Source organism: Ischnura elegans, chromosome 8 (assembly GCF_921293095.1).
Source record: "Ischnura elegans chromosome 8, ioIscEleg1.1, whole genome shotgun sequence".
Classification (NCBI taxonomy): domain Eukaryota; kingdom Metazoa; phylum Arthropoda; class Insecta; order Odonata; family Coenagrionidae; genus Ischnura; species Ischnura elegans.
In genome coordinates this window covers 22,113,370-22,257,548 of record NC_060253.1, presented here as the reverse complement: position 1 = coordinate 22,257,548, position 144,179 = coordinate 22,113,370, and the positions used below count along the sequence as shown (strand labels likewise).

The 144,179-nt window shown below is 37.6% G+C and overlaps 2 protein-coding genes across 3 annotated transcripts; both read left to right on the top strand.

Moving 5' to 3' along the window:
* The first annotated feature begins 28,369 nt into the window (after positions 1-28,369).
* On the top strand, positions 28,370-51,015 carry LOC124163833 (neurogenic locus notch homolog protein 1-like). Its single transcript, XM_046540935.1, has 8 exons — positions 28,370-28,453; positions 32,746-32,865; positions 35,081-35,212; positions 38,156-38,287; positions 42,812-42,946; positions 46,607-46,726; positions 50,214-50,348; positions 50,532-51,015. The coding sequence occupies exons 2-8, from the start codon at positions 32,811-32,813 to the stop codon at positions 50,615-50,617; spliced, it is 795 nt and encodes a 264-aa protein (XP_046396891.1). The 5' UTR covers positions 28,370-28,453; positions 32,746-32,810; the 3' UTR covers positions 50,618-51,015.
* A 2,874-nt stretch (positions 51,016-53,889) lies between these two features.
* Positions 53,890-95,951, top strand: LOC124164181 (prion-like-(Q/N-rich) domain-bearing protein 25). Of its 2 annotated transcripts, none has more exons than XM_046541388.1 (11): positions 53,890-53,992; positions 58,777-58,904; positions 77,829-77,972; positions 78,334-78,483; positions 81,234-81,362; positions 82,139-82,258; positions 83,835-83,966; positions 86,644-86,766; positions 89,316-89,432; positions 93,451-93,585; positions 94,171-95,951. In XM_046541388.1, exons 2-11 carry the CDS (start codon positions 58,826-58,828, stop codon positions 94,260-94,262), a joined length of 1,221 nt encoding a protein of 406 aa, XP_046397344.1. In that variant the 5' UTR covers positions 53,890-53,992; positions 58,777-58,825; the 3' UTR covers positions 94,263-95,951. The 2 variants fall into 2 exon arrangements, with proteins under 2 accessions (XP_046397344.1, XP_046397343.1); XM_046541387.1 differs by lacking the exons at positions 53,890-53,992; positions 58,777-58,904 and adding exons at positions 73,126-73,211; positions 76,787-76,914.
* Positions 95,952-144,179: the final 48,228 nt, after the last annotated feature.

The following is a 144,179-nucleotide window of genomic DNA, read 5'->3' as shown; positions in this document are numbered from 1 at the left end:
GCATGGGCGCCAATCTGGCCTTTTTCAAATGAGGATGAAATTGACCCTTGGCATTCGTCTAAACCGGTATTTCTAAAACCAAACAATTTGTATATTATAAATACACTAATGGTGGGTAACGAATCGCAATGAATGCCTTTCGTTTTCTTTGATGAAGGAAACTACCCAATTGTAGGTAAGAGGTAGCCGGGATCTCTGAGCCACAGATAAACGGTGGAAGGTAGATGGAAAAGATATGAGTTCCGTCCAAAAAAGGCTATTCGGGCTTCCAGCCGGGTGGTCTCCCTCCATTCTGCCGACGTTTCGGAACACGAGTCGGGTTCCATACTCAGGGCTAATATGAGCTCCGTGTTTTACGGGAAGAATTAGTAATTAGAAAAACTCGTGAAAGATTACTCATTACAATTAAGTCCTTGGAAACTCATGTGCGGCCTGAAGAGTGACTACTGTCACCAATATGTCCAATTGATTTTCAGTAAAATCATTTGCTTCTTCAACCTCGCTCTAGTTGAGCCGCTCTATACTGTTGTCGCTTGCATATACAAATCTTGTCCGCTAAGAAATAGAGGGGCAACTGTACAACCTTGGGGCGTTGACATAACCATTATAAATATTGCTATAAAGGATGTAATCATATTGAGTTAACGTTAGGAATTTCGGATACTTAAGTAGTGTTAATCGGAGTACATACGTTAAAAGTGATTCGAAGCTACGCAATATTCCCATAAAAATCATCGTGGAAAGCGGTCGGGCGTGAGACTCAATGGGAATTTGGAATCGTAGTTCTTTTGGCTCCATAAGGCGAAGCTGGGGTCACTTTATAAGCTCACCTCCGCCGGAGTACGCGTGTATTACCTCTTCTAAAGGTATCATGGGGAATATATGGGGGTGTAGAGCGAAATGGCAGCGGATGTAGAACCATTTATGTTTGTATTGGCCCGAAATGAGTCACCGCGCGAGTTAAGGAGTACCTGCCCACCTGCTGATAAATGATGATTCTCCAAACAAGTGAAGGCTTCCAGCCGCCGATGAAATACGTATGAAAAAGGAGCGATTTCAGTTCGAGGGGGTTTTATTGCGATTACTCCTATGATGGGGGGGAGAGATTTAGATTTAGCTTCAAAAGCGACTTTTTTTTCTCCTCTCCGCCTGTTGTAAATGAACTCGTCCACTAATTTTATTTCACTGCCGATTATAATAGGATTGGAAAAATAAATTCACTCGTATTTTTTCGTTTCGTCCATCCTTCGCCAATATCTCGAGATATTCACAACGAATAAAATTCCAATATAGAAAAATCTATTGAGATAAAAGAGAATGTCCGTTTGTCTGTCTGCTATGCGTTTCTATACGGCTGCACGGATTGCGACCGAAGTAGGTACATAGGTGCATCTCAAGGCCGTTTTACACGGTACACGGAATTGCGCAATCTGACGTACGTGCGAAGGCGCAATCAAAATTGTGTCGTGTAAAGCGGTGAATTGCTAGAACACATGCGAGAATGCGTGGATGCGAGACGGCAAAATAGCCCCTGCTCTAATTTCGTTCATGCATTCGCGCAATTCGACGCCATTTTAGAAATTAATGCAGCTCTAACCTGCGCAATTCCGTGTCCCGTGTAAAACGGCCTTTATGCCACCCAATCCCGTAGAGCTACATTCGATCAAGGGGGCGACATACCCATAAGGATAATGCGTATAGGTTTTGATACATCAGTGCCATCTATGCCAGTGGTCCAACGCTGCCGCGAAGTTTGAATGCACATCTCGGCGCGTGTTCTTTTACGCGTCACGATGGGGCGTGCTATTCAGGCTTAATAATGCTACTGCAATTGCGAGAAACTTAAAAGCAATGAATGTAGGAAAATCTTCCTGAAGAACTTCCCCAGGTTACTAAAGCAGTAACCATAATACAAGATTAATGTACAAAGTCATCTGGCGATCTGGTGGTTGGTAAGAATAATGATCTCAGAAACTTACTTCTGTGGACATTGGTATTTATTGATACAATAACTGGTAAAATAAATACAACAATAACAATTTCAATATGACATACTAGAGATGAAATCTGTGGAAGTTAACAATTCTACAAGCACATGAGATGCACAAGCAACAAATATCAATGAAAACATGAGAGATGAGCAGCCTTTGCGTAATAGGAGTCAGATTCCATAACTTCAGTAAATACTCCACACTTATAGACAAAGAGGGTGACCCAATTTTCCTTGAGGTAGATGTATCTTGCAACATCTCAGGGACAGGGAAAATAATGCTAATCCTGAAACCATAGACCATAACAACACTTCACTAGAAATAAGCATGCAAGTTTGGATATCATTTCATGGAAGATAATTATTTAATTATGAAAGGAGAAGGACATTATTTCGTAGGAAGTAGTTCATGATAAGTACCCATTAAGATAACATATCTTGGCAGAGGAGTCTTAAAATGAAAAGTTCTTAGATGTTAATATCCATCACTTATGCAAAAGAAAGTATTCCAAAAGTAGACAACGAGAAAAGTGATGAATATTTTATACCAATGTAGTAGAAATTAAGTTCTCACTTAAAAACGAAAGAGAAAGTTTTAAGAAATGTAAACATTGTAGAACACTTAATGAATTATGCGCAATTGATGACAATTAAACAGTTGAAAGGACAAAGTTGAAATAGCAAATTAAATACATAACCAACAAAATGATTAGCTTTAAACAAAACCAAAGCATATCAGTAGTGATTCGTGAGTAGTTTGAACACTAGAAAAACTGCAAATACAATGAAAAACAGATAGAAATATAAGGAATACAAGACATCATGAAATGTTGAAAACATGAGAAAAGGTTTGCTAATCACAGGTTGAAATCAAAATGGAATAATGAAGGAAACAAATTACTCACATTTACATCACCAAATACATTTCATACCCATGCAATTTAGCAATAACCAAGATCATTGAGACTCGTATCCTTCATCGAGCACATTCAAAAATCGTAAGGGACACTGTAAGCAATAAAAAAAAGTCTGCAGTTAACACTAATGACTATCAATAAGCCTCAATATCACGTTTGTTTACAGCGAGATTCAATATGGCAGCCTCCAGTTCGTTACTGCTCAGAAAAACAGGCTACACCAGCGCCTCTATGTTGGGTAGGCCGTTGGACCACTGGGGCTCCGGAAAAATCAAAACAAAAGATGTTTTCTATACGATATATCGCAGTTCTGTCGCCCCCTTGCTTTCGATTACGTCCGACGCATCCTTTGCGCCATTTTCTCATAACTATTTGTTTTGTCACTTCATACAACGTTTGCGGTTGGACAGCCTGCCGTTCGGCGCACCTCTTGACTCTCTTAATGGGAAAGCTTAACACAAAGGATGTTACACTTAACATGCACGGTTTTGGGCATGGTGAAAATGGCAACAGAATTACTCACAGTTTATTTTATCCCCGAATTGGTTATCTCAGACAGTTTTGTACACAATTGATTTTAGTACATGTGCCCATAATCTCTCGACGGTAGAAAAAGCTAGCGTCGGCATTATCCTGCTGTTAACGAAAGCCGCCAAGGGGACCAGGAATTTACGTCCTATCCGACGGACGGAGTCTAAAGCCTGAATCAAACGATAATTTTTTTTCGTCGCGAAAGTGATCACTATCGCGATCACTAGAGTGACCACTCGCAAAATGATCGTCACCGGCAATTGTTTTTCGCGATCGCGATGAGGATTCCTATCGCTATTTTTCATCACTCGTCCGGTCGCTTTTTCCGTCGCTAAAACCGTCCCTAAAACCACATATCAGCCGATCATAACGCATGAATGTATGGTGTAATTGCAGCGCATCGTTTGACAATTGTGGGAACGACACAGATAAATAAACACGCTATATATTTTCGTGATGCGGGTCCTATGACAACGAGCTGTGATATCGGAAATGATGCGAAAAGCGACGACGGGAGTGACCATATGATTCAGAAAAATGATCACTGGATCGATCGCTTTTCGCGACGGGAAAAGTGACCGCGATAGTGATCATTTTCGCGACGAAAAAAAAATATTTTCATCTACATCTACATAATACCCTGTGAGCCACCTCTAGGGTGTTTGGCAGGGGGTGATCAATCACCAGCATGCAGCATGCATTGGACTCCCACACGCACACCACACCGTCCAAAAAACGTCACGTATACTAACAAATTATACTATTATATGCTGTTAGAAATAATAATAAAATTAAGAAACATGCAATAAGTTTTACATAGGTTAGTTGGCTACACTACAAATCATGCAATCTATCTATGAGTTCCATCACTGCCGTTATAATCTCTTATTGATCGTGGAAAAAATGACATTCTGTACCTGTCTGTTCTACAATCTATCTTTCTTATTTTATTTATATGATGTGATCTTCCGTAGCATGTTGGCGTCCGTACGATATGGTTAACTTCGTTAGAAAAGACACTGCTCTTGAATTTATCTAAAAGGTTTAGTCTATTTTTCAATCTACGGTCCGACAGAGATTCCCATCCGATGATCGTGTGATTCAGGCTTTACACCATTAATGCCCTCCTCTAGGTTCTCGAGCAGGGATCGGGCAGCCTCTGAAAAATCTCTGCCACCATATCTCTGCTATCTTGCTATGAACAACTGAAACAGCACCGTTCTTTTATGATAATCCTGCATTAAAATGGTGTTGAATTGGTTTTGAGCGGCATTAATGTCTTTCCTGGAGTTGACTCCTCAATTCTATGTATATCCATGTAATCCTTCCCTAATATTTCCCCCGCCCCTCTTATTTCACATACAAGTAACGCTAAAAATCCGTCACGCCATCCAAATCACGCAAACGAATTGGGGTTTCTAACTTATGGTGGGATTGCTACGGGTTTCGTTTCATGCAGGAATAGAACCACCTTTTTCTGGCTATTTTTTTTCTGCAGAAGTTGTGGGGTAGGTACCTAATCCGCAATTTACTACAATATCGAAGGCTGGGCATGCGTTTCACTGAACATTGATGTGACCCAGGTTTTTCTCCTCAAGCAGGAGAACGTGTTCGACTAGAATCTTTTCCATCTCCTCAGTAACGGACTCTGGCCTGCTGAAGGATTTAAGAGCATTCTCAAATGTAAAAACACCATTAGTATGCCTCGTAAATTTAGTTTTAGATACTGTAAACACGCGGGCACTGTTTTTGCGTTTATAGTTCTTGTTTGCTGCTACAGCCATGTGCAAATTTAATTCATTCTACTTCCCGTACGCCGTAACCTAAATAGACTTTCATGCAAATCTATTTTATATTATACGTGGAAATAAATTTTGATTGTGCGAAAAATCTACAGAGGAAAAATCATTGCATCAAATCATCAAATCCGGCTGTGGCGCCGTGCGCACAACTTGGACTGCTAGTCGCATAATATGCTGATCAGTACATACCACCTTGTCTGGTATAGTCGGTAGCTTAAACCTTAATAACCCAATGTTGCTTCTAAGTAACATCAAAAAATTTATATATTTTAAGCCCTATTTGGGTAATATAAAAACTACTCATTATTTTGCGGTGTAAATTTTAATGAAGAAATATTTAGCTACCATGATGAACATAATTTGATGGAAAATTTTCAAGTTTTCAAAATGAAAAATCTTGAAATTTGATGTCTCCCTAAAGTAGCTCTGGGTTAGAAAGGGTTAACTGGCTAAAGTACTCGGTCGGAAGTCGAGGGATCCGGGTTCGAATCCTGGTTAAGGTGAATGATTTTTTCTCTGTGGATTTTTCGCACAATATGTGCATAGCGGGCGACTCCGTAAACGTTATCACAGTGTCTAGTCCCGGTATACTTAATAAATTACGATTGCTGAAAAGGAAGAATTTTCCAATAACATCATTCAGCAGTCTCTAAAAATGGACTGGTTCAAATTCAGCCACATGCAGTTGTCCAACTTAGGCAACACATTCCCGTTAAAATAACATTAGCGCCAGGAGAAATCCATACTCATGCAGATTATTCTGTTATTTTTTAACGTAACTAATGTTAAATCTCTTCCAAAGAAAAAATAATTGCATTTTTATCAATCGTCTCATGAGTTACTTGGAGAAATTTCTTCATAGTAAAATTCAAATAACTGTAAATATCACATATTTCATTCCAGACGACCGGTTTCTTAGCGGTGTAACAACATCTGGTGTGGATACAGGAAATTCCAACGCTTAAATGCACTAGGTCAGAGGGGGATGAAGGATAATGACAGAAGGCGGGGCAAGGTTATGTGAAAGGAAGAGATATTCAAAGTGCATCATTGGGGAAAACCTTTTCCTATTGAAAATTAAAGAAAACATTATTTAACTTGAGACGGCAGCTTGCGCAAGAAGGGTAAATCATTGTAGCAGAAACAATTAAATCACTCTAACTTCGATCCGCGACGGAAATGTGACTCTAAGTTTCTCACCATCTAACGACGTTCCTTTAACGGCGCACAGTGGTTCTAAATCGAAAAAAGGTGGTCGAAAGTCATCCTTTCAACTTTTTCCGAGGAAATTTCGTAAGTACCATTCGTATTCTACACTATATGATCCATGATATAGGCTAGTACTACGACTATTTCGTGTCTCATTGTAGTCTGTAGAATTCGTCAAGCATGAATCCTCCGGGATAAAAACGCCTGCCGCGTAAAATCTTATAGAAGTTCCCCTTCTTAAAAAAGGTGTCAGAGAATGTATGAAATATAAAAAATACAGAGAATAAATTGGTACCTTCGTGCATAAATACTTATGACTTGTTTTACATCCATTGTTTTATAGATAGAAAGAAACATATTAAAACTTTGTCTTTTTTACTTTGATTTTGAAATATAAATAGAAGTATCATTTTGGGAACCTTCGAGCCACCCGGAGATGTTGACGCAAATCGAAAGTGTATAGTCTATAGAGTCTATAGCAAAAGAAAAATCTTGTGATTGTTATCGAATTTGGCCGACCGGGGTATCATTGATTATCTAAAGAAAATTTAATCATAGGCCAGCGTATGGAAATTACACAGGAACACATAATACCATTGTTTCAATAGCGGTCAACTTTAATTGTATACATAATTTATCAATTATATAAAATTGAACAAATAAAAATCACAGATCTGAAAAAATGAGCTCGATTTATTTTATGAGCATCAATCAACAGCTGGAATGAAAACTTAAATGTATATTTTTAACATTTAATTTTTTCAATAATTGGCCATATAAAACAATGATATCAAAGATACAACAAAATAACTTCAAATACGGATTTAGCGGACAAAAATCATATGTACCTAATGCTTCTTCATAATACAACAGTGAGTATAAGAGTGGTAACAATTTCGACCACCTTTTTTGATTTAGGACCACTGTGCGGCGTCAATCCAATATATTGCCAATTAAAATGATTGGTGGACTCAAAGGGGGAAGAATACCAATGGGGTCGATTTAGGAAACTGTCCAGTATCCGTAACCTTCTCATACTCTGTGGCGTATTTAGATCATAATTTCTGGGGGAGGTCCCTCTTCATCCCCTACTTTATATCACTCCATGTTATTACAACGTTTTTATAAACTCTTTCTGCTGTTTTTCATATTGTCCTGGTCGGATCATGCAACTCAATTTTAATTTACTTTCCTATTGGCTAGCCTAGCACAAATCCATCAAGCTTTATTTTCAGGATAAGTTAGAAGCAGATGAGCATTTGGCAGTGCACTATTTTAACTCTTTTATTGTGATTTAAGTTGCATTTCGATTGTTATTCGGAATTTAAAATTAAATATAGATATTAGTTTTTTTAAATGGCCACCAAAATCCGATGGCAACGCTGCTATCATCATCAAAGGAAGAGTAATGATAGAAAATCATAACTACAAACTACGGAATATGTTCACATCAAATTTCATTTGGAAAATTGATTGAACAAAAATTTACTAGCAAAATTAGAAAACAGAGCTATAAAAAAAAAGGAGATTAATAAGGTAGGAAATTTACAATGCCATTTTTTAAGTCAAATGGCTTGTGTAAATACGAACAATTCCTCGCTGAAAAATTCATTTTTTTAACTCTTAATTCTCGATATTCCCTTTTGCTTCGCAATTATGACTTACTGATATTATATTTGCGTATACGTTTCGCCGTCTACATCTAAATTAAGCAGCTTGATGGATAAGTGATGTGCAATTCTCTAGATATTTATAATTATAGAGTGATTTTTACCCTTACCGAAATTTGAAATTTACGATGTAATTTATCAAATTAGTTTGTGATAAAAAATTTGTTATTCACAAATAATTATATTTATTTTGTGTAATTTTATGCAAACATTTCTACGAATAATATTATGTATGAAGGATTATCCCTTTATGCATATACAAGGTTATTATAAATGTTAGAACCATTTTCAAAACTTTGTATTTGTTCTTGAACAAATTCAAAAAGCTTTATACCAATGAAAAGAAGTAGCTTCTTAGGTTTTTCATAGCGGTTGATATCAGTTTAATAAAATAACTTTAATAAGTAGTAATAATTGATTAGTTTATTATTATTTATTAATTAGAAATTGGTAAATGATATAAATGTTCAATGTGGCTGACGTTGGCTGCACTGCCAACAACTTTGAAACTTCATGTGCTCGTTGGTATAATGCTAGTTCATTTTGGAGACATACTTGAATAAATTCGACTTTTTGGAAGTGGGTCCATCATCTAGAATAACCCTTTACTTTACTCATTTACTACCGTTAGTTCTTAAACGAATAATTCTGGGAGCCGATGGAGACTCGGAGACTGCGCGCCAGACTCAGATTAATAGAGCAATCGAGAATAGATATCTCTAGGAGCGACACGTAGGAAATCATATTAGAACTACACTTTAATTCCAGAGCCAAAAGAAACGGTAAATTACGGGAAGTATTTAGTTGAACCAATCGGTGTGGGTATTCCTTTTTCCCCCGAACTATAAAGGTGTATAATAAAAATAAAACGAAACTTCGTAAGAAAATTTCCTTTTTAAATATGATTTGATGCTTTCCCGGCGAATGATATGGGTAAACTCTTCTCGGGATTCCCACCGGGTGATCCATAATGGCCAACGTTTCAAGCTCCGACTCGGGGCTCATTCTCAGGACTGAATGTGGTTCGATTTGTTTGTGGCTGCTGAAGGGAGATGAGGATAGTGGCTTAAATGGTAGGCGTACTTCAGGTGGTGCGAATCAAGCTATACAAACTCTAATTGAGGCCTTACTTGATGCAGCGAAAGATGACATTCAGGGATCTGCACTTGTTGAAGCTCCGGCTTCCAATGATGACACGCCTAAGGACACTTGAATGTAATGTGTCGCTGTGGCCATTGAGTTTTCCAAGTCATCAATCATCCTTGTTACATTTTTACTGTTGGTTTAATTGAATTGCTGTCTAATATTTTGAAGTTGATCGTTTGGAGCTATTTTCAATTACTTATAGTGTTTATTTCAGATTTAAATATGCACTCTTTTTCTATTAAGCATTTTCTTCATTTCAATTTTTTGTTTTTTTTTATTTGAAACTTTGGCCGTTATGTATAAATTAACCCGGTGGGAATCCTGAGAAGAGTTTACCCACATTTCCTTTTTATTTGCTAACGGCTGGTGTCCTAATACACCCTGCCACTCACCTATTGAGCCGTCCTGCGGTGTAGTATGCAGATGTAGTTGTTAATCCACTTGAATTATCGAAATTTGTTTGGGTTACAACTCAATCTCAATTTATGCAGTAGCGTTCCAGGGGATATATGGCCTTTATGATCGTCGACATCGGTCTGCAGATGGTATGTGTTTTGTTGTAAATGGCGGGAGGAGGAGGGAATTGTGGGTAATCGAAGGAGGGAGGGAGGGGGTGGAGTTGAAGGGGAGAATGAGCGTTGACCCAGATTCCCTTATAAGGACGCGAAAAGAGGCATTTTCGCATCGGGGGATTGATGGAGCTTCCGTGGACAAATTAGGAGGCTCTTTTAAGGCCTTGTGCGCGGGAGTAGAAAGGGAGACGCTATCTTAAGCAGATGCGAACTTATGGCGAGACTTATCGACTGTTTCCATCGCGAAACCAGCTAACACCAGTATCCACATTGCCATTCTACGGTCATGTGAGGATTATAATCGATTTCCACGCCATCAGCATGAGTTGGCAATCATATGATAGATTTGATTCGCCTTCAAACCTTCTCATACTTATGTGTATATTCTCTTTTGCATCATTAATGAATTTTACTTATTTATTTGCCTACATCACCTAGAAAACAGTGCATGTAAGACTTTTGAAGAGAAACAATCCAACGAATAACTAGGGTATTAGGTTGGTGCGACGGCTTCCCACCCTGTCGAACGAGGTTCAAATCCCGGCGGTGGCAGTGATTTTTCAGAGGCTGCCCGATCTCTGCTTGAGGAGAATACTTCAAGTATACCACTCCGTCCGTCGGATGGGACGTTAAGCCGTGGTCCCCTTGGCATCTTCGGTTAAGCGTAGGCAAATGCCGACGCCGGGTTTCTCTCCACCCTTCACTCATGGCACAACTGGCCTTTGCTGCCGGTCGACTCCTCCAAATACCATACCATACGATTAACAATGTGCATAAGACGATCACAAACCCTGGATTGGGACAGCCTGTCCAGGCTGAACTCGAACCCGTGACCTTCGGTTTGGCAGGCAAGAACATCATCTCGCGCCTCTGAGGCCGGCAAATGTTTGTTACGGAGCCCATTCGGAGCCATTCTTTGCCTATCCTACCGTCCACATACCCCTCGATGATTGCCTTAATCAGCCCATCATGCATCATGATTTGGCTGATGAAGGTGCCCCTAGGGTTCTTCTTCTAGGATTCCTAGTAAATGTATTTTTTCACCCACGTATTTCCACGTTACTTTATAGCACTCCTTCAAACCAGTTGACAGAAAAAAACGAGTTTTTATCTTGTACTTTCTATAAAATATGTTCGTGGGGATTCTGAACCGGTATTTCAATTATCCATTGGAAAAGGAAGCACAAAGACCAGAAGAAAAAAGAAGTACATTAAAATACCGTAATTCCATGATTTTAGATTAAAACTATGAAATACAAGCATACATTGGACAGTCATCCAATCGTAATATCCCTCACTAACTCCGCTTTTGTCGTTATTCCCGTTTACTTGCCTTTCGACGAATGTGTGAATTAAATCCCAGAGTAACTACTTCCGATTCTCCATTAACGGGCATCAGCTATTCTCGGACGTTTTCTTTGGCCCTGCAGCTGAGCATTGTTCCTTGCGAAACTAACGCTTCTAAATGGTGGACACCCGTATCCACGTACTGCCGGCAGTAGTAAGTGTGCTTCCAATTAAGGGCACACTGTAGTTCCTTTACTATGAATATTTCTCTTTCTTCATAAAACGCCGTCTACGGAAATCCTTATGCCCACCAAGAACTTATCTAGAGGAAAACAAAACAAAAAAATGAAAGACACACCGTGCTATCTACTACAGGATTTCCAGGAAGAAACCCAGAATTACCATAAACGCCCTTGCCTCTGTAACTCAGTAATTTGGACTTGTAAAAATCTGTTTCGGTTTGCTTCTGTGTTATGATGGCTAGCTTTATTTTTCGACGAACGGAAAGGGAACCAAGAATATTCATAAATGAAATTGAAACATGTGGAAAGGCTAACGAGCTAACGTCCTCGCATCCATGCAACAACATCATTATTTATACCTGTTTTTTCCTCTTGCAACCAAACTTATTTCCTATGAATTTCTCGTCTTCGAACTCAATATAAATGAAGATTTTCTTGTCATCGCTTTGGAGGAAAGCGCGCTTACAATTATTGGAAGACTTAAGTTCGCTCTTTAGCTTTTTACGTTTGCATAATTGAGGTAAATGTGGCCTTAAAAAACTCTTTAACATGGTTTTATGGAATGTTCCCTATAGTTGAAAAATATTTTTTCCCGACGTTACTCTGTTAGCATATTCACTGCGACGGAACTACCGGGGGTTACCGGTATCTACCTTAAGCTGGGGAAGCAGGTGAACAAGTTCAACCCATGTGAATTATAAATAAGAGGATACTATTTCCTCGTAATACTGTATTTATTCGATTATACTCGTCTAAATTGTGCAAACATTTATTTCCTGAACTTCAAAATACAAATTATACCCATTCACCTTGAAATCTGTAAGGTCAATTAGGCTGAAATTTTACGGAATTCTTCCATTTCACGTACGTTTTCGTGTAATTAAAACTGATATCAGAAACTGATAATATAATACTATTCCGCAAGAAACCTCATTAATGAGCAAATATGTTGCTTTTGGTCCACTGATATTACAGTTAAATTAGCACTTCAACTATCTCTCAGCCACAGATTCTACGAGAGGTGACAATAAATAGGTTTAAAACCCTAGTGGACACAACTATGTTAACGGGAACCAGCCTCATACATAAAGAGGAAAGTGAAAAACCAAGTAAAAACAAATGAGTTCGTTTTCAAAGATAGAAGGCCACTGTAATAATGCAGGCATACATGAATCTCTGTCACAATGTATTTGGCCATACTAAATTAAAGATTCGGTCAGAAAAAAACGTCCCATATATCCACACGCGCTGAGCCTATTTTTTATTTCAGAAGACTTTCCCTTCTTCCATTCCCAGTACTGAATCATTATGACCGGCTGTCAACTGTTTCACTTTATCATTTTTCGCTCTCCGTGGCAACTTTTTGGCTCGTTTATTTCAAACCCATCATGACAGTGAACTTTCCTCGCGGTCAATATCGTTTAATCTTAATCTCCCCACGCATACTTAAAAGCTATAAATATTAGACCTTCATTTTGGATTGCTTGCAGAACTCATTGCTTAATTAATGTATAACAAGTCTACATTACTTGAAATGAATACAGACCTCTTTCGAGATTTTTCACTGTGTTACTTAATCTTCTGTTTGTCTTACAAATTTCACTATCGACTATACTTAAAATATTCGTAAGCAATGTATACTTTAAAAAATGTTGTGATACAGTTTTTCTCCTCGTCCTGCTGGCAAACGTATCTCCAACGGACTTCTCATGCTTGAACTCTATATAAATGAACATTTTTATGTCATTACCTTCGAGGAAACATTCTCATCGTGACGTGTTGCCTGCTTACCATATCAGTTAGGTAGGATGTATTGGGTCTGATGCCAGCCCCTTATCAAGCGGCTAACATCAGACCCACTACACCCTACCTACCTGGACAGTGAGCGTAAAGCTCGAAAATAATTGCAGTTATTAGATGCAAATATGCATAATTGCCATGAGAAAAAATTTTCCTGGACCAGAAATCGAACCACGGACCTTTGGCTTTCCGGGACACTGTCCATTCTTTGTTTCCCATAGCAATTTTACCCACACTCTTGGAAATAGATGTCAAGAATAGGTCAGATAGATAGAAAGCCAAAGGTCCGTGGTTCGATTCCCGGTCCAGGGGAATTTTTTCTCGCGGCAAGTCCTGTGTATTTCACCACCGTTCAAGCGGCAGGCTTTGAAACGTTACACATTAGATGCCAATTTTTGCGCGAAAATTCAATGCAACGCTTCCAGTTGTAATAAAAGTATGTAAGGCTTACGAATATTTTGAGTTGGTCGATAATGTCGCTTAATATGGTGAAAAATGTCGAAATAAGTCCGTAAGCTTTTCAAGTCATGTAGCTTTTTATTCACACACTAGCAGGCCACTCAGCGTTTCTCGGGAAGCATAGCACCCAGAGAAGTGGGAAATTGGAACTTGGATTTCATGATAAGATGGTAGTATATTTAGATTAAGAAAAAAGCAGGTGTGATGATGGTATGCATATGTAACGAAAAAAAATGGAAAAAACAATTTCGGTATTCCGCGCACGGCATCAGCTTATACCCTGCTCCGAAACATTGTTCGTTATGTGTGTCAATACGAGCGTAGGCCAAAAACGTCGTATGAACGCATACCCCAGCCTAAAAGGTTTGCACCGAGAGGACTAACAGTTAATTGTAGAATCCTTTGAGTTATGCTTTCTCTTGGAGTGTGTCAAGAGGTGTGCCTACACGGCAGGATGTCAAACCGAAGAAGTTGCATGACGTGACGTAACAAACGGTAATGAGCCAGCGACTCAAAGCGCGCGTCGGATGTAATTAAAAGTAGCACTAAAGACTCTGGAAGCATTAGGTGTCCTTAGGTATCAACTTTCGTTGCAATCCGTCGAGCCGTATTAAAATGCATAGCGGACAAACAAACAGTAATCCTCTTTTATGATATCATATATAGATGAAGCAATGTGTATTACATGAAATCTTCAATGAAGGTCTTACATTTAGAGGTATTGCGTGATGCCTTCGTTAATTCGATCGAAGCTGTACAATCATATTTTGTAAAACTGGGATAATGCCAGATGGAAGTTTGTTTTTACTCTACATTAACTCTAAAACGAATGATGTTTCGTAATGGCTGCAAAAATTGTCCTTTGCCTTAAAATATCCTGAAAAAGTATGCACACCATGGCCAAGGTTAACCAACGAAATGGGAAACTGTGATGTTCTACCGTCACGCTTTTTGTGGTGAAGGTGATGAGGTCTCTCAAGATCAATCTGAAGATAAAGTAAGATATGAATCTTGGTATTTGAAACGGAGCGATGGATCTTCCCTCCAGCGAAAGAAAAAAACATTCCAGCAATGAATATAAGAGTACCATTAGATCTCCTTCGCTGAGAAACTTTCTTCATTGTATCGGGCGCATCTAGTTTAAAATGCATATGTTAGTGATTGGAAAGCAGACTTGGTAATTCAGCTTAATTTATTTCTATGACCAGGGTTTTGGCGTCGAAAATCTTAAACAGAAACCAAACACTACCAAAAAAAAACACCAAGGTTCACACGAGAAAGGAGTAAAATATTCCGAATTTATAGTCTCAAGTTTGATTGACGTGTGACCATTAAATGTAGAATGAATAAAATAGGTACAAAGGAAAGATGTGCGATTCGTCAAAAACTGCTACGGGTGAACAAAAACCGTTACCCAGGTGTTAGCAAATCAAGCTGTGAGCCGATGGAGACTCGGAGACTAGGCGGTAGGCTTAGATTACTTGAGCAATTAAGAATGGATATCTTTAAATAGGACTCGAAGAACATCATATGAGTGGGTTAGAAGCTAAGGGATACAAGTGATTTTTTTCTCAACAGAGTTAGGTAAAGTTAATTGTTAGAATAAATGCACAAAAATCTGGTTGCCAAGGGAAACGGATGAGTCTCTGTTCTGTGCTGACATTCAGTGGAAAATCAAATGCACTTCAATTTATCTAGTTCATCTCGTTTGTTTTCTATACCCAATTTCTGTACCTAACTCTCCACAGAAATGAGAAATCACTTGTACCCCTTGGCTACCAACCCACTCATATACCAACCCCGCTACATTTCCAAGTCCGACTGGAACGTTAAATTAAAAGAAATATTTTGCCGAACGGATAGTTATGGGAATTCGCTTTTCTCCCGAACCATAAATGATTATTTATTGATGCTAGTCGTAATTTGTTGGAGTATTAGCTGTTTATATGTAAATGGGTGGTGCACTAACATCCCCCGCCATACACCTTTTTAGAAGGCTTGCGAGGTAGTATGTAGTTGTAGAACTTGTTCTTTGAATTCGGAATGTTCTATGGAGTGTTCTGTTCACCCTGACACCAACCCACGCGGAATGAACTCCTCCCACGCCAAACCGCAACCAGTACTGAATATTAATCCCTTACATTTGCCATACCAAGCCTCTCTCTACCCCATAATTTCGAATGTAAGTCTGAAAGTGGATTATAAATTTTATACCTGATGCTTATGCGTTTAAACTAGCTTTACCTTTGAAAATTCTGTGACTTAAAACTAAGCTAATTGTTTCCTCATTACTAACTTCTAGAATGTTAAGCCCGAAATTATTACAGGTATTTTACCCCCTTCGGACAATCCTAGGAAACGGTGAGTCCTAATTCGGCAACCGGTTTCCCAATTTCGACTAATAACATTAATTCGGTTTTTACTTCTGAATTCCTCTCATATATCCTCCCATCATAACAAGCATATTCAACCATAAAATCAATGAATGAATGATTCTAATATGACATATTACATATTTTATCAAAGTTTTATGAAGAAAAATCAGAACTAGAAATACTCAAGAAAATAAAAAAAGTCCAAATTTGGCCAAATTTTCCAAGTTGAAGTTACGGGTTTCCTTAATTACTCTGATACTATTGAATAAAATAACTCATTTTCACTTCAGGGTAACTTAAGGATTAAAAACTCTCGAAGGCCTAGCCGTCATCATGTTAAGAGTGGTACAATCCACACAAAAAATAAATTTTCTCCCTCTAATGGAAAATTAACCATCGCCAGATGTTTACATTTCCTAAATTAAATGTTTAAGATACATTATATCCATGGCTAAGTTCTAGCAACACGTATCTCAAAAATAGCATTTTTTCAGGAGAGAAAAATAACGATTAATTTCTTTTACTTGCACACTGAAATTAAAAACCAAAAGTTCATAAAACGGAAAAAGAAGCATTCATTCGCAAATAAAGTGTTGTTTTTTGCTTGTATTTTATTTTTTAATGTTATAACACTTTGTTTAAGATACCTGTCTTAAACGTACCGAATTTGAGATGCGTGTTGTTAGAACTTAGCCATCGATATACTGAATGAACGAAGTCAAAGGGGCAGGTAATGTGAGAAAAATCGTTTTTAAGATTCCACATTAAAAAGGTTTAAAATAAGACCTTTGCCTTTTATATGACTTTATGATATGCATCGATGTATCCTATGTTGTTTACAGTACCTTGGCCTACGTAGACGCAATAATTTCGAGGTAACGGATAAAAAAACGGATCAGTACAAAAAGTTTAAAGTTCCACATCTCCTTAACCAGGCAGCGGATAAATATTGAAAAATACACTTTTGAGAAATATCCTTAGTTGGAAGTGCACTGATAATTTATTCCGAATCGTTGGAGGTAGGTCAGATAGCCGATTTGACATCGAGTGATAGACAGCTCAAAAAAAGGCACTATAGAAGAAAAAAACTTAATTATGAAAAGGTAGGCTGATAGGATAACGATGAGAGCCAGTGGCGCAGCGAGGGGAGGTTTTGGGGGATAAACCACCCCCCCCCCCCAGAGCTCAGAGAAATTTCTAAGTTTAATCCATTTTACTTAATTGGATTGATATTACTAATAGAATAGTGTAAGGATTAATAAAATATCCCTCAGAAAGCCGTCAAACTCACCATTTTGAACCGTTTATCTTAAAATTCCGCAATTTATTGATCCCTTGCTGCGCCCCTGTTGAGAGCTGTGCTAACCTTATCTTCGGATGGCTAATGATGATTTTCGTGCAACTTCGCCCAGTAATCGAGGCAAAATTACATTCCCACTAAACTACCATTTCTCACCTTTCAAGAATGTTTTTTTTTATCGCAGGGGAAAGCGATTAGCAATCGAGATCAAAATCCCAATTATGAGAGCACTGGTAAATAGGATAATGATTAGTCTGGTAAACAGGATAATGATTAGTCATTTGCATTTCGTTCGTCAAGGTGAGGATTTTCCTCGCTTTTGGTGCACGGATTGATGCACGAACTTTCACCACGTTTCTCGCGAGCAGGCGACCTGCACTCTGAAATTGAAGCCGCTATCCTCGCCGTAAAAAACCGTGTTCTTCCCCATGAAATAAATCATCTACCGTATGATATACGTATGTTAATTCCGACGCATTTTCACCTTCAACTCTTAAAATTTCCGCTTCAGTTGAGTATTTGCTCACTTTTAGGAAAAAGCGTCAAAAAAATAATTTTAACGCGCGTTAATGGTAAATTTCAAATCATACTTCCACAGGAGATATTGTTTACGTATTATCAATCATTAAATTTTACTAAATTACGATTCCACTCAAATCGCGAACTCCTAGTGTTTTTCGATACCTTATTGTACATATCTGTCAATATAGGGAACACGGGGATAGGAGCAGAATGTCTTTGGGTTTATTTTTGCAACTGTTAACTATTAGAGAGTATTCGAAATAGATTAACCTGTTATTGCTCATCTTTTGAAGCCATGTTGGTTTAGTTAATTGAGTGTTAACATGTGAACTGTGAGTTGTGTGAATTTTAGCCGTTGTTTTCTAACTTTGGAAGATTTTGTATCGATGATATGTCATATTCAAGCATTTAAATAACAGTAATTCTTGGTATGTTTTTTAACTAAATTATCGTTAGTTTCGTATAATTGAACGTCTGAATAAACTTTATTTTCGGGTGTCAGTTCCTAGGTAAACGCAAAAGTGTTCTTGGGGCAGAACAAGTGTGGCGGAACGGGTAAGTTAGAAAAGATGGAGAAAAAAGAATGAATGGATAGGAAGAGAAAACCCTATGTTTATACTACAGCGATATTTATTCAAAATCAGGCTGGGTCACTTGTTCCATTTATAAGAAATTGGCTCACAACTCGTGTGCAGGAGTTGATAGCAAAGCAGATGATTCTGTACTTATGAGTGAATACTGTGATTAGGCTTAAAAAAAGACTAAGTAAAAGTGTACTGCGCCTAAAAATTCATTCCAATTAAAACTCAAGAATATGCTATTTGAGTTTTTATTTTATGTCACGCATTTAATTTGTTTTTGTAATTCATTTTCGCACTACCCCATTCCGTCCCATACCTGGGGCAGAACGGGGCAAATGGCATAAAGTTTTTGATTTTGGAAAAAAAGATGGTTAAGATTTTTTCCACTATATTATTGTATTTTTCTGTTCAATACATTTCAAAATGTCTATTAAAAATTTGAGGTAATTTTCTTGAACAGTTCTGTGTTTGCTTTGTAATATTTTGAACTTGATACCCCATTCTGCCCCGGATTCCTCGACGTAAACGAGGATGTCTGTCCGCGATACAATTCCATACTGCTGCACGGATTACAACCAAAGTTATTACGTAGGAAGTACATCTCATGCTCCCAAGTCCGGCAGTGCTACTTCTGGTTGTCCGACGTGTTATTTGCATCGTTAACTCATGCTAATCCACCTGGAGTCAATCTTTTTGTCGGGATATGCGTTCACACGACGTTTTAGGTCTCCGTATGTACGGACACACATTATGATCAATGTTGTAGAGCGGAGTATAAGCTGATCCCGTCCGTGGTATACGGGTATCATTTTTCCCATTGTTTGCTGTTACATACAGTGGCGTCACTAGTAATATGCTTTGAGAACCCCCTACCCTAGGCAACGGGAAAATGTTTGAAAAATGACATGCCTGGAAATACAATTTGCATCGTTTTTTCTCTCAAAATTTTACTTTGAGCATATGCATTAATTATTATGTGTCAAAAATAAACGATAGTTTTAAATATTTTTTTTGTCGGAGGCTTTGAGGGGGATGTATCCCTTTGAGCAAATTTTAAGCCAAGTGAAACTATGCTTATCTGCGGGGAATCCTTCCGCCGATGTAATGAAATCCATTTGAGATCGAACTGATGATATGAAGGTATGAACGCTGGCGTGGAACGCTAGACTCACGCGAAAGTATGAATCTGAATTACAAATGAAAACGGGAGTACGATCAGCTCTTCTCTTTGCCGAAAAACTTTCCTCGCTTCGTGTTTAACGATTTAGGGATCCACCGTCGGCTTAAATGTAACCTCTATTTGTTTTCCTTCGCTGAGTGCTCATCTCTCACCGAAAACTATCGCTAGGCGGCAGTGCATTGTTTTCTTGCGGCCAATATCGAATGAAAGCGTGAAGAATCACGATCTTGAACCTAAGTAAGCAGAGATTTGTTCCTCGGGAGAAAATCTTTTGAGGTGAGCGATTGTTTGTTCGCAATTTCTCTTTGTTCTAAAATACATTTATAGGTGTCCCACATTCTTTTTTCCTCTTGCTTACTACCTAAATCTGCCCGGTAATGAGTATGGTTGTGGGGAATTAATTACATCCAATAGAGAATTTTCGAGCGCGAAATATTTATATAAAATTTATTGCTCTGAGTGGTATGTATTCCCAAAATGTTTTTTAGAATTTAATTAATTAGAATTAATTTAAAAGAACTTTAATTTAGTGCCTGTAGTGAAGTGAGCAAAATTTGTTGTAAAAATGTATTTCGACTTTCATTTCCAAAGATTAAACTTCCTCCAAACTGGAAAGCTATGCTATCATAAAAGGTAACTCCTACTAGAAATAGAACATTCAGGCTTGTGTAGAGAAAAAAATAACTCACTCACTGATGCCTTCCGATGGTTGATTTGAATAGGTGAGGGTAGAATTTCACGCACCCAGGGTAGAGGAGGGGCATTTTCTTTCCCTCGGCAACCTCGCACTTGGCAGATGATATAAAATCAGCAATTAATTTAAATAAAGGAATTGACGAAACGTTACTTATCTCCACAACTTTGGAGAGTACACAGGAAATAATGTTGCGATTATAAATTAAATTTCTGTGAAAAACAAAATTTTTCTCGTGACACTGTTTCAATAAAATTTAAAGTAAACAAATTTTTGATAAGAATTTTTATCATTCTCCTGCCTTTAATTAATCGTAGCGTCACCATTAGATATTAGTGGCCTTTTTTATACTAATCTCCATAATAATTAACTTAAAATTCTGAATAACAATCGAGATACATGGATCGAAGTTTTTCCCGGCGAACAAGTTGAAGGAAATCTTCTCGGGTTTTCCACCGGTTGAGGATTTCCATGGCCGACGTTTCGAGGCTCGAATCAAGCATCGTCATCAGGGCAGTTGAAGAGTCTCATTCAACTGCCCTGATGACGATGCTCGAGTCAAGCCTCGAAACGTCGGCCATGGAAAGCCTCAACCGGTGGAAAACCCGAGGCTTATTTCCCCGTTAAATTCTGATCTTTTTGCCATGAGCGACGCAAGTGTTGACTTTCGTAAACCTATTTAAATGCACGGAGGGTAACAGAAAATTCATTGTCCAACTTGGAAATCCTGTTTATTGTTATGTTTTTGCGACTGTGCATCGGTTTGAGGGAATTACAATTGAAGAGAAATGGCCAGTTCAAAGTTCAAATTAAAACCCAAAGAATTACGAATCCTGTTTCATTATGGAACTCCAAAAGATACGGAAAAGATATATTCAACGCAAATGGACCAGACCGGAAGTACTGCCCTCAAGTGGGCGTTCTTTTGTTCCTTCGCTCCCTCACGCGTGTTTTGTTTTGCTACGAAATGCTCCCGCATTTCGTTCTATTGTTGCCACTCGCGTCAGTTCGCATCCACGCCTTGTTCCATGTTCTAGCTTCCTTATTTGGGCATCAATATGTCACGCGTGAGTGAACAAAGTGTGTAAGCGAAGCTGAGGGTGTTCACGAGAGGCCAATCACGAACGGATGGGCACCTCTCTTGACACGCGTTCGCCGGAGCGTGCTTCCGAATCGGTTGAGAGAACCCTGTGATGTGTGTGTGTTGTGACCTCATGTTCCCTCCTCATGGTGAGTACGGGGAGTTCAATAAATAATGAAACACATTTTTTTTCTGAAACAGGGGTTGTTTTATGCAGCATTCAAATGCATCATGTTATTTCCCAATCTTCTAGCTACAAGACACTATTTTTCAACATAATCTCCGTTTAATGCTACGGCTTCGTGCCACCTTGAATTGATTGTCTGTATGCCTGCACCGTACCAAACCACTGGTCAATGTGGGAGCCAACGTCTTACTACATCAATAACTCTTTCGTCATCCCAGTCGCGCAGTGGGCGGAAATCGGAAAAAGCCGAACAAAATTACAAAATGCCCTTTTTGAGTTAGAAATTTGAAATTCCGCATGTGAACCCAAAAAAGATTGAACTTGATTTGACATGATTCCGACCCGTTACAGAGATACGGACGCTCAAACGTGAGCAAATTTCCAGAAAAATGCCCGTCTTCTATTATCTCTGAAAATCTTCCAAATGAAGTAGATGGTGAAGTTAAAGGTGGATTCTTACGGAATAAAATAAACTATATAATCTGTTATCATGGTACTTCTTTTAATTCACGTAATCTCAACGAATATCTACGATAAATTCTTACCATGCAGTTATAAAATGGCGGCCAATGTTTTTCGTCAAAATTTTACATTTTGTGAGAGTTTCAAATGGGTCTTCGGCAAAGACACGCGAAGTAACTTACATCATAGCATAGAATTATCGCGGTGTATATGCAGTTAACTTTGAAATACGTTTGCCACGCCGTATATTAGATTGATTTTTCGATCGCGTGGCAGGGTTCGTCTCCGCGTGTCGGGAGCTGATTAGCCGCGACGCAGTAAGGTTATTGGAACTGTATGGATTTTAACACTCAGCATTCACCGTTTTTAAGCTGTGCTCCAAGACATCGATCTTCAAAGGGTCTTAGGTGAAGGAAACCGAAGATTTTCAGCCGGTGTAATTGCGCGTTTCATTGGAGTTAATTTAGTTTTCTTTGTATACGATCGGGGAACATGCTTTTATTGCATTAGCATTATGTCGCGACGCGTCGCGGCGATGATGAAATACCCCACGACTCACCGTGCTTTTTTCCACTGCCAGTCCCACGAATATATCCTACAAAAGAGGATCCTTAAGTCGGTCTGAAAATGTGTTGTCATAAAGCTTCCAAGTAGGCTTCCGCGGAGATTATGATGATATTTAGTGATTTTTCCGGGTATTCTTCAGCGTTTATCCATTTTGTAGGACAATATGTCGCCAACGTTCCAGTTGGCTTCCTCAGGTCCACTGAAGTGTCGATGCAGAGAGCTGTTCATCTTATATACACCCCGTTTGCCGCCTTTTTTGTGGAGGTGTGCCCTGATTGGTCAGGATCTTTGAAGACCCTGACCTGAGGCGGCGGTATATTAGATGAACAACTTTCTGACCAGCCGCCACCGCCGTCGCAGCGGCGGTGACTTCGACTCACGAGAGCACCGCTCAAGCCTGCTCCGCAAGGGCGTGATAGCTCAAAGTCGGAGCCCGTGAATGTTATTTCACGAAATTGCTGTTCGAAGACTCAACGACTGAAGAGCCCACTGTGCGCTGAGCAGTCGAAAAGGATGGCCAAGGATGCTGGCCATCTGTTCACGTTAGCATGGTTGACCTGAGGAAGCCAACTGGAACTTTGAAGAAATAATGTCCTACAAAATGGATAAACGCGGAAGAATACCCGGAAAAATCATTAAATATCAATGTGTTATCATATACTGTGTATCTATATGTTGTCATATACTTAACATGGGTTTACATAAGTCGCCACTCGCGTCGCTGACGGACAAGGTGATCCGTGTCTCACGGGAAAATAAGGTTTAATTAGGGGTATTATCCGAAATGTATACACGTGATAATTTTAATCTATCAAATTTATATTTTTTTCAGGCTATTCCTCGCAATTAGAAACACTATACTGTAAAATATTTGAAATCACCGCGCCGCGGATATTTTTGAAAACCTTTTTAAATTCGACCGAAGTAACAACAGAAATCTGCCTGGTTAATATCGCTCTTGTTGGGACCACCCTAATTAAAGGGATGGTCAGTCCCTTTAATGAGGGTTTAGCCTCGACTCCGAGCCTACGATTCGAGCCGCATGGTGGAAAGTCAGCTATCTAGTCATCACACGAACCCGATCCGCCGTAAGAAATCATTCTGAAATTTAGACTCATAAGGGACAGAGGGACTGGTCGGAAAAAACAGAACAGCGGACTACCATCCCAATTAAAGGCGATGGCACAGCAAGAGTACAGAGGGAAAAAACAAGGGGAAGTCCGACAATAAATTAATCAAGTAGATTATTGGAAGGTTAAAAATGAGTTGGGCTAATAAAGGCAATCATTAAAGGCCTCGAATTCCTAACACACGAATTCAGCTGATGATTTATCAACGATACTCAAATCCAGTCCACTGAATTGTGCGTATGGGGTATGATAAAATAATTCTTGGAGTATAGGTCAAATGTATATGATGCAAAAAGTTGTTAGCAAACGTTTCAGTTTATTTAAAACTATTATCAGGGCTATGAATGAAAACATGAGAACAAAATAAAATACGATGATATACAATATTGTTACATAAATAAATGTTACTATACAGTTTTTTTTTACAATAATATAATTTTTTTAAATAATAGAATACACAAAAATGTTGGCATACCTTAGCTTAGCACATATTTATTAATATTAGGTTACTAAGCTTTTACCAAACCTAGTTACCATTAATTTTGATTAATTAAATAAAAATAAATTTTGCTAAGGTTTTCAATGTCTGTTTTTTTAACACAACTGTTAATTGATTTAGATGTGATAACCGTATGTGGTATGCCTCGATCCCTCCTGTTAATATTCAGTTCTATCCTCGTCCATATATATGTAAGAAAAACATCTTAATAGTATGATTTTTTTCTTTGATTTCTTTAGGCATTTCGTATATATCTTCTTTTTCATCTATCCATTTTTCACTTTTACCATTTCTTCCAATTTTTATGAGTGGCGACCACCGCAAATTTGAAGTACAGTGCAACTTGATTATTACGACCTCGGCCGTAACGTCAACACAATGCAAGGTCATTAGTTCCTAAGTCCCGCCAAACTTAAAATTAGGGATGGTCGGATACCTCGGATCCAAATATCCGCGGATATTGCCCTTCATTGGATACATCGGATCCAAAGTCGCATGTGCCGTCGCATGCGATTCTTGTCCTACGCCACTGGTCAGTGGTTTATCCGAAGATTTTTCCTATTTTCATTTCCCAACCCAAGCGTAACAGTATAGGCCCTGAGCATGTAAAGATGTAAAAAAAACAACTTGAAAGCCTATAAAAATTATTTTTATTTTATAAAAATATTAAAATGTGTATGAAAATCTAAAAAGCATTCCTTTTATTGTACGTACCCAGAGTAAACTTGAATAATTACTACGTTTAATTGCGAGAATTTGAAAATGCATTTGGATCCGAAAATATCCGATCCGAAAGATCCGAAAAAAAACCTTGGTAGACTTTCAAGTAGACATGATTTCAGGATTCCCCAAACATAATTTCAGATCTTTAGAGTACGAAAAGATTGTGATTTTTCCAAAATTCCTTTTTTTCCAAACGCAATTTTAGGTTTTAAGTGAACGAGAAAATTTCGATTTTTTTTAATTGCCGAGATGAAATAATTAAGGTCCTCATGAGCCTAAAAATACTCTGTTTCAGTTTCGATAGCTTTCTGCATTTTGAACCACTGTGCGCCGTGTAGACAGAGAATAAGCGACGAAGATAGTTCGATCGCCGTCCGCTCGAGGTGTTGTGAGTTACATATCGCTTCGAAACCGCCCGCGCTGTTTAATGTGGTCAGTAGACCAACTAACTTCCCAGATACATACCGCGGGTTTCAAATGTTTACTATCCATGGACACTTTTTTTTAAATTAATCACGAGAAATCCACTGAACTATATTAGTGCTTCGTCTTCCAGTAACATCAGCTGATTGCATAACCTCTGGCCTCTGAAAATAATTGCTTCAAATTTGGAGGAATGAAACTGCCTCTTGTTGTGTGAAATTACATTCAGCTATATAAAGGGTAATGAATAAAGTAATAAAACGAAATTGCTGCTCAAAAATAGATGGTATTAAAATCCTAATACTTTTTCTGCGTGTTTAACTTTGTAGAAATACAATTAACGATCGAAATAAGCATTTCGAAAAATAACTTTTTCATTTTGGTCAACCAATCAGTTTCGTCGCTTAATTTCAGATGTTTCCATTTTAATATTCGTCAAATCAGTCTAACTAAAAAACCTTCTTGTTAATGATTTCGCTAAAGACAGAGCTTTACGTCACTGGATGAAAATTTACGAAGAGGCAAGTGCTTTGAAGACTGTCGTATTTTCTATTACAGTCGCGTGACTTAAATATTTTAGCGGCCAAAAAATGCATATTTATGTATTAGCGCGGTCAATGAAAGTGAGTACTTTGTGAATGTATCTTATATATGTACCAGCTAATATTATTTACGTCTTTTTCGACCAACGACCAACGAAACTCTTGCTATCAGCTCCCCCTAAATTACGCAGAGCCTAGGTTATAGAATAAATTTGCGATAAATTATCCTTATGGAGCACTTAACGAGAGATTCCATTTTGAAATCTTGTGAATTTAGCACGAAAATGAGTGTGGTAATTCTTCAAACTTGAATTAACGGGAAATTAGCATGAAAATGTTGGAACGCGCCGCGTGTTAGCCATTTGTTTCTTGCGCTTCTAACCCGTTTTCTTTTAAGCCAAATCGTAAAATCATTGAATAATGCATCTTGTTGATTAAAAGTAAGGTGGATATAATATTCAGTGGAGAAAGAAACTCCAAGAGGGCAGTTAAAAAACCACTTGATCCCGTCTCAAATCAGTGCGTGTGGGGAAGTTTGGGTTTAGTTCTGTGGAAAGATACATAACGTCTAGTTCACGCTAAATTTTTTTCTATAAACACCTTTAAGCTGAGAAGTCAATTTGTTGCTACGTGCTGAATGAAATTTTAATGATAATTGTTCCAAAACATCGGTTTCACTTCTGAAGGTTAACTGTGCAATATTGAATCACTGAGTATCACAATGCTTCCTGCAGCTCGAAGGAAGATGTTTCATACGAAGTTCACCCGAATATTCTTTTTGAGTTTCGCTTGCAAGAAGCGACAGAGCAACAATCATTCATTCCGGCGTATTTTCCACATGTCCTTATAAAATTCATGCTACACTTAAATAATGTATTTTCCGATTATAAAAATTTTTTAAAATAAATAAAAGAGTGTCTCTATTAGATGTATTTTTTCTTCGGGATTAACTGTAGGACCTGATTATGTTTAAAAAATTTCGTTAATAATATCTACTTAATTATGCGTACTACAAATACGCCAAAATGATTTTATTTATCCACATTATTGTTTGCAACGTATTGTGGATGTTGAATGCTGTAGATGTAATTTGCTAGGCTGAGTTACAGGGTTCATGAAGTTTACAAAACTGTCTATTTTACGGTGCACGGTGATATTTATTGCAATGGCGTGTCTATATTTATAAAATTTTCACGAATGAATCAGAATCTAAAATAAAATTTTATTTAAAATGACGTATTATTCATTATTTTAGCATGCACTTGACACCAGATACAGATTAGCAAAGAGCAGCGGCAAATCCTTTTACGCCGACAGTAGGTGACGGATAACGGGCTACCAAACATAAGGCCCGGCGCAGAATCCCCGCCGACATAAGGCCCGACGACAAAATTCTCTGAGGACATAAGGCCTGGCGACAAAATCCTCGATGGCAAAATGCCCGATGACAAAATCCAATACAATTAGGAAAACAATTGATAAATTATAAAAGTAGATATTTCACTAGTTAAACAATTTATCAACAAAATCAAAAATACACAACTCAAATTAAAGGAAATATAATGTTTTTCATTTAAAACTTTACATTTGCAGCAACACCTTGCAAAAATAATATTTTTTACCACCTTCATATTCGTGTTGTCGCCGCAGGGATTTTGTGCCGATCGTTTTGTCTCGGGCCTTGGTCGCCGGGGATTTTAGGAGCGGGCGTTATGACTGCGAGCCACGGGTTTTTACCCCACATTACTGGGGCTTCAAATCATCTGTTCATGTTTTTTTTTAACAGGCCATGTCCATGACAGAAATATTATATTGACTCTCTTCGTAATTTTCCAATTGCCTTTATGGCTAAATTCTTCGAGGAAATACGTTCACATTTGCCCACTTAAAATCTGGACAATGGAGCGCATGGATTGTCTCCTTCATCAAAAGTCAATTGCGATCTAATTTTGCCAATGAAGAGACAGATTTATTTTTCATTTTATCGATCCTTCGCTTCCTTCTTGAGCTCTAAGTGGCCAAAAATTGACCGCCTTGCGATCTAATTTTGCCAATGAAGAGACAGATTTATTTTTCATTTTATCGATCCTTCGCTTCCTTCTTGAGCTCTAAGCGGCCAAAAATTGACCGCCTTGACAATTTCGGAGAAAAGTTGATGACGTCGCAAACTCCTAACGAGCGGGTCACCGCTTATCGGGACGCAGACCCAGGTGGTTTTTATTTTAAAAATGGACCTTTAAAAAGATCGTCTTCACAGCTTTGTGGCGTTTACAGAAAATGAAATTAGCGTGGATCAGAAGTCATCTATCCTTTCTCGGAAGCGCACCCAATCAGCATGCTCTTCGACGATTGTGGCGCCCTGATCCTCCAATATCGGTTACTGAGGCAGTCTGTTCATATCGTCTTACTGAAACACTCAGAGATTATTAAATCCACAAATTATCTCCATGAACAACGCTACAGATAAGGGAGTCTATGTTTCAAACCACTCCTGAGTCGCGAGAAAATATAGCGTGAGTTATACAGATCGAATTTGTGTCGCTCTCTCCGTATTCATTCAAGGTATGTGCATCTTTTCGTATCAAGAAATTTTATTGTATCATGTTTCATTTGAATTCTCACCTACACATGTCGCAAATTCTCCATATTATTGAATCAATAGTGACACGCATCATCTCGATAGAGCTGTCTCTCGAGGAAAATCCTTCAAATTCCATCACAACATCTCGTTCTAATTTTACTAGGTGATTGAAATGGATGCCCATGAGGTGTAGTGTATGTTTCAGCCGCTAACGCTCAATAGTTTTCCAGACATTGGCGACGAAAAGCAACAGTAAACCCCAAAATGTGTGCAACCCATACCACAACAATGCAACGTCAGTGATTTTCGTCCTAGCAACGAAGTATAAAGGCCGTTTTACACGGGGCACGGAATTGCGCTGGTTAGAGCTGCATTCATTTCTAAAATGGAGTGGAATTGCGCGAGTGCATGAACGAAATTAGAACAGGGGCTATTTTGCCGGCTCGCATCCACGCATTCTCGCATGTGTTCTAGCAATTCACCGCTTTACACGACGAAATTTTGATTGCGCCTTCGCACGTACGTCAGATTGCGCAATTCCGTGTACCGTGTTAAACGGCCTTAAGGGTCCAATGTTGTTCTACGGGCTGCATAATATAGGCGTTGTCTGTTACTTTCTGTCGCTAATATCTCGAAAACTATTGTGCGTAGGCTGCTGACACTTAAACTAAACCTCATGTGTTAGGGTATGTGGTATTTCCCATCACCTAGCGAAATTAGAACGAGATCTTATGATGATACTTTGAGGGACTTCCCTTCTCAGAGTCTCAGGGCAACATCCACTAATCACTTATCCACTTTTACCTATCCATCGCCGTTGTCATCATAATAGTATATTTTTTTCTTTGATTTCTGAATGCTTTTTATGTTCTTTTCCCCCAATCCCTTTTTGACTTTACTTCTTCGAATTTAGATGAATTGCGACCACCGTAAAATGAAGTACAGTGTAAATTGGTTATTACGGCCACGACCGTAATGTCAACACGGATATAACGTCATTCGTTCATAAGTCCCGCCAAACAGAAAGAAAAAACTTCGGATTTATCGTCAGTAAATTCCAGAACCTCGTATGCAACGTCAACAAATACGACTTCATGCAGTGGCGTAACTAGACATAAGCATAAGCTTTGGGGGGGGAGCCTGGGAGGGCGACCCCCCCTCCCTGGCAACAAAAGGTGTCCGGAAATTTTTTGAAAAATGACATACTTGGAAATTCATTTTTATATCATGGTGTCCCTTAAAATCTAACCTGAAACATATGTGGTTATTACATGTCAAAAATAGACAATAGTTTTAAATATTTTTTTTATTTCTCTGTGTCTTTGGGGGGATCTATCCCCCTCATCGCCCTCCCATAGTTACGCGACTGACTTCATGTGACAAAACCTTCTTATAAATGGATAAAATGAGCTACGTTTGAGACATTGTGCAGCGCAGACAAATTCACCAATCATACACAAGTCTATTTTTCGGTACAGCCTTCCCCCGCATAATATAACACTATTATAATACTGTGCCTTTACATAAACTTTATTCTGTATTAGTAGCATAAAAAACTTCATTTGGATGACTTTTTTTTACATAAAATTTAAATAGCTCAACAACACTATAACTCATAAATTTAGTTTTATTTTCACCAATAATTACATTTAAGCATGTGTTTCATGAAATATCGTTACTCTTTATTTCTCCGGTGTTATTGATTGATTAGTTAAATAAACCTTTAAAGTGTCACTCTGAAATAGCGTCTATAATCGTGTGGCCCCATAAAAGACGTTAGAACCAAGTTATACTGTATAACCGTAAATTATTGGTGATGTTTTTGTCGAATGTGTCCCGCGTACTTACTCAGTTTGTCACCCGACTTCTCGTAAATTGTTTCTTAAGGTGCGTTTACACTATGTAACATGTTACATAAACATGTTTTACGAAAAAGTTACAAATCCGTTAACAAGTTACAAGTGACATTGTGTTAAAAAACAAAAATTCGTGTTATATAGTAAGTTTTTGGTCCCCCGTACGAAGTGGGAAAAGTGTAACATGTTACAGAAAGTAGGTGAGGCGCATGGTGGGGATTGACAGTTGACGGGTGGGCTACGAATGAATCTGTAACATGTTAATTGTGAATTTTTGGTTCCGCTGGACTCTTTTATAAAACATATGTTATGTAAAACAAATTTTACATGTGAATTGTTATATGTAACATGTTTATACCAATTATCTTAACATTCTCTAACAAAAAACTTCAAATATTTGACTAATGGCCAGGTTTTGAGGCAGTTTACTCCAGTGTGTCTAAAAAATGAAGGCTTAAGCTCAGTACTCTTTCTGAGATAATTTTACGCACCTGAGATGCGAATGTAGGTACCGTCCTTATCTATGTATCCCGACAATTGAAAAAAGATAATATTTGTATACAACCGATGTATCGTCCAAAGAATCGCACAGGACATTTACCTTGATATTATCACGGCATGTTACACGAATGTTACAAAAGAGAATCTTGAAGTCGGCATCTGAATTTGTTGTCGCCCAACGCGCTTTTAAATCAGTTTATAAAAGTCGCCACTCGCGTCGCTGACGGACGAAGTGATCTGAGTTTCTCGGGGAAAGAAGGTATAATCCGGGATGTTAGCCGAAATTTATTTACATGATGATGTGACCTATCAAATTCATAAATTTTCAAATGTATTCCTCGCAATTACAAACATTACAGGATGCTTAAAAATGAATGGTGAGGTTCTAAAGCTTTCTTATATTGATATCTTACTTATATTGATATCTCACTTATCTTACTGCTATAAATGATGCATCAATTGGAAGAGCAACTCAAACAGTTTTGTTTGTAGGCAACAATGCACATGTTCGCTCAATATTTCTACCGTCATCCATTTGAGAGCGCCAGTAGGAAAGATTACCAGTGAACAGAAATATTTTTGTGTTTTATAGTTGGCGAAGGCGGAATACGTAGTTACTACGCAACGTGCGTTCCGTATGAAGTTTAGTTGTGATCCTCCAGATGATAAAAACATCCTTGCCTCCACAACCAGCTGACCTTTCCGAATTAGCAAACAGAATCGAGGCAACTGTTGCAACAACTACTCGAGAGAAACTAATCAACGTTTGAGAAGGACTCTCATATTGTCTTGACTTGTGACTAATGGTGAACACATGGAACACTAGTACGCTGTAGCGTAACACTGTTTGAGTTCCTCTTTCATTTTATGTATGATTTATAGCTGTAAGTTAAATGTAATAAATATGAGAAAGCGTGGAAACCCCGCAATTGATTTTGAAACACCTTGTTTAATGTAAAATATTGGAAAAAAGTTGATCGATTTGCACTCATTACCGCGCCGCGGACATTTTTGAAAACCGATTGCACTGCGACCGAAGTGGCAACAGAAATCAGCCTTCATTGAGATGGAATTGGGCCTCCTCTATGTTGTCCCTGATCTGGAGTGTAGCGCTTTGCGGTGCAGAAACGCGGACACTTGGGAAGGAGGACGAGAAAAGAGTGGAGGCATTCGAGATGTGGGTGTGGCGAAGAATGGAGAAGGTGAAGTGGACAGAGAGGAGGTGGAACGATGAAGTGCTGGATATGGTGGGCGAGGAGAGGCAGCTTTTAGATGAGATACGGAGGAGAAAGAAGGTATTAATGGAGCGAGTACTTTAGCGGGGAGGGGATGTTGAAAACAGTGGTAGAGGGTAGAATGTTAGGTAAACGAGGGAGAGGATGGAAAAGAATAGGATTTTTAGATAGAATGAAAGGGAGTAGCCCTTATTGTGCATTGAAGAGGGAAGTGGTTGATGGGGAGGGAGGATTCCAAAATTCTTCTCAAGTACTCAATGGAAACCTACCTTTGTCGTTACCAGTGGCGCAGCGAGGGAAGGGGTTTGGGGGATAACCCCCCACCCCAGAGCTCAGAGAAATTTTAAGTTAAGTCCATTTTACTTAATTGGATTAGTATCACTTGTATGGAATAGTGTTATGATTAATCAAATATCTCTCAGAAAGCCGTAAAACTCGCCATTTTGAACCATTAATCTTAAAACTTTTCTTGACGCCCCCCCGCACCTCTCGCTCACCCTGGCGGGTATGCAATACCCCCCCAATCCTAAGTATTAGTTGCGCCTAAAACCCCCCCCCCCAATTCTTAGCTGCTATCCTGATCGGTATAATACTTAAATAATAATAAGCAGTCCCCTTGAAATATCGGGTAAACCCTATTCCTGTCATCTAATGGCGTCCGATGTTCTTTTCCCATCACAGGAGACAGTTAAAGTGGAGGCAAGGGGAAGCGATTCAAGCCAATCGTATTGACTTCGGCCGCGGCCATGTTTTTCGCACATTTAATCCTGTTCCTGCTCACTCATCTCTCAGTGAATGCCGGTAAGAGGAAGATGTTTAAATTATATTTTTTTTCCATCGAAATTAACTAGGGATTAGTCGATTCCGCTTTTTTTAATACCGATTCCAACTACAGGAGGCGCCGTCGGGCTCCTATCGCGGCGGCGCCTCCCTCCTTTTTCCCACCTTATCCTCCCCCTTCTGTGGTGCAGAGGTGAAAAGCTAGCCCTGCCCTGCCTACCCCGCGAGCCCGGCCTGGAGTCCACTGCCAATGTGTCAATTAAGGCGGCAGTGTCTCGGCGTTCGATAATCTCGTGGTGTCGGATTTTATCGCTTCGAAATATGAGAGCAATGGTACCTACATCGTAAAAATTGCATTGAAAATAGAATTTGTCATTGACCAATACATTCCTTTATATTGACCTCGTATTTTAATAAAGCAATGAAATATTTTAAAAGAACCTCAAGCTTTCATATTTGCATCTTTTATTTAAGACCCACATCTCAAGATTCCATGCCTATAAAAATTACTCATTAATTCCTTTTTTCTCAAAATGGGTGAAATTGCACAATCGTATTGCTAACACTCGCTCATAGCTCTCGTTCGATTAAACTCAAAGAATAAATGTTTCAGAAATTTATAATCGCACATATTCGTCCAATGTTAATTATTTAATGTCATTAAAAATCCATAGTATTTAATAAAATGTCAAAAAGGCACGATGCCCAAGAAAAACCGATTTCATGGTAGCTGCGAAGTGCATCCAAAAACATGGTTGCGTTTCCATGGCTCTGTAACTAAGGAGTCGTGACCCCATGTCTATGGGACGAAAAATGTTTAAAATAGCCTCCCCTGCCACTTGTTGAAGAATTGCAGATTTCTCCTAAAACACCAACTATTTTCCATTTCTTAACAACGTGTGTACTCCGGTACCCTATTGAGATAATAGTTAAGGAAGTTGATGGTGTGGGGCGTTACTTTATGGAATTTTTTCATATTGAATGAGAATTAACCTATATTTTATGTGGAAAAACATAAATTAATTTTCATTCAAATACTTAAGGAAATCCTGGTACACTCCTTGTTCACTACAATTTGACTCGACTAACTAATCACAGCTAAGTAGTTTAAAACTTAAAACTAAAATTTATTGGTTTTCACAGAAACTGAAAATGATGTAACTTGACTTTGCCATTAGCAGAGAAACGATGAAAATTCTCTTGGCATACACCAGTTGCAGGGCAGATAAGTCACGTCTATCGAGAGAAATAATTAATGCCGCAAGTCATCATCATCAGTCAAAATTCCTAAGATTGGTTTGACACAATTCTCCATTCCTTTCTCCTATCCGCTAGCCTTTTCATAGCGACTTATATATTCTCTTTTACATCCTTTATTACCTTTATTATGTAACTCATTCGGGACCGTACCTTGCCCTTCTTCCCCTCCACCTGTCCTTCTACGATTGTCTTCATCAGACCATCATGACGCAAAATGAGGCCAACTTAGTTGTCCCGTCTTCTGCTTAAGGTTTTCAGGAGGCTTCTCTTTTCTACCACTCTTCTTCGGACTACCTCGTTACTTACATGGTCAATCCATTGTATCTTCCTCATTCTTCAGTAGTACCACATTTTGAATGCTTCCACTCTTGACTTCTGTGCTGCTGTCATCGTCCAAGCCTCGCTTTCATAGAGAATCACACTCCATATGTAGCATCTGATGAATTGTTTCCTTACTTCGATGCTTGTATCCTCAGCTGTTCTTTTTGTAGAAAGCCCTCTTTGCCTGGGCCATTCTACTAACAGTTTCTTTCTTGCTTCGTCCATCTTTGGTAATTCGATTTCTCAGGTAAGAAAACCATCTAACCTCTTCAAGCTTTCCTAGGTTAATGTGTCATAGCCTCCTATCATTTGCTGCATACTAATATCTTTGCCTTCTTTTTGTTGACTTTACACTGATATCTGGCCATATTCTTTTCCATTTTTGTCAAAGTCTTCTTCAAATCCTTCTCTGTCTCGGCTATGACTGCTATGTCAACTGCAAATCGCAGCTTAATAATAATTTCACTGTTATATGAACACCCAAGCATTTAATGGATCGTTCCCTTACTTCTATTAAGTCCTGTAAAATTCATTTCACTATTAATACATGATTTGTTCTGTCATTTAAAAAATATCAAATGTGTATTATGTTAGGTAGTTTTAAACTTTATCTAATCCACGACATTGTTCATATTCCGAAAATTATTATTTGTAGATTTGGTCCGAGATATTAGATGCACCGTCGACGGTGATTGTCCTGCCAATGCTTACTGCTACAAAGGAAATTACACCTGCATGTGGCAACTTTCAAGTATGCTGGCAACAAACTTAACGACACGAAAAGCACGTGAGTAAAAAAAAAACGCTTCAGAGAAATATCATCCTGAAGCGGTGCTTCACTGTTGTTCTAAGTTAAAGAGTTGGGATAATAATAGTAGTAATAATAATAATAATACAATTTAATTTATTTATTCATTTAATAAATATGTATGCAAGAAATAATGTTTTATACAATAGTTTAAATTTTCATTTGAAAACGTGTACATTCTGGTCCCGCTAAGCCGAAATTGGCTTGTCAGCAGGTGCCAAATTAAGCAATATAATTTGCGTCTTGTAAAATTACAAAATTAACAATTTCATTAACAGGTGCAATTAAATTATTATGATCTGCATCACGTCAAAAACAAAACAAATTAGACGTAAAAAAAGATTCTTAATAACAAATAAGCATACCGTTATATTAAATACTTTTACACTTCATTATAAACAACCAGTCAACAACCATGTCTTAATTTTTCTTTTAACTTCACTCAACGTTTTTAAACCTTTAAATTCACTCTTTAGATTATTAAACAGTTTAGATACAACAACTTTTAATTGCCTGCAACCCTTATGGGTATAACATCGCGGAATCTCAAACTTTCCTTAAGCCCTCAAATTGATATTACTTTTATAATTTCTCTCATAATAATATTAATAATTAAATGACCTATGCCGTAAATGTAATACAAAGAGTGAGACGATAGAGCACATAATTAGAGAATGTACGAATATAGTTGGTAATGAATACACCATAAGACACAATAATCTATGCAAAATTATTTATTTAGAAATAACATATGTTACCGGATTAAAAGTGGATCATGAACCATATTACCTGTTCACCCCTGCTATAGTTCTGGAAAATGAAAATTACAAATTATACTGGGACAACACAATTTATACAGACAAACCTGTTCAGCATAACAGACCGTACATAATCTGGATTTTAAAAAAAGCAGACCTTTATAATAGAAATAGCAGTTCCAGCTGACCACAACCTTAAGAAGAAATACGAGGAAAAGAAACAAAAATATCAAGTCCTCGCAAGGCAAATAAAAACTATCTGGAAACAGAACGTGATCACCATCATCCCCATAGTAATATCATCAACAGGAATAACACATTAATCACTTAAATTTGGAATTGAACAATTAAAAATTAAAATAAATACAATATATAACATTCAAAAATCTGTAATACTTTATACATGTAGAACAGTAGGAATTGTTTTTAAATGAATTGTAACTTGAGGCAGTGTCTTGGCAAGGCCTGACACTGGCAAACTTCCATGTAAATCTTGTGGAAAAATCATCATCACTGGTCAACAATCCTAGGATTGGTTTGACGCAGCTCTCCACTCAGTTCTTGTGGAAAAATAAATAATAATAATCTTATCCATCATCATTCACAAGAATTTAACTCAAAAGTATAAACTAGAATATGCAGTTCCTTATCATAAATACACACCTAAAACCATCCTTGAAAACGACCAGTGTAAGATTTATTATGACAGATCAATTATCACCGATAAAGCAGTCCATAGCAATACACCTGATCTAGTAGTGCAAGATAAAATTTACAATGAAACGTACTTGATAGACTCTGCCGTACCTAATTCGCATAACATCACGACAGCCTACACCAACAAAATGGAAAAGTATGAAGAACTTAAAGATGAAATTAAGAGATTATGGAAATCAGATGAAGTACACATAATACTAATCATTATCTCTGCCACAGGACTTTTGTGCCTCATTCAATCCATCAAGGTCTTAAAACTATTGGACCGCCGAAAAACTTGTTCATAACAATACAAAGAGCAGCAATTTTAAATACATGTCGGATTGTCAGAAAATTTTTCAACACAGAGTAAAAAGAGGAGAGTGCTTGGTGATACCCGTACCTCACCTAAAACCAGCAAAAATGCTGTAAAACCAAAGAAATAATAATAATTTAAATAAAAGATCGTAGCACTTTTCCACAAATTATTTACAGCGTACAACGCGTTTCGGTTCACAGAATCATCATCTGGTACAAGACACTGCAAAACATTTGAAGATCACCTTTATACGTTTGAGTGAGGGGGTTGGGGAGGATTTGTGTCGTTATTTTACAGTTATGAGTAGAGTCCTCCATCCAGCGCGGGTTCCTCACATCCCGTTGTTGTATCTTTTCCCACTCTCTCCAATCTGCACGCCTGTTCCCACCCCCTTCTTCAAAGATATCAAATGCTACGATTTCCATTAATTAAACGAGGATGTGGCGATTAAACTTAATGCTGTAATTTGAAATCCCGCAAAACCTCGGGAGTCTCACCATGACTCGACGTTAAGTGCACATATACTCCCAATTTCAAGCACCAGCATCGGGTCATACTCTTATCAATCGATTTATTACGTCAATACTCGCGTCGAGGAAAACATAAAATAATAATAGACTAATAATTTACGCGCGCACCGAAAAAGCACGTAAAGAATGAGGAAATAAAATTTAGATCGGTCACTACATCAGAAGAGTGTCTCTACATCTCGAGAATATTTCATCTCATAATTGTTTAAAATATCAATTTGATTAAATTTATGCTAATTTGTAATGATTTTAGACCCGATTAAAGTATTTAAAGCAATTGTGATTTGATCTTGCACACCCATCGCTCAATATTTTTCTCCCATGACGAATATAGTTATTTTATTTTAAAAATTCCAACCAACCTTTTCACTGTTAGCGCATATTGCATAGTAATTAAAATATTTGGTATTACTATTTATTTTAAAATTTCCAATATTTTCTCAATATATTTCATTTTCTTTAACTATTAAATTTTTGTTTAAGTCACAATGTTTTCTCAATTTTTGTCGCAGCTTTTAACGTTTTTATTGAACTTCGTGTGAATTCTTTATGCATTTTTAGATACCATCCTCATAACTTTGAAATATTAATGCTTTCCTTTAATTTTTTTCATTTTCAGTGGTTGGACAAGACTGCACAAGCAATGACGATTGCATTGAGGACGCGTATTGCTATACTGGTTGGGATAACTATGTCTGCGAGTGCCAGAGAGGGTTAAGAAAAAACTCTGATGGAAGTAAATGCCTTTCGAGTAAGTATATCTCATGCACACGACTCCTTGCGAGCTAACTCAGTGGGTTAGTCAGGAATTTCGTTCTTAAGGTCCAGATCCGGGAGGGAAAAGTTTTGGAAGACAGGAAACTAAGTGTAGGGTTGGTTTTAAACTAACTTTAACACCTTTCAAAACCGAAATAAACTTCATTTTTCGAAGAATATTTTGTGAATTCATGGTTTTTCAATATTTTCTTTTCTTTTATGAAGCAAAGTAGTTGGGTTTTATTTTTCGTGGGGGGGGTCCGGACCCCGCGGCAGTGCTGGGAAAATTGCAGGCCTCCCCGGTATTCCTCTTATTTGAAATAAAAAGTACCGCTCCAAATATTCCTTAGGTGCAAAATACAAAGTACCTTTGACTTGGATATTTGAAAAACAAACTACAAAATTTTTATGTTAAATTCCTTTTAAAATACAGAAACATTAATTTGTATGGAAACTAAGACATATTAAAAAATATAGCCTGCCTTGCCACGTTATGGATATTTTCAGACATAAAGATAATGTTTCTCGGGTTTTACATCTGTTGATGTTCTCCATGTCTCCCGATGCGACGCGACGTTTCGAGCAGCGACTTACTGTTCATACTCAGGGAATCTTCTGAATGCCGTTCCTCGAAGATTGTTTCAGTAGCCAATGGCCACCACTACTAATGCTGTCAAAAATAATAATTAAATTAAAATTGACTTTTGTTTGCGTGTCTAGTGTTGTGTGTTGTTTGTGGGAAGAGACATGCTTAAAAATCTAAGTGACTGTTCGTAAAACTTGAACAACTAAAACTAAGAAAAATAAATAAAAACAATAACAGGAACAAATTGAATTATGGCTTAACTATTTATTTTTATTTTCAACAGCCTTTTTCAATTTTTTTTGTTTAGGTTACATTCCTTTCCGTTTTTGATGTTTTTGATATTTTTTGGGGATTTTTTGAAGATTTTCAATTTTTTCTTTTGTTATTCAACGTATCTTTTGTTAAAGGCTTTTTATTTTTTTATAAAAAAAGAATTGGAGAAGGTGAGACAAAGGAAAGACTCATAGACGAGTGATATGTTTAGGCAGTGGATGTGTATTTGGAAAATTTTCGTCGTAATTCCATTTCGTAAGTTCTAGCAACACGTATCCCAAAATTTGGCCGGTCTGAGTTAATACTGCTAACACAGATAACAGACTATACAATTCAAGCAAACAAAAAAAGCTCTTTGTTTGCAATGGTATACTTTTTTCAGTTTTATGGTATTTTGGTTTCCAATTTCAATGAAAATTATAAACAAAATCGTTTTTTTGCTCTCCTGAAAAGTTGCTATTTTTGGGATACGTTTTGTTAGAACTTAGCCATCCATGTGCTCAGTTAATACTACACATGCAGTGATAAATGAGGTGTCATTTTGAACGTTGAATCAGCGGCTCCTGACGGAAAATACAATCTCAAATTTCACTAAATACCCATCAATTTAACTTAAAAGTTTCGTTTTTTCCGTGTCGATTACTCGTTTGAGGTATATCAACTCCGCAGCCATTTTTTTTATCCTAAACTTTAAAAAGTTCAAAAAACGTTAAATCTTTAACGAAACTAAAGAAACATAACATCAGCAAGCAAAAATAATTTAATTCATATGTTTTGTATATTTTTGCAAGAAAAAGAAAGTACTTTCTGACATACCTTCTTCTCTATTTAAAACCCAATTGCATCGTTTCCTTAGCATACTTAATCCGTTAAAGCGTGAAGTAAGACATTTTCAAAAGAGTTATCTAGTAATGGTAAATTACAATAATCGTACACATTTTACGCGATATATAATCACTTAACTATGGAGATGCTCGAAGTTTCGAGCAGTTGGGAAGTGACGTCACCCACCCTCCACCTATCCTTACTAAGAGGCAGTTACCATAGATCTTGTATAGCTAGATGGAGCATGACGTCATGGACATGGAGAGAGGAATAAGCCAGGGCTTGGTCACGTGACTTTTGGCAGATCTCGACAAGGCTTCACGGATGCACATGGTTCACTCGTGTTGTGCCTAAGGTTGCAAAGAATGATTTTAAAAAGGAAGCGGCATATCTTTACAAAGGTGAGATAATCTGAATTCAAAGTCAATACACCATATACCTTTATGTGCGTCAATTATTCAGAGAATAGCATTGAGAGGTTTAATTATATTTGGTGAGGAATGTATAAAAGACCTCACTTACTCGTCTGTCTGACTATTATCACTTGGCGGATTTTCTTTTTACTCATTTTTTTAAATAAACTCATACGTTTTCATTATTTTTTCCACGCACAACAGTTTTCCTAGTGACCAAGAACTTAAAAAGAAGTGAATAATTGCATTGAAAAGGGATGGGCTCGGTATATTCCATACTTTATATGTTAGTTGAATAAAAACTTTAGCTGAAAGTTTTTCACGTATGATTTCGCTTCTTCTTCTGCGGACTGTGAAATCGGTGCCAGTTACTATCATGGTGGTATTACGTCTTAAAAACCGTCAAGCATAGAACTCCACTACAAGTCGAAGGGGTCTACCGAATTCCTTGCCAGACCGGTGGGAATAATTACATCGGCGAAACTGGCAGATCGGTCAAAGCACGCCTGGAGGAGAACGAAAGAACAATAGGGTGGTTTCCTTCATCAAAGAAAAAGAAAGGCATTGATTGCGATTCGTTACCCACCATTAGTGTATTCATAATATACAAATCCTTTGGTTTTAGAAATACCGGTTTAGACGAGTGGCAATGGTCCATTTTTATCCTCATTTGAAAAAGGCCAGATTGGTGCCCGAGCGATGCCACTCCACGTGACATCACAGGGACCTAGTTTCTATAAGAGTAGACAGGAGTTATGCATCGTCTGAGATTACCAATGAGTGCATGAGGCGCAGAGCTCAGGGAAACATATCTTAATAATCAATCCTTATTTAAGTCAAGCGCTATCAGCTAGCAAGGTACTCAGCTACCCGCTAGCAGCCTTCGTCGTATCAGCGCTCAACCTCGCCTCAATGTCACCTCACAGGGCGGCAGCGGGAACCAGAAATACGTCACAAGGAGAGATTTCCCGGCATTCATACTTACCCGTCGCGTTTTCGCGCGCTTGATTATTCTCACTTTTCATTTAATCGCGAAAAATAGATGTCATCATTTAAAAATCTAAAAGCGTGAAATACGTACACCAGGAGTAATAATCTTTCGATTTAGGCAAAAAAAAATAATAGGAAACCACCCTATTCGACTGGGGCGGTCAGCGAAGATCGCGGTAGCCGAACACGCAGCGTTTGGCCACACAATCGACCGAGAAGCAAAAATTGTTGCCCAAGTAAAAGTTTTTAAACAGAGGCTCGTCAGAGAAGCCATAGAAATATCCAAAGAGGAGAAGAACAATTTCAGCAGGGGCACCGACCTTCGAAAACCAACAGCAACAAATCGGTACCTGCACGCTTTATCTCACCATCACCCATATAAATGGAGTGGTCAGCACCTTGATTCACCGCTCCTACACGATAAGTGACCAGAACAACTTTGCCGAAGAGAGACGGAAGCTAGAGGCCATTTTACGGGGAAATGGATTCGACGACAGAGTTTTCTCTCGCACATTTAATAATGTCATAAAAAAGAACGAAATAAAAAACAACACCGCAGAAGCCGCGAATTCATCCACAAATGACCTCTGCGACCAGAAGAAAGCCTTCCGGCCATACATTAAGGGGACGACTGACGTAATAGGAAATATCCTACGAAAATTCCAGATAAGGACGATCTTCTCGCCTCACATGCAGATAAAATATCTCCTAAACACCGTCAAGGATAGAACTCCACTATAAGTGGAAGGGGTCTACCAAATTCCTTGCCAGACCTGCGGGAAGAACTATATCGGCGAAACAGGCAGGTCAGTCAAAACACGCCTTGAAGAGCACGCAAGAGCGATTCGGCAGGGACAATCAACCAAGTCCGCGGTAGCCGAACACGCAGCGCTTGGCCACACAATAGACCTTAATTGGAAGCCAAAATCCTTGCAAAAGTTGAAGGTTTTAAATAGAGACTCGTCCGAGAATCTATTGAAATATGCAAAGAAGAAAAGAACAATTTTAACAGGGATACCGGCATTAAAATTAGCCGTACATGGCAACCCGTCATCAGCAAAAACAATGCACAACCTACTCCTCCAACCTCCCGCTCCCCTCCCCCCACCACCTGAGACGGATACCTATTAATATGAATTTAAGTTCCCAACTCTTCAGAATCCATGCGACCAGCATGGGTCGGGAAACGTCGGGGCCACCCAAAACTTAATGCGGATGCACAGGCCAAAAGTCTTTATTCAACATGACGAGTACCCGCGAAAGTTTTAACGAAAAAAAAAGATTTAAATGTAAGTTATTTATAGTTAACATCAATTAAAATTTAACTATCAGTCGTTCACTTTGTTTCGTAGTTTCAGGATGTAATGGTGTGAACAAATTTGTTGGTACGAGTCTATCGTGGTCACGTGCTGATGGTGTTTTGTTTTCGCAGGTGGCCTAGTGGGGAAGTTGTGCACGGAGGACTCCGACTGCGGTTGGGGCGAAAGGTGCGCCGATGACGGCAAGTGCGGCTGCGACGCGTCCCACGCACTCCCCGCTCCCCCAAACAACGAATCATGCAAAGCCCGTGAGTACAAATTTCCCTCAAATTAATATAAAAATTAATTTTTAAACATAAATAACGTTTTTATCACAAATTAAAAATAATGAAGTAAATTTTTTACGAGCCTGACAGTGTCTCTAAATGAATTGCTTCATATAGAACGAAAAAGGCGGCCGCATACTCCCCAATAACACTCAATTTATAGTTAACATCAATTAAAATTTAACTATCAGTCGTTCACTTTGTTTCGTAGTTTCAGGATGTAATGGTGTGAACAAATTTGTTGGTACGATTCTTGACTACTCTCATTTTTTGTATGATCCCAGTGCCGCCATCGGATGTTGGTTTCCATCCTTTATTTAACTTAAATTTTTAATTTATAATTCCGAAAAACAATCGAGATACTGTTAAAATCATTATAAAAGCGTTAGAATATTGCATTGTCATATGGTTTTCAAATCCTGAAAATTTCATATCCTCGGCTTGATAGCTAAACGAAAGTGGATTAAAATTGAGTTGAGAGATTTTACCCGGACAAGATGATAAAAATGATGGCAGACACGACAGTTTATCTTCGCCGTGATACTGAAACCGTCCGCGGCGTTGCGCCACCAGTCCATATGACACTACTAACAAAAGAGTTCTATGGCTTGAGCATCGTAATGTTCCAAATAAAATAAATTCATGTCCAGTAACAATAAACACGTATCACCAAACAACTACTGGAACTACCACCACGCACATGGAATATTCGATAATTGATACAAGTAAGTATCGGCCAACTATCGGCCGATTTTCGAAGTAGAGTTCCGAGGATACCAAGCAAACTACCTTGGAAAACCACGTTGACAAATCATTGGCCTTGTTGAGTATTTTCTGGTTTATCTTGTTATTTTGTTAGTATTGAGCTATCATAGCGACTTAAGTAATGTATTTTCTGCGCTCCAGATTATGTGTAATACCTTTTAGTTGATTGATTTTAGATTGAATTTCCAGGCCAAAGGTTCCCTTTATTTGTAAAGCTTAATCTCGTTTGATAAACCGAAAGCTGCCACAAAAACCAAAACCGACTTGAGACATACTATATGTTACTATGTACGACACTGGATTTTTTTTCCAATAATTGTTGATGATTTGAGGTTGAACTTTGTGAAAGCGATTCATTATGAAAAATGAAAAAGAGGAAACTTTGTGCTTTCACACGAAATATTTATTCCCACATTTACACGACCATGGATTCAACGTAAGACGTCATCATCGGGTGAACTCTACAGAGGTCCATCACATCAATATACCAGGCTTGGAGAGGGATGGAGGAATGGCCATTTTCCGGTAGTCCGCAGCCGCGTTTTTAGCAAAGTTAACAAAAATCGTTATTTTTCATCACGCGGTTTCAAGACGTACTCGATTGCTTGATTGGCAGGAAGACGATGAAAATAATCATTTTTTGATGATCGGATTGATTGATTGATTTTCAAACTGCAGTCAGAGCGGTCACTTTTCGGGTGGGAGACCCCCCGCTGCGCTGGTGGGGTCGATGAGACGGTCCTGCGTGGGTGAACTCGTCGAGGATAGGGTCCCGGATTAGCGACCCTTCTGAGGGTGTACCACGCCAATTGTTGAAGTACCTGCGCCATGTGCCGGGTCTACACTAGTAACTTAAGTGACTACTTAAATTGGCTCTGTACTTAAGTTGGTAGTGTAGGTGTCACCAGCTTCATTTAAGTACACCTCCACTTAAGTCATCTTAGAACCCAACTTAAATTGCGTTGGCAACTGTTTCCGCACGGTTGAAGCCCTTCAAGTGGTCTAAATGGCACATAATACCCATCTCACTTCTGAATCATCCCGTTGATTATGTTCTAAGTTGTGCTGTATTCCATGATGCGGTTATTGAGCGTTCTATTTCGTTAGTTAATTTCTAGTGTTGGGGTTATTAATTCGACGAATTTATTTTGTGGTGTTTCTCATCTTATTGTTGGTTTTATTTCCGTGAAAACTAATTGCTATGCCTGTTGCTCACGGTGAAACTCGATTTATAAAACTTAGAAACGTTTTAAGGAATTTTAAGACTGACAATGAGACGACGGCAGAGGATCCGGTAAAACAGTTTATTTTCCACGGTGTCATAATCGAAAATAACGTAAACGAATGCACTCAGTAACTTCCCACACACTGTTATTGAAACTATTGCATAGGGCTTTAATTTTAGTCCTAGGGATGCCGAGGGAGATAAGATGTGGCGATTTCATTAAACGTGGGAGGAATTAATGGTTGAAATTTAACATCAATGGTTTTAATAAAGCAGTGGAATTTGACTAGCAATAAGTTTTTTGTTTACGTCATGAATATGTCATTCCACGAAGTCACGCCAGTCATGCTTAGTAATTCTAAATTCCTCTGGCTCCATCACCTCTCGCCATTTAGCGTTCCCTTAGGAACTGAAATCGGTATTTCCTTTTAACCTTCTAAATCCAAAATGGTTAATTCACGGAGTTTGGAAGTTTATTTCAAATAACAGTCGCTTTGGATCAAAGAATCACTAATTGCTCTCCTAGACCTTCACCTGTCAACATAACTGTTTCCCGATATAGACAATCACGGTGCTGAAGTCGACTTAAAGCTCAAGTGTAGCTACCGCACCACATTTAAGATTATATTTAAGTGAAGTCACTTAAGTTAAGTCTGTAGTGTAGACAAGGCAATGGTCCCACGAAACGCATTTTAACCTTTTCGCCGCATGTGAGGATAAGGGTTTCGGAGATTAAACAGCAGCGAAAGGGTTAAACCTCCCACTCCTTTTTCCGTGTTTTTCTTTCCGTTCATTTTGTGGTTTCATGCCCTGTGTACAGTACAGACTTAACTGAAGTGACTTCACTTAAGTCTTATCTTAAGTGTGGTGCGGTGGCTACACTTGAGCTTTAAGTCGACTTCAGCGCCGTGATTGCCTATATCGGGAAAGAGTTATGTTGACAGATGAAGACCTAGGATAGCAATTAGTGATTCTGTGATCCTAAGCCATGGGTATTTGAAATGAACTTCCAAACTCCGTGAATTAACCATTTTGGATTTAGAAGATTAAAAGAAAAGACCGATTTCAGTCCCTGAGCAAACGCTATTTGGCGAGAGGTGATGAAGCGGGTTTCACCGTGAGCAACAGGCATAAGAATTAGCTTCCACGGAAAGAAAACCAATAATTAGATAAAAAAAACTCCACAAATAAATTCGTCGATTTAATAACCCCAGAACTAGAAAGTTAACTAACGAAATAGAACGCTCAATAACCACATTATGGAATACAGCACAACTTAGAACATAACTAATCAACGGGATGAGTCAGGGGTGGAATGGGTATTATCATATGCCATTTGCAACAATTGAAGAGAGTCAACCGTGGGGAAACAGTTGCCTACGCAATTTAACTGTGGGTTCTAAGTGACTTAAGTGGAGGTGTACTTAAAGGCAGCTGGTGACACCTACACTGCCACCTTAAATAGAGAGCCAACTAAGTGGCCACTTAAGGTACTAGTGTAGACCCAGCATCAGTACATTTTCTTAAGAAACATATCATAATCTGCTTTTAAATTGAGACGTGCAGAACTCAAAATGTAGATTGCCAATGTCTTCTGTCTTCTCAGAACAATTTATTTATCCTGAATAATCGGCTCAATTTTACGTTTTCAGTTTTACAAGAGCGTTGCGATAGCGATGGAGACTGCTTCAATAAATACGCCTACTGTGAAGTTGGCTATTCCTGTGAGTGTATTAATGGATATGAAATACAATACGGATCCTGCAGAGGTGGTGAGTACTATTGGTCTATGCTTTGCTCTAAGCAAAATAAATTAGTATCGAAATAATCTCTACCGCCTCAGGCTCACAATAGGGTGGTTTCCTATTGTTTTTTATTGCCTCAATCGAAAGATTATTACTCCTGGAGTATGCATTTCAAGCTCTTAGATTTTCGAATGATGATATCTATTTTTCGCGATTAAACGAAAATGAAAATTTTCAAGCGCGCGAAAACGCGACGGCTAAGTAGGAATGATGGGAAAAAGTCCGTTTGACGTATTTCTGGTTCCAGCTGTCGCCCTGTGAGGTGACCTTGGGGCTTTGAGCTCTGATACGACGCAGGCTACCAACAGGTAGCAGAGTACACAGCTAGCAGGTAGCGCTTAGCTTAAATAAGGATTATTATTACCCTATCGAACGAAGGAAACTTTCCGAACTTAGGTAATTTTAATGAGTGATTATTAAGAGATGCTTGCCTGAGCTCTGTGCCTCATGTATGCATTGGTAATTTCAGACGATGTAAAACTCCTATCTACTCGTATAGATAGAAACTAGGTCCCTGTGACGTCACGTGTAGTGGCATCGCATGGGCGCCAATCTGGCCTTTTTCAAATGAGGTTAAAATTGACCATTGCCATTCGTCTAAACCGGTATTTCTAAAACCAAATAATTTGTATATTATGAATACACTAATGGTGGGCAAGGAATCGCAATCAATGCATTTAGTTTTCTTTGATGTAGGAAACTACCCTATTGTCGAAGTTCATTTTATCGTAAATGGAAAGAAAAACTTTAGTAAAATTTATATCGCATACTTAGAGGCCACGCGGCGTTGCTCGGGAAGGGTAGTACCAGGATAAGTGGGAAACTTGGATATTATGATCATTTATATAGGATTTTTATTTTCCCCTACGACCACGTTTACCGGGCAGGATGACCAACCGTAGAGTTCGTGTGACTTGACGGAACAAACAGTACATAATGAGGAAACAAGGTAAAGGACGCGTAGGATGCAACCGAAAGTAGCACTACGGGGTTTGGGAGCGTGAGATGCACATAAGTGCTAACTTTGATCCGTGCATCCGTATGGAAATGCATAGCGGGCAGACAAACAGGGACTTAAGGTACCTGTAGATGACGCAGCAGCGTTAAAACTAGGGATGGACGGATCCTGGATTTTTTTCGGATCCGGATTCGAATCGGATCCTTGATTTTCGGAGCCGGATCTTTCCTATCGGATATTTTCGGATCCAAATGTATTTTCAAATTCCTGACGTTGAAATTCTCCCGATGATTGTTCATTCTCTTGGGAAGGGTCACACTGTGTGCCAGTCGTATTTTGCCTTTTTTATTCTCCACGGCAGAAATCCTCCTATGTAACCTCTGCTAGAGCTTTCAAACAAAACTTTTCATGAGTAGGGCAAGAATCGCATGCGACTGCGCATTCGAAGATAAAATCGGAACTATTTCCACCCTTATTGGTTGGGATTATGGGGTTGCATTCACTGAAGCAATTATTTTAAATTTCGTATCCAGATTCGATGTCTTCCGTGACTTTGGATCCGATGTATCCGATGAAGGGCAATATCTGCGGATGCTTGTATCAGAGGTATCCGATCCGACCATACCTAGTTAAAATCAGTTGAAACAGAAAATAAATTGTTGGTAAATACATTTTTTACATTTAAAACGTATTCCTTTTCATTTACGATTAATATCTACGCTTTAATTGCGTGTTGCTGCGTTCATAGAGGCTCCTCATCTACATATACATAATACCCTGCGATCCACCTCTAGGCTCAGCGGAATTCTGTTTTCCGATGCGAATTTCTTTGTCCGCCATATTGATCAACCGCGTGTTTAGTGTATTTCCTTGAATGTGGGTGTAGAATTAATCGACAATCTTGTTATAATCCGAGGATAATGTGATATTCTTAAGGCACAAAGGTACCCGAAAATATGGTTCGCTCAGACGACGGACATCTGCTGCTGGGATACTTCACCGGGAGCACACCCAAATGATATTAGGGGATAAACAGGAGCTATGCTATGGTTACCAAGAAATTACGGGTTGATGTAATTGGTATAGTGCATATTTGTCGCAATATTCCCATAGTATCCACATATTTGCTGTGTGAATTTATCCGTATGTCGCTGATTAAAACGTGTGTTGTGCTTCGAAAATATTCGTTAGCCGTGCAGATTTAAGTATTTACTTACAGATGCATAATCAAAATTGACTAAGTAGATTATTTGCACCAAAATTGTGGGTGATGTAATGTTCTGAGTATCATATTTATTTCACTGTTCTTCGTTGATTTAAATCTGCAAAATATCATTTCATTACGTATCGTTCCACTTAAAATGCCGTCCTCGGAGGCGGCGGGGTAAAGTCCTTGTCTGCCAAGCCGTATGTCGCGGGTTGGAGTCCCGCCTGGGTTGGTTGCCCGGTGTTTTTCAACGCCCGGTTCAACGGTGTTTTTTTTTATTTATATTGCTTCCCCAATTTGTATAGAGAAGTATCGGGACTCCTTTACTAAAAGTTTCTTTTCTTCAAATTGGATGTCGTTGCCAGGTTCCGACCATGCATGTTCGGCGATGGCGGGGAGTTGAAATGGTTCGAGCGACCAATAAACTTTTAGCAAAGATCTGCAATTGACCGCGAGTGTACCCCGTTTCCGGATGCCTAGATACATCGCTATCTCAGGCCGGCAAAACAATCGAAGTCCAGATCATTCGGTGCACCTAGAGTAATTAAAAGTTCTAAAATAGGGTAGTTTCCTTCATCAAAGAAAACGAAAGGCATTCATTGCGATTCGTTACCCACCATAAGTGTATTCATAATATACAAATTATTTGGTTTTAGAAATCTCAGTTTAGACGAATGGCAATGATCAATTTTATCCTCATTTGAAAAAGAACAGATTGGCGCCCATGCGATGCCACTGCACGTGACGTCACAGAGACCTAGTTTCTATACGAGTAGATAGGAGTTTTACATCGTCTGAGGTTACCAATGCATGCATGAGGCACAGAGCTCAGGGAAACATGTCTTAATAATCGCCTTTTAAAACTGGCTAAGGTCGGAAAGTTTTCTTCGTTTGATAAGGTATTAATAATCCTTATTTAATGCAAGCACTACCAGCTAGCAGGGCACTCTGCAACCTGCTAGCATCCTGCGTCGTATCAGCGCTCAAAGCCTCGCCCCAAGGTCAACTCACTTGCGGCAGTGGGAACCAGAACGAGGTCACACGGACTTTTCCCGGCATTCATACTTACCCGTCGCATTTTCGCGCGCTTGAAAATTTTGGCTTTTCATTTAATCGCGAAAAATAGATATCGTAATTTAAAAATCTAAAAGAGTGAAATACTACTACAGGAGTAATAATCTTTCGGTTTAGGCAATAAAAAATTATAGGAAATCACCCTATTAAAGTCATACCTTAATGCTCAGTCATAAAGAAGAGTCAAATGATTCTGGTAAACCTTTATGTTCCAGCGTACTTCAGTCGGTGCGATAATAATCGTGACTGCGCAGATCCCGCTGCAGTGTGTCGATTAGTGTCGGGCGGCTTCCGGTGTGTTTGCAGAGACGGCTACCATTTTGACGAAGAGAAGGGTGCTTGCAATTCCGGTCAGTATCAGTATCAGTCAGTAAGTAACCTGCGGTGAAATATTTTTAAGAGAACCATTATTCTTGTTTTTTCACTCTGACAATTTATTTTCGCCCGCATAGCTCATCATTAATGTTTCATTGGAGTAATGAAAAATAATAATAATAAAGTTTTAACGCAAGTTTTTTTTAAACCTATTACAGGGTCCTGTAGCCTTGACATATCTACGCTACGAATATTTCTGCTCCTATCCATGGCTGTGCTCACAAAGTCCTTTTCGTCATTTTGACGTTAAAATCCTACAAATGCAGTGGAAGTTGTGTGCAATGGAAGTATTTTCCACACAACAATCACAAATCTCATTTTACAGATATGTTACTATGGTGCATTTTTTCTGGCTGTAGAGTTTTCTAAGACCATGGGTGATTCATGCACACATATATTGGATATACCAGCAAACTACGAGAAGGCTGTGGCTAGAATATCTTAAATAATGATCTTTATACTCACAGGATTGATTGAATATTAGTTTTTATGCTCCGATGTTGTCCCATCTTTACAGAGGGGCTCACAATACATTTCCATGCAAGGATGGTGATCACAGCACCAGAATAAAATTTAAAAAATGAGCAATGTATAACAAATAAAATTCTTTTTTGGGTCTTGGGGATGCTTTATGTATCACTGCCACGGACGGCTTCCAAAGAGTGTTGCAGTTATGTCATTTTTATTTTTTTAATATCTGTAAGTATGTTATTACATTAAATACAATTGAAATACCTATATGTTAAATGAATATCTATGTACGATGACTGCTAATTTCCGGGTTCTCCAGCCGCGTCTGTCGTTTATGGTTGACTACAGTTTCGGAAGCCATCCTGCTTCCGTCTTCAGGTCGAAGGTGAGAAGTTTTAATTTTTTGCCGTCTTATATAGCACTGGTCGATCTCTATATAAATAATATATACTACTTCATTCATTCACACGACGCCTTTAACGCAAACATACAATAACATTCACAGGATAGGAACACATGGTTGAAAAAGGACTAGGACAAAGTTTCTGTGGTATGGAAAGCGCCATAAATCAGAGGGTAAAAATGCGTTTCTTTCCTATCCTACGAATTTATTTATATTATCGAAATAGGTAAAAATAATATCCTCCATTGAAATAGCAATCATTTTTGTGTCATTTACAAGGTTGTAAATTACATAGAGACTGTTTAATTTTATGTAATTTGACATAGAGTGTCGAAACCATCGTTGGTAGTAAAGTTGTTTATTGAAGTAAGGAAATTGCCATTTGTTTATAGTTTATCACTCTCGTTCACGGCGCGAGATGATTGATTAGATGGCGGTGTGAAAAACTTTGCAAATTGAAAATTAAATGAATTTGCAAAATGAGATGAACGCGGTTAGCCATGATTAGGTTAGCTCTGCCGCGGAAGATCGCTCCCGAAGAGAACTGGTTAAGACAGTGTCGCGAAAAAGCGCACTGCAAAAACAGCGTCCAGTTAAACTTTGGAGTTACAAAAAAAATACAGCCGCTGTCTTCTAGGAAATAAGGAAGTCCAAGCTATTAACCCATCTACCTTCCTCCTTGACTCCCTATATGAGTATTCGATATAATTTGCTGCAGGCTTACTCTTGTCAGTAAACCAGTAATGACTAGCACAACTAAACCATTTAAAATACTAAAAAAGAATTTAAATTTTCTAAACACTACGTGAACCAGTAACTATAATTTTAACACTAGTAAGTTTAAAACACTAAAACAGACGATTTCAGCTTAGGAGGTACACCAGAAAAATAATGTAAAAGATGGGTTGGTGAGGTTGAGCAGATGCTCGGAAGGAATACAGTACAAGACCTATTCTATTACGTGATGTCACTCCTGAAGGGGTGCTGAATTGTAGTGGATGGTCAGGAGGAATATACCTGAGCTATTGTATTGCTATATGACTCACCTGCAAGCCGCTCCTGGTTTAAATTTCCTGGTAAAGTAACCTCTGCCCCAAACATGTTACATTGGTCCTTGTGCGCTTTCCACGCAAGTGTATATTGTGATATGTGTGATATTTTTTCGTTGTGCGCTTTTTGCGCATAATCCCTAAGACGGGGGCGAGCTAGAAGTAACTAATGAACGTCTGCTTCGGAATACCTTGACCAGAGATGTTTCATCTTTCCAATATGAAAGATCTGTGACCTAGACCCTCCCACGAAAATGTTCCCGCCATGACATTTCTTTCCTTGTATTTTTTTAATTTTACTCTTAATCTTCAAATTAAATCCAAAATATGCGGTCCTATACATTAAAGTCAACTTACTCCTTGTATTCTATGAGTTAACATTTAACGCAAATTTTACTCACGTCATCGAGATGGTATCTTGAGGCTTGTGTAATGTATTTTGTATAACAGCTCAAAGTTATTTGTCGAAAATAACCCTTAATTCTACCAGTTAGATCTTTTTTAGCTCCCTTGTAAAGGCCGGTGTCGATTAGTTTCTTAAGGCCGTTTTACACGGGTCACGCACTTGCTTAATCTGACCTGTGTACGAAGGCGAAGTCAAAATTGAGTCGTGTAAAGCGGTGAATTGCTAGAACACATGCGAGAATGCGTGGACGTGAGATGACAAAATATCCCATGTTTTAATTTCGTTCATGCATTCGCGCAATTCCACGCCATTTTATAAATTAATGCAGTTCTAACCTGCGCAATTCCGTGCCCCGTGTAAAACGGTATTAAATCATCATGTCTCTTTCTTAAGTATCCATGATAAACACGAGTTTTCCCACGTCAGATGGTAGGATTACGATTATTCGTCCGTTCTTAGTTTTTCCAAAGCATCCGTTTCATCTTTCTTCAAGTGACATCTGCTTTTTTATCCTGGCGTCACGAATAAATTTCGCTGAATCTCGTCTGAATTTTTCAGCTCTATCTCTTCCCAGGTAAGTAATATCAGTTTCAAATTGAACGAATGCAAGGAAATTTCATGAATTTTTAAAACCGCATCACTGCAGTTTTGAGTGGTTTGATATTTGATTCGATTAATTTGATTTTGTTAAAATCTTAGTGTTTAATTACTCTTACTTATGCAATGCTTATTTCTTAATTATTGTATTTTTATCATAATGTAAACTGAAGATAGATTTTACTGTAATAGGTTTCCCAAAGCATCGATAAATCGTTCATTCATTCATTCATTTACGAACTCATTAAATACTATTTTTTTTAAATTAGAATACTTTATCACCTTTAAAGAAAGAAGTTTTTCAAATTAATTAAATCATGCTGATGCGTGGAACGATATCATTTTTACTTGGCGGGGTAGCCACACTCACTACCTTCGTCTTACTTATTTCTGCGTATATCTTGCGACTCCTTCCTTCACCTCAGTGCTGGCTACTGCCTTGAATAGCTCCCGGAATGACGTTGCGATGATGGCATAGTTCTTCTCCGCGAACAAACGGAAATAAACGAATGCCAAATTCTTCCGAGATATCGGTTATCTGATTGAAACGCCTACAGAAAGATACGACGCCCAGCGGATAATCTCCATGGGCTAATGACACATCTACAATTGTCGAAATAGCGATGAAAAAGCACTTCGTTGTCGGATGGAAGGAACGTAACAAGTGTCCCCTTCTACAATTTTTTTCTAAAGGTACGTACGCATGCTTTATTTTTATGTAAAAAGTGTTTGCTGTCTATCTATAGAGTGATACTTGATATCTATAGACCTCGGAATCGTATCAAAGATCACTATGAAATCTGGCACATTCGTGCAATTACTGAATGGTGAGGTTTTATGAGATCCTCTTGGTTGTAATCCTGAGACTCCTTTATCGATCCATACTAAGCACTAGAATTACCCGGGTTTTAATGAGTTATCCTAGCGAGTGGCGCCATTAATTCTATTAATTGAGACACCGTTGTTATCTTTAATAGTACTAGGAAAGAATGGCATTTTAAATCTCAATGTTTTGCAGTCTATTTACTTTATTTCCTTCTCGTGATCACGTCTACCACAGTATGACGGTAAACTTAGGATATTTTTCAAAATGTTTGAGAAAATATCTTCTCCAAATAAACTAAATGCCGAATTTAGGTCTTTATCTTGAGCTGTAAGGTTATTCTCCCCGAATTTCTTCAGTACGCTTACTTCTATCGCAGTGCCCTCCAGCGGAATTTGCAATTCAGCCGCGCGGTCAATACCTCACCTGTTGCGAATGTAAGTCTGCCTTTCATGCGGCCTGCATCTCTGTGTCCGATGTGGACGTCCAAACTCTACAGAATCTACTGAGGACGCGGGTGCGTGACTCATGCACATCCCAGCTGTGTAACTCTGTAAGCGACTCCACACCCCTGAAACTCCGATTGGACATCGCCTTTGGGTGCGAATCTTTGGCTGCCATGGTCACTGAGATGCTCGCTAGATTGAAGGAGGACATGGAAGTGTCTCTGAAAGAAATTGGGAAATCCATCTCCGATCACGCCGACTTCCTTATAGGTACCACAACTCCCCTCGCCAATATCACCCAGTGCCTCGACAAGCTGCACTAGGAGAACATAGTGATCTCAAAACGTGTTTCGGTTCTTGAATCTCGGGACAACGTAGCTGAACAGGAGTGCCTTCGCAGTGTTATCAAAGTTCGTGGTACTCCCCAAGCTGATGATGAAATTATCGAATCACTGAATCGGCGCTTGGAGAGGATATCAGTGTATCTGGTATTGATTACTCCTACCGCCGGTTTTCGTGTGTCTACCTCTTATTCTATCGTAACCGTGCGTTTTTATTCATATTCACTTCCTCGAAGCATACTGGCCGCTGGTAAAGTTATAAGAAATTGAAACTCCAATTGCATAAGCTTCAATCATTATTCAGCATCTCCCATCTATGACAATGAAACCGTCATATCTCATAACTGTAAGCTGTACTTGCTAGCACGACTTCAAAAAACTTTGGAAAATTCAACAACTTGTGGGAGAACTAAGTCTCGTAGAGAAGATGAATCTGAGTACCTCAAAATTTTGTCCGAGAACGGTATTGTCCAGCTGAAATGAGATTTAGCTCGCCCTGTCCTTGGTAACCACTATGGGTACGAAAAACATCTTTCTAAATATGTAAATAAAATTTACTGTTTTTAAACGTTATTCGTCATTTGGGAATAAATATGAATTTTCTACACATTCTTCAAATGCTTGTTACGCTATTATAGGAGTCACTAAAACGTAGCTAAATCCGAAATCACTGATGAATTTGTGAGGCTTCCTTATTACCATCTTTTCATCCATGATCGCCTCCGTAAAATAAGGGAAGTCGTTGGGTTCGTCATGATTTTCATGATTCAGTTTTAACCTTCTCTCTCTCCCTGCATATCGCTTTCAACCTGAGTACCTGATTATCGAAATCACTGGTCTCAGTTCACAATAACTTAGGCTAGGTGTAATCTATTTCCCCAAAAAGTTGAGAGAGTCTGTATTTGAGAACGATTACTTCCGCATCTTTCCGGTAGAGCGTTCTACATTCAGTTAACAGTATCGGTTCTTATGGAGATTCGTTTCCCCTGTTAATCTCCCATAAGGCCGGGAGCGTGGTATTCTCAACAACAGCATAAAAATTAATATTGCGCTATTCACTTTTTATCAATGTATGCTAACGTAAAAAGAGACGCTACATTCATTGGCGTCAATAATTTTTACTTAAAAATTTTAACAAAGGCTACAAATAACATTTCCTTAAATTTACGTTAAAAACGGGTATTTTTTTACTTTATCTTCGTCTCGCAATTGTCGTGTAACCGTCAACTATATTGAATTGAATCTTCTGCACAAAACTCTTAATACTATTTTTTATTTGAAGGTTTTCATCAATTTTACAATTATTGAGAAAAAATGTAGTTATGCCGATGTAATACCCTTTAGGGCAAGAAAATTTGGATTTTAGTAAGGTAAATAGTAGTCGCCTACTAACTTACGTTTCTTACGTCGTAGGCCCTTATATGCTCCGTATCAAATTTGAAGAAAACTACAAAGTTTTTTAGTCAAAAAATCATAATTTTGAAGGGAGTTGCAAGGTTTTGTCTTAAGAAAAAATATTATGGCACCGCTGTGCCGAGCTTCTCGCCTTGCCTTGTCAACTGCTTGCGAGCGGAGGGAAAAATCTTGGGCGGAAAAGGATATTTTTTCGATTGCGACTCTTTGGCGATTGCGTTCTCAAAGCTGTCGACAAATTTGAGAACGCAATCGCCTTCGCCATGCGTATATTCGTTCAAGAACGCCTTCAGACTTTCGGTTATTCAAGGATTTAGTCATTCAAGGAACCTAGGGCTTATACGAATGCGATCAAATATACTGCTTTGTTAAATTTCTACGGGTCAAATAAATCACTCTTTCAATTATATTACCACCACTGGAAGTATTAAGTTACCAATTTCCTTAAATTCCGATATTTTTACGTCTCATTCGACGCTAATACTATTTTTTCAATACATTACCCCTTTATGTGCTTTGAAGCACCCGAAGCATACTAACAATAAACCCAACTCCCCAGGTTATGGCCAAATTTCAATGACGGTCGTTCACAAGGCCACTTATCTCTTACTGCCGAAATAAATCGCCTAAATTGATACTCCTTTGATTCTAGTCAGAGTAAGATATGTAATTGCTTTTCTTTGCTCTTATAGGTTACCCTAGAGAATTAATCATTCATGTTTCCGTACTACAAGGCGCTACATTCCAGATAGGCTCTTCAATATCCTTTTCTTTAATGTTTTGTTACTTCCCTTCATCAGCTCTTTTCCTATTCATGAACGCTTTATAAGTCTGCGAATATCTCTTCCTGTTGACCTTCTTGCTGAAACCGTTTCCCTCTGATGTGATGCCTAAAAGTTGAATTACAGGTCATTGTACAAGTTAACCAAGAACATTGACAAAAATTCATTCTTTTATATGTTTCTACTACGAAGCTACACTCCTCATCAAGCTTCTCCACTGTCTTTTCTTTAACCCCTAAGTCGCTTGAGGTGCCGATATGTCGTCTTTCGGTTTTCGCCTTTTATCACCCCGGATACCGATATATCGGCCCCGTATTTAATCACATGAAAAAATATTGTATATAATATTTTTAGTCAGTTTCATTATTATACTGAAAATTATATAAATGTTGATTACTCCTGATGAAAAACTATTTATTCTGCTGTATTTAGTTTTCTAAGTAAACAAAATTTTTTTTGCATAGAGCACAAAATTCAAGAACGCCTGACGCGTTCTGGAATTGGGCTTGAGCTTTCTGGGAGTTTAAACCGAAATTGCCGCGAGAGCGCAAGGATCAATATCTCACGAAATGTCGTACTTTGACGCATTGGTTACGTATTTATGAGTGTAAAACTTGAAATTTCCAGGGTATAAAGAGTGGACATTTTCAAGCATTTCTCTGAACGTCACGTAAGTATTCTTTACATCCGAGAAAATACTGAGGTAAAATTTTCTTATTTAATAAACAAGCAAATGATAAATCAAAACTCGAATGACGTCACCAACTCGTTGAAATTGGAGAGCAACTTTCACGTTTTTCTTAACATAGGAGGGAATCGATGCATGATAAAGGTTTTTCGTCGCAAGTAGTCGTAACTTTCATCTTCCGTACTCTTATTATGACTATGCCTTGCGAAAATCGAGTATGAAAGAATCTTATCGTTGTTCACCTAGAATACCTGGATTGATTTTGTATTTTAGATTTTTTATCATCTAAAGCAGGGGTTCCCAAACTTTTTTGTACCACCCCCCCCGCCCCCCCCCGCTACACATATCAGCTTTCCATTTTGCAATACCCTATTTCCACGGGGCCGTACATATACCAACTCCTACTTGTACAAGTACTTGTACTCGTATCTACAAGTATGTGCCTACTTGATACGGTGAGTAGGTAGATTTTTTTGTTCACTGTTAAATGCGGTAATTCAATAATTGTACGTATGATGAAAATTAAAACAAGTATTACATGAAAAACGAATATAATAACTGATACAAAATTTAACATTGTAACACAGATACATTTTCAATTTAAGGAAGGTGAAACAATAGGCCTACCCACTTACAAAAACAAAACATAAAATGTAATTTAGTGAGATGGGTGCGCTCGCATGTTCTAGATAAGTTGACAGATCCTGGGATGAGTTTCAGACAAAGCACAGCTAAGGTCACTTTCGACATCAAGTTTGTTGCGGTACTTGGTTTTGATCGCCACAAGAGTTGAAAACGCTTTTTCGCACATGTATGTTGTTGAAAAAGGCAAGTACTTCCGAACAGCTTTCTCTGAAACACAATTTTTTTTATTTATTTCATTTAGGTGTCACGCCCCCCCTGCACTTTCTCCACACCCCCCCAGGGGGGCGCGCCCCCAGTTTGGGAACCCCTGATCTAAAGGGCTTTATTTCTTTATTTTAGGTATTGTATACTGCTCAGGATCCAATCGATGCAGAGGTAGTTGTGAAAAATGAGGAGATTCCTATTGCCGTATTTGGTGGTCGCTTGCTTCGTACTCCTGATCCTCTTCCTACCCTCAGGTAATTCAGGTAAGGCGATGGTATTCATTCCTCCTTAAGTTATAGAAAATAATATTCCATGTATTTACAAATTGATTCCGCATTTCTTAACTGGTCATTATGAGGCAGGAGAAGAGTGCGGAAGGGGTAAAAGCGAGTAACGGGGGGAAAATATGGTTTGGAGTGGTTTTTTGGATGAGTATTAGGCCATTTTTGCCATTGGAAAAGGTGGTTAGAAATCCGGCGTCATCATTGGCCTGCTCTAAACGAAAGGCGCCATGGAGACCACAGCTTTAACGTCCCATTTAACGGTCGTGGTTCTGTGGTTTAAATTTCTTCTACAAATGAATTAAGCAAGGATTGAGCTTACTCTTTAAAATCTTTGACACCGCTGAGATTTGAGCTCGTATACAAAGGTAGGGATGCCATTACATTAGCTACTATCTATCAGCTACTATATTCTACTCTAAAGGAATCCCAGACACAGAAATTAAAATTGTAGATCTTAGTTAAGGAACAGTTGTCAAAGCAGTACCCAAAAAGAATTGATGCAGATGAACAGCGAATCTCAAATATTATTGGTAAAATATGAATATTATCACTTATCAGCCACTCGAGTATGTTTTTACTTCATATTACTTTGCAATTCTTTCGATTTTTATTAATAATTGGATTTATAGGGAAGTAATACGTTAGTATTTTTAAACACGAGGAAAATAGTATTTTAGGGAAAATGGTCATTTGGGAATTGGGACTAAGGAAAGTGTCCGGTAACGATGACTTCTCCCATACAAGGGTATTTTACTCGTATATACCAAGTCGGAATTTGGTGTAAGGAGTCGAGAATTCGCCCATTTTTACACGTGTACTTGCTGTGTCAATTTGGGGCAACTCCCTTGAACCTTATAAAAAAAAACATGTAGCAAAATTTTGTACTGCATATGCTGTGGTCTGCAGTAATCTAAACGTAATTAAAGTTAAAAGACAAATGATTCAATTTAATCGTCTGCCTTAATGCCAGGAAAATTTTCCCAACGAAATCTGGTTACGACTCATCATGCAAAATATATTATAGAGGCGTATATTTTACTAGGACTATATATATGTTTCTATCGAGGTGCGAACCAGTTAATCATCAATTGCAACTAGAATGATATGATGTCTATCAATTTTAAGTTCCCAGTAATTTCGAATTATTTCCGTCATAGCCTCGCACCACGCAAATTGAATGCTGGGAAAACAATCACTTAAGGATATAACTTGTGCGACTCGAACTGGAATCATCAATGACCTCAAATATTTGGTTTTTATCCTCGTTCGCTTAAGCTCAGTGAAACAACTTGCGGTTTTCCCAAGATTTTTTGGTTTTTAAACTATTCAGCAGTTCTTTAAAGAGCCATCCACGATCTCATATTTGCTATCATCCTGTCCATTATGTCATTCACATTCATTTTTCGCATCATCACCACTTTTTTGTCACATGATCACCACTCATATTTTGTCCTGTACGTAATTCGTGATGAATTATTTTATACCGAGGAACCATTTCCTGAGAAGATAATGAAACTTTTTGAACGAATATGTTGTCTTTGTCTTTTTACCTGTTTGTTATAAGTGAAGTGGCACCGTTTGCGTTCTTACTGCCATTTTCCAGTCATCAACTATACTATTTCAAGAAGCCCTGTCCGTGGTGGAGAATGGGATAACTACACCGTTCCCCAATTGGCTTCCTTGTGCATACACGTATATTATCCGCTTTTTAGCGGACATACGACCATTTATACTCGAGGTTTATTCCGATTTACACGGGTAATAACGGTTTTTACACGAGATAAAATACGTGTAATACACGGTCTATATGCTTGTTTGCAACCGGATCTGCTCGGATGGGGATCTGCTCTTCTTTTATGTTTCACGGGAAGAAATTTTGTATTGTTTATTCTATGACCTTTTTCGATGATGTCGTTATTCTTGACATTAATCTTTGCAGTAACCCATGGAGACATTGGATCTGATTGCATCAACAACTCGGAGTGCCCCCGGAATTCATACTGTTACTTGGAGGGAGGAAACAACACATGTGTCTGCAATCATCCGTACACGCCCGCTCCGGATCTACACATATGCCTTGCACGTGAGATTAAATTAGAAAAATTACACAAAATTAACATTTAATATTAGAAATTGAACTCTGAAAAATGGAAGGTAAAAGGTTAGATAACTACTCAGACACTGTAATTGTTGAAAGTAAAAGATACATGTGGCTATAATGTTGATTTCAAAGCCATTTTTATAGTAACTTAAAATATTATTTTTTTTCATTTTAAAAGTCATTCCTTTAGTTAATTTTTTTGTTTCTTTTCATTCACTTTCAAAGTTATTATTTCATAACCTTAACAGTTATCTCTTCAGGTGCTGGATCTTTCCTTATGAAAATGCACGTGTAAATGAAGCCCCACTGCTGAAAGAAATCTATACTTTTCTTTTGGATATTCCTCTCAGAAAAGACAATGTTCTGTGCTATTTTTGGGAATGCTGAGTTGCTTCAAGTGTGGCTTCTCAATGTCACGTCACCCATATTAGCCATTTTTACAAAGGTTAAATTTTTGCGGGGAGCCGGATTTTTTTGACGTTATATACGAGGTTTGGAATCTAATGAGGAAAAATCCGAGGTTTTATCAATGCTTACAACTTACATTTGGCGGGTCTTAGGAGGACTGACGTTACATCCGTGTTAACGTCAATTGTTTCTTTTTCTTGCTGTATTTTTGGGTTATAATGCTTGTGATTAATGTGTCAACACATAGAAACCGATAGAGTGGAAAAACGAGGAGAAAGTTTCTGGCGAGTTTAAGATCATATTTATGAACATTCAAAAAAAAATAACACATAACATATTAAAATAAATGAGAGTACATTGATTTAAAATAAAAAGGGTTTTTTACCCCTACCGTGCTTCTAGTTCTCTTGCTGAATCACACGGTATTTGATGCCATGGAAATTTTATTGAATGCTACTTAGTTAAGGATTACCAGGACTTAACCTTAAATACTTGAAACAACCCTTGCAAATGGCTTGTTGTCATCTTCCAATCATTCTCAGAACCTGTTACCTTGGGGAAACCCGAGAAGTCTAGCAACTATCATATCGCCAGGTACACTGAAATCTTGCATTAGTTGTTTTTTTCGCCAAAGGACTCGAAAAATTATCACGGCGAGGATTACAATTGAATAAAAATAACTCCGGTTAGATCGAAGAAAACTTCATGTTCTTAGGCATGATTTCCGGTCACAGTGGTGAAGAAAGGAAGAGAAAAGTTGATTGGTTGATATCTGCTGTGTCGCAATTCGGGCAGGAATGAATCCAGGACAGCACTAGTTATGAGAACGAGCATCCTAGGTAGAATGATATCCAATATGCTGATTTTCCCGTATGGCGGCTCTTTATCAATGTATTTAATTGAATCATTTTTCACATACAGCCGTGACGCCAATTTAAACTGAAATTTACACAAAAATCATGAAATGAGGCAAAATAAAATAACAACATAAAAACTATCACAGAAGAAACCAGGGGGGGAGGGAAAAAACATCCAAGTGCTGACAGACGGGACGTATAATTTCTTGGATTAATATATGTTACTTATACCACTTCTTCTTTCTAAATAAAGTAACCCGAGTTTCGATGAATAGTTATCATTTCAGAGTAAGGATTTATCATCAAAAGTCGTCAATTATTGTGTGTTTATCTTATTATTGTAGCCTTAGTTACGAAAAGTTGTCCATTATTGTGTGTTTATCTTATTATTGTAGCCTTAGTTACGAAAAGTCGTCCATTATTGTGTGTTTATCTTATTATTGTAGCCTTAGTTACGAAAAGTCGTCCATTATTGTGTGTTTATCTTAATTATTGTAACCTTTGTTCGGAAACGGAAGAAGGGATGAATTTTGAAGCTGCCGCCAGGGCAGGTGAAACAGATGGGTTTGTGAGAGTGTTGTCCTGGTTATTATTTTTTTTTAATTTCTACCTGCTCTGTAGAATCTTAATCGCGGCAGTCGTTGCATAGTTTTAGTATATCCCTTTTAATATCACTCCTATGGAAATATCACTCGCTTCTGCACGGTGAAGAAAATTCAAAATATCCTACCTTCACCAAAGGATAGCCATCCTCCCCTTCAATCTGTGGGAGTGTATGAGGTTCCCTGCTGCTGTGGCAGTAGCTACGTGGGACAGAGCAAGCGTTCTATCTCCCAAAGGCTTAAAGAGCACGAAAGAGCGTTAAAACATCATCAGTGGGACGCATCAGCTGTCGCTGAACATTATGCCTCCAGCTCTGGGAATAAAATAATGTTTAATGCTACACGGGTATTGGCGAAGACGGAAGAACATCATCCGCGTCTTATACGTGAATCCATCGAGATAGCGAAAAGCCCTAACAACTTTAATAGGGAGGATGGATATAACCTCAGCCGTATATGGAGAGGGTTCCTGACCCAATGTAATGACCAACGGCTATTGCCTAAAATTCAAAATTGGGTCAACAATGGGTAACGAAAAACAAATATAAGCTCGGGACGAGAACGGTTTCCTCCCATTCTCTTGATAACGCTCCCAGTAGGAGTGAAACGTTGAGTGAAAATGTTATCTACACAGCAATACCCGAGAACCACCAACAACACTCCAATGGAAGTTACATGTTTACTGTCAAAATTACTTTTATCATCTTTGCTGTTTCTGCCGGCACTTAAATATTCTTTCTCCCTCATCAAATGGAATAGTTAAACAAGAGCAGGTGAATTGTAGATGGGACATAGATTGTACGGTGAAATTGTTGAATGATACGTAAAAAGGATCGATGGAGGGAGGGAATGAATTTGGAAGGGAGGACAAGCGATATAAAGGCGAGCGCTTGGTTTGGGAGATTCTGGGAATAGGCAGATGGAATAGGGAGAGCGAGCGGGGGGAATGAGTCGGTATACTAAAATGCAACAGAGAGAGGAATTCAGGGCAGTCCGAAGTCGAGTTAAGGATATTATGCAGTCATTTTAAATCAATTTTGAGTCTAAGGTTACATTGGTTGGATATAGAGAGAGAGAGGACATAATACCATCAGAGGACATATTGCTTCAAATTGGGATTCTATGTACGACTATTTTGGAATATAATAAAGGAATTGAATCTAGGGATTTAAAATCAGTCGACCATGGCCAACATGGACCTGATTGGGGAGTATTATGAGTACTATGGTAAGGACCATCGATCTATGTATGTAATAGAGGATATCCGTTCGTTTGTCCGCTATGCGCTTCCATACGGTTACACGGATTGCAACCAAAGTTAGTTCGTAGGTGCTTCTCATGCTATCAAACCCCGCAGTGCTACTTTTGATTGCGTCTGACGCGTCCTTTGCGCCGTTTTCTCATTACCGTATGCTACGTCACGTCACACAATGTCTATGGTTGGCCACCCTGCCGGATACGCACACATTTGAACACGCTCAAAGATAAAACTTAAAAGTCCTGCTAAAATGTGACCATTTCACGTTCCATTTTTTCCACTTCTCTGGGTACTATCCCATCCAATTCCAAAATTGTGCCCATAAATCTCACAATATATAGTACTTAGTGTAAAAAGTACTCTTCTGTTGACAATGTGCTTTTAGGTGAACCTGTATCCAATAAATACGCACTATTTAAATGAGTTCCAGTTCTACGTGAATGAAAACTCGGATCTTTTAAGGTGAACTCGTCTTTTAATCTTATTCATGCACGATTTAAATTTCATTTTGGAGTAAAAGAGGCAAAAGAATAGTTTTATTCAGAAATATTTCCACCGCACATTATATGTACTCGATCGGAGAATTTTTTATAAAACTTTTATGAATGCATTAATTCAAATTTTCCTCACATTTGTTTTTTTTCAGGAATTGGGATCTCGTGCCGAGATAACGACATGTGCATTGAGAACGCATTTTGCAACACTGAATTCGACAAATATACCTGCAAATGTAATGAAGGCTTTAGAGAAAATGCAGCCGGGGATAAGTGCATTTCCAGTAAGTTCGTGAACTACTTCCATTTATCTACCAGCAAATAGTGGTAGTGCTATGCATAAGCTAGTTTCCTGAAGTACAGCAAAACTCGTTCATAACGAATTTCAGAGGAAAATTGCTCTTCCATGTATCAGCACTTTATGTAGCATGGGCAGCTGTAATACCAACCATAAAGCTCGATATATAGCTCAGCTATTTCCATGCAACATTGGCTGAGGGCTTCATTATTTATCTCATAGCCGCAGGATAGGGATTTTAACATCACTGAAAGTCGATGGATAAGTCTTTCATTGACACCATTCATGAAAATTGCATATCACATTAATAATTGCATTGCATGCACATAGAGCATCTGTTCGTAGATTTTTCAAAATTATGGAAACAGGTCCAATATTTAGCCCGGTCAAAATAGACATTGTTGACCCTTGCATAAATTCCCAACAAGCTGAAAATTTTCATGAACCTTAATGATACCAATCTAATGAAATCCTGAAAAGTTCTCATCGATACCGTGTGTTCAAAAATTTTATTCCAGGTCAAAGGTCACAAAAATGTTTTTTTTTTCATTTTTTTGGCCAAACGGTTAGTTTTATTATAAAAATTGCTCAGATAAAAATTGTAGATCAGAAAATGATCTGCAAAATTGTCACCGCATTTTTTTCTCTTAGATTTACGTTTCTGAGAAAAAGCCCTTCGAAAGTCAGCTGGAGCTGTATTCTCCGTAATATGCATGACTATATTGCTGCTCTCTCCGAACATTATTGGACGTGTAACACGCATATTGGTTACCAGCTCTCACCTGTCCATCCGTCAGCAATCGGGACAGAGGGTTTAGTTTTAAATATTCCCTCTTAGTGAAAACATGTGGTCATTGATAGAACTATGAGTTAAAATATTGTGTTATATTTAGTTCTTAGCAAATTTCCAAACGCGAGCTATTTCATATCTTTGCTCCCTTCCCCTCATCGCAAAGATATCTAAAGAAAGATACCGGATACTGTTTGTGGGAGATCTTTCCAACAGGCTTGCTCGCGAATTCTCCAAAAATAAGTTCAATTTTTCTTTCTACAACCCCGGACACTCTCGGTAAAGTTTTGTGTCGTAACAAAGACAAAATAGATTCCATCCACCAATCCGGCATTTATAAAGTTAATTTCCGGATGCCTTGAATATATCGCTATCTCAAACAGGCAAAGTATTCGAAGTCACGAGATGTCCAGAGCATTCCGTACTGCTATAGTAATTAAAAGTTCTATTTACAGTAATACGCAAATGCTCATTCTCAATGACCCTTCCATGACTTTCGGGGTAACTCAGTTACCCCAAATTATGTTAATTTTGCATTAAATTTTCATTTTTTATTTCATCACTTCGATATTTTTTTATTTGAGCTCTACTACTTTGTCGTTTTTTTAGCGATGAATGAGTTATTACATTTCACTTGTTTTTGACACTTCATTTTTATTGGTGGGGTAACTGAGTAGTTACCCCACCAATAGCTGTTATTTTTATTATTTTTTTTTTATAGCATTTTTATTGGTGGGGTAACTGAGTAGTTACCCCACCAATAGCTGTTAGCTGGAGGGGAAAAAAACCTGTTTGTTATACGAGTGCATGGATTAAAGTTGAATTCAATAAATTTTATTATATTATAAATCCAATTACGCCAATATTCCACACCATGGCACCTATTGCACTTGTTTTTTTCATAGCATGTTAGTCAATATACACCTACAATAGCAAACAATGAATCGCAGTAACTATAGCAAAATATGAAGGATTCCTGCCATTTCGCACAAACGTAATTTAAAAACCTAAATGTAGCCACCAATGTATTTATAAATTATATAAAACAAGATTTATAACATTAAAAAAAGATCCATGCTGTTGAATGACAGTGGAGACTAATATACAAAATATAATTTAAGCATTATAAATGGGGTATCTACACTGGAGGCTTTCAAAGAGTGTAACAGTTATGTGATTTTTATTTATTTAATACCTGTATGCATAGTATAATATTTAATGTATAAGTTTTCGGGAAAAACAGGTCAAGATAATCGTAAAATGGGTTTTGTTTAAAGAATACTACGAAAGTGCGCGTTTTTTCATAGCATGTTAGTCAATGTACAGCTACAATAGCAAAATATGAATGATCCCTGCCATTTTGCACAAACGTAAATTAAAAACCTAAATGCATCCAACAATTAATTCATAAATTATATAAAACAAGATATTATATCATAAGAAAAGAGCCAAGTTGTTGAATGACAGTGGAGACTAAAATACAAGATATAATTTATGAAAGGGGTACCTGATATGCGCCACACAGTTTTATAGGCACGATCACGGTAGGGCTAAAGAGGGGTAAAATGATTCTGGCAAACTCTTACGTTTCAGTGCACTGCGATAAAGAACATCATTGCCCAGATCCAGCTGCAGTGTGTCGATTGGTGTCGGGCGGCTTCCGGTGTGTTTGCAAAGACGGCTACTATTTTGACGTAGTTGAAGGTGCTTGCAATTTCGGTCAGTATCAGTATCAGTCAGCCAGTAACTTGCGGCAAAATATTTTTTAAGAGAACCATTCCTCTTGTTTTTTCGCTCTGACAATTTATTTTCGCCCGCATCGCTCAAATTTGTTCATTAATATTTCATTGGAGTATTGAAAAATAGTTTAAGTTTTAACGCAAGTTCTTTTAAAACCAATTACAGGGTCCTGTGGGCTTGACATATCTACGTTACGAATACTTCTGCTCCTATCCATGGCTGTGCTCACAATATCGTTTTCGTCATTTTGACGTTAAAATCCTATATATGGAGTGGAATTTGTTTGTAATTGAATTATTTGCCACACAACTACTATAAACCTCATGTTCCAGATATGTTAATACGGTTCATTTTTTCTGGCTGTAAAGTTTTCTATGACCACTGGTGATTCATGCACACATGTATTGGAAATACCAGTAAACTTCGAGAAGACTGCGAATAAAATATCTTTTAAAAAAATTATCTTCACACTCACAGGATTGATAGAAAGTTATTTTTTATTCTGGGATGTTGTGCCATCTATACGGACAGGCTCACAATACATTTCCATGCTATGATGGTGATCACAGCCCCAGAATGAAAATAAAATAATCAGCAATGTATATATAATAAATAAAAATTTTGTTTGGGTGTTTGACTCGTTTTATGTATCACTTCCACGGACGGCTCCCTCGCACCCTGAGGTAAAACTGTGTCCTTCAAAATGAACGATTCACGGGCATGACCCGAATGAATTGAATCTACGTTTTCCACTCGAATCGTTAAAAATGAACGGTTGGTGGAAGATTTAAATCCGCCGAATCCAAATCATTCAAAATGAACGATGGAAGATTCAAAACCACAGAATCCAAATCATTCAATGAGAACGATTTGAATTCGGCTTGGCTGCGTTGATGCAACCCATGAAAGGCGGTGAATCATCATTTGATCTTGAAGAATGGCCTTAAAGGTTGGCAATAAAAATGAACTCTTCGCCATAATTACTATTTTTTTTTTACTCGTAGGAATATGCGGTATGTATTTTTGTGTGGCGGAACTAAGTATACTCGGATTTCGTAGAACATGATAAAATCTTTTTCACGGAGTAATCAGAGCTATAAGTATTCTTCTGACTATATCAGGGGAATGATTAAATGTCCTTATAAGTGAAAAAGTCTTTGATTAAAGTCTTCATGAAATAGAACAGTTAAAAATGCCTGTAACCTGACGGATTGATCTTCGTTTAAGAGTTATTTACATTAAGAATAATTGCATGTCACAATTAATTTATTCTGGACTACTAATTTTGCATAGCGTTAAATTCAGAAAAATCGAAGTGGTTTTAAAATCTAAAAACAATTTATTAGAGATGCCTTTAAAATGAATAATAATAATCACTGTGAATTGCTATCCGTCACGCTATTTGAAATGCAGCAGGTTGAGAGATTCCCGTGGGTTCAAGCATGATTAATACATTACACCTAGTGACATAGGTACGCATAATGTATTCTACATGGATTCAAGATTCACACAGATTCGAGATTCTCAATGATTCGAAATCTATATGGATTCGATATTCCCACGGCTCATTCGGTTCATTATGAACGATTTAAAGAACCGATTCAATGCCATGAATCAAATCCCATGAACCGAATTCACCAAATGAACCGAAATTCCCACCTCTACCCTGGAGGCTTCCAAAGGGGGTAACAGTCATGCGATTTTGTTTATTTAATACCTGTATGTATCGTATTATACTTAAAATATATAAGTATTCCGAAACAATCAGGTCAAGATAATCGTAAATTGGGTTTTGTTCAAAGAATACTAGAAAAGTGCGACGACAAAGTAAGGGGAATTAGCTACTTCTCTCTCCTCAGACCCCATTTACACTACCAGTGTTCGGGATCCTGATGAAATAGGCTTAAAAACAGAGTCTGAACGCGCGCAGAGAATAGCTGTCAGGTACGTGAAAAGTCGCACTTCTTCACACAGACTTCCAAAGACTTCCCGAGGTACTCCTGTATGTAAAAAGTAATTATTACATAGTTATGAAAATAGTATTTTAGCGACTCTTTTATTCTCATATAAGCATGGCTAATGCCTTATAACTTTGCAATTATGTATTATGATTATTAAGCCTCAGATTCTTCTGAATCCCACCCATCCTCCTCCTCTTCGCATTCGCTCGCAGAATTTTGCGACTCTTGCAAAATCAAGAGATAACGGACCTCCTGGGGAAGATCTTTAAGGCCCTGGCATTTGCTCAATTCAGTCCCTAATGTACTAATGTAATCGTCAGGTGGCATTGCAGAGATGAGCTTCTATTCCATCTTGAACTTTGTAAGTATTCGTCTTGCTCGTGTAGGGGTAGTCATTGTTGCCTCTTTAACAAAAGACGCTTCTGCGCCATGTCCTTCCTCTCTTAGTTTCATTGCTTTGGCAAAAGATAACTCTGCAGGGGAGTTACTATTCCTAAGCAACTTAGTTTTCCCAATTTTTAGCGCTTAGTTACGTCAGTGAACTGTTTACTTGGCCTACCCCTTCTTATGCAGGAGGTACGTGTTAAAAAATTAGATTACTAAAACAATAGCCCAGGGAACCCTATGTCATCATTTGAATACTAGGAAAATACGAACCTTAGGTCCTCGGAAGGTTGCGAAGTACAACACCAGGGAAATCAACAATTTGATCCAACCAAGCATCATTCCTCTCCAAAAAAAAGAGCTTGATCGTGAACAAACTGTGAAAGAAATCTTCTCTCGCAGGAATAAGTAGATGTTCAAAAAATTAATAAGCTCCTAAGTTTTTCCTCCTCATCTCCGTGTAATCTGAAACAAATCTCTAGATACGCCATCAGATTCTACTTTCGAGCATCCATGGTTTCCCTTTTTTCTTCAACATTTTTTCGTGCAGTACTCGCCGCGTAAATGTCCACGGCTTTTTTGACAGTCAACAATAAAAAACACAGGTTAGCAAAAAGCTACTCAAAAGTCTTCTTTCTAAAAAGTTTGAATAGCAAATGAAAGGAAAAACATGACTAATTTAGTGTGGTGCCTCGTCTCAGACCAGTTTTCAAAAACGAAAACTAGAAAAGGAAATAAATGAAATATAGTATACCTGCTCAACAATCATAATTTCTGTGGTTGTCATGAACTATAATAAATCACTAAGTCACAATTTTTTTAGTTATCACGACACTAAAACCTTTGCCAGATCACTTTAATAACAAAAACTATAGCCGAAATAGGACTTCTCTATTAGTGATGGCCATGTGTTCACATCGATAGAAAAGGAGACACTGAAGAGTACCAAAAAGGTCCCACCGAAATTTGGATGGGGTAAACAAGAGGAGTAATGTTTGCCTATGGGAACGTGAGTAATCCCCTGAATAACTTGTAGGGGTAGAGTTGGACCCCGTAAAGATAAATGTGAAATGTTTGAATTTTGTGCGAAAATGCATGCTAGCGGCGGACCTGCAATAAAACCAGTCCAAAAGGAGGCATATGAAGGGTAAAGACCTCATCTATTAACACGTGCAGCTTCCCTTGCATACCAGACCGCCACTAGGAAAGCAATAACCTCAATTTGGATGGTGCGCCAAGTTGAGATAGCAAAATATCCCCACTACAAGGCCCCATTCCCAATTCCCTAAGGTTCGGCAAGTATTCGGGTAACGCGTCCCTTGCCACTTCGGATTGAAAGAAAGGGAAGCCGGTGGTGGGTTTTCCCAGTAGCAGTGCATGTAGCCTGTCGTATTTACTTCAAACGATTACCAAAACGCAATTGAAGTCGTTCTGAGAAGCGATCGAATAAAATATTTTTCCTCCTCTCCCAGCGTCAGAACTGCGCTTAACCTCGAAGACCGAAATTATTCTATTGCTCCACACATAGATCAAAGGTGACCGATAAAAAGTATAAAATAATATTTCTAATGCTAAACTTCTTATTTTTCTGATTCTGGACATGAGACACATTTTACCATGTGCCTACACTGCGCTGATGTCGACGTATGTCGACCCTCACGTCTACCACGGCTAGGCACATAAATCGTTGTTACTTGCTTACTTGCAAAAACTTGCTGCTGATTTCTTTACTAATAGCTTGATAATACTGTATTTTATTGTCAACAATATCCATATCCGCGCAAATCGACGTATTTTTTATAATTCAAAATTTATGTGAATTTTTCCGAAAAAAATGACTCCTCTTCAATTAATCCTATACCAATCATAAACATCTCTAAAAGGTTTAAACCTATATTTTATGACAGTGTAATGTCTATTTTACTATAGCATGAAGTTAGTGTATGAACATAATTGGCGAGGTAAAGCCAAAAATAAATTTAAAAGACGTAAATTTCGAAAAACGAATAAGGCAAGTTTCCATTAGAAATAGTGCTGGTTTGACGCAATATATCGAAACAGATATTTTTTTATAAAAAAGTAAGCATGAAAGGTGATACCCTAGACATATTACTACATAACTTATATAGAATAAGCGATTTTCAAGAAAGTCGAAAAATTATTTTTGTCCACCTTTTTTCCATATCCAGACCACTAAGCGGCGTCCTGTATCTGAAGATGACGACGCTGCGTCGTAACCGTAGAAGTACCGTGAAAATAAATTGGTAATAAAGCACAAAGTGTTTCTTTTAATTTGCTCAAATCACCATTTGTTGTTTATATTTTATCAATCTCGTCCATGGCGCGGCATGATTAATTTGATGGTAGCGCAAAAAGCTTTGCAAATTGAAGATTAAATAAATTTGCAATATGATATGCATGCGGACATTTCTGTTTAATTTCCCTCCTGCCGCGAAAGGCCAATTCCGAAGAGAGCGGGTTAAGACGGTGTCGCAAAAAACCGCTCAATGAAAAGAGCGCCTAGTCAACCCTATTGGAGCGATAAAAAGAATACAGCCGCTGTCTTCTTAGAAATAAGGAAGCCCAAGCTATTTACCATCTACCTTCTTCCTTGACTCCCTATATGAGTGTCCGATATAATGTGCTGCAGGCTTACCCTTGTTATTAGTAATGACTAGTATAGTTAAACCATGTAAAAATAATAAAAAGAATTTAAATTATCAAAACACTATGTGAACCAGTAAATATAAATTTTACAAAAGTAAGTTTAAAACAATGAAACAGATGATTGCTGCTTAGGAAGTAACTTGGAGGGCCACTAGAAAAGTAATGGCAAAGATAGGTTGGGTGAGGTTGAGCAGACGCTCGGAAGGAGTATAGTACCTGACCTATTCTATTACGTGATGTCACTCCTGAAGGCGGAGTTGAATTGCGGTGGATGGTCAGGTGGTGGTCAGATGGTACTTAAACGCCTTTAAATAATGACGTATTTCAAATTAATTACAATAATGCTGATGCATAGAACGAAATCAGTTTTACTTCGCGGAATATCCACGCTAACTACCATCGTCTTACGTATTTCTGGGTATGGCTTGCGACCTCTTCCTCCACCTCAGTGCCTTGAATAGCTCCAGAAATGACGTTGCGATGATGACATAGTTCTTCTCCGCGAGTAAACGGAAATAAACGATAGCGAAATACTTCCGAGATATCGGTTATCTGATTGGAATGCCTACAGAAAGATATGGCGCCCAGCGGATAATCTCCATGGACACATGACACATATACAAATGATGAATTGGCGATGAAAGTGCACTCCTGTTTCAGATGGGAGGAACGCAAGACTTTTCCTTATATAGCTGGCGTTGTACACTTCTACAATTTTTACTCAAGGTACGTACGCATACTTTATGTTTATGTAAATAGTGATTGTTGCGTATTTGAGATCTATAGACCTCGGGATCGTGTCACAGATCACTATGAAATCTGACACATTCATGCAATTACTGAATGGTGAGGTTTTATGAGATCATCTTGGTTGTAATACTGAGACTCCTTTATCGATCCATACTAAGCACTACATTTACCTGGTTTTTAATGAGTTATCCATCTCGTGATCACTTCTGACGGTATCATAGTATCACGGTACACGTAGGATATGTTTCACATCGTCTTAGAAAATATCTTCTCCGAATTTACTATATGTCAAAGCTAGGATTTTCTCTTGAGCTGCAAGGTTGTGCTCCCCGAATTTCTTTAGCGCGCTTACTTCTATCGCAATGCCCTCCAGCGGAATTTGCAATTCAGCCGCGCGGCGCGGTCAATACCTCACCTGTTGCGAATGTAAGTCTGCCTCTGTGTCCGATGTGGACGATGTGAATTCGGCCTGCATCTCTGTGTCCGATGTGGACGTCCAAACTCTATAGAATCTACGGAGGGCGTGGGTGCGCGACTCATGCACATACCAGCTGCGTAATTCTCTAAGCGATTCCACTCCCCTGAATCTCCGACTCCTCTGGTGGCGAATCTTTGGCTGCTATGGTTACTGAGATGCTCGCTAGGTTGATGGAGCACTGGGGGGACATGGAATTCTCTCGTAATTATACCGACGTCCTTATAGGTATCACAACTTCTCTCGTCAATTTCACTCAGTGCCTCGACGGGCTGCACTAGGAGAACATAGTGATCTCAAAACTTGTTTCGGTTCTTGAATCTCGGGACAACGTAGCTGAACAGGAGTGCCTTCGCAGTGTTATCAAAGTTCGTGGTGCTCCCCACGCTGATGGTGAAATTATCAACTCAATGATGTTTGCAGAGCGCTTGGAGAGGATATCAGTGTATCTGATATTGATTATTCTAACCGGCGGTGGATGTGCGTCTAACTCATATTCTCCCGTGCGTTTTTTTCCATATTCACTTCCTCGAAGCATGATGACCGCCAGTTAAATTATACGAAATTATAACTCCAATTACACATGCTTTAATCATTCTTCAGCATCTCCCATGGCATTGAATCCGTCATATCTCATAACCGTGAGCTGTAATTACTGGTACGACTTTAAACAATTTGGAAAATTCAACAACTTGTGGGTGCGCAACTTGAGAATTAAGTCTCGTGGAGAAGATGAATCTGAGTACCTCAAAATTTTGTCTGAGAACGGTATTGTCCAACTGAAATGAGATTTATATTAAATCTGATTTCATTTAAATCATTTAATTCGCCCTCTCCTTGGTAACCACTATGGGTACGAAAAACATCATTCTAAATACGTAAAAATTTGCTGTTTCAACTGTTGCTCAGCATTTGGGAATGTAGATGAATTTCGTATACATTCTTTAAATTTTTATGACGATATTATATGTTTTACTAAAACGTAGCTTAATCCGAAATCACTGATGAATTTGTGTCGCTTTCTGATTATCATCTTTTGATGCATGATCGCCTCCGCAAAATAAGGGAAGTTGTTGGCTTATGTATTCGTCATGATTTTCATTATTCAGTTTTAGCCTTCTCTCCCCCAGTATATCACTTTCAACCCGAATACCTGATAGTCGAAATCACTGGACTTATGCTAGGTGTAGTCTGTCTCCCCCAAAAAGTTGTATTTATATCTGTTTGTGAGAATGATTTATGTTGATTCTTCCCTTCTATAAAAATATATAGTGCTAGCAGTTGATTTCAGTTCCAATTTACTTCAATTTAATTATGATAGCCAATGCATTCATAATTAAACATTAAGTAATAATCTACACATTATCCCTTACACTGCAACATATCATATTTCGTCCAGTCGTACCTTACCGTACCCATGCATCGCCGAGGACCCTGAAGAAGTAATAGCTTCTTCCCAAATTCCCGTCCCTTTTTAGTCATTCCAAGATCATATAAAAATCACTTGCCTTTTTAAACCTCTCTCCACCCCACCTAACCCTATCAAACTTCGTTGGATAAAAAACTTCAATGAACAAAACTTTCGGAATGAATTAGAAAATTTTCACTGGAGCGGTGTGCTAAATTCCGACGGTATTAATCTCAAAATATGGTTTAAAATCTCACATATTAGAATGCATCTATCTCGAAGCGCCTTTGGTTTCGTGTTATCAAAAACGTACTCATGCTCTTCGGTGTAAAGAAGAAAGCTGTCGAAAAATTTGAGAACGCAATCGCCTTATCGCCATGCATAAACTCGTTCAAGAAGGCCTTCAGACTTTCAGTCAATGAAGTATTCACGGTACTTGCTTAAAACTTGTTTTTCGGGAGCTAAACGCCAATATTTCACATCAAAATTCTTGCAGGTAAGAGACCAACACACTGCTTGAGGTGAACTCAAGAACCTAGAGCTAATACGAAAGCATGCAAATGCACTGCTTAGTCATATTTCTGCGGATCAAGTAAATAAAATTTTCAATTCCTTTACCACCAGTGGAAGGATCAAGATCACAATTCCCTTAAACTTCGATGATTTTATGTCTCAATCGATGCTAGTTATTTCTTCTTTCAATACATCATCCATGAGTGTGCTTTGAAGCACCTTAAGTCTGCTAAATCCAACATCCCAAGGTTACGGCCAAATTTTAATGATGTCCGTTCACAAGGCCACATCTTCTACTACCAAAATAAATAAACTAAAATAATACTTCAATGATTCTAAGCAGAATACGGTCTGCATATTTATTTTCTTTGCTCTCATTAGCTTCTTAGCTTACCCAAGAAAATTAACAATCATTCATTTATTCATGTTTCCGCACTACGAGGGACTAAATTCCAGATGAGACTCATCATTATCCTTTCCTTTAAATTTTTATCATGATCCTCATGAGCTTCTTTCCTATTCATGAACGCCTTCTTTCCTTATGCAAATCTCTTCCTGGTGACCTAGTTGATGTACCCGTTTTCCTCTAATGTGGTGCCCTAATAGTTGAATTATGGGTTATCTTTCAGTTTAACCTTTACAAACATTCATTCTCTAATATTTCCATAATGCAAAGCTACACTCCCCATCAAGTTCCTCACCTGTCTTTCTTCTAAACTCTAACAAAAGGCCGTATTTCCATTTGTTGGTGACGTATTTCTGAGTGTTAAACTTGAAATTTTCAGGTTATATAGAGTGGACATTTTCAAGCATTTCCATGCACATCATTTCTATATTATTTACATCCGAGAAAACGCTAAGGTAATTTTTTTATTTAATAAACAGGCAAATGATAAATAAAAACTCGAATGACGTCCCAACTCATTAAAATTGGAGAGCAACTTTTGCGTTTCTTTCATTTTGAACATACTAGGGAATCAGTGCATGAGAAAGATATTTCGTCGTAACTAGACTTTACCTTTCATCTTCCGTACTCTTTATATGCCTTGCGATTTCGAGTATGAGTGAATCTCATCGTTGTTAACCTAGAATACCTGGATTGATTTTGTATTTTAGATTTTTTATCATCTAAAGGGCTTTATTTCTTTATTTTAGGTATTGTAGACTGCTCAGGATCCAATCGATGCAGAGGTAGTCGTGAGAAATGAGGAGATTCCTATTGCCGTACTTGGTGGTCGCTTGCTTCGTACTCCTGATCCTCCTCCTACCCTCAGGCAATTCAGGTAAGGCGATGGTATTCATTCCTCCTTAAGTTATAGAAAATAATATTCCATGCATTTACAAATCGATTCCGCAATACGGTTTTCTAAGCATTATATCCATGAATGTTAAAACAGTCCTCTTAACTGGTCATTATGAGGAAGGAGAAGAGTGCAGAAGAGGTAAAAGTAAGTAACGCAAGCAAGGGGGGGGAAATATGGTTTGGGGTGGTTTTTTGGATGAGTATCAGGTCATTTGTGCCATCGGAAAAGGTGTAGAAGGTGGTGAGAAATCCGGCGTCATCTGCTCTGAACTTCTCTGGTCTGCATGGGCCTGTTCTGAACGCCTGGGGGACCACAGATGTAACGTCCCATTTAAAGGTCGAGGTTCTGTGGGCTCTGATAAATTTCTGGCACCGTTGGGATTTGAAGTAGGACCCACAGGTTGGGATGCCAATGCACTAGCTTATTGCTATCAGCCACTTTATTCAGCTTTAAAGGAATCCCAGAAGGAACACACTGACACAGATATCCAAATTATGGAACTTCGTTTGGGAAAAGTCATCAAAGCAGCACTCCCAAAGAAATCGATGAAGGTGAAAAAGCTAATCTGAAATATTGTTAAAAACTATTAATGTTATCGGCGACTCGAGTATGTTGAGACGATTTCCCACGATATGACTGTAATTTCATCCATTTTTTAATAAAATATTTGATTAAATTAATAATAATAATTAAAGATTTGATTTATTAGGATTTTTAAACCTGCGCAAAATAGTATTTTGGGAAAATTGTGGTTTGGGACTTGGGATTGAGGAAAATGTCCGGTAACGATGATTTCTTTGCCGTTCTTTTACGTTTCACGGGAAGAAATTTTGGATTGTTTGTTCTATGAACTTGTTCGATGATGTCGTTATTCTTGGCTTTAATCTTTGCAGTAACCTATGGAGACATTGGATCTGATTGCACCAGCAACTCGCAGTGCCCCCAGAATTCATACTGTTACTTGGAGGGAGGAAACAACACGTGTGTCTGCAATCATCCGTACACGCCCGCTCCGAATCTACAGGAATGCCTAGCGCGTGAGATTATAATTAGAAAAATTCCACAAAATTAACATTTAACATTAGAAATTAAACTCTGAAAAATGTACGGTAACACGTTAGATAACTACTCAGACGCTGTAATTGTTGAAAGTAAAAAGATACATGTGGCTATTGTTGATTTCAAAGCCATTTTTACAGTAACTTAAAATATATTTTTGCCATTTCAAAAGTCAGTCCTTTAGTTAATTTTTTTGTTTCCTTTTCTTTCCCTTTCAAAGCAATTAATTCATAACTTTAACAGTTATCTGTTCAGGGACTCGACCCTTTCTTATGAAAATGGAATAAATCGTGCTAGAAAAACACATTTGCAAATTGTGAGAGGATATATCTTCCGCAGGTGTTGGGACTGATTGCGCCTGCGACTCTTCCGCCAAACAATGCACTAATTGCGTACTCAATGCATTCTGTAATTTGGAGGGACACAAAGACACTTGCGCCTGCGAGAAAGGCTTCACGCCGTCTCCAGAGAGGGACATGTGTTTGGCAGGTAAGTCTATTGGACACAAATCACTGTAACGTAGACATTTCCAACGTCGCATTTATTAATTAAAATATGCACAACGCATACATATTTGCTTAACCCAAAGCATGTACCCAACCCCAACTAAACCCAAAACTTTAGAAGGCCATGACTCAATAGATTATTTAAAAAGTGAGCATTTTTTTGGATTTTTCGAAAAACATATTTCGCGAAATACCGAGGAGACACTGACCTTTTCTCCGAGACAGCAATTTGGCTGGGACCTGTGGTAGAATAATTTTGGAATTGTACCTGGAAACAAATTGTACAAGACTACTTGAAATTGGCCCTCGCAAGGGTGACAACCCTGTCAATACATTCATACTTTGTCCCCCTTTTTATAAGAGCCCAATATGTTATTTGGATGGCAAGGAAAACGCGATGATTCGGCTAGACAGTCTGGAATTTGTAGCTTACAGTTACTTTTACTTTTCTTCGGAGCCACTCTTTGGCCTGGCTATTTGGTAGTATGGTGTTATTCTTAACTGCTCAAACTCTAGTGAGAGATTATTTCCCACAGAAAATGGTTCTCCCCAAAAGAGTTAATCAACTAAAACTTCTATGATGTCATCAACTCCTGAAAAGTGAGCGGTAACCAATAGGCTATAAAGAATGATAGTACGCTTTCCCGGCGTATAGAATTGTGGAAGGTTACACGGGATTTCCACCGGTTCAGGTTCTCCAACTCCATCTCGGCCGACGTTTCCATGGGCCAGTTGCCCATCGTCTTCAGGACATCGTCTTCAAGGCATCGTCTTCAGGGCAGGGCAGGGATGCCCTGAAGACGATGGGCCACTCGCCCATCGGAACGTCGGCCGAGATGGAGTTGGAGAACCTGACCCAGTGGAAATCCCGTGTAACCTTCCACAATAGACTATAAAGATTTTTTGGCGCGATACTGGTATACTGGACAGAGATAAAATATTTCACGAAATTTCAACTCTGGAAAGCTGATGACTGTTGGAACCGATATTGATGATTATATTTTAGTCAAAAAAGCACACATTTTTAAACTACAGAAAAAATGAGCCAAGCTTGGCGACTGGCCGCGAGTTTCCCTCTTGGCGGTTGCTCTTGACAACTCATCACTTCGAATTAGGGATGTGCGAGTACTCGAAAATTCGAGTCGAGTCGAGTAGTTGGTACTCGACTCGAGTAATTCGAGTAGTAGTACGAACGCCGAGTCGAGTCGAGTAGTATCGGTTACAGAGCTAAATACCAAAGGTTGAAGTTCGCCATGAGAAAATATTTGACGTGGCCGGGATTCGAACTCGGATCTCCCAATTGCCGGTCAGGCGTTTTATCCAGTTCCACCACCAAGCCAATTTTCTCAGAGTGAACTTCGGGTTGGGTTTAACCGAACAAGATGTTTACGTCACAAGTCCACACTGTGGACCATGTGGCGAGGGTTTTTGAGCACTAAATTGGTCCAACGTTAATTTTTGTTTATTCCTTTGCTTCGTTTAGTTTCCCTCTTGAACTAGCAAAAAATAGAGTATATGGTTGATTAAACGAAGTAAGAAATAAAGAAAACTTCATTTTTTGATCTACAAAGCTAAGTTCCATAGTTCATTCGCTTCGTCCACTAAAATTCCATGAATATTCAAGAACCATATAAATCGTTGATATAACTTTCAATAAAACTTCCCAAAGTTCCCAAACCTTGCAACTTTGTAAAGAAAGTACTTCTCCAGCTACACAAGTGTGTTGCCGATGACTTTTTTTGCGGGCAGTAATACTGTAACGTGGAGACGTCAAAACCTGCTGCCTGAGCATGAAGAAAAATTGGTTTTTCTGCATGATAATTTGAAAGGTTCAAATATTACATTTACGTATACAATCTTAATTACAATTGTACAAATATCTTTATTGAGGGTTCTTCTGAGCAGTTTGGATACACACATTGACGACATATTACTAGAGGTTAATTTATTTCAATAGTGCTTATGGAACTGATTAAGACACATTTATTTTCATTCATCTATTAATTGTTACTCAATTACCTTCAACCTTCCTCGTTATCTTTCCCTTTTTAGATTGAGCTATGCATTCAAAATAGAAAATCGCAAGGGGGATTGAAAAAAAATGAGAATATGCTGGAGCATGCAATGCTGCATTGACTAATTCAAGGATTACAGTACTCGACTCGACTAGACACTCGCGAGTAGTTTTCAACTCGACTCGAGATCAAAAAGTACTACTTGTAATTCTTACTTCGTATGCTTTGGTTGCCGCAGATCGCGATGCATCCAAGGCATCTGGCAACAGGGCATACTCGCGGGCAATCGGAAGGATTGGCCCATAGTTTCTGCAGTTAAAAAATTATGCATTTTAGACCTAAACATCACGGATGAGTCGTTCGCTCAATGTGTCTGGCCCCCTATTATATCCCTCAAGCAGTAAAAGAGTGAGAATATACAGGGTGTACAAAATTGTATCACGACATCTTAACCGTGGATAGCTGATGCTGGGAGGAATCAATGTAACTAATGATTTTTTATTCGAAAACGCACCGTTTTTAAACTACAGTATTTTTGTGCTCATCTCCGGCACGAAAAAGCATTTGAAGTCATTTGAAAGCATTTGAGTTGTCCAGAGAATCCAGCCATGGGGAAAACTCGCTGCCAATCGCAGATCTTGGTTCAAATTTTCCGTAATTCCTGTACACCGTATTGTTTACCCTCTTGATGGACCTCCTCTCATCTCTTTTTTTACAGGAATTGGGACTGAATGTTCGCGGGCCGATTGTATCCCAAATGCTTCCTGTGGTGGCACGTCGGTCAACCCAACGTGTGTCTGCGACGGAGATTGGGTTCCTTCAGAGACGGGAGATAGATGCCTCTCCAGTAAGTCTTCCTTGCACGACTGATGATCACTCCGCTTTAAATGATTTTGTGGCTTTTTATACAGTAACTTTTTTAAATTGGCTTAATCATTAAAAAACGCGAAAAAACAGTACTTCCCGTTTTCCTCCGCGTCGATTCATCTTCTTTACGACTGTTTCGCCGGCGTTGAAGCCGGCGTCTTTAGGTTTGAAGTCTACTGCGCCATTCCGCGGAAACCTCTATCAACATTGAAACACTCAACTTCTTTGCTAATACTGTCGTTAGGACAAAGAAAAGCTACCTTTTCACCCCTGACAGTACCAAATTGAACAGTGCATAGCAACCTACGAGGTAGATTGAACATGTTCACTCTGCTTCGATGGCATCACACTTCGAGTAAACAACCAGTAATCCTAGAATTTAACTTTTGTTACACCAGAGGCGTAACGAGCGGGGAGGTACAGGAGGTTCAGATACCCCCCCGAAATATAAAAGGATAATTACTTTCCTAAAAGGTAATAAAAAATTTCTCCCCTGATTTCGGACCCTCTCCCCCAAGCAAAACTCCTGACTATCCCACAGTTTCACACCCACATGCACATTCGCGCAGATATTGCACCTAAATTCTTTCATTTGCTATTATGAGAATCGAGGAAGCTTTCTCAACTGCTTCGGCCTTATCAGCAAAAGACTTCCGATGACCTATGGTCTTCCGAGGGTGGGCTACAACAAACTTGGGACTACCTGAGGCATAGCGGATCAGCATATTACGATTTAATACATTTTTCCTCTTGCAGAAGTAGGCGTGGACTGTGCACATGATGGAGATTGCATTGAGAATGCTGTATGCTCCCAGGGAACCTGCTCTTGCTCCACTAACTTCACATCCACAGCAGACAAAGGCAAATGCTTATCGAGTAAGTGCTGTGGGTAAGACCTAGTACAGTATAACTTAGTTATGATGTCATTTAAGAAATCACAGAAGTATTGACGTTATATGTGACACTATAAATAGTTATCTAACAAATTATTCAATAACATAGGAGAAATAAAATGTTTAGATTTTTCATTAAATACATACTTCAATGAGGTAATTGGTGTGAATAATACTAAATTAATGAGTAATAGCGTTGTCCAATTTAAATTTTATATTTAAAAGGCATCTAAATGAAGTGTCTTATGCAACGAATACAGTGTAAAGTAAAGGCACAATAGAGTATGTTATTAAAAATTCAAAACTTACATGCATGCGTAAACGAAGTCCCACAGCTGAATAAAATCCATAATTTACTTTTGTGCTATTTTTGAAAATGCTGAGTTGCTTCAAGTGTGGCTGTTCAATGTCGCGTCGACCATTTTTACAAAGGTTAAATTTTTGCTTGGAGCCGGATTTTGTTGACGTTATATACGACGTTTGGAATATATTGACGATAAATCCGGGGTTTTTATCAATACTTACAACTTACATTTGACGGGACTTAAACTTATATCCGTGTTGGCGTCAATAGTTTCTTTTACCTGCTGTTTTTTGGGTTATAATTCTTATGATTAATGTGTCAACACATAGAAACGGATAGAGTGGACAAATGAGGAGAAAGTTTCTGGCGAGGCATAAGTAATATTTATGAAAACCCAAAACAAAAAAGTTTAACACATTGTATAGAAAAATAAATGAGAATATATTAAGTTAAAATAAAAAGGAGATATTTTACCTCTGCCGCGCTTCTAGTTCTCATGCCGAATCACACGATATTTGATGCCACACAAATTTCATTGAATGCTAGCTAGTTTAGGATTACCAGGACTGCACCTTAAATACTTGAAACAACCCTTGCAAAATGCTTGTTTGGATGTTTGTTCGTTTGGCCGCTAAGCGCTTCCAGACGGGTACACGGATTGCACCCAAAGTTAGTTCGTAGGTGCTTCTCATGCTATCAAACCCCGTAGTGCTACTTTTGGTTGCGTCCTACGCGTCCTTTGAGCCGTTTTTCATAACTGTTTGTTACGTCACGTCATTCAACTTCTGTGGTTGGCCACCCTTCAGGATAGGCACACCTCTTGACAAGATCAAAGAGGAACATAAAAATCCTGCTAAAATTTGACCATTTCATGTTCCAATTTTTCCACTTCACTGAGTACTATCCCATCCAATTTCAGAATTGTGCCCTATAAATCTCACAGTATATAGTACTTTGTATATAACGTACTCTTCTATTGACAAGGTGGTTTTAGGTTAACCTGTAAACAAAAAATCGCACTATTTTAATGAGTTCTAGTTGTACGTGAATGAAAACTCGAACCTTTTAAGGTGAACTCGTCTTTTAATCTATTTCATGCATGATTTAAATTCAATTTCAGAGCAAAAGAGGTAAAAGAATAGTTTTATTCAGAAATATTTCCACCGTGTCTTATATTTATATGATCGGAGAATTTTTTAAAATAATTTTATGATTGCATGAATTCAAATTTGCCTCACGTTTGGTTTTATTTCAGGAATTGGGAACTCGTGCCAAAATAACGACATGTGCATTGAAGACGCATATTGCAACACTGAATTCGACAACTATACCTGCAAATGCAACGAAGGCCTTAAAGCAAATTCAGCCGGGGATAAGTGCTATTCCAGTAAGTTCGTGAACTACAACATTTTATTCACTGGCAAATAAGGGTAGTGCTATGCATAAGCTAGTTTCCTGAAGTACGCTGAAACTGGTTAATAACGAGTTTCAGGGGAACATCGTACTCTTTTTTTATAAACGGGATTTTGCTATGTTCATAATAAATGATTTTTCCTATATATCACAGGATTGCGGGCTAATATTCCGCAAATCGTCTTTATTTGAGCAACATATCTGGAAAAGTTAACCACCGTTCCACCCTTTCTATCAAAATGCTGTGAAGGAAAGGGTTTTAAGATCTACAGTTTAACTATATGGGGATGGCCTAACGAAAAAACAACTGATGATAAGATAGGGAACGGTTAAGTAGCCAAGAAGGCCGAAATGTCTCTATAAAAGAGGAAATAATTCCCCTAGGGATCAAAGAATAGTTCTTAATTTTTCTTATCATTCGAACTCGTTATATGCGTAATGAAAAGTAACGAAAACTTTGTAATTCCACACATACGATATAGCAATAGTATAGTAATAGCAGTATTTCCCATAAATAGTTATCAAATCATTTCAATGCTACATAAATACTAATGCTGACTCACAAAGTTTTCATTACTTTTCATTATGCCAAGTACACTCCGTAAAGTCACTCCTAAAATAATATCGTTATATGCGGCGAAATTTTATTTGGCGATCATAGGGATGTCCATGGGGCCGGGAACTCACTTCTTTATACACGGTATTCGTTACATGCATCATCGTTGTAAGAGAGTTTTACTGCAGTTTCTACTGAAGACCACAGTAACGTGGAAATTCATAAAACTATTGTCAAAGCTGCGATACAAGTAGAAAAATTTGCTATCCCACAACGTAGATTTCCGCATTGCATGGAATCCAATGACCCCGTCTTCTGGCTACCACCGCGTCGGTTGCAATTTGGCGAACACAGTTTCGCTGGCACCACTGCCAGCTTCTTCAGGTCGAATAATTTCCTACTGAAGACCCTGGCAGTGGTGCCAGCAATACTGTTGTCGCACATAGCAACCTACGTCGCGCCGTTGTAACCGAAAGATTAAAAAAAATGGAATTTGATATCTAAATCCATTTCAATGCTACCGGTTCGTCAATCTGCTGCATCCGTGAGGAAATTATGAAATTGCATTGAAATTCCATGTCTACGTTCACTATGAAATTATTAATCCTACAGTAGTGACGAACGCGACCGCGGCATAAGTTGTGATTATAAAATTGAAAACACATTATTCATAATTGGTCTTACATACAATGGTCATTCAATTAAAAGTTGAAGTATGTAGTAAGCTCTGTTTTATCACGAAAGTTGAGTAATTACTTTTTTATTTGTTTATCTAGTATATTTTTTATTTACCTTTTGAACTCTAACTTTCATTGAATTCTTTTTACCATTGATTTTACTGAATCATAAATAAACACCTGTATTCTCTGAAGAACAGGGTGAAAGCTAACTTACACTAATCTGAATCCTAGATAAGTAACATAAAAAATCTAGCGTAATATGATCAGACTCAGGAATTAATTCGCTTTAAGTTTATGTACTTTGTTTAAAAATGTAATGAGCGGTGTTTGAGATGCTGTTCTTCCAACTCGGGTGATTTAATTTTGCAACGAATAGTACGCGTCGGGGGCGAAGTTGTAATTTTTATTAAATTAATTGCTCACATTCAACATTTCTACCAATTTACAAAGGCGCGGTAACGAACGTGAAATAACGTAAACAATCAAATCAAAGAGTGCAGGCTAAAAATAGTAAAGAACACAAATACGAGAAACGTGGAAAGGGAGGTAGAGAAAGAGGTTTATTTATTTACCGGGGATTGAGACATGGCGAGATTGACAAATGAGTTTAAGGGCAGAAAAAAGGCATCCATATTATCTAGCAATGAATTCAGCAGGGAGTAAAGGCGGTGGTGGAGTGAGCGATTGACGAGGGAAAGTATAGGGATATAGGTATATGCTATTCTCGAGTAACTCAGTTACGTGTGGATCGACTAGGGACTAGAAAATTAATAGAAGAAACAAGGGCGTACCCGGGATCAAAACTAGCGGGGAGGGGGGGTCCAGCCGTGGTTGTTCAAGTTGTAGGTAAGATCATAGTTTAAGAATATACTTACTCTATGGTAAGATTTAAGCATGGGAAATGTGAACTAAATCAACATTTTAAGGAAGCGGTAACAGCTCTTTATTAGTTTTTAAAATTATTTGCTTGAAAAAATATTATTTTCCTTAAAGACATTTTCAATTTTTGCTTCTAGGGGGGGGGGGGAACAGCTGCCCCTTCCTGTCCCTCGCTGGGTACGCCCATGAGAGGAAAGCAATTCAGGACAATCAATGTGTGAGTTTATAAAATTATAAATAACTTCTAAATCTGTTTCGATTCTTTGATGGAATAAATCAGGGATTGACAGAAAAGATGGGATCGAGCTAGTACGCACGTTACCAAAGAGGGGAACACAGCTAAGAGAGGTGAGATATCTACCTAATAATAGAGGGAGCTGCGATGGACCATATGGAAGAGCAATATTTGTACATATTACTCCAAGTTGTGCTGAAATTAGTCTTCGGGAAAGGTTGCAGCATGGCACAGACGATGGTAAGGACCACAGTGATGAGGATGGGGTATTGTCACATCACATCAATGTCTTTATTTCCAGAATATCGCCTGGGAGAGCCTTGTGGTGAAATCTCAGAATGCGGCTTCTGGGAAGTTTGTGCTGGCGGCGTATGCAAATGCGACTCCGACCACGTCGCCACCGGGAACTCCACGTGCAGGGCTCGTGAGTAAGAATAAATATACGAAATCCTTGGAGAGCTCGCTTTTCGGAGATTCTACGGGGTGTTTCAGGAAGTATGCTTTGTGAGATTGTAGGGGAAACGATTTTTAGCATTTTTGTCCCATAATCATGGTGTCCCAACTCCTTAGTTGCTGATCTATGGCAACGCAAACATCTTGTCGGATGCAGTTTTCAGTTACCATGGCAAATGTTTACCTTGGGAATCCAGCAGGCATTTAATTCTATACAATGGATTTTTTAGGGCATTAAATAATTAAGTCTGGACGAAAATGCGCGATTGTAACTGCCTGAAGCAATTAATCTCAAAATGGGTGTGATGGTATTGTTGATACTCGCTCAAAGCTCCCGTTTAGTGAAGCTCAAAGATTCTTTGATTCACCTACCATCCCAAGTATTGAAGATTCCTCCTGAAGCACACTGTATATCGACTTTCATGTGACGTAAATTTTATAAATTTCGTGATATTTTGATTTTGTGAGTGTAATTATGTATTAATGTGTGTAATTTAACGCATACCAAATTTTATAATATACATATTGATATATAATGCACATATTATTATTACCATTATTATTACTTCACAATTCCATAATATTATTATAGCAATTATAAGATAATATTGAAGGAGACACTTTTTTTACTATTATGCCCTCTTTTTAAAAGTTTTGTCAAGTATTATGTAATATTTTATTCCGATGAAAGCCAACCTGTGCTAAGAATATTTTTCATGACCCGTATTTTTGTGATAAATTCCCCCCCGCAATATCCACTTTTTTCTTTTACACGGCAGTAATACGCAACTGAACTAATCAAACATGTAAACTACACTTTAAACGCAAGCGAGATGATTGTACAGTAAAATGACCACTTTCCCCTCGGTTAATGGCGAATGTCACACTAAGCGAGATACAGTTGCCTAGTGGTGCCGCAAAAAATACGAGAGTAACGATTACAGATATAACTATGAATGTAACACTTAACTGCCATGTTCTTGGGCCTCCTTTAACAGAGTCCCCATGGCTTCTCGGTCTATATTATATTCTCTTAAGCCAGACAATATCAACTGTGAAATCAAACTGTTTCCTTTGCAAGCCGCATCCCCTAGACCATTCAAATATCTCGTTTTTAGCAACCAGTGCATAGGCAGAGCTCATCCTACTTTTCTCCCGATCAATTCAAACTTGAAGGTTCCCATCCTTCTACCTAACCCTTTGAAGAGTTATTCAGTAACTCTGGTCCCCATTGTTTAAGGGTTTAGCGATAAAAAACCTCGGCATCATCAATAATAAATAGCTGGCCATTCATCGTTGCTGATGCCAAATTTGTATGCTCACTAGCCCCAAAGCAATAAATGCACGGAAAAGAGTAATCATATAGGCAAATAAGAAGGGGACAGCTAGACAAGGTATGCGATAAGGACGTACTAAATGAGAGCGAAATAAATGGAAAAGCAATAGCACTTTCGACTTGAAGACGCCAATAGGGTCATTGACGAAACTGCTGTCAACGAATACACTATACGCGGTGTAACTAAAAAAATGGAAATCACTAAAAATATGTGTGCCGTTATTTTTGCGTAGACCAGCTTCTTTGCCTGTTATCCTTGTCCTCATGGGCGTACCCAGCGGGGGGGGGGGGGGTTGCTGAGGGGGCAGCTCTCCCCCCCCCCCGCCCCCGAGAAGCAAAAGTAAATTTATTTCAAAACAAAATTTTTTAACAAAGTATGTTTAAATCCAAGGAAAGAGATATTAGTATAAAGCATGTTTTTAAAATTAAAAATATTATTTCCGGGCAAATAATTTTAAAAACCAACGAAGCGATTTTATATTTTTATTGAAATTTCGGCTTCATAACCTTATATGTGTTACAATTTGAACAACCGCAGCTTCCCCCCTCCAGTTTTGATCCTGGTTACGCCCGTGCTTGACATACCTGTAAATACATTTTGTGGATATCTTTAATAGTTTTCCATCCATCCCGGTACTTTTTCTAATAATTAAGTCTATATCATTACATTTAATGCATTGTTATTTATTTAAGTTTATTATGTTTAATTGTGTTTTTATTTTGTGTGTTTTTACTGTAAACTGGCAAGTATGCTGTATGTGGGTAATTTACTAAATATAAAAAATATCGCCATTCTGTGATTTCACTCTTATTGAATACATTTTTCAAGCTTTAAGTTAAAAAATTTAAGTACTCATTTTTCACGTTTTCGTTATTTTTTTCAACTAAAATCAAATATGGTAAGATTACTCCAATAAAATTTTGGGATATTAAAAATGACTGCTTTGTAATACTTTATCCTGCGCGATATTCAACCATTTACAATATTTTGCCGCTTTAAGTTTGGCTGGGATAACTTCCCAATGAAAAATTCGCCAAGTGATAAATGGATTTTGGATTTATTTTCACGAAAACGACTTGTGCTCCACTTAATGGTTCAGTGAGAAAAAGACGTCAAAACAATATAGCATTTGTGACTACTCAAGTTGAAATGTTGCCGTAATAAGTTCAATGTCTAATTACAGGTTTGGGAAAATCCTGCGAGAATAATGAAGAATGTTATAACAAATACGCCTACTGTTACAATAACACGTGCAAGTGCTTGGATGGATATGATGAGAAGAGTGGATCCTGCAAAGGAAGTGAGTAACAACCACTCTTCATTATTTCCCGAGCCAAAAAAGTAGCATTTTATGGGAGTAAAATTTAAGTCTCATTCTAGCCATCGCACAGTGGGCGGAAATCGGAAAAAGCCGGACAAAATTACAAAATGGCTTTTTTTGAGTTATAAACTTGAAACTTCGCAAGTATACTCAAAAATGATTGAAATTTATGGATATGTACTTTATTTGACATAGATCCTACCCGTTACTGATATACAGAGGCTCAAACGTGAGCAAATTTCCATAAAAACGCCCGTCTTCAATTTTCTCTGAAAATCTTCCGAAATAAGTGAATGGTGAAGTTATGAGTGGATTCTTGCCGAATAAAAAACCACATAATCTGTTAGCATAGTGTTTTTTCTTTAATTTTCCGTAATCTTAAAGAATACAGCCCATAAATTCTTACCGTGCAGTAACAAAATGGCGAATACTGTTTTTCGACGAAGTTTTACATTTAGGTAGAGTTTCAAATAGGTTTTCGGCAAGGTCGCGCAGAGTAACTTATATGAGAGCATTCTTTGAAGATTTCTTGAGGTATTTATGCAGTTTTCTTTGAAATAAGTTTGCGTCGCCGGAAATAACATTGATTTTTCGATCGCGCGGCAGGGTTCTTCTCCGCGCGTCGGGAGTTGGATTAGCCGCGCCGCGGTAAGGTTATTGAAGCTGTACGGGTTTTAACGCTCAACATTCACCGTTTTTATGTTTTGCTTCAAGACACCGATTCTCAAATGGTCTATGGTGAAGACAGTGGAGGTTTTTCATGCGATGTACTTGCACGTTTCATCGAAGTTCATTTCGTTATCTTTGGATACGATCGAAGACCATGCTTCTATTAAGAGCGTTCAAACCTCGACAAAGTGAGTTGTTTTCCTGGGGCTCACACATAAAGACCTACCAGAAAGATACCAGCTGAGACCCTTATACCTTCTTCAATCACCGATCCCTGACCCTCAGGATTCTAATTTCGAAAACGGTCGTTTTATGACACCCTGGAGTGGAGCCCTTGGCCGTCTTAACGGAGGTATTTCCATGGGAACTTCTAGCTTCTAGATCAATATTGTCATAAATGGCGTGAATAAATTATTCTGCGACAACGTTGCGCTTGATAAAGGAAACTTACCCATGCGGGACTCGAACCCGACACTTCTTTGACAGGCGAGCATTTTACCCCGCCGCCACCCAAGTCGGCAAATTGAACAAATAACGAACTGCAAAAAGCGTCATTAAATCTAATGTTTTACTCTTGAAATGAAGAGAATAATGTTCAAGAAGATGGCTAATAATGTAGTGTTCAGTGACTTAACATTTCTAATCATGAACATAGATTACTGATGGCAACTAAATAATCAAAATTTTATGGACGAAAATTATGGATCGCGTGACAATCTCATGTTCTGCACCTACAGTAAGCACTAGAAAGTTGTTGAAGCAGATACGATGAAGACAGGGTAGTTTAGGTAGACAATTCCACGGGAACTTCTAGATTTTTTAAAACGTGTATCATACCCTCATTTCTACTTTGACTGTGGTGAAGGAAAGTTAAGTTCTCTTGAGTGCGCAGAATTTGTGAAAGTGATTTTAATCTCATAGTTCTCCCTCAGTTCTACTTTGACATACAGATTACCATGTCTTTACACGTTTACCATACGTTCCTCCCCGTGTACGCATTAGGGCATTGGATAACCATAGGTTCGACAAATTTATTATTTCTAAATTTTACATTAACTCCATCCGCCATTCCATAGAAAATGCCACCTCACATTATCACATGACTTGATATCTACAAAATAATATTGGAATTGGTAAAAAAAATCATTCACTCGGTAAAAAGTATTTGCTCCATTATTTATTTTACCCTTGTGCATCGGAAGAAATGGAATTGAGGCGATCCCGACGGAAGTTGCAGAGTGACTTAAATATTCTAAAGAGAGGCTTAACTCGCATTTCGCATTAAAAACGTTTAATATTACGAAACCCATCAATATTAAAAATAAAAACTATGATGAGTTGAGAGAGGATAATATGATGCTTATATTTTCATGCATTTTGAGCCGAACACTATCCGAAAATCTTTTCCTATTTTTAAATTTGAATAGAACGATGTATGATCTTAGGTTTTCCCGGCGTATCAGTTGCAGAAAAGTCTCTCGGGTTTTCCACCGGTTGATGTCGTCCATGTCTCCCGTCGTTCCGATCCGCGACTTGCTGATCATTCTCAGGCATTCGGAAGATCCCCAGAAGATAATCAGCAAGTCGCGGATTGAAACGTCGGGAGACTTTAATAGAACATTTTCACTCCATGCTTAGTCTTCATTCTATCTTATTTATAACTGTTATCTTATCCCTATGCTCACTCAGTCACTCGGGTACCTACGTAGATAAAAATTTCAGCACACGGCGTACTTTTTGTTTTATCGATGATGTATATGATGTTTTCCTTAAATAAATTTGCTCTATAAAAGATTGACATCGTTTTACATTTTTAACAATTTGATATTGATTTCAATGAATTTATGCATGGGCGTGAAATCCAGACCGTATTAATTGAGATGATCCCGAAGAAAATGTAAATAAAAATGTCCCTCAGAGGCTCTGCAATCCTTTGAAGATTGCCGTACAAGGTGGGCATGATACCATAATTTTGCTGCCGTATCTAAAGGATCAATGATTTTCAGACCTGAGTGTTGAAAATAATGGAAGCAATCATTTTCTCTTACAATAAGTCCTCTACTTACGAACATTCGGCTTGCGAACTTTCAGAGACTCGGGCATTCAAAACATCGAAGCGTGCCCGAATTTTCGAATTTGGCGCCTTTGAGGTTGGGTGACTCAGAGAACCTGACGTAGCTTAACGGTCAGTGTGACGCAAGGTGCGTATAATATGTGGTCTCAGCTGAAACTGCCGTGCGGGCGTGACGTCACGAAGTTCCTAACGTAGACGTATGCCAGAGAATAACAAGCAGGAACCGGGTCGTGATATCGCTTTTCCGCATCAAATTCTTATGAGTTACAAGAAAAATATCGTTATTAGCCATCAGATTACGTTGTATACTCTTCCGGAATGACTCTGTTTCCTTTTCAGTCGCATCATAAGACTAGAAAAGTATGCAGAATTATCGTATTCTACATCTTATAGTTTTATCCATAAAAGATCGTAATGATCATGCTATTTGAAATTCTAAACTCACAAGAGGAATAAGCTACCGTAAAAAATAGGTAAACACGGTTATTTTATTTAAGTATTTCCAGCTTTAATATTTAAGCTGAAAACCACGACTGCAGATTCATAGCCACTTCGAAATTGCAAATGGAATTCTATTGCTATCAAGATAAAACATTTACATGTAATGTTAATTTGTATCACAACAATCATTTTGGCTAAAAAATAAATATCCTCAGATAATTGAAGACCGTAAACTGAGCTAAATGAGCACCAGTAGTAGTTAATTCGCCACAAAAAAAGTAATAAAGGGAAAACTATAAGCGTGCCTCAGCCAAGTTTTGATGTTTTAACAGGACGTTTTTCCGGGTATGGAACTTACATATTTACATGGTGAATCATGTCTGAAAGTACTAATATTAACCTTATGCCCATAAAGTAGCAATGCTTACTAAGGAATAAATATATACGCACCTTGGGTGTGACGTAGAGAAACTTGCTTTTTTGGACACAGTCGAAACGAAATATCAATTAAATCGTTGCGATGTCGGGAACTGTTCAGCGTTTCACGAGTTTTTCCTTCCCGCGGGCATGGAAGTTTTTTCGACTCCAGCCACATCGCCCGCACAGCAGTATCAGTTCGTCACCATCGTGAGTTACAACGCAAAATTGGAATGATGTTCTGCGTTCTGCAGGATATCTACACTTTACGATTCCTTCCTTAGATTTTCGAGCTTACTATCAAGGTCTCGGAACGCATCTTGTTCGCATGTAGAGGATTTGCTGTGTTCACAAATGTGAAAGTGGCGGTGACATTGCTGACCTCTGATTTTCCAGGATACAACTATTTCTGCACATCAAATGAGGATTGCGGAGGCACCGCTTCAACGTGTAAAAAGGAGAGCGGAGGGCTAGTGTGCGCTTGTAAAAGCAGCTATCGTTATGACGAAGCCAAGGGATCCTGCATTTCCGGTTAGTAACGTAATCATTTATACCCTACTTTCAACACACTGTTGTTAACATGTGTAAAATTACCCTGGGCCGTGTATGGAACCAAGGAGCTTTGGCTTTCCGTGGAACTGCGTAAATCAATACGCAATCCAGCTTCCTATGTTTTTATGGAAATGCAGTCAAAGTGATAGTAAAGAGGCTCAATGAAAGAGGCAGTTCCATCAATTCGACCCTTCTTTAATGAAAGAAAAAATACATTTTGGTATTAATACAATAAATTAATAAATAAAAATTAAGAAAATATTAGTAAACGAAAAAATGAAAAGATATAACAATTTTTTAAAAATTTAATAGCTTTTGTATCCTTTGTTGTCTAAAATTGTCAATTTCATTTGTTATTAAGAATATAAATGAAATTTTAGGCTCCAAAATGCGTTTTAAAAATGGGTATTTCTGAAAATATTGCACGGGCGAGCGCCCCTCTCTCTCCGTATTCCATTCTCCCCGGACCCAAGTCATGACTCCTCCCCCAAATTTTATGCTGAAACCGCCCTTGAGTGCATACGGAAAGATTTCTTTTATACTCAATTTTTCAATTGATTTCAGGTTCCTGTGGCCTTGACATGTTTTCAGCGGCAGTACGGGCGTTGACCGTGGTTTATTTAACTACATTTGTAAAATCATTAGCGGGTATGTGAGGATTTATTGGAAAAAAAGTGACCGCTTCTGTATACTGTGCGTAGGAAAACTGAATCTAGTTGAAAAATCAATGTCAGCATCGCCATTGAGCAATTGATAGAAATATGTGTCTGAATAGCCAGTAGCCAGACCCATTATCTTGTTACATTGTTTATTAAGTTATTCTTTCGATCCCTTGGGATCCTATTATGTACAACTTTGGTGAATCATCTTCCTTTGATTTCCTAGGAAATGAAAACACTTTATCTTATTCGCAAAGTGAACAAGAAATGGTTAGCAAGAAACTGCAATGACTAATAGCCAGAAATTTTTTCAGAAGTTGCCACATTTGATGACTCGGGTAATATGAGAGTTAGAAAACTCAGCCGGCAAAAAGCATTTTTACCTTGTATTTTTTATACATAATACGGACTGTTCCAAAAACCTTGTATTTCACATAAAAATGCAAAGTACTCAAGAATAAAGTATTTTTTAAATTATTTATTGAATCGAAAAATAAAATCTAACTTAGCACCACGGATTTCAACATTTTACACGCCACAAAATTGAAACAAAGCAGGACTGGTAACGCCTTTAAAACGGGGAATCTAACAAAATATAGCATAGGACGGTCACAATAACCCATTCCCTGGGTAGGGGCAGCCTACTCAGGATGGACTCGAACCCGCGACCATCGGTTTGGCATGCTAGGAATTCACCCCTATGCCACTGAGGCTGTCAAATGTTGAAATTATTTAATAATACTTTGCACAAACATTACGAAATACCGATTACATTTCGGATACTTGTCTTAGTTATCAAATGTCAAAAATACGCAATTTAAATACATGCATCTTCTATCCTGCCCAATAGTGGGTAGATACACTTAAAATAGCGTAATTCATGCTATAGCTTCATGGTCAACAATATACTCGGGCATTTAAAAATTTGGAAAAATAATGGAATTTCTGTCATTTTTCATCCATCAGTTAACTTTCCATTTGCGAGAGTTTCACAATGAGGCATTTCAATTAGTCTAACTTCCGTTCCACTAGAGGTTTCCTTATAATATTAGTTTTGCAACACTGCATTTGTATATAGCAAAAAGTTGCACTTGTACGTATCAAGTAAAAAGTGGTTCCAGAATGGTAAAAGTTTTCATTTAAAAATAAAAAGGAGTTTAAACCAAAATTTGGCCAGAATTGGTTCTCTCAATTGACATTCTTGTTCATTTTCATGTCGAATTTTCGCCGAGTAACCCAGTTAGGCATTATATGGAGATTACGGGTTTTCCACCTCGTTACGATTGATTTATGTATGTTTCGCTTGAAAAACGTGGTAGATAGGTGCTTATGGAGTTGCGCACATTCAGAACAAGTATTTTCACAGATTGTTTTGGGATTTTTTTTGGCGATTCTCAATTCATGTAGACTGTCATGTGAAATATTTCAATCCTGCCACGTGGTCTGCGGTGAAACTCAAGCTCTTGTTAGTGAAATCATGAACCATTTTCCTTCAGTTTCTATTATATCTTGAGAATTTACTTCAGCAAAGCACTCATGCTATGAACTATGCTGCATTCTGCGAGTAAAAAAGTCCAATTTATTCTTAAATCATTTGTGTGTAGTATTTTGCATTTCAAGGATCTCAAGATACATGTGTTGATTAATGTTTTCGCTTACTCAAAATCAGTGACGTCATGGCAAAATTAACAGTTCCGGAACAGTACAACGATTCATTCAAGTTTATTCAATTCAATTCATTCAATTTAAACAGTGCCGGAACGGCGTTCCGGAACTGTTTAACAAAAGACATACGGCACCATGTTCCGACACCATGACACCAATGCTCAAAATGCCACACCAAAAGAATTTTAAACCTATGTACGTTATTTAATTTATTAAATAGCTTATTTTTATTTCAAATGTGAATTCTTGAATAAAAACTTGAAAAAAATTGTTTTTATTTATATATTTTGTGTGAATGACATATATTTTAATGTAATTATATTGGTCTGACTTGTCAAAAATTTAACTACCTCATGTTGAATCTGAATGCGTATTGATATACCGAGTACATATCTATCGTGCGAACGACGGTGAAAACTCAACTTTTTTTGGCATAAATAACGAATATATGGGCCGGAAATCGAAACATCGACCTTCGGTTATACTTAGCATGTACTTCACGTCGTCATGCCCAGTACCCTCATTTCAAGTGAATATACGAGGCGTCTTCGCTGCGAATTTTAATTTTTTATTTTTTTAACCATTTTAAACCATTTTTCTTAAAATTCCGCAATTTATTAATCTCGCACCTACCGCTTATCCTAGTGGGTATACCATACCCCTTCACACCCTGGTATTATAATAGTTGCACCCAAACCCCCCCAGCCTTAATTCCTAGCTGCACACCTGCCTCCTTGCATACCTTCGCCCTTTATGATGATTGTACCACGTGTTCGTGATGAATAATTCGTTTCTACTTCAAAATGTTGCTGCTTTCTCTCCCCTGTCGTTTCGCATTCCTAATCCAAATTCTCCTATTTTTAAAATCCGAAGATCCAACCGCGATAGAGTGGAAAATTATCAACATTGAAATAAACCCTTGCCATTTTCCATGATTATAAAATTCATTCCCGTCCTAGTTTTCGATGTTACCACTTAATCTTCAAGGTACAAAATGGTTCCATTGTTTCTGGCTTTACCTTGTGAAAATCCATTCTGAACAATAAAAATTTATGGTACTTTTTCACACGATTGATTCAATACGACCGGTTTCGTCGAAGAGGCGACATCATCAGGTACAGAAATCGTTTTAATAACAGTTATTTTATAAAACAACAACAACAACAAATGATGATGTCGCCTCTGCGACGAAACCGGTCGTATTGAATAAATCGTGTGAAAATGTACCATAAATTTTTATTGTTCAGAATGGTTCGTCGTACACGTGCAGAACAATATTTATAATCGTGGAAAACTGCAGGATTTTATTTCAATACTCCCATTTCGTTGCCATTCCTCCCTTCCCCGACTGATGCATTCCAGTTCCCCATTACTACTACATTTTCCTTATTTGGGATTAACCTGACTATATCCTCGAGCTGTTCATGCACCTCGTCTACTCCTTTTTTGTACGATTGGTGGTGGGCATGTAATCTTGAACCAAAAGGTTGTTAGGTCTTGCCTCCATTTCTACCACCAGAGTCCTTTCGCTTACCTGATCTATTCCTGCCGCACTCCACCTCTTTTAACCGTTCAATTCTAAAGCTACTCATCCTTGACCTACCCCCGTTTCACTAGATACAGGGTGTCCCATTTATGTTGACCACCCGAAATAACTTTTTGTCCAGATGTAAATTCAAAAATGTGTCAAGCAAATGTTTTAATAGCAGTCAGGGGGACATTATTCAGCATGATTGCCTTCCTTGTAGCTTTGTTATTTATAAAGATATGAACATCGGTATGTCTTTTTACAGGGAACCCTATATTTTTTATTCGGCAATGCATTACCTCTCCTAAAGACCTATTCAAAAATTTAGCACAGTGGACATAAAAATAACGTTATGAAAACATAATAAACTCGTCCGTTTACTGTGGACGAGTATCTTATGACTGGTGTGCATTTTACTATGTTTTCATTTGTTCACCGTCAACGTCAGCAAGTGGAGTAGTTCCAATACCCACGTACCTGCACTAAGCGCTAGAGAGTCAGTCATTTGTTAATAACACCGTGTTTATGTTAATGGTCCACTGTGCTACATTTTTGAATAAGTGTTTAGGAGAGATAATGAATTGCCGAATAAAAAATATGGGGTGCCATTTAAAAAAAAAAAACATTCCGATGTTTATATCTTTGTTAATAATGAAGCTAAAAGGAAGGAAATCATGCTGATTAATGTCCTTCTGACGGCTAATGAACATTTTTTTGACATATTTTTGAATTTGCATCTGGACAAAAAGTTATTTCGTGCTGTCAAGATAAACGGGACACCCTGTATATACCAATACCCATCACTTCAGTAGTCCCTTCCCATCCCACTTCGCGTAATCCTAAGATATCTATCCTCCCTTTCTTCATTTCCCTTGTGTTCTTTTCTGGCTTCCCCGCCCTCATCATTCCTCATCACTCCTCACACTCCACATCCCTACATTTATTGCTGACTTCCTCTTCTTGGTCTCCTTTTCTTCTTTCTTCATTGCTACTGCTGCTGATGACGATGAATGCTCTCTGCAAGGATATCGCATGTTGACGACCACAAAGGTTTTCCCGACATTGCTTCCGTGAACGACACCCGCCCTTTGCGGACGGGTCCCGTTCGATAAGCTTCTGAGGCTCATTTGATTGTAATCCATGTTTTCTGGGGGGAGATAGTTGGTAGAGTTTCCCACTTTCATTCTAACAATGCCTTTTTATGCGTCACCAAAACGTGGACTACCCTTCGTCTGGCTTCTACCCTTCGACCTATCTGGAACGGGTGGCCCTACCGGGAGTAATTGATATTAATCCCGCCAATTAAGCTCTACAGGTAATAGGAACGCGCAAGCCTGTCCACCGTGACAAAATTGTAGCCCAAGGGAATGGAAATATACGCGTATACATGTACATATACATTTATTTTTTTAATGATTGGAGATGATACAAATATCAACCTTTTGTTCACCTTGTCAGTGATATTTTTAAGGCTCTAGTTTCAGCCTGGTTTCCTCATCAACAGAGTATGAATAAAACAGAATAGCATTGTTGAATATATTTTTGCGGAAGTCGAAGTTTGGATTATGGAAGCCCATCAGATTGACGGATGGAGTCGTTTGTCTCGAAGACATTTACCAGCCTTTTTAACTCGCCTAGTCACTCCTAGCCAAGGGTGAAGGGAGATGAGCTGCTTGTGTACAGGTAGTAATTCCCGGAAATACTGCGAAGAAAAATAAATTTAGATTGAGTTAAATGTTCAAGATGTTATTCCATTCTCCATGCCTATTTTCCCCGCAACAAATCAAGGTGAATATGTTTCAGATATTGGCCATTTGCTCATCACTCATTTGCATTGAATCAACTAACAATGAAATAAATGTGCCATTTCATGCTGCAAATATTGTAAATAGTATCTGTAATTTGAGGCCATGTATTCCATAACCTGTGCATGTTCACCGGCAATCAAAATCTACATAAAACCCTACGAGCTACCTCCAGGGTGTTTGGCAGGGGGTGATCAATCACCAGCATGCAGCAAGAGGATTCCCACATGCACACGACACGGTCATAAAGATGTTACGCATTCTAACAAATTATGCTTTCCATTTCATGCCAAGGCGAAAAATTCCCAACTACACATGAAGGCAATCTGCCTATTAAACTACGACATGCCAAAAAATGCTGCTGTTAGAACAACATTCAAGTAGGGATCGGGCAGTCTTTAATAAATTATCTGCCACCGCCGGAATTTGAACCCGAGCCCACGGGATGGGAAGCCAAAACACTTGCCACCAAAGTAACCCGGTGACCAATTATTTACCCAATTGGGGAGAAGTTAGGACCATGAGCGGTCCGCTACTGGTGTTGATTCACTTCGCGCGTTATTCTCGCGCCTCCGTTTCTATTCTTATTTGTTAGTCCGGTCATCGCCTTCATCTTTCAGCCTCCGGATCTCCTATCTTATAATAATTAGGGCTATTAGCGTTCTTTCCTCTGCTCTGCAAAGAGCCCTGTCCTCCGCGACATATTTTGGTAATGACCTCCGGATTTTGACGACATTACACAATCGCCTTCTTTTACCCTAAAGGGAACTCACTAGTTGATAAACTCAAATTGTGGGGTGCTAAAACAGGCACTCAACTCCTTTACCAGATATTCAGTGACGCAATATACTCCAGGGGTTTTCTAGTTCGAGAGCGTCTTCACAACAGTAGAGTTTTCGGATGAAAGTTTAAGGAAAACCAATTTTTGTATCTTTACGGTGGGACAAGGGTTTTGCAGTCGAAATGAATTTAATACAGTTTGTTCTGCAGTGTCAAACAGCTGTTTTGAATAATTTTAAAATAGGAAAATTTAGTTGTTTAAATTAATTGCTAAGTATAAGCAGTTATAGTCAAATTAGAGTAAAAATTAATCAAATTCGGTTTTAACGGCTCGAGATCATTCAGAAACAGCTCTTTATATATAGATGAATTTTTAAACAATAAATTTTTTGAATAATCTAAAAGTATAAAAGTAATTTTCAAATATTTAGCAAAAATAACAGCATATTTGGCTTCATTGGATCATAAGCATCATAAACAAACTTTACAGACAAGGATAATCTTAGAAACTATCGAAAACGTGCCCACAGGAAATAAAACATTCTTGGTAGTTTGAGTATTAATGTTTTTCATGCCCCCCCTGAGTTGATTTCATCACTTCCAGTTTGAACGTCTTCATACCAACCGTCGCGTTTACGAAACAGTTACTTACGAATTGTCTGGTTACCAACTGTCCGTTTACGAGATGTTGGTTACGAAATAGCCGTTTACGTAATGACGTCATACCGCGTCAAACACTGAGATAAATTTATAATTCACTTTCGTGGCGAAAAAACGAAACTATTGATATTTATATCTGGTTTTGACACTCGTTTATAAGTTTAGTTTCGATTGGACACTCGCACCTTCGATTTGACACTCTTGTAGTTACGGTTGCCATCCTTGGTAGAAAGCTCTGTCCTCCTTTTCTCATTATGTGCCACAAAATCCGTCTTCTAGGGATATGAATTCTCGTTTGATGTCGAATCCATTTTTTCCACCACCACAATTGACCCGCGCGTGTGATTCGTTCTTACCTTGGCGGAAACACTCACATTGAATAAATAAACTCGAAGCTATCGAAGCACTTCAGGCTTCTTCGTCAGCTGAATCAGGGAGACACAGCAAAAGAATTAGTCAAATCCAGTGAAATGATTCTATGGCAAGTCGTCCAAGGGTATATTTGGGTCCACTCAATTAGCAGGGATACATTTTTTTAATAATACCATGCATTGACTACATTACTCTTGATATATTCCTGATTGTGTCCCCCAGATATTTGCACCGTAGCTTTAGGCTTAGATGAACGACGACCCAGCTTAATGGGACTAAAATCAACGCAGTCAATAGGTTAAACAGTACACTCCTTACCATGTGCGCTGATACTCAATAGGATGGCCGTCGCATACACGCATGCTAGGACACACTTTGCCATGATAAAAATTCCACCTTGATATCCAGAATATTTATTGGATATGTATGGATCTCCTCATTTACCAAGAAGTACTTTCGCCTCCTAACCGATTTCTTGAAAGGAAAAATATACTGCCGCTTCCCTTGGAGAATTCACGTCCGCATACGAGCCGACATTTCATCAACTTCCACCGACATATTCTGCTTATAAACTGCATCCTTCGTTATTTTCCTCCTTCATTATACCGATAACGAGTAAGTTCCGATCGCTTGAGGCAATATTCTATCTTGACTACCATCATTGAATAGCCGTATATTTTGCGGTTCCACTTCTATTGAAAGAAATTACAAAAAGTGAAAGCATGCATTGTAATATATATTTTTTAGCTCCAAGATCGACATGTATCAACAACTATGTAGAATATATAAAACCTACATCAAGCATAATTGGACAAGGAATAGCCAATAATTCACATGAAATTACAATGAATTTCCTTAGATTATCCAGGAATAGTATTACGGGAATATTTTGCATAGTATTTATTTTTGTTTACTTGATGAGTAGCACGTTTTAAAATTATGTTAAGAAGTTAAATTTTATTCCAAGTGAAATTATTTCAATTCCCTGTTCTCCAAAAACTCATACACTATACACAAAATATAATCAAACTGTGTGTTTAAATATGAAATTTACCAGGTAATATCAAGATACACTTTTCTAAGGATAATAACGAATGCATTGAATTTTTTCGTTAAAACGATTAATCCCTTTTAAACCAAAAACTATCTCTACTGCATAAAAATATTAAAGTCAGGGAAACACTTTACTTTGAGAGTCTTGGCGAACAATTAGTGAATAACCGTCTTCTTAAACGTTATCCTATGTCGCATCCCGACGCCTTCGCCAGGACGTAATGACAATCGCGAGTCGCAAGAGTCGAGTGGCTGCCTCCTGACTCGCGGGTGTGGTTGAGAATCGGGGAAAATGAATAAAATTCCCGCTGGATACTAGTGAGGTTATTTATTGAAAGTAAAATACAAGTCCCCTCTAATTAGTCCAGCTCGTCGAGACGCCGGAAAACCCAGCCCAGCCGCTTCCTCTCTCTGGAGAGGACTGGCGACACATCCTCCTCTTGCGTAGATTGTGTCCCAATCGCACCTCCCCCCACTCTCGACTTGCCCCCCAAAAGGCCAAAAGGCTCTGCTCTTCATCATGATGTTGATAACAGAACCCACCGCCAAAGGCAGGCACGACCAGAAGCAGGGCCATGTGGGGGTGCATGCAACACCTATTATTCGTGAAAATTAGTTCACCTGTGATTTTAAGTTAATTTTCAAATAATTGCTGAGCTATTTCCTCGGAAATTGGCAATCTACTGTGACGTTAGAGCACGGAGTATGCAATTCACCACAAATTGTTCGTAAATGGACCAAATTGATTCTAATTCATCGTTTGAGTTGTTCATTCTATCTGCCCTGGTATCCTAATCATCGAATCTAATATTTTGGATTAGGACTATAAATCCAGCGCGGGACACAACTGCAGTTAAAACAGGTTCTCCAAAAAATGTCATCTTCTGTCCACATTTAGGTTGAATGTAGATTTCTCCCTCGGTTTTTTCCTGCAGAAATCAATATTTCCTCGAAAGGGTACATTTCACTCACTGACACCTATTCCCATGGCTTTTCTTTTTCTTCTTTTCAGCTCGGGTGATTTTTCCCTCACGATTCCTAAAGTCACATATATCCTCGATCATGTCTTCGTTTAGAATGAGTTGGAATGCTTGCCTGTCCGATGCAATTTTTTCACTGAAATTTGTGCATATTTGAAGAAAAATTAATATCTTTCCGATAATCACTAGGAGTAAAATTTTTTTAGCATAAAACTGTCCTCACAAATGGGCAAAAAATGAGGCAATTGGATAGCTACCCTAAATTGCATTCCAAATAACAATATTCAGCATAAAATCTGAACTTTCGCCAACAAATACGACAAGTATTAAATGTGAACACTCATAGGTGGATATAGGGGGGTAGAAGGGGAAACGTCCCCCCTTCCTCCAGACGCTTAAATGTTAGACGAGATTTTAATGCAGTTATTATAACGTTCTTTTTTTTGTTTATTACGGAGCCACAATGATTTAATTTAATATTACTAACTCCCATATCAAAGTAAAGAGAATATTTCCTGTAACAATTGCTGTATTTTGTTTTAAATCTAAAATATGAGAGGACCAGTCAGTCACTTGTGCCCCCCAGAAAAAAATTTATACACCGAATTCGAATCCGAACGAAATCTGAAAAATTGAATGCTAAGAAGATATTGTATTGTATTAAATTTACGAGTTGCTAGCATATAAAATATCTTTACAAACCTGTAATGCGTAAGTCCACTCGGATAGGCACAACATTGTGTACACCCCGTCTACTGGAAACTGGAGGAGTAGTGTCCCACTGTAATCCTAACCTCGCCCTGTAAGCACCCTGGATACGGAAGTTGACACTCTCGATGCCTCTGGGTAACTCGCAGTGAAGTCCATCCTCGAAATCCCCCACCTCCTCTGCTTCATCTCCGGTTTCCAGTTCATCTTCATTCACTTCGAAATTGTCATCATTTTTTTGCAAAAACCTTCGCTTTCCAGCCTCTCCGTAGCCTTCTCTTCATTTTAGAAGCGAGTTTGTGGATGAAAACTCAAATTCTATATAATGGGATTGCAAACGAGGGTAAGGCGTTATTTACATTCTCCTCGGACGAGAAAATTCGTTGGAGGTACCCATAGGCATTGTTTCAGCTAATTTTCAATTCTTATTCAACTCTTTTCGTAATGCTCACCTTGTAAATATATATGATAGTATGATTTATTTATTATAGTATTCTACCGATTAAGGAAGGTTTCCATGGAGTATTCGAGAAGCGATCTGGGAGCCTCCCTTTCCTTCCAGCACTGCCTTCTTTAATTCACTGTAAGGCCTACTCTCTTTCAATCTATCTAAAAATCCTATTCTTTTCCTTCCCCTCCCTCGTTTCCCTAACATTCTACCCTCCAACACCATTTTCAGCATCCCCTCACCACTAAGTACTAACTCCATCCATACCTTCAGTCTCCTGTGTATCTCATCTAAAAGCTGCCTCTCCTCGCCAGCCATATCCAGCACTTCGTCGTTCCTTTTCCTCTCCGTCCATTTCACCCTCTCCATTCTTCTCCATACCCACATCTCGAACGCCTCCAATCTTCTCTCGTCTTCTTTCCTCAGAGTCCACGTTTCCGCACCGTAGAGAGCTACACTCCAAATCAAACTCTTCACCAGCCTTTTCTTTAAACTCTTACACAACGATCCTCTCAAAAGCTCCGTCCTGTTCATGAACGCCTCCTTCGCTAATGCTATTCTCTTCCTGATGTCCTTACTACTGTATCCGTTTTCCTCTAACGTGATAGTATGATATAATGTAATATAAAATAATATTATATAAATAACATATAATGACAAAAAAATCAGTGCAGTGATAAAATGTCATCTATGAAAAATAAAAAATGTATTATGTGTTACAATACCTTTCACAAAATTTCATATAATTCATATATATTTTCAACCTGGCACCATTCGAATCCCCCATTAAAAGTGCTGATGCTCATGTTCAGATTGCTGATCTTTAGATTTAATATTTATTGTTCTTAGAGTAGCATTCGTTAATTTAATTGAATATATTTGTTATATACATTTGCAAACAAGAAAGACCATCATCTATCACGTGTAAAATAAATAAATGGCAGTGCTCTAATGCCATCCATAATTAACTTATCTTTCTCTATTTGGAAATTACAGTTCAGATGCGGTAAGTATGTACGTATATATGTAACTGTTTGCTAACAACTATCGCCCTTCGCCGTGTCAAGTTTTCTATTTTTGCTTGCTATGAGGGTAACACCAATTGCTAAATATAGGTGTCATGAATAAAATCTATTAAAATTAACCACATATTTAAATTAAAATATATTTGCATACAACTACTTCGGAATCCTAATGAATTTAAGATTTTCTAGAAGGAATTGTAGTCTCCTTTAATACACATTAAAATACTTTCTCTTCCTGTCGCAAAATATGGAAGCAAAGACAAATTTTTCCTTTAAAAATAGGAGGGGGGCCCGCTATCCCGTCGTGCACAGTGACTGGTGCCATGCCAGTCTTCTTTACTGCATTCGGGTCTTTAAACAAAAATTCATTGAATGGTAGCCGTACCCATATTGTCCAGGAATTTATATATTAAATATATTATTCAAGTAAAATTCCCAGATAAAAAAAAGGGAAGCATACTTTGCTGTGCTTACATTTCCAATGACTCACGCTCAAAATATGCTGAATCACATATTACAGTAGATTTTATTCGCATTCATTATTTATTTAGGAGATTCATCAGGGTTTTATGCATTAATATCAGTTATTGACTATGGCAGGGAATGATAATTTCTGTTGATATATGGTGAGGACATTTTTAAAGGTTCTAGATGAGGTGAAACTAAGAGGTGCAAGAGTAGAAGGAATTGAGGGATTTTACGAGGAAGGCGACCACAATCTAGTTATTATGGAAAGCAAGGAAGGATTCAAAAACTTAGAAATCTAGGAAGGCGAGGAAATGGAATGTGGAATCTCTGCAGGGGAGTATGAGGACGAGAGTGTATCAGGAACTACTGGAAAACAGTTTTCAGATATAAATAAAATTCACAGGATGTATAGGAAGGGTGGGATAGTAAATTGAGCAATTCCACGTAAATGTCATACTGACTGGTTGAATAAAAAAAGTGGTTGGAGGCTCTGATATGGATCAAAATTTGTGCTATAAAGTCTAGACTCGTTATTAAGTGCTGACACTAGCATGAGTCGCGTGTGTCTCTGATAAGAGACATTTTTTTATGTGCTCACCACAGTTTTTAGCCACATACTAAATTTAATGAGTCATCTACGTGCAAAAAACATCCGTTTCGCTAACTGATTTTTATGGCCACTGTATTAATAAATTTTTTCTATTTTGAGGTTCGTTCATTATTTTGAATGATTTTAAGGGTTTTTGCACAAATTTGTATTGTTTATTTTGAATTAAAGAAGTTATTTGTAAAAATTTTTGTCAGTGAATAAATTTATACCAGAAGGGAATCACAAAAGTCAGTCCGTGGCATTTCTGGTCAGTCCGTGACGATGCTTTTCAAGAGGAATTACTCCTCTGTAAAATCAGTTATTGAAATGGGCTTTGCAGCATTATGAAATTTGCATTTAGTGTTCTGAGATGTATTTTACTGAAACTCTGATCACTCTTTGTTTCAGAGCAAACCTTAGAGGTTTTACTCTGAGCTGAAAGTTTATTTCATTTTTGTCAGTCCGTGACAGTGAATTTTAAGTCTCGTAAGTCCTGTATTTTTCAAGACAAAGTAGTGTATCAACCAAAGTTAAACTTCACACCATTGTGCAGCAATTTGGAAGTTGAAAAAGTTTTGTATGTCAGTTCGTTCGCGTTACGTGTGTTCTTAAAGGTTCAAAAACGCATTGTGACGGTCGGTCCGTCACGCGTGGAATCGCCCTATTATAGTTAAAGCGTGGAGAAGTCAAATGACTCCGCCGACAGCAAAAGAATTAAAAATTCCATGAATAACGGAGAAAATGATAAAAGAAATGGAAGACGGAAAGAAGTGCAGTTTCGTGGGCGCAGATCAGGGCAAAAAGATTTATAGGTAAATAAATGAACGATTTCGGCTTGAAACTAAGAGGGCGATGGAGGCTTGGTGGAAAAGACGGTTTGAGGAAATGGTAAAGCTTCATGATGTAAGCCCACCGTGCGGGGCACATTCGGGGAAGGGGAACTTGGAGGGCAAAAAGGGGAGGGCGGAGGTGTAGCGAGGATATTCCGTGCACCTGGGGCGAGGGAATGGGATTTTGGGAAAGGGCAGGAAAGGGAAATTTAGAGGTGATGAGACCTGAGACAGTAGCGTTCGGATAAAGAAAGCCGTTCGACTGCGTAGTTCGCTCAACATAAATTTAATGAATTTAAATATGATCATTTACAAATACAAGCAAATCAATAAAAAAAGGCACAATTAACTTCTTCTCCTTGAATTCAATGAAATAAAACGCATAATTCACTATGCTGCACAACAGAAAAATTTCAGTCCTTAACCTAAACCCAAAAAAAATCACGCTACACGTTTTCACATTCATAACCCATACAAAAACCACAAGAAAAGGGGACAAATAAAAAAAACAAGAAGAAACGGGGGAATGGAAATATGAAACAACGAAATAGATATTGCACTGAATCTCACACTGTAATAGGGGGAAGTACTGTCATCTTCTCTACTTGTGCGGGGGGGAACTTTATAAACGTTTTTAATGAATTCTCTTCTTGACTTGGTGAAGTGGGAATTTTCTTCTGTTTCTTGAGGGGGGGGGAATGGGATATCGTGGCTTTTTCTCTTACAGTTTGTTGAATTTTCGGGGCTCTTGATCTGCTGATCGTGGCGATTCCGTTCCGCGGCGTAGGCTGCTCTGCGTCCTCTCCGGCAGGTTCACGAGTGGGAGATGGCCTCTATGCGACAGTTGGGAGATCCTTTCATCGGCACCACGAGTCTACCGTACAACTCCTACTCGCATTGGGCACCCTCTCTCTCTCTCTCTCTCTCTCTCTCTCGGGATCTCTCCACCAACTTTGTCTTCTCTGCCTCCCCACACTCCGCCTACTCTTAGGAGCGTTTTTTTGTTACTTGTAACCGCCAAAAAAATAGAACTCTTTTTCCTCCGGTGCACCACGTTATATAGCCACTGAGGGGAGGAAGCACCAGGGAGGGGGGGGTCAGGGGAAAAAAAAGGATGATGCACTTGGGGCTGGACGGTCACTTCACCAAGGACACGGGGGGGGGGGAAGAAACCACGTCCTTCTTCGTCTTAATCAAGGCTGTGAAAGAAGTATAGGCCGCCGGCTTACCTAATGTTGTGGATAAGAAAACGCGTGAAGACCTGGGGCGCTAGTGAAAAGTCATCAAGTTCAGCATCCTATTCGATATCCTTCATGCTATTACCAACATAATTCTTTTAGTGTGAATTACTTTTAATTGGCAAAATAAAGAGCATTGCAGCGGAAGAAACATATTTAAAAATTGTGTAAAGTTATCTGCGGATATATATGAACGATGTTTTATACGGATTAATGCATATTGTGCAAAAGTAACGTACGCCACTGCACTATGCGAACATTGTGCTGTTGCTTCACTTGCCCATGTAGTTGTTGACAGAAACATTCGTTTTTCTCGAGTTATCTTGTTATCTGGACAATTAAAACATGAAGATAAATGGAATTAATTATGGATGTTCGACATTTGAGAAAGAAAATATGTGCCCTTGAATTGAATTGAATTTCTATCATGTTGAGGGGTGAATGTTGGACTTGGTCTACTCTATGGAATAGGTAATTATTTTAATTAAATTCTAGGAATAGAACCTCTTTGATTGGGCACTTATGTAATTTTCTTTTTTCCTTCATAGTGTAATATATGCTATTATTCATCAATCACATATAGCATGAGACATTGGACGTGTATGGTGTATTTTGTTAAGTGAATATTGGCGTAATCTATTGAAAAATGCTCTTCAATTTCTATCACTTTGAGGTGTGAATTTGGATAAAAATCAACTCAATGGAATAGGTAAGAATTCTAATTACATTCTATGAATATGACCTCTTCGAATGGGAACCTATCTTAATTTCCTTTTTTTCTTCACAGTGTGATGCTATAATTCATCAGTCGCGTATAGCATGAGACATTGGCTTTGTATGCTGGGCATGGTTAAGTGAATATTGGCAAGATCTGCAGTAAAATGCTCTTGGATTTCTATCATGTTAAGGTGTGAATTTTGGATCAATTTCAACGCAATGGAATAGGTAATGATATTTGAAATTTAATTTGACGATTACATCCCCTTTGATCTGGAACTGGAGTCTTTCTTTAGTAGAACTTTTTTTCTTCTTAGTGTAGTCAATGGTGTCATTCATTATCCTCTTCTATCGTGAGACATTGGATTTGTATGATGGAGGTTCTGAACTGTTGGGTGCCCTTTACTGTTGAAAAATCGTAATTTTTCTATTGTTCAAAAGTGGTACACTCATAGCTGGTTCTGATACTAAATATCTACCAAATTTTAAAATTTATATCAGTTTCTTTGTAGAATAAGGATTATGTTTGGAAAAACTGGCTCATAAATGTGATGGTGTTGTTTCAGTTATACTTGTGGCAGTCCTAATGGAGCTAGAGAGCTGGTAATTCGGCCATGTTGCGGGGTTTTTATGCTAATTCCAGTTTTACTGATCACTTTATATGATCAAGTCTGAGTAAGGTTACAGTAATGAACTGAATTTTACAGTCTGAGTGGAACATGTTAAATTTAAATTTACTTCAAGGGAGTCTTGCAAAGTTTTAGGTGTAACAGTTTCTGGAGGGCAATATTCAGAATTATGTACGTATGTTTCAATCAATGGGTGATCAGTAGAAATGCTATTTTGCACTGCATTGCTTGTTATTACTTAAGTTATTTTTATCTGGTTGTAGATTAAGTCTTGTGAAGTACGTAATAATAACGCTACTCTCTTCAGATAGGCCTATAGTCATGTGCATCTATTTTATCATCAGAGGTTCTATTGCATTATGTCTCAAACTCCTAAATTATGACTTTATTTAGATATTCCACCTGTCAAAAGAATTTTGTTTAAATGTTGAGAGTCATCAAAATTCAAACCTGAAGTAGCAGACTGGAATGCCTGTTATACATGCCATATTCAGATGGATAAATACAGCCGAGAACTTGAAAGAATGTTGCAAAACCCTTCTGCCAAACCTATCTAATACTTGTATCTCACTGGAAATAGCATACAAAATGTTGGTATATGACACCTTTCCCATATCTTCAGCTCAATTAAGACAGCACAAAGAGTGATTAAAAATATTTGTTCTCCCTTTTCTGTCGGTTTTATGAAAATATTACTTAGCCATATTTCTGTAACTGCTTCAGATACAAAATTGAAAATTTGCTAATTTTTGCTCCAGCACTTGCAATCATTGTACCAAATTTCTACAAAATCTAAAATGGTGAGGTAAACACTTTATTTTAAGTGTGTTGCATTGATATGGAATGGCTCGTGTTGAACTTGATGGAATTGACTATGTACTTTGATATTCATCTCTATGGCCATCTCTCTTTTACCAGGTAATATATTGTCATTTATCTTTTTTTTACCTTGACAGTATCTGAATTGATGTCATTCATCACCCAAGTACAATGTGAAACCCTTGATCAGGATGATGGAACAGGAAAACTGATGAATGGGATAGAATATTGAAAAATTCCATTGGATTTCTAACATTCCAAGGGATGGAGCTTAGAGGTATGTAATCAACTTGATGGGATTGCTAATGTACTTAGCATTCATATTTATGAGTACCTGCTTTTTATTGGGTGACATATTTTTATATATTTTTTGTTTGCTCTGACAGTATCTTGAAACTGAAGTTGCTGAAGTGGTTCAACCTGTGGATTCCTCCCGTGGTAATGGACATGGAAAGGAAGCTTTGCTCTAAACCAAATTGATAACCTCAATAGGAAAATATGCAAAAGTAAAATTTTTGACTTTGCTATGGTGTACATCTAAGGTATTCCTTTTCTCTGCCTACAGGCCATCTTATAGTCAGTGTTTTTATATCAATGGTGTAGCTATGTGTAATTGGAATTAAAATGATGCATAACCAATTGTGATTATTACCACTTAATTGTGTCATTAGATTTTTAAGAAATCTTTGTATTTCATTAACATTTTTATTTATCATGTTATGCAGTGCCATTCAAAGTGTGTTTAAGGTAAAAAAGCATTTAAGGGTGCGATTCATAGAGGCACTGAAATTGCTCACTTTACAAAATCTCTTTATGGTAAAGTGAGAGTTTAGCTAAAGTTCATTTCAAAGGCATCCCCAGGATCTCACTTTATAAAGTGGAACTTTAGCTGCTAAAGTCTCGATCAGGCATTGAAATTTTGAGTGTTGGCAATGAACGCTTTGTAAAGGTTAGCAAAAAGTTGACTCAGGATATGAATTGCTAAGTTGTTTACAGGTTTTTGGTGACTAGGTTTCCATGTAGTATTGTGCAAAGATTTTATTAAGCTGCATTTTCTCGTTCTCTCATTTTGTGTGCAGATGTAAATTAATACTGTGTTGTCGGAAACTTTTCCCCACTAACTTTTTTGTATGCTAATGACAGTTAGGTGAATAAAAGCTCACTTTTAATTAGCTTCCTGCATTGGAAATGCACTTCGATGTTTCCAGCAAAGTAAAGATACAAATGCTGATATTTTCACATCATTTTATGATAATCTTGCATGTTTAACTGCACACGGTTGTTTGGACTACATGTTAGTCGAAGTTTGTTGGTATAAGTTCATTGAAGGTGGGTGAAATAGTGAAATTCTCTCACGTTAACTTGAAACTGACGCAATCAATTTTAAGATTTTCCAATCAGTGGTTTTCTCAGGTGGATGCATATTTTGAAGTAGGTATGGCTGTTTATTGAATTTTTTTGTTCTTACTATTATTTTCATTCTTGGGATGTTGATTTATGCGGCTGTATATACATCCTCGATAAAATATTGCTTAGCTGCAGATATTATGACTATGAAGGAAAGTATGTTTTACTTTTTTATTGATGCCTTTCATGGCAAGATACTATTTCATCACTTTAAATATTCAAATGCCTTATCGAAAAACGAAACAAAAACTCTCTAGTTTCAAAATGACAGAAGCAGGAAAATGTTAAACATAATATGGAGGCATGTGGAAGGAGTACATACATAAAGCAATTATGGAATGAAAACGCTTAAAATACAATGAAACGTTTTGGAAACTAGCACTTGGTTGGCCAAGTGACATGAAAATCAAGTCTGCTTACGAGGACCATTGGCTCCAATATAAACAGAAATTTGCTATCATTTCAAGGAGGGAAATTCTAAAATATAAACACATGCATAACCTAAGAACACAATTAGCTTGTTTTCAAAATCAACATAAATTATGCCAACCTATTCAACCACATACTGTGCTATAATTATAACATAATCGTAAAAATGTCCTAGGTAGTATAACGACCAATAGAGTTCAACTGCAGAAGTAATGGGTCATCTCCATCAATACTGACTCGATATATTTTCCGGAAAGAGAGACACATTACGTGTCTGGTTATTTCTTGAAATATGCCTGTCTTCTGCTGTTTTCTAACCAAAGAATTAATTCCTATTAATTTCCGTAACCCAAATATCTTCGTATTTCAACTTCAAAAGCAGCCATATTTATTCATCCGTAAAGGACACTACCCTAAAGTGAGCTCCGGTTGGACACTTTCCGGTGAAGTGACAATTCTGCCATTTTTCTTCTAAAGTGGTGTTTATGAAACAGAGAAAGCAGAATTTAGCCTGGCTAAAGTAGACTTTAGCCCAGCTAATGTATACTTTAGCATAAAGTGCCTTCTACAAATAGCACCCTTAGGGATTTATTTCATTATTAATGTTGAGGTGCATTTCTCGAAATTTTCTGTTGCACATTTGATTGTTACTTCACATTTGTGTATATAATCCCATCTTTTTATATAATTGTTTTGCATCATTTTATTGTTCTGTGTCAAAGGCTACTGCAGTGTGATCACAATGTAATATGCAAGAAATCTTAATAAATGTGCTTTGTATTGCTCAATTATTTTTTTTTTAGTGTTTTCACCCTAGTGAACCTTAACGGATATCAACTATGATAACGGGTCATTGGGCCGAGTTGTTAATTAGTAGTAATGTTAGTAATCCCTGGGAAAGGGGGCGGGGAAAAAGGCTATCCAATTTGAAGTTCGCGCTCTAGCATAGCCGAAGTTACTTTTTGGCCGCTGCAAAAGTTGGATGGCGCCACTGTAGGCGGCCAAAACTTGCTACGTCATTTTTAACACGTAGATACACATCTTTCTAGAGTATATAATCTTTGGTCTTAATCGTTCGATTTGCACACTTTAGGAGGGGGGAGGGGAGAGCATTACACATCGTCGTGGGGAGGAAAATAGGAAAACATCAAATGGGGACTCAATGAATCATAATACACACTCAAAAACCCTCTTACACTCACTCACACATTCATACAAACACATAGCTAAAGAAAAAAAACGGCCTTCCTTTACCTCGCACTCCCGTCTCATGCGTCACTATGTAAGCGGGCAGAAGGCACCGGTTACAATAAGGAAGGAGAAATAGCGTTGTACCCAAAGGTGAAGTCGCTAACGGGCAGGAAAAGAGGGCAATCCATGTCAAATATCAAGGCTAAAAATGGAAGGATGCTAATCGAGCGAGTTGAGGTTCAGAATAGATGGGAAGAATATGTGGAGGATCTGTATGATAGCAGGAATAGGCAGGAAAGATTGATTTTAGAGGAGGAAATTGCAGTAGAGGAAGATAATCTTGGGCCGGATATTTTAGGCGCGGAACTTGACAGACCCCTTCGCGATATGAAGGCCAGGAAAGCGGTGGGAGTGTACAATATCCCGAAAAGCTTCTGAAGAAACTAGGGAGGGGTGTTAAGAAAAGACGTTTTCTAGCAGGATCTATGTGAAGGGATGATGGTCGGAGGATTTCGTTAAAACTATAAAATAATGTCAAAAGTGGTACTGAGAATACGAAACATACGAATGGTGGCGATAGATAACGAGTATTTGGGCGGAGATTAGTTTTGGTTCTGAAAAGGAATGTCTACTCGAGATTCAACAGCGGTGGTGATGCGCCAAGTGGAGAAAAACCTAGAATATGACCTGGATGTGTATGCGTGCTTCGTGGATTTTGAAAAAGCATTTGTTTTAGTGGAATGGGTAGAGCAAATGGAGATTCTCCAGAAGATAGGCGTAGATTGGGGCAGGGGCAACTCCTTCGTGATCTGTAAATGGCCAAGAATGTGCAAGTGAGGGTAGCTGACGGAGAATATGGGTGGGAAAGCATGAACTGAATAAAGATTGTCCACTATCGCCGTTGCATTTTAACGTATACACTGAGGAGATGGTAAAGGAGGCGTATGATGAATTGGAAGGTGGAGTAAAAGTGGGGTAATGATGTTTAAATCAGTGAGGTTTGCGGATGACCTGGTGTTGAATAGCCTCTCATAGCTGCAGGGGGCTGCAGGCTCTTGTGGATGCGTTTAGCATGCGCTGCGAGGAGTACTGCATGCAATATGCACATTAATCACAAGAAAACAAAGGCTATGCGGTTTTGTAAAGCATCATGAGCTAGGAATGTGTGACTGAAGATAAAAGTTTGAGGGGAAAACATTGAGCAGGTAGAGCAATTCAACTATTTGGGCAGCACATTATAGGATAATGGATACAGCAATACATCAGGAAGAGAATAGCGTTAGCAAAGGAAGCATTAATGAACAGGAAGGATATCGTGAGAGGATCTTAAATTAAGAGTTTAAGAAAATGCTTGCGAAAAGGTTATTTAAGATATGGAAGAACAGAAGGTATGGATGGAGCGAGTACTTAGCGGGGAGGGGATATTGAAGGCAGCGTAAAGGGTAGAATGTTGGGTAAACGAGGAAGAGGAGGAAAAGAATAGGTTTTTTTAGATAGAATGCAAGAGAGAAAGCGTTATTATGGATTTAAGAGGAAGTCCATGAAGGTAGTGGAGAATTCCGGAATGCTCCGTGAGGCTTTGTGAGCCATGCAAACCTACCTCAATCTTTAAATAAATAAAAGAACCTAGCACTTTTCCACAATTTATTTTACTGCGTACAACACGTTTTGGCTCAATGAGCCATCATCTAATACAAGATCTCTGGCTCAGTGAGCCATAACGCATTATACGCAATAAAAAAACCGTGGAAAAGTGCTACGATCCTTTATTCATGTAAGTATGTCTAACTTCCACCAATTGAAGCCTGAATCTGTTGAACCTATCTTAATTGGTAGAATACTTAAATAACAACAAGAAAGGCAAATTAGTTAGTGATGCAAGCGGAGAAACTAAGGGATATCTTTTAAGAGAAGTCTTTTATAAATGTTCCGCACAAAGAAGGATTATAAGTTATTATGTACCGCTGAACTTCCACCTCAAAGCAAGAACGCTTTCAAAAATGGTTGGCGAGTTATTAACTAGAAATTGAAAAAGATTGAAAACCAATTGTTGCATTTGTAATAGAAAAATCCTCAAATTCGTATTTAGCCGTAGACTACCGAAAACTTTATTGATTTTTTTAAAGAATATAAACAATTGGCTTTCGATTTCGAAAAAGTTTGAAAGTTTAAACTTCATTAGTTGATTAACGGCAACTACTATGTTGTGTGATGATTTTTAAATATATAAAACGAGTCGATAGTCGCTTGAACTCATCAAGCGGGTAATTTGGGGGTTGGGAGCATTGTTGTGTCACGTGTTTCCGAGTTATGTGCCCATAAGTTGCTTAAAAAGGAAAAAAAAACTCATAATATCGTTTAAATGGATGAAATGTACGGAGAGTACGCTTTTTCGCCGTCAACAATACTTAAGGTCGTCTTTGTAACCACGATGGTATAAGCGTTGAGAGATTGTTTTGATTTTAATATTTACGTAATGGGGAGAAATAAATTAATAATGACCGGTGAAGTTAATTAAAAAGGCCGTTTTTTGTAATTTAGACCTTTCTCTATGATTGTAGTGACTCCCTTTCTGATCTTAAGGGTTTTAACCCAATAAACTTAAGCAATTTATAACAGATTTAAAAAAATGAAAGATCTGAGACCAATTAATACCAATACCCAGCCGCATATTTACCACATTTCTATTGATTATTGCGAGGAATACCAAGATGTACCCATTCACAAAATTTCTTTGGTCCAAATTATATAGTAATCAAGTTATGCCAATTTTCGTATTTGCTATAATTATCGAACCGATCTTACGATTATACTGACAACTGTACCGTAAAATCTGCAACGATATTGATTTTATTTCCAGTCTATGGTCATCTTTTACATAATTCCTGGTCAACTATGCCCTTGGATGTAAAATCCTATATATTACAGCAATTCGATATATTTGAAGAAAAAGCATATTCGATATATATCGAACGTGAGACTACATATAAAACATGTTTCAATTGGGCATCGTGAGGAATACGAAGATGTGTCCATTCACCAAATTTCATTGGTCCAACGGATATACTATTCAAGTTCTGCCAATTTGCATATTTGCAATAACAATCGAATCGATTTTTCGATTTTACTGACATCTGTACTGTAAAATGCGCATTGCTATTGATTTAACTTCAAGTCTATGGTCATTTACCTCATAATTCCTGGTCAGCTATGCCCGTGGATGTATGATCCTATATGTTATAGCAATTCGATGTAATTTGTGAAAACGCAGATTCGATATATATCGAATATGAGGCTACACGCAAAAAATATTTCCATTGGGTATTGTGAGGAACTCTTAGATGTACCCATTTACAAAATTTCATTGTTCCAACGTATATAGTAATCAAGTTATGCCAATTTGCGCATTTGCTACAATAATCGATTCGATCTTTCGATTATACTGACACCTGTATTTTACAATTGTATATTATAAAATTGTGTATTATTGTATATTGTAAAATACAGGTGTCAGTATAAAACAAAACATATTTCCGGTGGGCATTGTGAGGAATACCAAGATGTACCTATTCACCGAATTTCATTGATCCAACATATACACTAATCAAGTTATGCCAATTTGCGTATTTGCTATAAAAATCGAATCGAACTTTCGACTATACTGACACCTGTATTGAAAAATTCGCAATCCTATTGATATCCCTTCCATTCTTTGGTCATTCCCTTATCCCTGCCTTCTCAACTATCCGCGCTTTCTAAATTTCACCTATGTACTTATATTGGTGACGTAGATAGGGCGATGCGTGTATTTCTTACGGGGACCTACTACAAAAAGATATAAATTCATATTGATATATCTACATTAGGAAACATTACTCATCTAAAAAGTTCATGTGTGCGCATAATTCATTCCTTTCCTAACATATTCTTAAAATTTTTATATCCGTAACTATGTAAATAGGTCTGAAAAAGGGCTCCATTGAATGCTACCTTGTATCGATCATTACTTCGAGTCTAACCAGTCGATTTGCTTGATTTAACTTTTGTCGGATGAAACACATTAGCAGTTGTATTGTGTATGATTTTCAAGTTCAAAATCTGATTAACAAAAAAGTTATTAGCGATTAAAGCGTATCCAAGGGGATTGGAATCGATATAACTCGTGCATGAATCGATCGAGCGGAATGATCATCATTGAAAAATTTGACTATTTTAATAATATTATTACCCTGAAAATTTCATTAAATCTAGCTTGAATGGTTGCTAAGTTATTCAAGATTGTATGCTCCACAAAAAAATGGCGACAATGATTTTTCGCGTGCAGGATATTTTTCGGAATTTTATTATGAATTAACCAAGAGGGTTACGGGGAAAGTAGGCTGAAACGTTAGGGTGCGAAGCACCCTAAATGGTTTTTCTAGGAGATTCCAAATTTTCATATGGCACATGTCTCAACGCCGAAATCCGAGTTTCAAAATTCGCCCATCACGACAATGTAAAATCGAAATCGTTTATTCCTCGGAATTGTTTCGACATATAAAAATTCCAAGATAGCCAAAAAATCAAGCAAAAAATTCTCTACCTTATAAGTCAAGGAAAATGTCGTACGATCATTGCAAGTTGGTCAAAAAAATTCCTAAAGTTTTCCCATAAGAAAAGCATTGAAAGCGTTCAAACAATAATAAAAAATACTAAATATCAATTCGTCGCAATGAAAAACCTACCAAAAAATCAACCAAAAAATCTAGTTTATGTCCATTGAATATCATGTTCCTCGGACGCTTAAAAGTACAAAATTAAAGCGATAAAGTTTTAGTTCCATAAGGCTCCTATGTTAATTCAAGTCTATACATCTCGAAAATTAATCGACTTTTTCAAGTTTTCAGAATTTTTCTCCCAATGAATTTTGTTTTACTTTTACGTCCAATAAGCCAAATACCCACACCTATCACAGTTTGGGCTTCGTAATTGTATCAATGAGTCAGTCAGTCAATCAATTCGTCATTATATATTTATTAAATAAGCGGCTTTAATATGTTTGGGCACAAGGAAGGAAATAGCCTTTAGAGCTCGAAACTAACTTATCGCTATCGCTATCGCTTATCGTTATCGCTAAAATGTGACAGGAAAGTAACGACGGATGCAGTTCATTATCAATATATAGGCGGGAGTAGATTGAATATCGGCTCATTTACGGGCGTGAATTGTCCAAAGGAAGAAGCAGTATTGACTTGAGTTCAAGAAATCTGCGAGCTGAGAAACATGTTAACTAAACACGGACCAAGAATGAATTTCTTCGATCATATCATGACCAGTAGCCCAGGAAATGAAGCATTTTGGCTTGCAATTTTTTCAAACTGAATCGATTTTCTTGAAATTTTCACAATAAGTAGGGTATATACCAAGAATCAAAATCTATATCATGCCGACGGGCGCTTTTACCCCGGGGGTGGTTTCCACCCCATCTCGGGGGTGGAAAATTTTAATTATATTTTGACCACAGGAATCGATAGACAAATGAATTCTAAGAATAAAATGTTCTTTCCATTTTTTGCGTAAAATTAATATTTTTCGAGTTATTTGCGATTGAAAGTAACAGTTTTTTAAGAAAAAATCAACGATTTTAATCGATTATAGGCAAATAACTTGAAAAGTATTAATGTTATTAGGAAATTGTGGGCTACAAAACTGTAGCTTATAAAAAATTAAATAAAAATCTTATTTTATATTTTCTTTATGACCAATTCGGACCGAGCTACAACTTGTTTATGGTTATCTATTGTTTGTCATACGCTAAATTTGAAAGATTCAATACCAAATAGCGGGAATAATGTAATTTTCGAGGAAAAATTATGCAATCTGTTTAAAAGTGTTTTTAAAAAACTTTCTTATAATGAGAAAAAATATTTTTTATCATGAAATTTGAGCGAGTTATGATTAAAAATAAGATCAGTCCCTACTTTTTTGTACGAAAAAATCAGGGAAAACAACTCCTTATTACCACACTAGACAAAATTGATCAATGCCCTTCAGTATTTCTCTTTATTTAAGTATTGTTAATTGATCCTAGAAGTTTTTCTAATTTACAACTCTAAAGTTTGAAAAAAATGGAGGAAAAAGTGAAAAGTCATTTTCTACAATTTCGTTAAAAATGCTCTTTTTTTCAAAATAACTCCAAAAAAACTGGAGATAAGAAAAAAAAGCAAGGGTAATAAATTATACCTTCTTTATTTTCAAATATTTTGGTGTAATTTAATTTTCTATACAATAAATATTTGGTGAGATATTGATAATTAAAACCTCTATTTCCAAGGGAGCTCCACCTTATTTAAACCCTTAAATCCCTCCCCTTTCAAAATTAATGACTCGAAAAAATTTTTATTCACATGACCTTTTAGTCAGTAAAAACCCTACAAAATATAATTTAAATGAACTTTCTATCATAAAAAATATAGGAGCTATGTTTGAAATACCAAACAAATTTATTATCGAAAAATTCGAAATCCACAATTCAGAGCATAATATTCCTCATAATCAGCATATACTTTGTGTACTTTACGTTAGAAGCTAACGATACACTCAAATTTGCTAAAAAATAAACACACATACCCATAAGATGTATATATACATACACATATGTGAGTATGTGTGCTCTCGCTCACAGTGACCTGTGAGCATGCATGTGGTGGGAAGACTGAAAGCCATACAGTCTCCGTTTGATTGTGTTTCATGTAATGTCTACATAAATGTACATTTATTTGTTTATGTTACCATGACGAAGTTTGTTCTGTTTATCATATTGTTATATCTTTTCTGTGCTGTGATTAAAATCACGAGAGAAAAAAGTGAATACATAATAAAAAGAGTAAGAAAGTGAATAAGAAGATACAATGTGAAAAATAATTTTTATTTTTAGGGTAAATTATTTTTTTACATTAACCCCCAATAAGGGTTGATTATTATGGGTTGAAACACCTTAAAATTATTTTCCAAACATAAAAAAATAATTATACATATAATTTAAACTAAATTTTACTCGTATGTAGCTTTAAAAATAATTTTTTAAGTTCCAGCTTTTAGGGGTAGTTTTCACCCCTAAAAAATAAAAGGCGCCCTTCGGCATAGTATAGATTTTGAAGAAGGGGGAATGATTAGTCTAATCCCAAATATTTATGCAATTCGATTCGGTTTGAAAAAAAAATTTAAAGGAGGTATGATTAGTATAAACACAAATTTTTATGCAAATCGATTCAGTTTGAAAATTCTTTTTTACATTAACCCCCAATAAGGGTTGTTTATTATGGGTTGAAACACCATAAAATTATTTTTCAAACATAAAAAAATAATTATACATATAATTTAAACTAAATTTTACTCGTATTTAGCTTTAAAAAATAATTTTTTAAGTTCCAGCTTTTAGGGGTAGTTTTCACCCCTAAAAAATAAAAAGCGCCCTTCGGCATAATATAGATTTTGAAGTAGGGGGTATAATTAGTCTAATCCCAAATTTTGGTGCAAATCGATTCAGTTTGAAAAAATTGCAAGGTTTTACACTTTTTTGAGCTTCATTTCCTGGACTACAGGTGTGTCTTGGCGTGCGTTTATGCGGTGGCTGCTCTATTGACTATCAACGGACAAGGTGAGTCGTTTACATTTGAAGGAATTAAGTGTGATGATGTGAGCCACAGCCCGTGTTACTAGCACCAAATACGTATCTTAAATTTGGCGTTATTAGGTAACTCTTAGAACAGTGATAAAAGCAATGAAATCATTTTTGCATTTATTCAAATTTTGACGTTGATTGAGGGGAAACCTCTACTTTTAGAAATGCAGGGAGCCGGATACCTATGCGAAAGGAGGAAATATTGGTTGACATTGATTCTCGAATGAAAATGGAAAAATCTTTGATGCTAGTAAAAATGTAATAAAAAAAACCGTTGTTTGTGCCTGGCAACAAAGGTTGTTTTTAATATCCGTTAACCATATACTTTGTCTAGGATTTGACATAAGGGGTAAAATTTCATTTTATTTCTTAAAAAGACAGAATATATTTTAATGATTTTATCGTAAATCAAATCTTTTTTCACTTTATTATACGACATCACACCTTACTTGGTTGTTTAACCGTAATATGTATGCATCATGTGAAATTTTCTAAAAAGGTAATGAAAAAAAATTTGTTCTTGGTATTAAGGTGTCTTAAGGTGGAAAGTCGAAAACTTTGGCAATGTCTTTTAATACTTGACATCTTTTTTTCTGTTCAGTTCTTGTACAAAATTAAGCTTTCCATTAGTCAACCAATAAAACACAAGAACTGACTTCGTTCATGTCCACTTAGCACACATGTTTTCGGACCTTGTTGGGTTTGGATTATATTTATTTTGAGTATTGGACCGCATTAACATCGGAAAATCGGAAGCTCTCATTCATTCTGGAACCTCACTTGATAATTTGACGCAAGCAATATACATCATAGGCTATATATTTGTAGCTGAAGTATTTCGATTTCTTAAGGTAGAAAATCAAAAACTTTGCAATCATGAAATAAATTTGTCGGAGGTTTAGAGTATGGATATTTTGAAAGTGAAATTAGCGAAATGTAAATATGAATATTGAGCTTCAACCGTGATATTATGCCCAATTAAAAACTTTTCAAACCGAATATATAAGACGAGGAAGAAGCTAGCAAATAAGTGGTAATTTTCATGATTTCCTCTGAATAAGAAACTAGAGCGATATGGAGGTCATTCCCAATATGGCCGGTGTAATGTGTATGATTTCAAAGTTCAAAATCTGATTAACAAAAAAGTTATTAAAGCGTATCCAAGGGGATTGGAATCGATATAACTCGTGCATGAATCGATCGAGCGGAATGATCATCATTGAAAAATTTGACTATCTTAATAATATTATTACCCTGAAAATTTCATTCGTCTAGCTTGAATGGTTGCTAGGTTATTCAAGATTGTATGCTCCACAAAAAAAATTGCGACAATGATTTTTCGCGTGCAGGATATTTTTCGGAATTTTATTATGAATTAACCAAGAGGGTTACGGGGAAAGTAGGCTGAAACGTTAGGGTGCGAAGAACCCTAAACGGTTTTTCTAGGAGATTCCAAATTTTCATATGGCACATGTCTCAACGCCGAAATCCGAGTTTCAAAATTCGCCCATCACGACAATGTAAAATCGAAATCGTTTATTCCTCGGAATTTTTTCGACATATAAAAATTCCAAGATAGCCAAAATCTCAAGCAAAAATTCTCTACCTTATAAGTCAAGGAAAATGTCGTACGATTATTGCAAGTTGGTCAAAAAAATTCCTAAGGTTTTCCCATAAGAAAAGCATTGAAAGCGTTCAAACAATAACAAAAAAAAATACTAAATATCAATTCGTCGCAATGAAAACCCTATCAAAAAATCTACCAAAAAATCTAGTTTATGCCCATTGAATATCATGTTCCTCGGACGCTTAAAAGTACAAATTTAAAGCGATAAAGTTTTAGTTCCATAAGGCTCCCATGTTAATTCAAGTCTATATATCTCGAAAATCAATCGACTTTTTCAAGTTTTCAGAATTTTTCTCCCGGTGAATTTTTTTTTTACTTTTACGTCCAATAAGCCAAATACCCACACCTATCACAGTTTGGGCTGCGTAATTGTATCAATGAGTCAGTCGGTCAATCAATTCGTCATTATATATTTATTAAATAAGCGGCTTTAATATGTTTGAGCACAAGGAAGGAAATAGCCTTTAGAGCTCGAAACTAACTTATCGCTATCGCTATCGCTTATCGTTATCGCTAAAATGTGACAGGAAAGTAACGACGGATGCAGTTCATTATCAATATATAGGCGGAAGTAGATTGAATATCGGCTCATTTACGGGCGTGAATTGTCCAAAGGAAGAAGCAGTATTGACTTGAGCTCAAGAAATCTGCGAGCTGAGAAACATGTTAACTAAACACGGACCAAGAATGAATTTCTTCGATCATATCATGAACAGGTGTGTCTTGGCGTGCGTTTATGCGGTGGCTGCTCTATTGACTATCAACGGACAAGGTGAGTCGTTTAAATTTGAAGGAATTAAGTGTGATGATGTGAGCCGCAGCCCGTGTTACTAGCACCAAATACCTATCTTAAATTTGGCGTTATTAGGTAACTCTTAGGACAGTGATAAAAGCAATGAAATCATTTTTGCATTTATTCAAATTTTGACGTTGATTGAGGGGAAACCTCTACTTTTAGAAATGCAGGGAGCCGGATACTTATGCGAAAGAAGGAAATATTGGTTGACATTGATTCTCGAATGAAAATGGAAAAATCTTTGATGCTAGTAAAAATGTAATAAAAAAAACCGTTGTTTGTGCCTGGCAACAAAGGTTGTTTTTAATATCCGTTAACCATATACTTTGTCTAGGATTTGACATAAGGGGTAAAATTTCATTTTATTTCTTAAAAAGACAGGATATATTTTAATGATTTTATCGTAAATCAAATCTTTTTTCACTTTATTATACGACATCACACCTTACTTGGTTGTTTAACCGTAATATGTATGCATCATGTGAAATTTTCTAAAAAGGTAATGAAAAAAAATTTGTTCTTGGTATTAAGGTGTCTTAAGGTGGAAAGTCGAAAACTTTGGCAATGTCTTTTAATACTTGACATCTTTTTTTCTGTTCAGTTCTTGTACAAAATTAAGCTTTCCATTAGTCAACCAATAAAACACAAGAACTGACTTCGTTCATGTCCACTTAGCACACATGTTTTCGGACCTTGTTGGGTTTGGATTATATTTATTTTGAGTATTGGACCGCATTAACATCGGAAAATCGGAAGCTCTCATTCATTCTGGAACCTCACTTGATAATTTGACGCAAGCAATATACATCATAGGCTATATATTTGTAGCTGAAGTATTTCGATTTCTTAAGGTAGAAAATCAAAAACTTTGCAATCATGAAATAAATTTGTCGGAGGTTTAGAGTATGGATATTTTGAAAGTGAAATTAGCGAAATGTAAATATGAATATTGAGCTTCAACCGTGATATTATGCCCAATTAAAAACTTTTCAAACCGAATATATAAGACGAGGAAGAAGCTAGCAAATAAGTGGTAATTTTCATGATTTCCTCTGAATAAGAAACTAGAGCGATATGGAGGTCATTCCCAATATGGCCGGTGTAATGTGTATGATTTCAAAGTTCAAAATCTGATTAACAAAAAAGTTATTAAAGCGTATCCAAGGGGATTGGAATCGATATAACTCGTGCATGAATCGATCGAGCGGAATGATCATCATTGAAAAATTTGACTATCTTAATAATATTATTACCCTGAAAATTTCATTCGTCTAGCTTGAATGGTTGCTAGGTTATTCAAGATTGTATGCTCCACAAAAAAAATTGCGACAATGATTTTTCGCGTGCAGGATATTTTTCGGAATTTTATTATGAATTAACCAAGAGGGTTACGGGGAAAGTAGGCTGAAACGTTAGGGTGCGAAGAACCCTAAACGGTTTTTCTAGGAGATTCCAAATTTTCATATGGCACATGTCTCAACGCCGAAATCCGAGTTTCAAAATTCGCCCATCACGACAATGTAAAATCGAAATCGTTTATTCCTCGGAATTTTTTCGACATATAAAAATTCCAAGATAGCCAAAATCTCAAGCAAAAATTCTCTACCTTATAAGTCAAGGAAAATGTCGTACGATTATTGCAAGTTGGTCAAAAAAATTCCTAAGGTTTTCCCATAAGAAAAGCATTGAAAGCGTTCAAACAATAACAAAAAAAAACTAAATATCAATTCGTCGCAATGAAAACCCTATCAAAAAATCTACCAATAAATCTAGTTTATGCCCATTGAATATCATGTTCCTCGGACGCTTAAAAGTACAAAATTAAAGCGATAAAGTTTTAGTTCCATAAGGCTCCCATGTTAATTCAAGTCTATATATCTCGAAAATTAATCGTCTTTTTCAAGTTTTCATATTTCTTCTCCCGATGAATTTTTTTTACTTTTACGTCAAATAAGCCAAATACCCACACCTATTACAGTTTGGGCTGCGTAATTGTATCAATGAGTCAGTCGGTCAATCAATTCGTCATTATATATTTATTAAATAAGCGGCTTTAATATGTTTGAGCACAAGGAAGGAAATAGCCTTTAGAGCTCGAAACTAACTTATCGCTATCGCTATCGCTTATCGTTATCGCTAAAATGTGACAGGAAAGTAACGACGGATGCAGTTCATTATCAATATATAGGCGGAAGTAGATTGAATATCGGCTCATTTACGGGCGTGAATTGTCCAAAGGAAGAAGCAGTATTGACTTGAGCTCAAGAAATCTGCGAGCTGAGAAACATGTTAACTAAACACGGACCAAGAATGAATTTCTTCGATCATATCATGAACAGGTGTGTCTTGGCGTGCGTTTATGCGGTGGCTGCTCTATTGACTATCAACGGACAAGGTGAGTCGTTTACATTTGAAGGAATTAAGTGTGATGATGTGAGCCGCAGCCCGTGTTACTAGCAACAAATATCTTAAATTTGGCGATTTTAGGTAACTCTTAGGACAGTGATAAAAGCAATGAAATCATTTTTGCATTTATTCAAATTTTGACGTTGATTGAGGGGAAACCTCTACTTTTAGAAATGCAGGGAGCCGGATACTTATGCGAAAGAAGGAAATATTGGTTGACATTGATTCTCGAATGAAAATGGAAAAATCTTTGATGCTAGTAAAAATGTAATAAAAAAAACCGTTGTTTGTGCCTGGCAACAAAGGTTGTTTTTAATATCCGTTAACCATATACTTTGTCTAGGATTTGACATAAGGGGTAAAATTTCATTTTATTTCTTAAAAAGACAGGATATATTTTAATGATTTTATCGTAAATCAAATCTTTTTTCACTTTATTATACGAAATCACACCTTACTTGGTTGTTAACCGTAATATGTATGCATCATGTGAAATTTTCTAAAAAGGTAATGAAAAAAAAAGTTGTTCTTGGTATTAAGGTGTCTTAAGGTGGAAAGTCGAAAACTTTGGCAATGTCTTTTAATACTTGACATCTTTTTTTCTGTTCAGTTCTCTCTACAAAATTAAGCTTTCCATTAGTCAACCAATAAAACACAAGAACTGACTTCGTTCATGTCCACTTAGCACACATGTTTTCGGACCTTGTTGGGTTTGGATTATATTTATTTTGAGTATTGGACCGCATTAACATCGGAAAATCGGAAGCTCTCATTCATTCTGGAACCTCACTTGATAATTTGACGCAAGCAATATACATCATAGGCTATATATTTGTAGCTGAAGTATTTCGATTTCTTAAGGTAGAAAATCAAAAACTTTGCAATCATGAAATAAATTTGTCGGAGGTTTAGAGTATGGATATTTTGAAAGTGAAATTAGCGAAATGTAAATATGAATATTGAGCTTCAACCGTGATATTATGCCCAATTAAAAACTTTTCAAACCGAATATATAAGACGAGGAAGAAGCTAGCAAATAAGTGGTAATTTTCATGATTTCCTCTGAATAAGAAACTAGAGCGATATGGAGGTCATTCCCAATATAGCCGGAAGCGCAATTTCTCGGATCTCATCAAAAAGGAGGTATCATCATTCCATTTTGATGAGATAAGGATTCGTCATACAACTTTAAAAGGGCTATAGCTTTGGAAGTTCAACAGTATAAAATATCCTCCAATATAAAAACCTTCTTACGATATCTAATAAACAAAGCGATATCCCTGAGTTTATCCGCTTGTACTACTAACTACTAAGCTCTCTCCTTAATATCCTAAATAAATAACAAATGCGTATAAAATCTGTTGCAATGTGTGATTCAGCATATTTTAAGGGTAAGTAATAGTGAAGCTAAGCACTGGAAAATATGTTTCCCTTTTTTTTATCTGGGACTTTTATTTGAATGAAATATTTCTGGACAATATGGCTACGGCTACCATTCTTTGGATTATTGATTTACAGATCTGAATGCATTAAAGAAGATTGGCATGGCATCAGTCACTGTGCATGACGGGATGCGTGGTCCCCCTCACATTTTGAGAGGGAAAAATTTGTCTTTGTTTCCATATTATGCATCTGGAAAAGAAAGTGTCTCAATGTGTATTAAAGGAGACTACAATTCATATAGGAGGATCATAAATTCATTAGGATTCGGAGGTAAGTGTATGCATACATATATTTTAATTTTATTTGTGGATAATTTTATATGCATTTATTCATTGCTTGTAATTTTTACTAAAGGTTTGTTTCCAATATTTTAACTGCCTAAATCAACAGATTAGTACTCCTGGAGTACGTATTTCACGCTTTTAGATTTTTGAATGACGATATCTATTATTCACGATGAAATGAAAAGTGAAAAATTTCAAGCGCGCGAAATCGAGACGGCTAGGTGTGATTGCTGGGAAAAGCCCGCGTGACGTCTGGCAGCTGCTGTGTGAGACCATTTGGGAGCGAGGCTATGAACGCCGCTACGATGCAGGCTGATTGCTGCCGAGCGCGGTAGTAGCGTAGAGTACCCTGCTAGCAGAGCGCTTGGCTTAAATGAGGGTTATTAATACCCTATCAAACGAAGGAGACTTTCTAACTACTGGCACTTTTAATAGGTGATTATTAAGAGATGTTTCCCTGAGCTCTGTGCCTCATGCATGAATTGGTAATCTCAAACGACTTAAAACTCCAATTTGCTAGTATAGCATCCAAGTTTCAGTGACGTCACGTGGAGTGGCATCGCATGGGCGCCAATGTGGTCTTTTTCAATTGAGGTTAAATTGACCATTAGTATTCGTCCAAAATGGGGTTTCTAAAAGCAAATACTTTGTATATATAGAATACACTAATGGTGGATAACGAATCGCAATCAATGCCTTTCGGTTATTTTGATGAAGGGAACTACCCTATTGGTGTTGAACTCAATGCTAGCAAAAGTAGATCACTTGACACGGCGAAGCGCGATAGATGTTAGCAAACAGGCGCATATGTACACTCACAGCATATGAACAGTAAATTCGAAACAGAGAAAGATAAATTAATTATGGCATTACACCACTGCAATTAAGTTCCTTACTATGTGAGACTTGGTCCTTTTTGGGGTCATTATTGGATAAGAGATGTATTCACTTGTACTAACGAATGCTACTATAAAAAATTAATGTAATCCAAAGTACAGCTACCTGAATTTAGGCATCAAGGCTTTTAATGGGGGAGTCAAATGGTTCCAGGTTGAATGAAGGCAATTTAATGCAATTTTATCTGAAATCTATTGTAACGCATAATAATATTGCAAATAATATATATTGTGACGGAACACTCCCGTGAGCCATGCACCGTCGAACTGAGATTATTATCCGAGTTCTTAATTTTTCGTAGGTTCTGGGGCTCGCGGTCAAGATGGTAACTCGCGGCATTAAACGCAATGGCACAGCAAGGGGATGAATGACCTCGTACACAGCGAATGACTGTCATACAAACATTTATTCAGAGAAAAATAAACGAACACTTCTGTCCTTAAACGCTAATGAGGGATGGAATAGTGATGCTGAATTGGGCGAGAAATCAATGATACACTTGAAAAAATAAAAATGAAGCAAATATGCCATACACAAAAAAAAGAAATCTTATATCTAATAAATGAGGGATGAGATGATTATTGGGGTAAATGAACAAAAATGGACAAAAATAACACTGTATACTCTCAAAGATTGCTATGACACGGGCACACGAAATCTTGCTGCACTTCAAAGGCAATTATGAGTAATGTTCGTCGTTCTACTTTCAAATGTTACATGCTCCACGTTCTGTACAATCAAAAATGAGTCTGACGTCAACCAGATGGGATAACGCGAACGGGAGAATCGTGATACAATTAAAAATGGTCTTTAGACCGAGAAGGATAGACGAGAGTTTGTGTCAGAAGCCACATGAGTATTAGGATGACACACGTGCACACTGGGGACTTTCTTCGTACAGGGCGCGTGGGCTGGCTGGAGCAGGGGGGGATCGGGATTATTTCCCCGTCCCGGGAGAGGGTTCAGAGTACTTAAGTGTCAAAGACGGCGGGTCCGAATCCTGGCCGCCGGGTCACGATGTGTCGATCGCGGGGAACCACGTCCCGCAAATCCTTGGACGATGTCGTGATGTCCTGACGAAAAAGCAAGGACACTTTTCTCGTGTCTCGCTGTACTCCACGCTTCTCTCTCCGCACGCCCTTCCCCTGGTCGCGTTGCCCGACCTCCGGAATGCCGTAGCCCTCGTCTGCCGCAGCCCCGTCTTGTCGCCCCACCTTGGCACTGTCACAGCTGACCTCCGGCTTCTCTAGCGGATCAACTGCCGCTTTCTCAGGAATCGACCCGAGATCCCACAATACCGGGCCTTATATACCCATTACAAAACAAAAGACATGCTAAATTCTAGCAGACAACTCAGGAAAAAGAAAAGAAGGTCGCTCATCACTCGCTGTTGCCGCGCGCCAATATGAATCGGGGAGAAGAGCTGGACGCAGAATGCGCCGTGACGAGGCTTTTCCTCACAATATAAAATTTACAAATAATATATATAAAATAATATATATTATAATAATATTTGCAAAAAGGCAGATGACATTTTATCGCAGTAATATTTTTTCCAATATTTATGTTATACTTTATTATAGGCATATTTTCATTTTTCAAATTTTAACGTTGTGTCTCATCTTCAGACTATGAAAGGTTATCGTTGGATACTTATCAATCCGGATACAGCAGCGAGTCAGCTCTGTGGGACTGCACTACGGAAAAAAACGCTGAAGATTTTAAAGCGGAAGGTAAGTAGCCCCTTCATTTGAGATACTTACTTTCAATTAGAAATGTCGCGTTGAAATAGTAAACCATTATTTTATGCAAAGTAAAATTTGATCGCGCACTGGATAATATTTATATTCCTATGCTACTTTTTATTAAATGCTTTTCAAAATCTGCATATCTTCCTAATTTAAGTTTTTCGCTTTCCCTAATGTTAGGTTACAGAGAAGTCAAGTATCTTGCTACTTAATTTAGGTATACCGGGACTAGCCGCGGTGATAACTTTTACGGAGTCACCCGCAATGCACAAATTGTGCATAAAATCCACACAGGAAAAATCATTCGCCTTCACTGGGATTCGAATCGAGGGTTCCGGTTCGAATCCCGGTCAAGGCGAATGATTTTTTCTCTGTGGATTTTTTGCACATATCTTGCTACTCTTGAATTTTAGATTATATTATGTAAATAACGGATACACATCATCTTCTTCTTTCTTGTGGGCTTCTTCCTCCATATTCTAAACCAAGGGTCTTCAGTTTCTTTAATTTAAGTGCCAAAAATCGCTTTCATATCGTCCGGAGGGCCTTGATGCACCACGTCACCTTAAAATAACATAATTCGAATAAAAAATACATTTCTTTCAAAGTGTTCTAAGCAATTTCAAATTAATTTCAAGAGCAAATTGAAAGTTCAATCGATTAATGCGATTTTTGACATTGTTAATTTTTTACGAGTTTGTCAATGCATATTTTATATTGCGTGGCGCAATAGAATATTTTCTTTAGCCTCTTGGGGACGCAAGAAATTGGCCGGGCGATCGCATGCGGCCAGGGGACCGTGGGTTAAAGACCTTTGCTCTGAACCATCAAAGTAGACAGGTTTGCTGCCACCCTCCTTGTCAATTCCGGCTTGGGCGTCCTTTTCTTTTTACGTCTAATAATTTTCCGTCCCAAGCTATTTTGGCCACTCACTACTCTACAATTCTAATCAAACGAATAGAACTTACCCCCTACATATTGCATCAGTGGCGGATACAGATTGGGGGCGCAGGAGGCGCGCGCCCCCTGCCATTGCGGGGCCGCCAGTATTGCCAAACATTGCAGAACCACAATTATAAAACATTTTATATCATAAGATGGAATTCTCTCTTATATGTGTGTAATAAATTTTATTAAAATTGTCTTATCTCTGCATTAGACTTTATTTTTTATAATTGGAATAAAAGTAAAATTAACCCAAGATAATATTTGCGCCATCACCCCCTTGAGTTTTTTCTGTATACACTACTGTATTGTATTGCCACATCGAAATTGCTTGAGTAGCCGATAAATTGTTTCCTGCAGTTGATTGTAATGATTTTTCTAATTTGAAAGTTGGAGACACTCTGGTGCAATTCATGACAGTGGAAGTCTATATGCAACGCGATAAAATGCTACAGAAATAGGTAAAGGAAATCTAGCAATACCCCTTTCCTCAATACATAAGGATGTCTATTTTTAAATGTAGGCACTCCTATTTTTGGAGCCTGCAAAAACATGCGACTACTGTATGTGTCGCGTCACGGGGCCGTTGCGTCTCGCCCTAAACGAGTGTAATGCAGGGCCGGAACAAAGCCTTACGTTTACAACGAAACAAAATAATAAAGATAAGGAAGAATGAGGGACAGGAAACAAAATCTTGATATATTGAAAAGGCATGAAAAGATAAAGGAAGATATGAAAGGGTTGGAAAAGAAAATAAGGAAGTGAAAGCCGCCTTACCTTGGCCTTCGCTAAACTCTCCACCCCGTGTGTTGTCAGCCTTACCGTCGAAATGTAGTTCCTCGCCCGAGCTTCGGCGGGATAATAAACAAAACCTTCCTCTTCGCCTTAATACAGGCGAACATTTGCGCTGGTGCAAGGCATGACCGAATTCTGGGATTTCTGGGGTTCTAGAGCCATCTATAGGCAAAGAGGAACAAAAGAAACGAATACCAAGGCAGGCGGGAAAAAAGAAGAAAGGAGGGAAATTCAACTTTAAAAAATAGAAAAAAATAAGGCTGTTCCGGCCCGAACAGTATGCATATTTAATTTTGTGTTATATGAATTCCTGAAAGCCCAAACATTTCAGTACAATTATTCGGCCTCGACCAAAAGCCCTCATTTACCCTCTGGAAGACCGTTAATTCGCTACACCTGGCGTCTCATAATAACACTTTCGCGGTCATTGAGGAAAATAAAAATCGTCCCATTTTGGTCAAACAGATATCTCATGATATTGCATTTCTCACGGTGATCTAGCGATGTGATCGATGGATTTTTCTTCCTAATAGAATAATCCTCCAAAATCGCTAGAATAGTAATGGCTTTGCCTGGTTTCGCTATTAGTAGGGCCCTCTTCGCTTCTATAGCGTTGAGGTGTTTTTCCCCGTCCCATCCCTTCCGAACCTATCCTACCCCAGAGGCGTCTACGGGCTCCTATCGCGGCGGCACCTCCTTCCTTTTTCCTTCCTCTACATCCCCTCCCCGGGTGATCGGGCGTATAAGTCTATGGCTTGGTTTCCTTTCCCGGTGTGTTGTATCCCTGAAGGGCTCCCTTTGAGCCCTTAATCCATTCCTCACAGTGATACGTTGTGGTAAACATATTGAGTTCGGTGCTGTGAATCTGATATGGTCCTTCACATTACGTTGTATTGCACTACTAATGATAATCCACATTTAATTTTAATCATATTGGACCATTGCTAAAGTATTAGATAGTAATTTTGAAATAAAGACCTTTTTAAAAAAGGTTTTGCTGAAATAATGTAAAGTTCTAAGTGCGATTCGACTTTTCTTTCGAGTACACAAATTTAAGTTAATTAATCTTATGCCAATCATTTTCAGCTGCCGATCTCTTGAAAAACTTTCAAGTGAATCTTTTCCTATCACCTCCAAATGAAAAATACATTTATTATTGGACAAGCAAGGGGAAAGAAGCGAATGCAAGCGGAAGATATTCAGAGGGCACTTTATTGACCTTGAGGCCGGAAAAACCGACTTCAGTCGAAGGTGTTGAAGTGCAATTGATGTGGACTTTGTGTGAGTGACCTCTTCCGTTTAGTTCATCACATGAATCTCTCCCCGTATCGAATGGTGCATTTGCCAATGTTTTGCACCCAAAAAATCGGCAAAGAAGTTTATTTAAAATTTACTGTGAAGAGCTTGATAAAATAAGACTATTGGAGTTTGGAATCAAAGAAAGGTGATTTTCCATTTTACTAGAAATCTGCTCCTTTAAGAGTATTTTTTCCCAAATTTCTGGTCTTATGGAATACCCTCACCTGTATCAAAAAATGCATCAGCTCTTTTATCATACTAGATATATCGGAGGAATGTAGTACATACTATCAGAAAAACTCATAAGATTATTCTGGGATTTTCAAGGTTGGCCATTCCTATTTGAAAATACAAAAAATTGAAATACATGACATTTTCAAAGAAGTAAAATATTAAAACTGTTTCCGAAATGTCAACCATCAATAATTATGATATTTCATAGTATCTTTAAAAGTGAACGATAGTAACTTTAAATGCTTAGTAAGTAGGATTAGATAACTGAATAATAAGAGGAACCACATTACATTGCTTTCAGAATGTGTATACTCATCGCTGAAAATTTTAACGAAATATATTGAATAGATATTCACCGTGATCAAGGAACTCAATTGCTTCATCATTATCATTTTCTATCCACAGATTTTAAATATGTCGTAATACATATTTATAACGGCAATCATTATATATGGACGGAAAATAATCAGTCATTGACTCCAGCATTAACAATTGAATTCAAGAGTGGCATTACATTTAATAACTATGTGGATGTAACCCTTGTGCCACGAACGCCTACATGGCAATTTCCATTGAAAGGAGTTAAAATAAACCTGGAAAATGGTAAGTTAACCTTGTCAGTAAAAGAATATATCATTTGAGTCCTCGGATTTATTTATTATAACAGATCACTAGGGCATACCTTTTGCCTGGGAGTGTCTCAAAAATGCCAAATAATTACTAGCTAATAGTGAAATGCCACACTTGACATTTTTCCAAATACAATAATATTTTCCGCTGTAGTATACATTACCTCCGAGCGTTAAAATTTCGGTAAGATCGACAGTTGCATCATTTACAAACTCCGGTCAAATATAGCCTATTTATTGTTAAATACGCGGAGGTCATGGGAAAAGATTATTCTGACGGCCGAGGTGGCCGAATAAAATCTGAAGGGAAATAAATACTGGAAAATGACTCTCTACGAATACCTATTAAGTTACTTCCCACTATCTCAAAAATATTTTGCTAAAAACGTAAACAAAATCAAGCAGATGGTAAGGTTTCAGTTGTTTCATTCACCATTTTTTTTCAATTTTACATTATAGTTTATATTGTCACGAAATAAAAAAATTAAAATTTGTTATTACTCTCCAAAACTCTGAAAATTGAATGACATAATTCTGCCGCATTTTATTAAATGTTTTCTTTAAAATGCGCAAATCCAATGTCCACAAGCAGGGAATATCTGCCCGTAATGCCCCTTTAAATGCCAATGGCACCATTGTCACAAGAATCTATGATTTAATTTTGACAACATAATGCGATTTCAAAAAACTAAAGCACGGAATAAGTATTGCTGGTCATAGACTATTAAAAGAAGAAAACATTTCGAAATGTTCAGGACAGCTCCATTTCTTATACAAGGAACCCCACTGGAACATTCAATTGAATGTATCCTTTGGTATGTTGACTAAAGGCCTGGTTACACGGCACATTACCATGTTCAAGATTCTGTACATTTTTCTGAATGGTTTTCTGAACAGATTCTTGTACATTCACATGGACATGATACACGAATAGGTGGTTAAATGGTACATTTTTTCGGACATTTTTGCGAACATTTTTAAATGAGCAGCAAATTATTTCACCTTCAAATATAAACTAGTGGGGAACATGCTCACTTTTTTTTAAAGTACTAGAGTAAGAAGATCCTTACCTCAAATATACTTGCCGAAAACTTCGCGGATGAATAATGTTCTTAGCTGAGTTTTGAATATTTAAAAAATAATCTTCATCGACTGCTTGAAAACACGTGACGTAGCGTGCGCGCGTTACATCACCGCACGGTATTCACTGATGACAAACTGAGGAAGTGGATAGAAAATCTGCCCATGCAGGGGCTGAAACGAAAATTTGGCGAATTAAATTGCTGTTTTAACGTCAAACTTCGGATTGAGAATATATTGGGTCGCCCAGGCGTTGTAAAATAAAGGGGATTGTTTCGGGGGATTTAGAAAGATTAAATTAATATAAGTTGATTGCAGATTGTGATCTTCATTACACGCCTAAATCGTTTGCTTAATGCAGTAAGTGTATTGCAGCATGGATCTTAATTAGAAAAAAGTACGCTCAACGTAAGTACGCTCATAAAGAAGGGTTACCGTAGTGTTTTATCGAGTCGCCAGTTTTTCTCGGATGACCACCAAAATTAGGATGTATCACTTATATCACTTTGTAAACAACTCTAAAAATTTACCTATTATTCTGCCCATTGTAGGATCAAATTAAAAGGAAATTGGCCGTTTACGAGAATAAATACTGATTACGATTAAACCACGGGGAAAAATAAGGAATGTAATGGGCGCCCGGCCTCTCGTCGCAAGGAGCCTCTAACAAGGAACATTAGCGAAGTGTATTTCGCCGATATCGTTCAGATTTGGTAGGATAGTAGTGTTTCATAATAAAAGCACATTTTCAAAAATTTTCGTGCCCATAAGGCTTGTGACACAATAAACAGGACATTACAAAGGCAGCTGAGTTTTAGACATGAAAGCGAGTGTGTCGTGATTTCTCTCCATCCTCCTGTGAATCGGCGCATGCTACGGCAATGTACGAGAAATTTGAGGCTCTTGGCAAGGTAAATTCTATATCTATTAATGCGAGTGCCCATAGCGTTCGCTTCATGTCAAAGCTAAACCTAAAATTTCGACTCGTTTTTGCAGTCGGTCTCGGTTCAAAAACAGGAACTCGAGTAAATTCAGCGTAAATAGTACTTGAAATCTACTTCTATCCCTATCGAATCCTTTTTTATTACGTTTTGACAATCATTTTTATATCTATTTAGGACGCTTCTCGCGCTTCATACATTCAGCGCCTTTAATCCGATCCTTCCTTTTACTCATCCCATTTCTTATGTTTCATCCTATCGCTACCCATATCCAATCAGTGAAAAATCCAAAACAAGTAAGACGTCAAAAAAAAAAAACTATCGGAGTCGTACGTAAACAAAGAAGTCGCCAATACGAGCCAATGAACTGTATATGTTGTTTTCGTAGTCTGCCACCAGGTGACTCCGATATGACTGTGTTATGAGCCAACTTGTACGATTCTCTGAACGAAATTAGAACAGGCGTTCAGAAATTCATAAATTGTTCCTTTTTCACGTGGTTACACGATGAATTTTCGCGTTCATTCTGAAACTCAGACATTAGAAAACTAAAAGACATCCAAGTAATGTTCCGTTAAGTATACCCTTTGATGAATATCTGTTTTCACATAAATCATGCATTTGTCGTATTCAGGTAATATGGGGAGCACTTTCTATCTCCTATGTAGTCGGTTGCCGCATAGCACCACTAAAATTGGTTGATAAAAGGACAAAATAGCTTATTCGTACTCATAATTGTGATTTTCTCTTCCTAATTTATATTCTTCCGTTCCAGGTTCTACTATTGACGTTAAAGAAGAGGAAATTTTTATTCAATGGAATAAACAGGGTTCCGGTATGAGTTTCTACCCTTTCAAGGATTTTATTCTCGAAGGAAGACGTTTCCCAGATGAACGTGAACATATTTTTATGAAATTGAAAGTAACAATCAGCTCACGAGTGACAAGCATTAAATTTACATTCAACGATACACTTGGTAAGGTTCATTAGAATCAGTTGATTGTTGCTTATTCCAGCCTTTTTATGGGAGGCTTAGTATTAATTAACATGAATGGTGAACTTACGTGAATTATTATGATTTCATCAAAGAAAACCACATGTAAATCTGAGATTTCCTTCGCAACATATCCAATGATAAATATAACGAATTTTAAATCGCGTCAAAATCTCCCTTACTCCTAAGGCGCTGCAGATGAAGCCTCGATGACGTCATAGGTGCCGAAAAATCACACGAAGCAATTGTTGTGTTTGTTTGTTTGAGTTACCAGCAGTTGTGAGAGCTTCGTTGGTGAGACGTGTTGATAATTTTCAATTTAAAGCAAAATATATATTATAAATAAAGTTATTTATAATATTAATATCTGAGTAAGCGCATAAAAAATGAAAGTGGAGCAGTTAAAACAAACTTTAAATACCTAAATGAAATCTTGGTATGAGTCTGATCCACGGTCGTTGGAGTGGCATACGTTTATTGTACGTTGATTTTGTCGACGGCACCTCATTAATTCATGTAATTAGCACAATTTTCATGTTTTATAGTGTCCGCTATGCTTTTATTTACATTAACTTCATCCATTTCTCATAGTTCGTCGCTTATGACAGCCAAAGCTTGTATTATAAGGTGAATTCGAGTCAATGCAACTTTTTCTCGCTGCTTGGAGATTTCCAGAAAGATATTTTGTGTCAAAATAGCTATTGCAAACAATTTTATAATGGTCTTAAGCTAAAAGTCCATTTAACTAAGTTTCAATTATAAATAAGCACCAATCAAATACTCGTTATGAATAAAAACAGGAGATACAATTGAATTCATAAATTTACACTGTGACATAACTATGAAAAAAAATGGAAAGTCTGTGGGCTAAGCATTTTATTTTATCCAAAAAATCCCGTTAGTAACTTTGCTTGAAAGTTGTGAGGCATAAAATAATTACGTTTCTCTATTGATATTCGCTCGTCTCCTCCTAGTGCTTTTGGCTTGTAGATAAATTGTTTGTAATTTTGATTGGCCGTTATTTTACTTATCTGCTTTCGTATGCTATTTTACAAATATTAATCTGCTTACAAGTAACCTTTTCTTTTTAGAAATACAACCATAAAAAAATTATCAGGGTGAATTTGGACCTTGAAAAAAGAAAGATAAAAATTGTCAACGTAAGGAAACCTTAGGCAGCAAATGTGAAATCCGATATTCTGATCCGAAATTCGATGTCTTGCATACTTCAATATAACATATTTTAAACTACCTGACCTGTTCACACTATCCGTAAAATGAAATGAATTTATCTAGAATTTCATAGGCATTTGAAAAAAAAAATATCGAGGTGACCGTTTGGTATTTATAAGCGTTGAGAATAGATTACATAATTAAAAAGATAAAATGACAATTTTCTGCCTATGAGCGGTTTAAAAGAGCTCCACAATTAGCTTAAAATAATTTTTCTTTTCTCACAAAAGCATTTTCGGCGCTTCATATTAACCTTTAGAGTCTTATGTTTAACACATGCATTAACATCCCTATGCATAAGCCATACGCAATGTCATCTCTACTCGGCCCCCTGGAGACATCTCCGTTTAGTAGCGTAAATCGATCAGGGCAGGCCAAAGTTGTATGAATTCCTTGCATTAAGATACCGATAGTAAACAAATATATCTACTGAAATGCCAAAGAACATAAGAATCGACGTAAATCTCAAGAATATTTAATTTCATGTAAATATAATCATATCAAATTTTTCAATAATTGGGTTGGCAAACTACATTAAAATTAAGCATAAAAAAGTTAAATCTTAAAAGATATATTCGCATGCTGATACTAACGTTTTAATCACCATCATCTATTGATTCCATTTGACGGCTTAAAAACACCTGAAACATTCAATCTTGGTTTCGATTAGATATTCGTTCTCGCTGCGGCGATTTCACTCGCTTCTGCTTGAATACGTCCACAGTACTCACTTTATGAATTGCCCTTAACATTTTCAATTTTAAAGGGCTGATAGCGAGTCCAAGCATTATTGAGTGCTATTTTAAACTCATCAATCAGAATAGTATTTTAGATTCCAATGTTTCTATTTTGGGTAACGCAAAACTATGGCTTTCTTCAATTGCATTTAACATTTAGCTAGAATGAAAAATATACGTTGAAGTATTTTTAGCGTGGGGGACAATGGTTATTTAAAACACGTGCTTTGTATTTTACAATCTCTTTCACAGAAATGAAGTTGGGCGACAGGAAGCTGTCCATGCATAAAGCACTTGAGCCGAAGGAAGGTGAGGAACTTCGCGTCATCTACACTCTGCCGTCACCTCTTACAGAGCGGTCGGAGATAAATATGAGCATCAGTCCATCGCATTGGTATATTGAAAAGATATCCGTGATCCCGGCATCGGGAGGTAAGGGAGCAATCATAGAGTTTTATTTACCATAGGAGGCCCCACTATTCTCGTCTTCCACGACTTCATTGATTCCCGCCGTAAGCCGTAAATTCTGGATCTCCAGTCGACAGTACCTATGCATGTCCATATATTTATTAGCCCTCAAAAGGTAGGCTAAGCTAACGAATTAAATCGTTGAATTCTAACAGTTAATCTAATGCGAGCTAAATGCAAATATGTAATGATTAAAAACGATTAAATTCTGTCTAGCGTATATCTTTCGGGTATACGTGTATTGGTAAGAATTCTAGCGAATACAGCGCCACTGTTTACGGCAACATGTGGGAATCATTGTAGTCACGAAAGTGGATAATACTGCATACAATATTAATGGGAGCACTATACGATGGTTACTATTTTTGCCACAATTCCTTGGGATCCTAATCTTCGTTGAGACGCGTAAAATAAATGAGGTCAAAGTGATGGTGTAGTAATCCAAAGTTTAGGCCGACCTTAATTTGTAGCATTTTGACCAGCAGAATGAAAAAGTAAGGGAAAGCAATACTTATTTTCATCTTGTTAGGTGTTATAATTAACTACATCGAGTGGGATGCTCTTAATTGGAAACAATCTTACATACTGACTAAATATGGAGGGAACTAATAAAACCACCTTTACAGGACTCAGTAAATAACACATGTCCAACATTTGGCAGTGATATTTTGTATAATAGGTAAATAAACTTTGGATGGATTGGATAGTAATCCAACATGTCAGAGGGGATAACTTAAGTGGTAATTAAATTTCGATCATCAATGGAAATGGTATCATCTAAAGGCCTCGTTACACTCTACATTAACCTATCCTATCCTATCCTCAATGACCTACCATAGACTATTGTGATTTGGATAACTCATTGTACCCTGTTAATCCTTTCTTTCTTCCCCACACCGCTACCTTCCTTAGCTCTCGTCTCCTCACCCACTTTAACCCCGCCCTCCCCTCGCTGGTCACATCCTCACAGGAAAAACCCTCGTCAAGTCAAGGACTGCCCCTTTCCCCCCATCTTTATTCCATTCCGTGCTTAACCCCCACCCCCGCCCTCTTACCCAGTACGGTACCTGCCTATAGATGTCCTCAATGTCTATGTATGTGTAAATATAAGATGCATGTATGATCAGTCATCAGAAGATGTAACCACTTTACGAAACGCGGGTTGTGCCCATGATAAAATAATATTGAACCTTACAAAGTTTCATTCCTTTCTTTTCAATATGGAGAGGTTTCACGAAGTAAAAAATTTATCAAGTAGTATGAGAGAATTACATGAAATTGTTGAAACATGCATTATGAAACGGATAGCTATTCATGACTCCACACGCTAACTAAAAATCGCGTTTAGCCTGTCGGGCACCACATTTTCCGGGAAACTGAACTTAATTTTAGGAGTGTAGAGGGGTGTTCATGTCCCCGTGGCACCCTCTCTTGTTACGAGTCTACACTTGATCATAATTCAGGATATACAGACAATCGTATGAATAAAATCATCAAAGGTGGATGGAACTGATAATTGGCTAAAATGCAAATTAAAAATTTATGCCCATTAAGCCAATCCTTCTCATGTTTATCTTCACCTTCAGAAAGGTTAAAGAAAATTCTCCCACAAGATGAGAATACCTTCACCGACCGAAAAACTGGCTTTAGAGACTATAATAGGGAAATTGCATACTTTTTATAAACAGTATGCTGATATACTACAGTAAACACTTAGTACCGCAATATACTTTTTTCCGCTTAAAATTCAGTTTATACACTAGAAAATGACTCCCAAAAGTCTCCCGAGTTTCGCGGGCTAAAAAATACCGCCCCCACTAATCTTTGGCCGTGACGTCATAGTTCAGTAGGAGTCCAAGATCCAAGCCCAGTAACTGCAGGTTTGGAAGAGCCACGTTGCGTTTAAAGGAGAACATGGGTGAAATAAGGAAAAATTGCAAGTGGTGCATTGTTCCTCTGTGCAATAACACCCCAGAAAACATTTTCGTCTAAATTCCCACGGACGAAATTAGAAGAAAAGCCTCGATGCATGCCGTCTGTCGGGATGAGCGTAACGGGAAATTAAGAGTATAATAAACGAAATGATAAACCCGTGTGCTATGTGAGCGAAGATAACTTTAATATAAACGAGTCGATTGGGTGCTTGAATTCTTCAAGCGGGTAATTAGGAGGGTGGGAACATTGTTGTGTCACGTGTTGTCGAGTATTGTGTCCATAAGTGTTTAAAATATTCAAAAATTTGCCTGCCGGTTTTTGAAAGGGTAGGACACTTAATTGTTTACTTTTAAAATTATTTGTTATTTTCAATATAATTTCATTTGACGGATAGTTTATTATTTGAATAGGCTAAGTTTAGCACTGAGACTAATTGGAATAAGGTTTTTAAAATTTCAAGACAGTGATGATTATGTGGTTATTTTTCAACTCTTAAAGTCCAAAAGTGGTGCGATAAGCGAAACTTGAAAATGAAACGCAGATTCCTTAGATAAATATATAAAGATATACCACTCGCAAAACATATGTCCATAATGCAGTGTGTAAAATACTAAATTGTAACGATTCCCCAAATTTCTTTGGTACTAAAAAATAGTTATTCTCAAGATATTCCAATTTGAAAAAAATAGCTTTGGCATATTTGCTATCATTATCGTATCGAATTATCAAGTATACTGACACGTGTATTGAAAATTCGCAATCCTGTTCCAGTCTTCGATCATCAACCCTAAAATTCCTGGTCAACTATGTACGTGGATAGAAAATCCTGTATGTAATAACGATTCGATATATTTTAAGAAAAAGCATATTCAATATATATAGATCGTGAGACAACACGCAAAGCATATTTCCATTGGGCATTGTGAGGAAGACCAAGATGTACCCATTCACCAAATTTCATTGGTCCAACGGATACACTAATCAAGTTATGCCAATTTAAATATTTGCTAAAATAATCAAATCGATTTTTCAATTATACTGACATCTGTACTGTTAAATCCGCAATGCTATTGGTTTAACTTCCAGTCTATGGGTATCTACTACATAATTCCTGGTCAACTATGTCCTTGGATGTAAAATCCTATATGTAATAGCAATTCGATATATTTTAAGAAAAAGTAAATTCGATTTATATCGAACGTGACACTATAAACAAAAAATATTTCAATTGGGCATTGTGAGGAATACCAAGATGTACCCATTTACCAAGTGTCATTGGTCCAACGTAAATACTAATCATGTAATGCCAATTCGCGTATTTGCTATAATTATCGAATCGATCTTTCGATAAAACTGCAATCTGCACTGTAATATCCGCAATGCCGTGGATTTTAATTCTATTTAATAGAAATCTTCTCTATATTTCCTGGTCAACTATGTCCTTGGATGTAAAATCCTATATGTTATAGCAATTCGATATATTTTAAGAAAAAGTAGATTCGATATATATCGAACGTGAGACTAAACATAAACAATATTTAAATTGGGCATTGTGAGGAATCCCAAGATGTACCCATTCACAAAATTTCATTGGTGCAACGTATATATTTATCAAAATATGCTAATTTCAGCATTTGCTATAACTATCGAATCGATCTTTCGTTTATACTGACATCTGTAATGTAAAATCCGCAATGACATTTTTTTATATCCAGTCTTTGGTCATCTACTATATAATTCCTGGTCAACAATGCCCGTGGGTGTAAAATCCTAAATGTTATGGCTATTCGATATAATTTGTGAAAAAGCAGATTCGATATGTATCGAATGTGAGACTACATGCAAAACATATTTCCATTGGGCAATGTGAGGAATACCAAGATGTACCCATTCACCAATTTTCATTGGTCCAACGTATTTACTTATCCAGTTATGCCAATTTGCGTATTTGCTAAAATAATCGATTCGATCTTTCGATTATACTGACATCTGTAATGTAAAATCCGCAATGACATTTTTTTAATATCCAGTCTATGGTCATCTACTATATAATTCCTGGTCAACAATGCCCGTGGGTGTAAAATCCTATATGTTATAGCTATTCGATATAAATTGTGAAAAAGCAGATTCGATATATATCGAATGTGAGACTACATGCAAAACATATTTTCATTGGGCGTTGTGAGGAATACAAAGATGTACCCATTCACCAAATTTCATTGGTCAAACGGAAACACTATTGATGTTATGCCAATTAACGTATTTGCTATAATAATCGAATCGATTTTTCGATCATACTGACATCTGTACTTTAAAATTCGCAATGTTTTTGGTTTAATTTCTGGTGTAAGGGTATCTACTACATATTTCCTGGTCTACTATGTCCTTAGATGTAAAATCCTATATGCTATAGCAATTC

Coding starts and splice junctions, on each gene's coding strand:
- LOC124163833 (XM_046540935.1), top strand. CDS start 32,811: ATGTTTTTCGCACATTTAATCCTGTTCCTGCTCACTCATCTCTCAGTG. Junction 32,866..35,080: donor TCATCTCTCAGTGAATGCCG/GTAAGAGGAAGA, acceptor TATTATTTGTAG/ATTTGGTCCGAGATATTAGA. Junction 38,288..42,811: donor TGGAAGTAAATGCCTTTCGA/GTAAGTATATCT, acceptor TTGTTTTCGCAG/GTGGCCTAGTGGGGAAGTTG.
- LOC124164181 (XM_046541388.1), top strand. CDS start 58,826: ATGAGGAGATTCCTATTGCCGTATTTGGTGGTCGCTTGCTTCGTACTC. Junction 78,484..81,233: donor GAGGGACATGTGTTTGGCAG/GTAAGTCTATTG, acceptor CTTTTTTTACAG/GAATTGGGACTGAATGTTCG. Junction 82,259..83,834: donor CAAAGGCAAATGCTTATCGA/GTAAGTGCTGTG, acceptor GTTTTATTTCAG/GAATTGGGAACTCGTGCCAA.